A 144,179-nucleotide genomic window follows, 5' to 3' on the forward strand; every position below is an offset into this window, starting at 1 on the left:
AGGCGGTGAGGGCAAATGTCTGTCGCTCTCACTAAATTCCTTCTGGGGGGTGAGGAATGAGGATGCTTGCTCAGTGGGGTGTGGAACTAGGATGAATAGTGTGGAGCCTCCCAAATGTGTTACTTGCTCATGGGGACACTGCTCACTGTCAGTTAAAGAGGTTTAGACTGGTGCAGGATCACCAATGTGTCCGTACTAGGGCTGTCAATGTCGATTAATTGCAATTAACTCACTGTTATGTTAATCACATAATTAGCCTATTTGTTTTAGCTATATGGCCTACATATAGTTTAGGACACAGCTCTCCATGTCCGTCAGCATGCTCCTTCCCAGCAAGCACGTTCAGGCCCAGAATAGATCACCTGATTTCAACCTATCCGTCTATATATAAAATAATTATTTTTAATATTGTTCCTTTTTTTCCATTGCCCACCAGACCTTGTTACTTCTGTTGGCAGAGCTGCCATTACAGCGATGGACACACAAGGAGGCAGCAGCGTCTGTTCACATCATCCCCGTCAGCTGTACACAACAGAACTGAGGAGATGTGTTTATTTGACAAATATATTCACATCTCTAATAGGCACTTCCTGTCAAGGATTTGTCACTTCAGAATAAGATAAGATAGTTATTTACAATATAGATCACATTCCAACACCCCCACTTGATCGCATATTGGTAAACAATAAAATACAATCCTAAACTTGCATATTAAACAGTGCATCTCATCAACATTTCACACAATGATCACTTTGTTCAAAACCAATAAAAATCTTCAATAAATGTGCAAAATGTAAGCATCTCTTTTACATCTGTCACATCACATTACTGGTTGGAAAAATAAAACTTCAAATACCCATGTCATTTCTCAAAAAATAATTAGTTTACTTTTCAAATAAGCATTAATAAATAGCAGATTAAATAAATCACAATCAGATCACCCAAACACAAATAAACACTTATTTTTCCTTCTTTTCTTTTGTTTTACTGTGTTGTGACAATAATGCATCATCACCCTGTTTTTGTTTTCACCCCCCACTGCATTCTTGCCCTCTGGCAGTATAGTCAGGGTAAATTTATCATTTCCTCTCATAACTCCATAACAATAATCAAAGGTTACATTTCCCTGGTCGTCAGATTTTGCTTGACACTCGTAATCCTTTAAATATTGAGGTGGTCTCCTTTCTCTTTTTGGATAAGTTGTACTCTGGCTACTTTCAACTGCCTGAATGTCAACCAGATCACTCATCTCTGACTCTGCATCTTGTTTTTGTGTCTCTTTTGGGATTACAATGGTTTCCTTAACTTTAGGTAGATAGTTTACAGCCAACTTTTTCTTGTCCAAATCCAAATCCAACTTTTTCTTGTCTTGCTTGTATGCATAGCATGGTGACCCAAATGTTCTCATTCTCGAAAGGTTTGGCTTCTTTCCTGTCAACATATAATATGGGGTCTGTCCTACACACTTGTTTAAACACCTGTTTCGAATAACAGCAGCAGTCATTACTGCATATGTCCACAATTCTTTTGGTGAACTGCTTTCAATCAGCATGCATTTGGCCATTTCAAACAGTGTTCTCCTATTTATTTCAGCTGTCCCATTCTGAGCTGAGATCTCATGTCTGATGGCATTTTTGCTTAGCAATGCTTGAAATAGACCAGAAGCATACACGGTACAATTATCTGATCGAATACACTTAATTTTCCCATAAGGTGAAACATCAGCAATGTATTTTTCTGTAGCTTTGACTGCGTCACTCTTAGATTTCAAGAAATAAACAAAAATTGCTCCTGAATAGTCATCAGTAAATGCTAGAGTATATTTGAATCCATCTTTAGCCGTTGGATCGATTGGTCCAAATAAATCAGTGTGTACAAGTTCTAGTGCAGCTTTAGCTCTTTGGTCTGGCTCTCTGTTTCGGCTCTGAGCAAATATACCTTTTGTGCACACTTCACATGACAATTTGGAAATATCAACCTTGCCTTTAGTGTCCATACCCTCAATTACATTCTGCAATTTCAACACATCTTCGTAGTTGCAATGTCCTAGAATTTCATGCCACGTTTTGATATCATAACACCCATGACATTCATCAACATTAGTAATCTTATCAACAGTGTTTAAGTAAAACATCCTGTCATGTACCTTAATGTCGAATGTCGTACCATCATTTTGGATGAGCTTATTCTGTCTCTCTTTGAAGAAGACTGTGGCTCCGTTGGATATAGCTGCGTTGACTGAGAAAATGTCTTGGGGAAAGGATGGAACATACAGCGCCCCCTTCAGGATCGTTTCCACCTCTCGGCCCTTGTCATCTCTCAGGCAAACTATTGCAGCACCTCTCTTCAGCGCTATGCCAGAGGCCCTCACTCCATCAGCCATCTCCAGAACATGCTTCCGTGGCTCGAAACTCTCGTCGAAGTTTCGGAACTTCTTCACGTCGGTCACAATGTGTGACGTAGCCCTGGTGTCGACCATCAGCCCGATGCTCAGAGCAATGCCCTGACATAGTCTCTGCTTCGGTCTCCCGGCGCTGTCCAAGTCGCAGTTCACCTGGCCCACCTTGAAGGTGAACATGTGCGTCTCTTCATCCTGTGTCACGTTGACGTTGTCTCTCCGTCTTCTCCGCCTGCAGTTGGCATCGTTGTGCGTGGGACTTTTGCGAAGACTGCACCACTGTCTCTGTTCTCTTTGACCGGCAGCACCTTCACACTCGAAAGCTTTATGCCCCCTCTGGCCGCAGTTGTAACAGCACAGTCTCACGTCTTTGTACTTGCCTCTTATTATCATCACGCTGTCAGCCCCGGAATAGCTACTGAACTTTTCAGTGATCTCGTAACTCCTCAGTTTGGTTTTAAACTCGGCGAAGGTGATGTTGTCGTCACTTTGTGCAATGTGGATGGAAAATGGCTTATATGATTCTGGGAGCCCCTTCAGAATCATAGCTGTCAGTAAGCCATCACTCAAAGTCTCTTCCGCATTCCTCAGTGCCGTGATGGAAGCTTCAGCTCGAATAATATAGTCTGTAATTGTTTCATTAGCAGCCTTCTGGAGCGAAGTAAGCTCTGAGTACAAACTAATCACTCTTGGTTTCCCATTGCCAGCATAGTGATCCTTCAGAATTTGTAACGCCTTCCTCCCATCGTCTGCTGCATCACGCATAATCAAAGACAAACTTTTATCGTCGAGTACTTGAATTAGCTCAGCGTATGCGTCCTCATTTTTCTCGGCGTCCTCAGCGGCTCTCGCCTCGGCTGCAGCAGCTCTCGCTGCCACTGCGGCTTCTTCCTCATCGAGCCCACCGTTGTCGATATCAGGCTCGTTCAATATAGTGTGTTTCAGCCCCCTCAGCCGAAGGTGCCCGAGAAACTTTACCAACCATAATTCAAAGTTCCGTTCATCTCCATCAAAACAAATCCGACTCCACTGGCTTCCATTATCCTTCGTCCTGCTGGGCCCATAACCTGTTGGCAGAGCTGCCATTACAGCGATGGACATAATCTAGATAGCCTGGGAGCTAGTCGGACATCAGGAGGAAATAACAACACAAGGAGGCAGCAGCGTCTGTTCACATCATCCCCGTCAGCTGTACACAACAGAACTGACGAGATGTGTTTATTTGACAAATATATACACATCTCTAATAGGCACTTCCTGTCAAGGATTTGTCACTTCAGAATAAGATAAGATAGTTATTTACAATATAGATCACATTCCAACAGAGAGTATTTGTCATTGTTCCAATAATTGAAAAAAACATGCATTTTTGCATAAAGCAAAGCATCTGTCTACGCCCACAGTGATGATACAGGTGTGCCAATATATCAATATTACGAGATATCGCAATAATTCCTCCCGCGATGAATAATCGATACACTGTTACAGATAAAATGGGCCCAACTTTAAAATACATAAAACAAGTTGGTGATGAATACCTGGAATCGGTCCAGGTTCATTGCATGTTATGCTCAGCTAGGGCTGACCTCGATTAGTCGAATAGTCGACTAATCGATCGGAACGGGTCTCAGTCGACTGACCACCTCATAGTCGACTAAAAAATTGTATATAAAAATACAATATTTACAAAAATATTGTATTATTCCACTAGGTCTGTGGGGGACATAAACACATTTGAACATTCTGACTGTTCAAATCTCCAATGTGCATCTGGAGTGTGTCTGCCTGTGTGGCAATGTGCCACTGCCTGTGACTTGAATCGCACAGTGTGCTGGCCTGATAGACTCCAGAATCTCAATCTCACCTGCTGTGCTCAATCTGGCTAATGACAAGCCTCTCAGTTGTTAAAAAGAAAGATTTGAACAGTCAGAATGTTCAAATGTGTTTATGTCCCCCACAGACCTAGTGGAATAATACAATATTTTTGTATATTTTTGTAAATATTGTATTTTTATATAAAAAAAATTGTTTAGTCGACTATTAGTCGACTAACAGCTAATTTATTCATCTATCAGTCGACTATACAAATCCTTAGTCGGGGACAGCCCTATGCTCAGCACATCTTATTTTGTTTGTTTCTTGTCAATTACATTTTCACTACATATTTTAGGGGTGGATTGATTAGTTAGTACTAGTAGTGCCAATTGTTGTGGACAGACAAGTTGTAGACTAGTTATTTTACTGTTTGGGGGAGGCACGATTCATGTACTTATTGGCCAGTTTGTGACTGAGTATTCCAGATCTTGCCTTTTATGTTTTTTTTCTTCATTTTTTGCAATCTCGCAATATACAGAACATCGTGATATCGTTATCGAGGGTCTAATATCACCATAGTATCGTGAGGTACCCATATCCCCACCCCTAGTTGATAAGAGCATTAACAACTTGAAAAAATATGCGATTCATTTGTGATTAATCAGATTAACCCATTTAGGACGGGAACCCCTTTTGGTATTTTAAGCATTATGTTATACTTTAGCTGTTGAAAAATAGCAGATATACAAGCTCATAGCACGGCACTCGAGAAATCATGAAAATGTGGCACAAAGCTTTGAATATATATTCTTTCAGAGCGAACGTTTTTAACTCAAATATTTGCTTCTGGGTGGTCTCTGGAACAACATATATTCAGATGGGGGTCAGCGGCCAATTGCATATACAGTAATTTTTGGGGTACTTGACATGAAATAGTTATATATAGGAAGTTCGGAACATTGTTTTTTCAGAAAATTGTCTGATTTAGAAGCCTTTTTTTTCTTTAATCGGCCTCAGGTGGGTTAAATATGTTTATCAATTGACAGCCCTAGTACTCCATACACAGACAAATATGGCTATGGCAAGACTTCTCCATGTCCGTGGCAAATATTTGAGCAAAGCCAGTGTAGTTACTGACTTGCCAGTCTCAAGGGTTTTTTTTGGAATGGGTAGGACATGGATGTATTATTTTGTGGAAATAGACTACTATTGTTTGAAAAAGGTAGCTGCTTTTGTATGTTGCACAAAAATGTCAGTCCACAGTGAGGACCCTAGGACTGCTGGCATCAAGTTCTCGCCTACAGCCTCCCTGGGTGACAGCAGAGTGACTCCAGTACCAGCGAAATGACAACGTTACTGGGAAGGTGGAAGAACTTGGGATGAAGGAAGATTTAAAATGAACCGGTAAAATGAGGGATGTCATAGTGGCTAGATTTCCTTCATGGAGGACGCCTGTGCGTTTGTGTAATGTGGGGAGACACTGTCCTTAACAGATGTGGGTCAGGAGGGTCCAGTCACATGGAGTCCAAGAGAACTAGGGGCCCAGTGGTGTAAATAGGTTTTCAATGTAATGGGTCCTGGGACCCAGGGGTGGGTTCCAAAGACATTTTATGAGTCCTTTTTCAACAACATTAGAGTCTGGCATCCCAGAGGGTGACAGGATTTGGTCCTTTCTCAATTTAGTGAGTCGCAGGATGCAGGCTATTTGCAACACTGCGTGAAGTATGCTGCAGCTTTCATTTGCTTTGGTTGGATCGCACTTTGTCTGGAACCTCCCCCTTGAGCTTTCCGCCATGGGTGACCCTACCAGGAGCAAAGCTGCAGACGGCATAGCTCTCAGGTTCATTGGAACACACAAGCTTCTCCACCACTACAAGGTGGCGATCCGAGGAGAAGAAAAATTAAATAGAGAAGGAAAATTAAATGAGGGTAATGGGTAGGTGAGGATTAAACATGGTTGTCCTGCCATGATACAGCACCGGCTGGTGAGTTGAAGTACTCCACAAAGTTACTTCTCACAGCGCGAGCCTCTTCATCTGGGTTATTGTTCTCAACAACCGTTCCAGTTGGGCGGAGGGAATCTGGAATCTCCTCTGCCACGTCGGAAGCAGATGACTGCCGGTGCCATCTGAGAAGGTTATGTAGGACAGTGATGGCTCTCACAACCTTCTCCGCATTCTCCGGGTTCAGATCAATCACCGTGTGCAAGAGACGGAACTGTGAAGCCATCAAACCAAAGGTCATCTCCACCATCATCCGTGCACGGGACAGACGATAGTTGAAAATGCTCTGGGAGTAGGCCTGGAGGTACCTTCCAGGGACTGGCCGCATCATGTCCCGCCGCAGAGGAAAGGCTTTCTGCCACGAAAACATATGGGACCGGTCCCAGGTCCTCAGCGTTTGGGAGTGGTTCATCCTCAGGGAGGTTCAGTGTTCCGTCCCTTAGAGCTTCACCAAACGCTGATGCCCAGAGGATGCCGCTGTCGTTGGATGCGCCATAACCTCCCACATCGACCATGCGGAACAGGTAATTGGCATCTACAACAGCCAGAAGGACGATGGAATACTGGCCTTTGTAGTTGTAGAAACGGGACCCCGAATGTATGGGTGCCTGACTTTGACAATATGTTTGCCATCCAGTGCACCCACACAGTGAGGGAAGTTCCACTTCTGCTCAAAAACATTGGCTACAGCTTTCCACTCGTCCTTCGTCGGCACGGGCATCAACTCTGGTACCAAACACTGCCAGATGGCTTCAGCAACAGTAGGCACAATCTCAGACACAGTGGATCGTCCCACGCGGAAATTGTAGGCTATGGTGGCAATAGAATCCCCATGGGTAAGGTATCTGAAATAGAGGTATAGACAACAATCATCATGTTATAACACAAGCTAAACTCACATGTTACAAGTTGTATTGGTAATGGGATTAAGGTTTATGACCCACAACTCTACTACATCTCTGAGGCAAATAATGTACTTTTTGATGGCAATTATTTTACAAGTTAATTACCACTTGAACCCAGCATCCCTATTCAGAGAAAAAGGTTTTCCAAAACAGAGTTGATCTACAAGCTCAGTCACAATATCACGTGGTGTGAGTTTGGATAACGGCTATAAAAGACATTTTGTGTAGTTGGGATAAAGAACGCGTATAGTTGCAACTAAATAAATCTGGCCCTATATACAGCTTTTTGTCTTTAACTCGTGTCACATTTGCCAACTTAATTCAGCTCGGGGCTTATATATATAGGCTATCACATAAATTCAGTTGTCATCTTACATGATCATGGTGAAAAGATGCATTTTAAACTATGTATCATGGTAAAAGGTGTGATTTTTAGGTTTCAATTGGTTAATGCGCTGTAATACGACAAGCTTGTCGCATTACAGCGCATTGTGAGCCTGTAGCCTGCATGGCTATTTTCCAAGGATAAAACCATGTAATAGGTTTCAATTGGTTAATGTATTTCTTGTTATAATATACTTATTACTACTACTTTGAAGATTTACATTAGTATAACAAGAAATACATTAACCAATTGAAACCTAAAAATCACACCTTTTACCATGATACACAGTTTAAAATGCATCTTTTCACCATGATCTGCCATTTTCAAATAGGTGATAGACACATTTGGATATATTTGAGTACTCTTACTTAGGTACTATAATACATGATGTATATTTGGAAGCCAAGTAAAGTTACTAAACCTTTACTCAAGTTGAGTAAAGTCGAGTTAGTGCTTTCATGTGAAATGTTAATGTACCAATTCTGCAAACCGTTAATAAATACTTCAATCAATCAATCAAGCAATCTGTGGAAACATGACTTTTACGTGTGACTTAATATTTTCTACATTGTGCTATTGCTACATTTATTGAAGTAAGGAATCTGAAACAAAATAAGGAAGACTAAAGAGCTGAATGACAGTGTGGAAACATTAAATACATGCACCATGCCTCACAGTCAGGGTTGGTGAGTTGAAATTATATGTGAATACAATGCTAATTACTAAGGCATTTGCCATTTACAGTCTATCCACCAGTGTCTTGATACAAGACGGTTATATTATTATAATGACAGTCTTCGATGATCTTCAAAATAGTGTTTGCACTTTCTCCGTTTTTGCTCCATACATCTGCATAAACACACACATTTCCAATATAAAAGGACTAACTCTATGGCCACGGATGTTACAATCGTATACGACCCCTTAGATGTACCCGTATATTCCATATTATTCAATAAAAAGGATTCGAATCCGATTGGTGTTCATTTGCTCATAGAGTTTTACTTATAATGTAACATAGTGCAATACACCCCCAACCGATAGGGTCGCGTAGTTGAAAGCATATGGAGAAAATGGCCACCGATCGGATTAGAATGCTTTTTATAGAACAATACGGAACATATGGGTACTTACGAGGGGCCGTACACAATTGTAACATTCTTGGTCATGGGACAAGCAGGTTATATTTGAAATCAAACACTATTTTGGAGCTCAAGACGTAGACGGGCATGGCAGATGTCCGTCTTGTGATCCAAGGCTACTAGTAGAAATGTAAACAACAATGAACATGGTAGTTACCGTAAACAGATGGCAAGACGTTCGCCCGGACTGATGGCTTGCCGGTAACAAGTGTCTTGCTTCCTGATCTGTTGACCTTGTCCAGCACCCAGTCGAACTGCTCCACAGAGAGTCTGAAGTACTCTTGGAAGCGTTGTTCGTCCTGGCGTAGCTCCATGAACAGGTGCAGGTAGTCCCCTTGTTCTGCTCTTCGCATACCGATCGGATGAACCCAAAACCTCCTCCTGGGTCTGGCCCTGTTCTCTTCAGCCTCCGCTGCCCTCCTCATCCTCATCATCATCAACCTCCTTCTCCTTCTCCTTCTCACCACCACCAACGCCAGAATTTGCCTGTTTGTCAACATCTTGTCAATGTCACTCCCACTTCACCAACCAAGAACTAGAGGACTACGTGCCATTAAATAGGCTTCCGGGTGCGTCCCCTCTCGGGACCGCCCATGTCGCAGGATACAGGGAGATATCTGTTAACAAAACATTGAAAAATCGTCTGAAGAAATGTAAAGCAGTGGTTCTCATGTTTGCTTCAGATCACCCCTGTAATCTTTTCATCCATGGCACCCCTGGCTGAATTACATTGTCATTTACTGTAACCCTGATCCCTGATGACATTGAAAATTACTTTATACTTTATAAAATTGCCCGTTCTCTTCAGCTTCCACAGCCTTCTCATAATCATCATCATCATCTCCGTGATGGTCTAGTGGTTAGGGTTTGGCGCTCTCACCGCCGCGGCCCGGGTTTGATTCCCGGTTCAGGGAACACTGTTTTATGATGAATTCCTGTTCTGTTCTTTAACTATATAGAAGTGTCTATTTGTACGTCTCTATGGGCTGTATTTTGCGTGTCTTAAGTACCAGGTCTTATTCCCTAACTTGAGTAAACTAAAGACCTGGAGGCGTGATCAATGCCATTTGGCTATTCTGAGTGGCCAAAGAGCATTGATCACGCCTCCAGGTCTTTAGTTTACTCAAGTTAGGGAATAAGACCTGGTACTTAAGACACGCAAAATACAGCCCTAAATGTTTTGATGAATTGAACAATGTGGACCCTGTTGTAAACAAGTGTAATGCTTAATTGGGTCGTCCACTCACAGTTAACAGTCTTTGTATTGAGTTTGTGCTTGAAATGTATTGTAATTCTGCAAACTGTTAATAAATATTTAAATCACTCAATCTAAAATATCCTTCTCCTTCTCACCGCCGGGTGACACACTTCATTTTTATGCTTGTCGGCAGGCGGCAGCTTACATCTGAGACCTCCCCGTCAGATGTATAAGCTGGCCGACCTCCGCGTCAGATGTAAGCTGGCCGTCGCGCAAGTCGTCGACGAAAACAAAACTAATATAGCCTCAGCCGGGAGGCGAACCCGGGTTGCCCGTTCCAAAGGCACGTTTGTTAACCAGTCGACTAGACTGTCATCTCAATGGCTGCATAGCAAAGCAGCACCTATATAGCCTACACTTGAATGCGCCTTTGTCTGTGTCAACTGCTTGTCACTCACTTTTCACTCTCACGCCCACTTCGAAATAGAGGACTACAGGCCATAAATAGGCTTCCGTGTAGGGGACCGCCCAAAGCCCCGGAAGAAGTCCATGTGCCGGCAGCCGACAACCGAAAGTGTCGGCTGCGGAAAAACTTTTCCGCTATGGTGTAGACATACCCAGAGAGAGAGAGACAGACAGATACTGAAAGAGGCTGCGCGTGTGCGTTCGTGTACGTGTGTGTGAGACAGTGTGCGTAGCCTAGCTACTTTTGAGCGAGAGAGAGACAGACAGATACTGAAAGAGACTTTGCGTGTATGTGTTTGATTATCAAATAGTAATTCTGGTTTTGGTCTTACTTTGTTTATAAATCCAGACTCAAATTAGTATTGCCACCACCACAATAAGAGCAGCTATGAGCTATCTCAGCCTATCTGCACAGTATACAACATTCACTGGAGCAGTGGAACTGGAACCCTCATGTTGTGTTTGTTGTAGCCTACTTGTTTTTAGTTGTTTGCTATAAATATGTATTGATAGGCCTACATAGCATCATCAAAATCACCACCAGTCCCCCCTGCTATTGGTATTATTAACACTGTACTGAACTGAAGGCATGAATGAATGGCCTGAAGTGGGAGCCCGTTTTTCTTTTTGAGTGGTGCAACCACTCCTATTATAGACAACTATGTGTGTCCCTGGCTGTGTCCCCGTGTCCCTGGGTCTGAGCATGGAAATAGCAAATTTTCTCCACCAAGTGTTTTGGATGCGGGGCGGCTCGCCGGAACCGGCACCGGCGAGCCGAGCCGAAAAGTAACGAAAAAGTTGGTTTAAGTGACAGTAAAGTAACTAAGTTACTTTTGAAATTATGTAACTAGTAACTGTAACTAGTTACTTTATAAAAGTAACGGTCCTAACACTGGTCTTAACATTTAAGCATATGGCAAGTTAACTTAAGTTACTGTACTTGATGCTTAGCTCACTAAGCAGCTCATTTGGCTCGCAAACCAGACAGCGGTAGAATGTTCAACAAACACCGATCTATTCTGTCACTTCTCTGGTGCGCTGCTGCTCCTCCTCCACCATACCGGTCACATAGTAGCCTAAACTGTAAAAGTTAATCGCCAACATTCATACAGCTCTTCATAAATACATTACACAACATTGTTATTTTTATTATTATAAAATTATTAAAAAGAATTAAATAAAAAAATCACGGAAAATCACAGAGCCCAATGCTTGGCCCGGCCCGACTAATTATCGTGCATTTTGGGCCCTACCTTACCCGAAAATGCTGGGCCGGGTCGGGTAGTGTTGGGTTCGGGCAGAGATTGAGAACTCTACCTCTGATTGGCCTACCGAACACTGCCCGTCTTGCCCCCATGGTCTCACCAGACTGTCCTCTGAGACGCGAGGTTACTCCGTGGTGGGAAATAATAAGTGCAAGAGAATGGCAGCTTGGCACGCGTGGCAGTAAATTGTACGTTTTAATTTTGTAGAAGAGGCAAAGTATGTTGTTATGTTATGTCGTTTGCTTTGATTGAATAATTGATTGAACGCGCACGTTGTATGATTTGATTTGGGTGTGTTCTAAATTAAAGTGTTAGTGTTGATTATCGTAAACTAATACTATTATACTGAAGTTTATTTAAATGGCATAAACAACATTAGTTCGCCTCTTCTACAAAAATAAAGTTACTGCCGTGGGTGACAAGCTGTCATTCTCTTGTATTATATATCGTACTTGTATTATATATTTATTTCCCACCACGGAGTAACCTCGCAGCAGACTATCCAGCATGTATCTTCCACCTCGGAGGAAACTCTGGTAAGGCCGGCAGTGTCTGTAGGCCAATCAGAGGCAGACGGGGCGTTACCATGTACCATTTGGTTTCATTTTACACTTGACCTATAAGGGTCAATTTGGTTAACAACCCTCCATCATTTAGCTGGTTGACCACCTGGAACCCCCTCAAAGACCACCGGTGGTCCTCGGACAACCTGGAACCCCCTCAAAGACCACCGGTGGTCCTCGGACAACCTGGAACCCCCTCAAGGACCACTGGTGGTCCCCGGACCACCTGGAACCCCCCCAAGGACCACCGGTGGTCCCTGGACCACCTGGAACCCCCTCAAGGAACACCGGTGGTCCTCAGACCAGAGGAAGAAGCCCTGGGCAGTGATATAGTCTGGTCATGCCAGGCTAATTATGTTACACAATATCATATATAATTAATTACATTTTTGTTTAAAATTCATGTTATTTATTCCAAGATAGTGGAAGGCACTCCATTCATCCCTAATTTAACATTTAACCTTTTTAATCACTATAATCATAGTAGCCTATGCAGTAGGCTATATTAATTTATACTGCATACTATCCTGACATTCATGACTGATGTTTCCAATGTAATGATCCATTTTCTATAAATCAATGATCCTCTATAAATCAATGAAACCTCTATAAATCAATGATCCATTCTCTATAAATCAATGATCCCTTCTATAAATCATAAAATCAATGATCCATTCTCTATAAATCAACGATCCCTTCTCTATAAATCAATGATCCATTCTCTATAAATCTATTCTCTATAACTTAATGATCCATTCTGAAGCAAGAATGTCGTAGAGCTGAGCGAGCTTGGAGAAAAAACAAAATCACCATCCACCTAGAGATTCTTAAAAAGTCAACAGTCGCCTATAACAAAGCCTTGCGTCTAGCAAGGCAGGCATATTTCTCTGGCATTATTAATGAGAACAAGACAAATGCCAGAGTCCTATTCTCCACCATTGAACGACTTTTAACCCCCCCCCCCCCCCCCCCCCCCAGTCCTACAAGCAGTCATTCCCGGCCTCTAAAGCTAAGTGTAATGAGTTTGCATGCTTTTTTGACAACAAGTTTTTTAACATTAGAGCTGATATTATGAATGGTGCTGCTGCTAGCGCAAACCTTCAAACAGCAGCTAATGGTCCCAGGGTAGATCTCTCCAGGGGGAGCCTAGTATCGTTCTGCGCAATTGATGAAGACGAACTCCGCAAAACCATATCACAGATGACATCATCCTCCTGTTCATTGGATACAATTCCCACCACCTTTCTCAAAGAGGTCTTAGACAGTGTGATTGGAGATATCCTAAAAATTGTAAACAGCTCTCTACAATCAGGCGTCTTCCCAGACTCACTGAAGACTGCTGTAGTTAGGCCCCTACTCAAGAAACACAATCTTGATCCCGCTGTTTTGGGTAACTATCGACCCATTTCAAATCTACCCTTTCTGGGCAAGGTTTTAGAAAAATGCATCTTCCATCAATTGGATGTGTTTCTACAGAACAATAATGTCCACAACAAATTCCAATCTGGCTTTAGGAAAGGTCACAGCACAGAAACAGCACTTGTAAAAGTAATGAATGATCTTAGGGTGTCTGCTGACAAGAAATATGTATCCGTTCTCTTACTTCTAGATCTAACGGCTGCATTTGACACGATTGATCATTCAATTTTAATACAGCGTCTTGAGCACTGGATAGGCCTGTCTGGTACGGCCCTGTCCTGGTTTTCCTCCTACCTATCAAACAGAAGTTACTTTGTCAATCTAGCCGAGTTTGACTCAGACAAACAGTTCTGGTATTCCACAGGGCTCGATTCTTGGCCCTCTGCTTTTCTCCTTGTACATACTGCCATTGGGCGAACTCATTACCAATCACGGAGTCAACTTTCATTTCTATGCTGATGATACCCAACTATATCTCTCTGTGGCTCCAGATGATCCCTGTGCTTTAGACCCGCTGTTGACCTGTCTGTCTAGCATCAAATGTTGGATGAGTGAGAACTTTCTCAAGCTAAATGAGGATAAGACAGAAGTATAATAATAATAAGCAGACTTGGCAACCTGACTGTAGAAAGAACCTGGGGGTTATTATTGCCTTTTTTCACCTTAGAAATATTGCACGAATCAGAGCCTATTTGTCCTTGGACGATGCAAAAACGCTAATCCACGCCTTTGTTTTTTCTCGGCTTGATTACTGCAATGCACCTTTTTCAGGACTGCCTAAGAAAACAACTGACAGATTACAACTTGTCCAAAATGCCGCAGCCAGAGTTTTAACTAGAACTAAGATGAGAGAACATATTACTCCAGTTTTGGCATCACTGCACTGGCTTCCGGTTGTTTTTAGGATTGATTTTAAAATTATTTTACTTGTCTATAAAGCTCTCAATGGTCTCGCACCTTCCTACCTACATGACTGCCTGCCTAAATATGTCCCAAACCGCCCCCCCCTAAGGTCTTCCACTGCTGGCCTGCTCGCTTTGCCTAAAAAAATGGCAACTAAAAAATACGGGGAAGCAGCCTTTTGCTTCTACGGGCCGTCGGCATGGAACAAGCTCCCACTGTACCTTCGTCAGGCAGCCTCTGTAGACATTTTTAAAGCTCAGCTTAAGACCCACTTCTACAACATTGCTTTTAATTGATCTTTTTTTTTCTTCTTTTGTTATGTCCTCACTGTATTGCATTACTGCTTGTTTTTTAATGTCGTTGCCTTGCTTTTCTTTTATTCTCCATTGTTCTGTAAAGCACTTTGAGCTGCATTTCATGTCATGAAAGGTGCTATACAAATAAAGTTTTATTATTATTATATTATTATTCTCTATAAATCAATGATCCCTTCTCTATAAATCAATGATCCATTATCTATAAATCAATGCTCCCTTCTCTATAACTTAATGATCCATTCTCTATAAATTAATTATCCCTTCTCTATAGATTAATGATACATTCTCTATCCTTGCTTGACTTATGTATTGTTGTTTTGTTTGTTCTTTGTATTTTGTCATATCGTTGGCTGTGCTTACTTGTTTTGCATAATTGTTATTGTTTGGTTGATGGTTGCTGTAGTTTCTGTCTTTTTTTTCACAGTAGGCCTATGTAGAATGGGTCAAACACTTAGAGTATAGCCTATATATGAATAGAGAAGGCACCCAGAGGAAATCTTGAGGCGAAATGGACATAGTGGCCGAATGAAGGTATTGCAGCCTGGCCCCAAACACATGAACGCGCTGTCCGTTGACTAACGCCAGGGCTCCACTGGGCGCGTCTGCGGCGCGTCTGCGTCACGTCTCCGTCAACGTAGGGAATGTGCCCTTTTAATCAATGGAGGGTGGCTCCACTGCCCGCGTTGCGTTGCGTTGTGCTGCGTTCGGTGACTCAAAAATTGCCCCGGTTCGTTTTTTGACGCACGCACGCGTCCAGTCATGTACAAAAATGTTTTGCTGACGCGCAGTTTTCAAAGGCCCGCGGTGGAGCACCTCTAGCGTGACGTTGACGTTGTCATGACACGAGCAGGACGCGATGGGGACGCGCCCAGTGGAGCCCTGGCGTAACATTGTACATGTTCACGACGGACGACGCTCGTGCGCGTTCAACGGCAGCGCGTTCATGTGTTTGGGGCCACTCACCATTGCAATCCGTCCCAGAATGCACTCTGTTCCTACCAGGAAGGAGGAGTGAATCCGCCTCATGCGCTTTTGAGCAACTTAATGCAAGTGGAATAGGAGAACTCGGGTGTCTTCTCTATAGATATATAACTCTATGGTCAAACACAAGTCAATACACACACTGCTTTCCATTATTAAGCATTATTACACTATGCTTTGTATTGTGTAGAACCTCCTTAATGAAAACGAGATAAGGGTTTATTATTCCTATAAGTAGGCCTATAGAATGTCAATCATCATCACCATCCATGTGTCCAGTAACAGTGTTTTACATTCATGTTATTCCTAAAGCTAGTGGAAGGATGAAGGCAGTCCATTCATCCTTACATGTATTCAGTAACAGTTACACACCTCCTCCACCAGGTGGCAGCGGCACATGCTCGGTGTGACACGTTGACCCGGACGTAGATACGTGTTGTTTGCAGGGTTGCCAAGTCCGTTTGTTTCCCGCTATTTTCAGCCTCTTTTTTTATAGGCTAATTGTTAGTATAATAAATTACCAAAACATTAATTATCCTAGACATACACAGTATTTATATTGATAAATGCATCAACTCTTTTTTTATTAGGATTATATGGTCTTATTATCTTTTTTTTGTTTTGGCTTGTTTTTCTTGTTTTATTTCTCTAGCAAGAGTTGGCTTGTTTTCATTGACCTGGTTGCTTATTTCTCTCACACAATGTGGCAACACTGGTTATTTGTTTTCAGCGTAATGGCGGGATCGGAGAGAAAGTCTTTGTTGTTGTTGATCCTCATCTAGAGAAAAGAGACATTTTCCACATTCTATAAGTTGTAACGTTTATCTGGTGAAGCAAGTTACGGGCGGGTCTTAACAACTGAAGCCATATCGCCTCTCCAGCGGTGTTTCCTCCTTCATTTAGCCCAGCTTCGAGTTCTATTTGTCGGCGTTGAAGCCAAGGAAACAGCGGTAGTTTGGAAGAGAGTCTGTTTGGTGTAAATGTCTCCTAAAGGAGGTAAAACGAGTCAATGGAGGACATTTTACACATTCTATAGGTTATACGTATTACAGTATCAGTATAAACAGAAATATTTACACATGATATAAGTTTATATTACATTAAGTCGGTTCTTCGGTGCCACTGTGACGACCCAAAATCATCTCGACACTCCAGCGATAGAGTACTGTGTCTGTGTGGTGTAAATGTCTCCTAAAGGAGGTAAAACGAGTCTAATGGAGTCTCTACGGCTGAAGATACATGAACACATGACGTCGGTGGTGGGAGAGGACATATTGTGCGTTTTGGACAAACACACAACAAGCAGTGATGTTTGTCAGCTCAGAGTAGTTGTGTTGGAGCGCCTCAGTGCAGCCGCACAGTTCATGGTCAACCTCTTCCAGAAAGAGATGGAGACACTAGAAACTCTGCTGGAGAAACAAAACAAACTGCTGGACATTGATTTTGATATGGACATCGAGCTACACAATGCAGGTATGTGTGTTACACACACAACACCAAACTACACGCTGCAGTTACAATTTACAATTTAGGCAGAGTGACTTACAGTAAGCAAGCACAAAACATGGTAATACATCAAATACATGAAAATAGTCATTAAGACTCATACGTAAGCTAAGCTTACAGTGGAATATTGATGTAATGAAACTGTGTATACACTATAGAGTGCTATCATAAATAAATATTTAGACAAATGGGCATCTAATTTACATACATTCATCCTATTTACGCCTGTAAGGTTGTCCAGGCTAGGGCAAGTGCTACGGGCTAAGATGTCTGAATAGGTGTGTACAAATATACTCCTATAGGCCTATTAGTCAAGGCAGGATTTCAGAGAATGTGCTTATTTAAAGTGCTGAAGGCAAATCGTGTTAATTTATGGCATACATGTTTTCTAGGGGTATTAAGGTCTGCTGAATCCAAATCTGCTGTATGCCAAACTCAAAAATGGATGCTAAGCCCTCAAAATGGACCATTTAAAGATGGCGGCCACCATTATGCTGAAACATAATAAAACGCCTATATTTTTGACTAAACAAGGTAGAAATATAGACTGAAGTGTAATTTTTTTATGTTTTCATATATGGGGAATACAATTCAATATTCTGATTTGAAATCAAGTGTGAGGAAATTAAAATGCATACATATTGTGAAACTTGACATTTATTGGCAAATATTTTTCCAACCAACTTTATGCAATAATTGATGTTCCCAATAAGTATATGTACATAACGTGTACAAGGTAACCAACTCCATAATACTTGTGAAGAAACTGCTTAAAAATAATATTGCATGCCTGTGGTATAAACTGATGGCCTAACTACAATATCAGCCACAAACAGCTTGCTGCTTCTCTATGAATGGTCCAGGCCCTTAAGTAGATAAGTCTCTGTAACGTGGTTAATAGTGCTTCCACTTGCCCAGGCATTATATTGTATTGTGATCCGGTGTTCTGTCACTTTAAGAGTTCAGGCGGTTGACGTGACCTATAACCTGGTGACGTAGCCTACCGCACTTCCTATTTCATACTAGCTTTGAAAGCGCAATTGTAATGTGGAAAACATACGTCAGAGCAGAGCAGTGATTGCCTCATTCTATGTTGTACAGAGAATAAATCTACTCACTGCTGACTGCTGAGATCCTGGTCTATGGTGCTTCATATACAACACAACGCAAGATCACGTCTGTTACACTGGTGCCGTGACGGTCTTCTTGTTCCACTGGGCGTTGGAAGAAGAAATCTACCGACGCTACGGACGAGAAACACCGGGGCTGTCACTGGTAGTCGACATGTTATGCAACTGTGCGTCGCCAATTGCAGTTTCCATTTTGGCCACACGATGGTAGTAGGACACTGCATTTAATGCTACACTGCCGTTTTCTGACAGGGGTTTATTTAGCGTGGGGCAGTATTACTATTCTCCCATATTGTCAGTCCGAATGAGATGGGTTCTTTATGTGCGATCATTTAGACTTCTATACAAGGGAATAGCATCACATTGTGGTGAATTGTGCATGTTTTGTGTATTATTTTTGTTTTCACAGTTTTGTTGGGATATTTTCTGCTGTAGGCTATAGCATATGGTCAATTGCACATTGATATTTTTGTTTTATTTTTACCCGGTACTTATTTTGTGCATTGGTTAATAATGGATACTTCCTTTGGGCTGGGGGGTGTTGGTAGAGGGAGGGGTTTTTCTATGCTTGGTTTGCCTGGCAGGGGGAGGGGCGTTCATGCAGCTGCTTCTCCTGACAGAGGTAGGTGTAAGTGCTAGTTTGTCAGCTTTCACCCTTGTCCATAACAAACCCACTGATGCACCCATTCTATGGGTTTAGGTGTACGCAGTACAGGAAGAACTTCATTGTCCACTTGTTACTTTCTTTTGCTTTGCGTTTAATTCACATAAAGTGTATAGACAGCATAGTACAAAATACAAATGTCTTCCGTGTTTACTGGTAAAAACCTTGTATCCACTAGGTGCATGCCTTCTCCCCCCACACCTGTCCATAATTAAACCCTTGGCCTGGGAGGCGTGCCCGTCTATGCCCAAAACAATAAATCAATTAGCCAATCATTTTCAGAATATTCTAGGCTAATAATAATAATAATAATAAACAAAAAACACAGTGAAATGGCTTCTACACACTGGCCCCTAATTGTGCATTATATAAACAATTACTGCTACAGAAGCCATTTACAAAACTAAACATGGTATGTGGTATGTGTCATGTAATTAATCTTGACTGATTCTTCTGATGACACTGTAAAATAAAGAAAGAATAGAGAAAGTAGTTAAGTCTTCAGTCTGTTGCCTCCAGTAACAAACAGAGTTTGTTAACAGGCCTTTCCAGTTGGCTCGTCTTCGTCTGAAGGCGTGCAGTGCGCACTAGCCCTTTGGCATCTGGTTTTGCCTCCAAAACCCTGCCCATTATCCATGAGCCTCTGGGAGCAGTAGCATCTGCAATGAGGACAATGTCTCCAGGAATGAGGGATCTTCTTTCCTTTAACCATTTTTGTCTCTCCTGCATTAAAGGCAGATATTCAGAAAGCCACCGCTTCCAGAAGAGGTCAGCAATATACTGGACCTGTTTCCATCTCTTCCTGGTATACAGATCTCCTCTGTCAAACAGTCCAGGGGGCAAAGCTGGCTTTCCCTTTAACAGAAGGATGTGGTTTGGTGTTAGAGCTTCCAGATCATTTGGCTCATCTGAAACTGTTGTGATGGGTCGACTGTTCAAGATTGCCTCTACCTCGCAGAGGACAGTTTGTAGACCTTCATCATCAAGTGTCTGTTGTTGTAGAACAGACTTGAGCACATTTCTCACCATGCGGATAAGGCGTTCCCACACACCTCCCTGATGGGAAGCTGCTGGAGTATTGAAATGCCATGTCACTCCATCTCGCAGTAGAGCAGCTTGGATTTTGTCATTGTTTAAGGCAGCTAGGGACTCTTTTAGTTCTCTATTGGCTCCAACAAAATTTGTACCATTGTCCGATCTTATGGTTAACACTTGACCTCTTCTGCAGATGAACCTTCTTATGGCATTAATACATGAACTTGTATCCAGACTATATGCCACTTCCAGATGCACAGCTCTGCTAGTGAAGCAGGTAAATATCGCTCCATATCTTTTGATCAGACTTCTTCCTCTTTTAATGTCAATGGGACCAAAATAGTCTACCCCCACATTGGTAAAGGGTGCTTTGTCAGGCAAAACTCTCTCCTTTGGCAAATCTGCCATTTTTTGCTCACCGAGCTTTCCTCTTTGACGTTTGCATATGACACATTCTAAAATGATTTTCCTTGTTGCGGAATTAGCATTGGTGATCCAATACCTTTTACGAAGATGGCAGAGCATGTGATTTCGTCCTCCATGTCCCAGCTGTTGATGAATGTGGCGAAGAATGAGTGATGAGACATGAAGATCTTTAGACAAGATAACAGGGTGTTTAGTCTCCTCTGGCATGGATGATCGACACAAGCGGCCACCAACTCTCAGGATTCCCTCCTCCAATACTGGATCCAGCCTGTACAGTTGACTGTCCTTCTTGACACTTGCAGCACCAGCCGACAATATGGCAATGTCCTCCTTGAACCTTTGACCTTGTACAAAACAAATAATTGACTTTTCCGCTTCAGCATGGTCTTCAGGATGCAAACGGTGCCCTTTGATTGTAGCTTTGAAGTTGTTGATCCTTTTTGTTATTTCAGTTTTTTGTCTTTCAAGATCCATTTCACTGCCACAGACTGCAGCATGGATTTCTTTTCTTGTCTGTCGCAGCAACATGAGACACTGCTTAATTTTCAAAAACCAAGCTACAGCAGTCTTTAATTTTGACCAAGTTGAAAAATAGTTCATCAGACAGCTTGTAGGATTATCTGTGCTTGTAGCAATTAAATTGACTGTCAGGTCCCTTTTCACCTCTGGGTCTTCAGCGGCAACTCCATGCAGTTCCAGGTCAGACTTAGGCCATTCTTCCTCTGGCCTAGAAAGAAAGCCAGGTCCATTGATCCACCTCTTGTTTGCCACGAAGTCAGTGGCCTTCAGCCCACGTGAAACATCATCGGCTGGATTATCCTTTGTGCCAATGTACCTCCACTGGTCAACACTGGTAGCCTCTCTTATGACTGCTGTTCTATTTGCCACAAAGGTGTGGAACCTCTTAGTTTCGTTGCTGATGTACTTAAGCACTGTTGTACTGTCTGTCCAAAAAACTGATTTATCCAACTCCAGTTGCAACTCCTTTCGCAACATCCCATCAACTCTTACTGCTAGAACAGCAGCTGTGAGCTCCATTCTAACAATTGTGGTTTGTTTCAACGGTGCGACTCTGGCTTTACCCAAGAGGAATGCAACATGCACCCCTTTGTCATAATTCTCCATCCTCAAATAAGACACAGTACCGTAGCCATCTTGACTGGCATCGGAAAAGTGATGCAACTGTGCCCCAGTGGGCTTGCCAAAGTCTTTGGGCTTGAAACAGCGGTCCACCTTTAACTCTGCCACCTGTTCAAGTCCGTTTAGCCAGTCTGACCACTGCTGAGAGAAGAACTGGGGGATGTCGTCATCCCACGCACACTGTCTTTTGCAAAGCTCCTGGAGAATCATCTTTGCTGACAAAGTGTAGGGTGAAAGAAATCCTAAAGGATCATAAAGTGAACTGACCATTGACAAAATGCCTCTTCTTGTCTGTGGCCGTTCCTTCATGATGGTCTTAAATTTGAACTTGTCAGTCTCGACACACCACTGCAAGCCGAGTGCCCTCTCCAATGGGAGACTGTCTGAATCCAAATCCAGTGCTTTGATTTCCTTTGCTCTACTCTCTTGTGGGATTGATGATAAAACTGAGCGGCTGTTGCTTATCCATTTAGAGAGAATAAAGCCTCCTTTGTCGCACAGAGCAGTTAGATCCTTAACCAGCTGTGTTGCCTCCTCCTCTGAAGACATTGACTTAAGACAGTCATCAACATAGAAATGGTTTTTGACAGTATTGACTACTTCTGCAGAGAATAGAGCTTGATTGTCATCTGCAGTCCTCCTCAGAGCATAATTTGCACAGCTTGGGGATGACACTGCTCCAAACAGATGTACCTTCATCCGATATTCCACCAGAGGGCGCGTGATGTCACCCTGAGGCCACCACAGAAAGCGCAGAAAGTCAATGTCCTTTTTTGTGACTTGGACCTGGTGAAACATGGCCTGTATGTCAGCCATCACTGCAATGGGTTCCTGCCGAAATCTAATAAGGACACCAATGAGGGGGTTTGTGAAATCTGGACCTTGTAGAAGTTGGCAGTTGAGTGACGTCCCCTTGTATACAGCTCCGCAGTCAAACACAACTCTTAATTTTCCTTTCCTAGGGTGATAAACTCCATGATGTGGAATATACCACACTTTACCATCGTTTCTTTTTAATTGATCTTCTGGCACAATTTCTGCATAGCCTTGATCAATTACATCACTCAGAAAGGATGTGTATTCCTCATGAAATGTCTCATTTTTTCCAAATTTTCTTTTCAGGCTCACAATACGCTGCTCTGCTATGCAGCGGTTGTTGGGCAAGATAGGGGTTTCATTCTTGAAAGGTAAGTCAAAAGAATAATGACCATTTTTCAACACAGAGGAGTTATGCACAATGTTCATGAATTTAACATCCTCTCTTGACATTTCAGCTTGTTCTTCAGAGGTCTTCTCACTGAAGTCATGATTATACTGTTGAATGATCAATTCCTCTAGGTGTACAATAGAGATTCGATTTGTGGAAATAGTAGAGCAGCCTCTCTTGCTCATACTGTCATTCAAATTGCCCCCTCGAAGTGGGCCATTCAGAACCCATCCTACTTTGGTCCTCACTGCATAGGGACCATCTGCCTGGCTGTTAATGACTTCCCATGGTTCTATGACTTTAGGAGCATTAGTCCCAATGAGTAGATCGATGTCAGAGTCAATTTGGTGTATTTTGATGCCACTCAAATATGGCCATTGATCAACATCCTCCTGTCTGGGAATGTTGCTCTCACTCACCGGCATGCTGCTATGGGTGAAAACCTCAGGTAAATCAACAAAATCATCATTGTCCAGTGCAGACACTTCCAATCCATACACTGCATATGTGGAAATAGTCTTTGACTGCCCCATGGTTCGCAGCATAATGCTGGTCCTGTGTTTTCTGACATTCAATTTTTGTGCAAGGCTTTCTGTGCAGAATGTTCCTGAGCTGCCAGGATCCAAGAAGGCATAGGTTTGTATGATTGTGTCATTTTTTTTGGATTTTATCTGGACTGGCACAATTGAAAATGTGCAATCATCCTCACCACCAGCCCCAATATGACCACATAATGTTGGTGCAGTAGTTGCATCGCTAACTGCTGGTTCAGCCTCCGTAGATGGCTCAATTTGTTCAGGGAATTTTCTTTTGTCCTCTCTTACAATGTGGAGAATTTCTGGGTGTTGTTGGCTGCATACATTGCAAGTCAGTCTATTGACACATGTTTTGTTAATATGGCCTTCCTTTTTTAGGCAGCCGAAACATATCCCCTTCTCCTTAATGAAGTCGATCTTTTCCTTGTGTAATTTTCTTTTGAACTGGTAGCACTTTTCCAATGAGTGATTGCTCATTTTGCAATATAAACAGCCTTGGGGTGGGGGAGTGTGTACCTTTTCCTCCACCACGGCAACATTAGTGGCAAAACTGCTTCCTCTGTGGCTCTTCAAACCCTGACTGGGGGGGCATGCACTTCTACTTGAGGAAGCGAGTGGGGTGTCCTGTATGTTGCCAAACAATGGATCTGTGGCTATTCTGACCTGCTTTTCAATGAACTGGACCAGATCATTAAACATGGCCCTATGACCTTTTCTCTCTTGCAGGTCACAGGCAGTGCTTCTCCATTTTTCCCGCAACTTATATGGCAATTTTAGAACAATGCTCCTCATGTTGCATGGTATGTCCAATTCTCTCATATGCATGATTTGTTCTGTTGCATTGCAACATCCACGCAAAAAGAGAGAAAAAGCTTGTAGTGCCTTGACATCGTCACTTTTAATGGGTGCCCAACTGAAAGCCATTTCCATATATGCAGAAGTGATTTTTTGTTCATTTCCAAAATTCTCTTTCAAAAGATCTTTTGCTCTTGTCTGTTGAGGAGGGAGATGCTGACAGCTATGCACTATCTCCTTTGGCTGACCCCTGGTGTATTGTTCGAGGAAGTGCAAGCAGTCACCAAAATTGTTAGTTTTCATTTCAACACCATTTTCAAAAGCTCGCATAAAGGCATAATATTGCAGAGGATCACCATCAAACACAGGAATAATTCTAACTGGAAGAGCAGATGAAAGATTCTGTTGAACTAATAAAGAGGTTATTTCATTCTGTTTTTGCATTATATTGACCATGTCATGCTGACTGTGGTCATACAGCACTGTGGCTTGAGAACCTGGCACCAGGGTAGAAACCCTGGGCAACCTTTCAGTGTCATTGGTTGGAATTGATTCTTGAGCCTGGGAATAAACAGTTTGTGAATTTGTAATTTGCATGTTGGGTCTTTCTTTGGGCCGGACAACCTGTGGGGTAGCTACAGAGTCAGTTATTAGAGTCATGTTGTAATTCACCTTTGCAGGATTATAAACTGTTGCATTAGGATTGAGCTGTTTCGTGATTTGAACATTATTGTCATAATAAGAGTGCCTTCCATTGGATGCTCTTGAGCCACTCCTTGATCCATTTGTTGCATTAGAATTGAGCTGTTTTGTGATTTGAACATTATTGTCATAATAAGAGTGCATTCCATTGGATGCTCTTGAGCCACTCCTTGATCCATTTTCCTCTAAAACATTGATTTTTGCATTAAATGCTGCCAACTCTGTATCGAGTGTTAATTGTTCCCTTTGTCTCCTCAAGTTGTCACTTTTTCTCCTCAGATCCTCCTCCTGTCTCCTTAACATGTCCTCCTCTGCCTGCAGATTATGTTGTTTCTTTAAGGCAGCAGCATGCTCCAGAAGGGCTGCCTTTTCAGCTTGAGCTTTGAGAAGTGCAGATGATGCTGTTGAAGAAGTGCGTGAGGTTTGGGACTTGGAGCGGGACTTAGCCCTGCTTGGGACATTGGAAACACTGTCGTCTGGTCTTATGTCATCATCAATTTCTGTCCCAATTTCACAGGCACTAGCAGCAATGGTTTGTGATTGACCAGCCTCATGAAGCCACCTTTTCACATCCTCCTCAAATTCACAGTACTTTCTCTTTTTTCGTTCAAACCATTCCTTTTGCTCATTAACCTCCTCCTCGGTCAGAGGCAACGTCAAAAATGCATCATATGTATTACTCATTTCATCAAAACATGTTTTCAATGTGTTCAGCTCAGATTGCATTTTTGTGACATTCTCATTGGATTGCATAAGCACTTTGACTCTTTCAATGTACTGGCCGGTGTGGTTGCTTTTTGTTTTTAATGTTTTCAGACAGTTTTCCTTTTGTAAAGCCATGCCTTTTTCTGTTAACTTTGGGGTCCTTTTTGCCAGTAGTTGCGCACCATTGCTGCTCACAGGCTCCATGACATCGGACATATTGCAAATTCCCCTTTTGTCACACAATAAAGTGCGGTGCAAATGTAAACTTCAAAGGAAGCGCAGCCGCGCTGTTGACAGTTCACAGGGTCCGGTCCAGGTGCAAAGATCGCAAAGCAAATAAATAAAGGCAGTGCAAAACAGGCGTTTGTGTCACTAATAAAAGTCCGGCAGTGACAAAACATCAATAATAATAACGGACGGCAATGCAGAAAACTTGTCACCAATAAAAGTCCGACGGTGACAAACCATCAATAATAAAACAATGCACAGCAGTGCAGCAATTGTCAGCAACGTGTCACCAATAAAAGGTAGCAGTGAGTGACACACGAAAAATAAAATAACTCCAGTAGTTATTTGCTGTTTTCCTGTACAGCCTTTTCGGTGTTTTGTTACATACCATGGGCTTGATATTGATGAGGCTTAGTTTGTGCTGCGTGCTGCGCGTCCACTTGTTAACATTTTGAGTGTGTCTTTTGTCGTTGCACTCCTTCCAGACTCCAATCCTCGATCCGTAGGGCCTCTTCAAATTAAATTTCTTTGTGAATCATCACGATGCCCAGTTCCTGGTTAGAGTCCTCTTCGAATGGATGGGTTTTTACTGTTGTAAGTGCTAGTTTGTCAGCTTTCACCCTTGTCCATAACAAACCCACTGATGCACCCATTCTATGGGTTTAGGTGTACGCAGTACAGGAAGAACTTCATTGTCCACTTGTTACTTTCTTTTGCTTTGCGTTTAATTCACATAAAGTGTATAGACAGCATAGTACAAAATACAAATGTCTTCCGTGTTTACTGGTAAAAACCTTGTATCCACTAGGTGCATGCCTTCTCCCCCCACACCTGTCCATAATTAAACCCTTGGCCTGGGAGGCGTGCCCGTCTATGCCCAAAACAATAAATCAATTAGCCAATCATTTTCAGAATATTCTAGGCTAATAATAATAATAATAATAAACAAAAAACACAGTGAAATGGCTTCTACAGTAGGGGTGTTAGTTTTCGGTCCCTTGGACCAGCAAATAGGGTCCCACTACTCACTTCTACGCCAATGCCCAACATTACACATTCTGACACCGCTGGTGGGGTTGAATTCCAAAATGTTCCTGAGCCAGCTTTACCTTCGGGGAACGGGGAGGTGTCAGCTAATATATTGGCAGGAATTATTGAGCGGGTGGGTAAATCCATTGGTGAAAGCATAGCATCATGCTTGGAAGCGACAAAGTCAGTGGGTACTGGGGGTCTTCAGAACAATAGTGGGATGGGGGGACTTACCATTGGTGACATTTCTCATTTGGGGCTGGTGTTAAAATCTGATGTAAAAGAACCAAGCTGTTTCAGGGGGGATGGTTCTGAGAAGTGCACTGTACAGGAGTGGGAGGAGGTTATGTTGGGTTACATGCGAAAGAAGGGTTTCAATGCACAAGAACAATCTGATGAAGTAATGAGTAAGCTTATGGGACGGGCACGAGATGTTGTCCGAGTTGGATTGCGCAGTGATCCCAAAACCGACTTGAGCAAAGGTCCAGACCCCATGTTTCACATCTTGAGACAGCATTTTAGTGATGCAGAATACTCTGATATGCCGTTAGCAGATTTTTATGCAACTTTACCCATGACTGGTGAGAACTCATTCGACTATTGGATCAGACTGAACAGGGCCATTGATGTGGCTGAGGAGGGCATGAAAAGACAAGGCAAAAGGTTGGAAGATCCTACTCGTGAGGTGACTGTGATGTTTATCAGGCACTGCCCTGATCCTGAATTATGTCTGATTTTCAAGTGCAAACCTCTTCATCAGTGGACTGCTGGTGATGTCCACGAGAGGCTGGAGGAACAACAGAGGGAGAGAAAAGCCAGACAGCTCTCACGATCGAATGTGATGGTCTCCACTTTGAGGCAGGAGGTGTCCTCTCCAGTGCTTTTGCCCATGGCTCAGCCCTCACCAGCAGCTAAGCCAGTGACCGCTGTTGAACACACATCTGCTTCGTCACCAGCACATGCACTCGCCTCGTCAGAACCGCTGGCCCAAGTTATCGCGTTGTTGGAGCGTGTGTTGGAGCAAGGCTCCCTGACAGTGAACAATTCTGGGTTTCGTCCGCAGCAACGACCCAAGAGAAGGGTGGCCCCATGCTCAGTGTGTGGTGATGCTAACCACAATACAGTGGAACACTGTAGAACGGATCGTTTATGCTTCCTCTGCTATGCTCCTGGACATACACGCATGTCGTGTCCTCAAGCCTCGTCACAGGGTCAGGTTCCCCAGCCAGCAGGGCTCCCACAGCAGGGCTCAAGCAACCAGCAGGGAAACTAGATGGCCCACACGGAGAGGGGGCAAGTGTTGGGCCTATAAAAGCCCCCCTAATTGACTGTGATGAGGATGTGGAGTCTGTATATTCAAATGCCCGTGATTCTGTGGAACCTGGTGTGGAAGTAATCTATCAGAATATACAGAGGCTGGCTTCAACTGACAAATTGTTCTATACAAGTGTTACTGTAAATGATGTGATGGATTTGAAAGCGTTAGTTGATAGTGGTTCTATGGCATGTTCGCTGAGCTCAGACATGTTGCCACGCCTGCAGCGAGCAGGAGTGTTATCGGACAGTTCACTCAACCCAGTTAATGTGGTGCTGGTTGGGTGTGGGGGTTTGAAGACCAGACCTGTGGGAATGTGTGAGTTGATGCTCACAGCATATGGACATAAAGCCTCTGTCCCTGTCTTGGTTGTGGATGGTCAGATCGACGAACTGATTATTGGCAGCAACTTGATCAAACACCTCCTGCGTTTGATGAGGAAAAGCAATTTCTCTGAGACACAGTCGACAGAGTGTAATGATGATGATGAGCAGCTCTTCTCCCTTCTGGCCAATGTGGAGAGGTGGCGAGGAAGTGATGTGCCGGACAAGGTGGGGACGCTAAGGCTGAGGCAGGCAGTCACTTTGGAGCCAATGCAGGAGCATTTGGTGTGGACACGACTGAAAAATGCTCAAAACATTTCAGCTGGGAGTGCTGTTGTCATTGAACCCACTAGTGCACGTTCAAGGCCTAGAAACATTCTCATTGGGAGGACCGTGGCACTTCTGAGAAATGATGGATGGCTTCCAGTGAAGATTATAAACCCGCTTCTTCAGTCAGTGACACTGCGACGAAATGCTAAGGTGGCTGATGCATTCCCTTGTATGGCGTTGCAGGACTTTGACACTGATGAGCCGGTGGTGTCAGGCCCCCCTCTGACTCTGCAACAGCAGGTGCTGAAGGTGGATGGTGGACCTGAGGCTGACAATAAGAGTGCTGATAGCTTGACCATTGACAGTGCATCTGAGTGCAAAGGCGAGCGTAATGAGGTGCTGCAAAAGCTGGGGCTTGGGGACGTGGATGTTGACTCCCCCCAATTGTCGCCTGAGGGCAGAGCCACGTTGGTGCAACTGATAGCCCGCTATGAGTCCATCTTTTCAAGGCACAAGTTGGACTGTGGAAAAGCAACGGGATTTGTGCATAGAATCAGGCTGAGTGATGACAAACCTTTCAGATTGCCTTATCGGAGGTTGTCTCCAAATCAGTACGACAAACTCAGACAGGCATTGGATGAGATGGAGGAATGCGAGATAATTAGGAAGAGCAACAGCGAGTTTGCCTCTCCGCTTGTTCTCATCTGGAAGAAGTCGGGTGACTTACGCCTGTGCACGGATTTCAGGTGGCTCAACGCTCGCACGATAAAAGACGCTCATCCTCTGCCACACCAAGCAGATGCTCTGGCGGCTTTGGGCGGGAATGCCTATTTCTCAACAATGGATTTGACATCTGGCTATTACAATGTGGAGGTGCAAGAGGAGGACCGGAAGTTCACGGCTTTCACCTCGCCGTTTGGACTCTATGAGTACAATAGACTTCCTCAAGGCCTATGCAATAGCCCGGCCACATTTATGAGAATGATGCTGAGCATATTTGGTGACCAGAATTTCCTAAGTCTTCTTTGTTACCTTGATGATATTCTGATTTTCGCTCCCAGTGAGGAGGTGGGGCTGCAACGTCTGGAGATGGTTTTCGGTCGTCTGAAGCAGCACAATCTCAAGTTGGCACAGAAGAAATGCCACTTCCTGGAAAAGTCTGTGAGATTCTTAGGCCATGTAGTCAGCGAGGCTGGTATTGCAACAGATCCTGAGAAGGTCCGGGCCATCGCCGACATGACAGAAGAGGATCTTATGGAAGACAATTCAAATGTGCCCTCTCAGTCCAAAATCAGGTCCTTTCTGGGAATGGTGGTCTACTATCAAGGATTTATAGAAGGCTGCTCAGCCATTGCCAAGCCTTTGTTCATGTTGACCACTGGACCCAAGGCTCCGCGCCATGGAAAAGGGAGAGCGAAGCGAAAAGTTATGAGAAAGCTCTCTGTTTCGGATTGGACGGATGACTGCAAATTGGCCTTCAATCTCCTGAAGCAAGCTCTTCTGGACCAGGTCCTCCTGGCCCACCCGGACTTTGAGAGGCCGTTCCTGTTGTCTGTGGATGCGTCAAGCAATGGTTTGGGTGCCGTTCTCTCTCAGGTGCCTGAAGATGGAGACAAGGCCAGGCCAGTGGCTTTCGCAAGTAAATCGCTAAACTATGCACAGTCTAAGTATCCTGCTCATAGGCTGGAATTCTTTGCCCTGCGCTGGGCAGTCTGTGATAAGTTTAGCCACTGGCTGAGAGGGCGGCCATTCACAGTCTGGACAGATAATAACCCGCTGACTTACATCCTGTCTAAGCCCAAACTCGATGCATGCGAGCAGAGGTGGGTTGCAAAGTTGGCCCCATTTGAGTTCGACCTCAAGTACATCCCAGGGCCCAGGAACGTGGTGGCGGATGCATTGAGCAGGCAGCCGTTTGTGAAACCTAGTGCTCTCCACAAGCTCACAAGGGTCCCTTACAAGGATCTGTTGGAGGAGGCTGCTGGAGTCCGGGCTGAGAAGGTGCAGGATGTGTTCCGCTGGTCCAACCATCCATGTGGGGCAGAGCTGGAGAGATGTTCGACTGCGGGGAGCGAGGAGGTTGTCTTTGGTGTTGATAGCCAATCCGTCCGTGTGTCTTTGTCGGGTGGCGAGGTCTCTGCTATTCTGGCTTCCCATTCTTCTGGAGAGTCTGGGATTACAAGTCATGCGATCCTGCTGCCGCAATTGACTCAGTCATTGGTGCCTGCTGAAGTGGCTGCAGTTGGTGCGCTGTCACAGGAGGACTTGATGTCAGCACAGAAACAAGATGATGCGTTGTCCAGAGTGATCTTCTATGTGGAGAGGGGTCGGAGGCCCTCCAGGAGGGAACGTCTTCATGAGCCATTGGAGACTGTGAGGCTACTTAAGGCATGGGAGAAGTTGTCTCTGCGGATGGGGGTACTGTACCGTGTATCCAGGAACCCTGTGTCCAAGAAAAAGTCTTATCGATATGTTGTGCCCGCCTCACTGAAGTCAGTGGTCCTGAACGGTGTACATGATGAGGCTGGACATCAAGGTCAACAAAGGACACTGTGGTTGACAAGGCAGAGGTTCTTCTGGCAAGGACAGGAAGCTGATGTTAAGGAGTATGTTAAGTGCTGTAGGAGGTGCGTGTTCAGCAAAGCCCCTGAACCTGAGGCTAGGGCACCGTTGGAGAGCATCATCACCAGCGAACCCCTCGAACTGGTCTGCATTGATTTTTGGTGTGCTGAAGATGCTTCTAACAAGTCACTTGATGTCCTCGTTGTCACAGACCATTTTACCAAGCTGGCACATGCCTTCTTGTGTCCCAATCAGTCAGCAAAAGCTGTTGCTCACCAACTGTGGAACAACATATTCTGCGTGTATGGCTTTCCCCGTCGCATTCATTCTGATCAGGGGGCTAATTTTGAGAGTAACTTGATTGCGGAACTTCTCAGTGTGGCAGGGGTGGCAGAAGTCTCACACAACACCCTACCACCCCATGGGTAATGGTGGCGTTGAGAGATTCAATAGAACTTTAGGCAATATGATACGTGCCTTGCCAGCCAGAGCTAAACACAGGTGGCCCCGGTCGCTGAAGTCTCTGACCTTTTCCTATAATTGTACGATCCATGAGACCACTGGACACGCCCCATTCCACCTGATGTTTGGGAGGATACCTCGCTTGCCTGTTGACATGATGTTCGGGGAAGTGCTCCATGATCCAGAGGTTGTGGACTATGATGTCTTTGTCCAGTCTCTCAGGAGAGATCTGAAGGAGGCCATGGTGGCTGCCCAGACATCGGCTACTAAACAGCTGAAGAGACATGCAGACCTGTACAACAGGAAAGTCAGGGGGTCCCCTGTGGAGGTCGGGGATCGTGTGCTGCTTGCAAATAAAGGGGAGCGTGGCAAGAAGAAGCTCGCGGACAGATGGGAGAATACACTTTATGTTGTGCTGGAGAAGAACACTGACATCCATACATTTAAGATCTGCGATACTACCACTGGCCGTGAGAAGACTGTGCACCGAAATCTCATCATGCCAGTCAACTTCCTGCCATTGCTTGACACGGCTGAGCAGGCGTTGGATGATGTTACCAGTTCTGATGAGAGCGATGCACCTACTGAGGAGATGGGTGTTGAGGAGAGAACAAGTGTGTGGGTGTCGGAACTGATGAGCGATATCTCATGTGATGGGGAGACGGCTTCCGTGGAAGAGGAGGACGGACTGTGTGAGGGACAGGAGTTTGAGCCTAATTCCGGCCAGCTGGCTGATGTTGCTGTGGGGAACGGTGTGGACGATGGCTCTGAGACCGTGGATTCGACTGCCGCGCGCGGTGCCATGACAGGAGCTGGGTCTACGGCTGTGGACGATGGCTCTGAGACCGTGGATACGACTGCCACGTGCGGGGCCATGACAAGGGCTAGGTCTAAGGCCGGGCGTTTCATAAAACCTGTTCAGAGACTCATTGAAACTATGCAGACACAGAGAGTTTTGGGTGATGAATTTCAGAGAATACCTGTATGGGTGTAGAAAAAAAAAAAAAAAAAATTGTTTTTGTTTCATTTTTATTTTTTCTCCATTGGGGGCCCATTTTCAAAGTGTTGCCAAATGTACTTAACATGTAATAGGCATGTTTACCTGGGGACTTAGTCCTTCATTCTGGTATGGAATGGTTTTGTAAGACAGGGATGTTTGGTGGCACGTATTTGCAAGGCTTTGCACGCCTCGAATGGTATTTTGTTTGATTGTAAGGGCAAGTGGAATTCATTGGGGGAGAGTGTAACGTGGTTAATAGTGCTTCCACTTGCCCAGGCATTATATTGTATTGTGATCCGGTGTTCTGTCACTTTAAGAGTTCAGGCGGTTGACGTGACCTATAACCTGGTGACGTAGCCTACCGCACTTCCTATTTCATACTAGCTTTGAAAGCACAATTGTAATGTGGAAAACATACGTCAGAGCAGAGCAGTGATTGCCTCATTCTATGTTGTACAGAGAATAAATCTACTCACTGCTGACTGCTGAGATCCTGGTCTATGGTGCTTCATATACAACACAACGCAAGATCACGTCTGTTACATCTCCTCACCAGTCTAATCACCAAAGTTTCCCCATATGTAGCCATGGTTGGACTAAGACAGGGGTCTGCAACAGGCGCATGCGGCTCTAGAGCACACCCCTAGTGGCTCCCTGTAGCATTAAAAGTAGCAATAAATTATTTTTAATTTATGGTTTCTGTAGGAGGCCAAACGTGACAAGCATTCTTAATATTTATTCTACACATTTTTACAAAATTGGAAAACTTAACTAAACTAAAATTTGCGTCATAGCATGCGACACACTCAGTGCCGTGCCAGCCAGGTGTCTATTATAAACAAACCGGTGGGTGTGTGAGGCTGCTGCCTGCTACGCTATGGCTTCTACAGGGAGAGAAATAAAGATAGCCGACGAAAAACAGAGGATTTAACAGTTCGTGGACAGAGGCTTTTGCCTTCACAGCCAATGCAGATTGACTGCCTGTATGTTTAATCAGTGCAGTGAGAAGCTATCAAACAACAAATAAAGTAACGTTGAAAGACATTTCCAGGGAAAGCATGCTAAATTATGCTAGTTTCGTTGCAACCCGGGAGATAATAAAGCTTGGCAAGCTGCATTATAATGCGTAATTTTCTTTGCGGCTCCAGATAGATTTTTAATTTATTTTTGGTCGAAAATGGCTCTTTCAACATCTTGGGTTGCAGACCCCTGGACTAAGACAAAAATTTGGGCCGGACATTTTCGCGGAATTTGGCCCAGACTGGCCCACCACAACCAGCGCGCAGATACTCTACTGACTTTTCAGGGGTCGAGGCCCATACAAATACTTGAAATACAAGCCCTTAACACCTCCACATTTAACAGTATACAACATAAATGATACACAACCAACAGACAACTAATTTAACATTTGGCCCAGACCGGCCCACCAGAGGGTCAGCCCACCGGGCACATGCCTGGTATGTCCTGTGGCCAATCCAGGCCTGGATGTAGTCAAATCCAATATGGACACCACATATAAACGGTGTGGGCTGTAATGTTTAAACCAGATGATCAACATATGCAAACTTGTGTTTCACATTTTTAGACAATTAGATACATGTTGAAATACTTTTCTTTATGATTGGGTGGACGCCTAATTCGCCATCTCTAATATCCGAGATGGCAGTTATAGGAAGATTTGTTATACCTAAATCTTCCTATAACACTCTTGGTAAACTTGGTGTATTATGATGATTCAATCTATCTAGACTAGAGCACTTTAATTTGCTTATTATTACCAATACGGTCACTATTCACCGAAATCTATTGTACATTTTCGCCCAGATTGAGTTAAGCTCAAAACAAAAAACCTATGCAATTTTCAGATATTGAAACAATAACATAAGTAAGTAAGTAGTTTTGATACAGCTAACATATTAACATTGTTTAGAATTTAAACAATATGTTTAGATCAGACCAGCAATCATTGATACTTCGCCACACGCACACATGCACGCACGCGATTGATGACAACATGTACACCTAATTATGTCTGGTACTTTCTTCTTCTAAGTAACTGTAGAAGTGACTTTTTGGGATTATCAGTGATGAGCTCATGGATGATGACATGTAGGGTTAACTGCTGCTTTGTAACAAGAAAAATGTGCTCTCAATTCTCAAACTAACCTGGATTCAATTTATCTGCACTACAGCTTTGAAACCATCCTGAAAAGGACACAAAAATTGTTCTGTACCTGGCCCATGCTGGGGCCAATGGCCATAAAGCCATTTGTCTATCAATTGTAGTTCTTGCAATCCACTTATTTGAGACATTAAGCATCACACAGCTGGATTGGCTTTGGCTGCGGAAATAATTACTGGGACGTTCCCGTTAATGATATCTGCAATGCTCCTGGTGTCCAAAAGTCACTGGCTTTGCCTCTCTTCCATGTGCTAACAGGCTGTGAATAGGCAGTTTTGGAGGCAACACTGGATCTGATCTGACAGGCAACCTACAGTATAGTTGCCCTCACCTTGGAGCCGATCAACTCTGATGTCCAGCGACTCCTTCATCTGCGTCTTCAGCTATCTCAATTCCCCATACATCTAGCGATTCTAGCCAGTTGTGTTTTCCACATCAACATCTTTCTTTAGCACATCCATATGGTTGCAGTGGCTAATCCCATCCCCCTGCTATTGTGTCTGCATGGTTGTCATATTCATGATTTCAGTATATGGGACTCCATAACAGTAAGTAGTACAAGTAAGTAGGTCAAAGTGCCTTCTTATCAGAGTCGGAGGTGCCCAGGATCAAAGCCATGGCATAGTCATAGAGGGTATGCACAGGACATCATCATCATACCCGGAAGTTATGCGGGAACGCCTACTGAGTGGGAAAAATAAACACTTTCTGGCCTTGACAGCTCATACCTCCAAACAGAAATCTGATTGCATTAAACAACGTTAAACTCACTTTGCCACTCACTTTATGCATGCACAGTCTATTGTGGTTGAAAGGTGAGTGCTCTACTGAGCAACCAGGCCACCCTCATGTGAGGGTGCCTGCACCAATAATGAGGGTCCAGACGACAACATACAGTATAAGAACATTCCAATGTTTCTAATGCTAAAGAAAAAACATACAAATAGACACAAGTTTGCCAATATAGTGTGAAATGTTAAGGTACAACAAGGTATTTTCATATTGCCTCCATCTTGGACATATGCAAATTAGGTGTCCAGACACACCCAATCATAAAGATAAGTAGGCTATTCCAAAATGTTTCTTATCGTCAAACATCCTGAAATGGACACCAAGTTTGCATTTGTAGCTCATCTGGTTCAGAAGTTATAGCCAAAACCATTTTCAGGTGGAAGCCATATTGGATTTGGCCAATATGGCAACTGTGAAGGTCATCGGCTCAGGCCCCCTAGCTAAATCATTAGAACATGCCCTGGACTACATCTGGGCCAAATATGGTGCTTTTAGACTGATTAGCACGACATACTGTATCCCTAAGGGCCTGGACTAAAGAGGACAATTGTCACTATAAATTATATAAAACTGGTTTCTTCACAATTGAGCTTAAATCAGAATATTTAATTGTATTCCCCATATATGAAAACATTAAAGAGGACATTTCAGTCTATTTTCTACCATGTTTAGTCAAACATAATGTGTTTTATTATGTTTCAGCATAGTGGTGGCCGCCATCTTTAAATGGTCCATTTTGAGGGCTTAGCATCCATTTTTGAGCTTGGCATACAGCAGATTTGGATTCAGCAGACCTTAATACCCCTAGAAAACATGTATGCCATAAATTAACACGATTTGCCTTCGGAGTTCATATATTTGGGAAAGTGACCCAGACTATATAGCAAAACAAAAAATCATAGAGGTAAAAAAAAGGAAAGAAACAAACATACATAGGCTACAGTGAGGGGGGAAAGGGGTCGGTGGGGGTTTTCATGTTTTACGGGGGCCAGTTTTCTCATCTCATCTCAATTTAGTCCCTTGTTTGTGCCGAATGTGGTTTGTACACGTTAGTTGCGCTCCCTCTGGTCTTGTGGGTGTGGACTTTGTTGACATTAAGGAAGTATTTAGACGGGTACATGGGTATCTTGGTGGTGTAGCGAATCTTGTGGACCAGACCCATTGCAAGATGCTGTACTCTGTCGTCAACCTAGGCCCTCTCGGAACCCTCCATAAAGCTTTTCTGAAATTTGGATGTCGCTTTGTGTAGGGTCCCTGTCCATATTTATATTTTCGTATGGGAATTTTGGAACGCGGACATAAATATGCTCGCTAACATCGTATCTGCGGCGTTTGACAGCCTTTTTTTGTTTGAGTTATTTTGAATTCGTGAACTATAAGTACCTATACAAACCGCTGCGAATATCTCCTGTGGCGTGGAAGCTGTTAACGGCTTCCGCGCCACAGGAGATATTCGCAGCGGTATGTATGGGTACTTATACTTCACAGATTCAGAAGCCCTCACACGAAAAAAAGTCGTCAAAGAGCGCAGACAGGCGTTATCCACGGTGTTTATGTTTTATTTATGTCCGCGTGGCAGGGTACTGCTGGAACAGGACCCCATGGTCTGGGTCTAAAAAATGTCAGAAACAAACGTACCATTGGGTTCTGCTTGGAGGGCTATCGTCAGCCCTAAGCCATTCCAGTCTGTCAAAGGTAGGGGTGATGTGGGTTCGAGGAGTGAGGCCAAGTAGTAGCCTGACCAGTTTGTTTTTTAAGGGCCTTTAAGGTGCTGTGGTACCAAGAGGTGTATGCATAGTCGTAGAAACCTTGTACTAGGGCTCCTGTTAGGGTCTTCAAGGTGTTTTTGTTGACCAGTGAGGAGATCTTGTATAGGAATCTTGTTCTTTGGTTGACTTTTTTATTACGTTGGTGGCCATTTTATCACCGGAAAGATTTTCCTCCAGGATGGAACCTAGGTAGGTAATTTCATCTTTTCGTGTGATAATATTGTCACCCACTCTAATCAAGAAGACGTCAGCCTTGCTGAGATTACTATTTGAGCTAAAAATAATGGATTCAGTTTTTCCCAGGTGTAAAGATAGTTTGTTATCAGCGAGCCAGGTGCAGATTCTACCGGGTTCAGAGCTGAGGGCCTTTTCAACCTGCAGTTTGTTCCTGTCCGAGACCAGCAGTGCTAAGTCATCTGCGAACAGGAACAGTTGCAGTCACAAGCTGATGTCATGTCGTTAACATATATTAGGAACAGTAAAGACCCTAGTATGCTTCCTTGTGGAACACCACAGCTCACTGGGAGGGGGGGGGGGGTCAGTGTTTCGTTCACCTCCACCATCTGTTCTCTCCCCTCCAGGTAGGATTCCATCCAGCTCACTGATGTACTATCAAAACTAATTCACCCTTTGTCAAGTCCCGCCCGTGGTTCTGCCCCTCTTTGCACCCATTGGTTGCTGTTCTGTGGTTGGACAAAAATCCTCTCTTCATCCACTGCCATTGAAATAACGGAGGGTTACACTGTAACCCAGGTTCTCTGAGTGGAGAGACTGGCTCTCCACTACATATTATTCAATATGTACGGGAACTGACCCCACAGGGCAGTGTTCATGGATATCTCTTTAAGACACATCCTCCTATGGTGGCCCTGCCCAGATGCAATCAGCGGGCTATTTAAGCCCCATCTGTGCAGAGCCACTTCGATTAACTTGATTGACACGAATTTCGGAGCGGCTCTTGCGTGGAGAGCCAGTCTCTCCACTCAGAGAACCTGGGTTACAGTGTAACCCTCCGTTCTCTATCGTGTTCGAGACTGGCTCTCCACTACATATTATTCAATATGTACGGGAACGCTATAAGACACACCGCGAGGAAATAAGCAGACCAGCTGCCCCCGCGGCAGTCCGAGGCAGTTTAACCTGAATTCCATCCGAGCCTATAAGTGGTGAGCGCCATGAGTCACAGGCGCTTGCCAAAATGCTCCAAAACTTCAGTATTCATACCAAGTAAGTAATACTCGTGGCCTAGGCGCCAGACGCCGCCTAGGCTCAGCTGGCCCAGCACGATGCTAGGCCAGTGACCACCGGGGTGAAGGGCTGCTCAAGCCAGCCCGTCAGATGCCCGGCCGACCTGACCGGTCAAGGTGCTGGTGGCCCTACCGCTGAGTAGCACGCAGGAGCGACTCCCACAGGGGGAGCGGATGCCACCACGTTCCATCGGTAGGACAGGGTGAATGTAGACAGAGTCGCCCATGTCACTGCTGTGTAGATCTCTGTCGGAGATACACCATTCTACAGCAACCAGGGGGCTGTCGTCCCATGGGCAGAGTGTGCCCGCCTTCCAGGCGACACTGGCACTCCTGCCTGCTTGTCCCTGTTGGATCACCCCTGTGATCCGGTGGGACCGTCCAGCCTTCGACCATGGTCTACCCGAGCACCCCTGCTAAAACACACGAAGCGCTGGTCCGTCAAGTTGTGGGCCTACGTGTGGCCCTGACATACAGCTCCAACGCTCTAGCGGGGCAGAGTGGGTGACCAGCTCTGTCTGCACACTTCATCCGTCTGCATGTAAAGAGAGGACAGAGCTCAATCACCTGATTGAGATGTGCCCCTGAGAGAACCTTGGGGAGAAGGTTGGGTCGAGGTGTAAAACTACTCCATCACCCGGCCGAGCGCGTCAGGGGTTGGCAGCGCTCGCACTTCCCACATTTCTCCTTGCAGACGTGACTATATAATACTGCTGTCTTGAGTGACAGCATGTCAGGCTCGCTGACTAAACGATTTTAAGTGGGGCTCATCATAGAGCCTCCAGGGCTAGCGGCCTGGCCCCCAAACAGGACTAGCGGGGCCCTAACCTGAGCTCCTCTGAGCACCAGGGTGCCATTCGGGAAATGTAACCAGGTTACTGCAGTCTGCAGTCATACACTCCCGCTCAAGTCAGCCCGTCGGGCAGTAGGCCAACAGACTGTTGAAGCCGTGTCCTGATGCGGAGCCCAGCACACTCAGTGAGGAGGGCGCTGGCTGTCACATGGATACCACTCTGGTATAACCTGCTAAATGCGGACGGCATCGACACAGATTCCGTCACACAGATCTCAGATAGAGGGACATCTCGTCATCAGTGCATGGGCCACAAGGCCCTGCACGGATTGTGCCCACATCCCTGCCCACCTATATGCCTGCTGGATTGTTTCACAACCCAATGAGGGAGCCCAGTCTTGGAGACCATCTGCTTAAAACAGTTTGGCCCATTAGAGGCCCTGACAGGGCCCAACCGTGACTGCAATCCTGCTTCACCACCCTGCTTAGGAGGGTGGGAAGGGTGCAACTCAACAGGCTGACTGGCTCGTACTCTGATCAGGCCATATGGTATAGAATGCAGGGATTGGTGCCAGCACCACCTAACCATTGCCATGTAGGAAGTGGCAGCATCCTTCATGCACTGATAGGGACATTCTTGTGGCTGACACTGCTAACAACAAGAATGCTGTCCTGCGAGAAGCCACCCAAGTGTCCACGCTTAATTGGCTCATGCCGCAAGGCAGACAGTACCACCTACCGTGGGGGGACTGTCGACCTAATGTGCGAGCACCCTTCAGTAACTGGGTGATCCTTGTGTTGCCCTTGTGTGGGACGGTGGTCCGCCGTGTCACAAGGTCACCGGCATAGCCCATTACCCCTGGATGAGGAGGTAGCTCGCTCCGATAACCGGTTTCCCCCACACCTAATTACACCCAGGCGCTTAACGGCCATGCCGTAATGCACCCTTCTGGTGATTCTGCTCCCCCCTGACAGTCTCGTCACACTCTGCTGTGTGAACCGACGTAACTATACACATTTACATACATGTAAACTGACATTGTCAGCAATACGCCCGCATAGTGCCTGACCGTAAAGGACAGATAATGCACTGGCCGCATGTTCAGGGGAGCCGGGGGGACACAGTGCACCGTGGCAGCCCTCAGCCCTAAGGGGCGGTCTGTAACGGTGTACAGCCGCGATGATCAACCAGGAGGTTCACCGACGAGGTCGGTTTCGCTCGGGTCTCACAGCGCTTCTGCAGCCAGGGAACCAAGGCTCCACCAACGAGGTCAGCTTCACACTTGGGACCCTTTGGCCACACCGAACGCCGTCTCAAGGTTTCCCCCGACGAGCAGGTTTCACCAGGGAGCGGACGCACGGACCGAACGCCGTCTCAAGGTTTCCCCCGACGAGCAGGTTTCACCAGGGAGCGGACGCACGGACAAGACTGAGGCTTCCTCTGCGGGGCAGATTTGGCACTCAGTCTTGTTGCTGTAGTTCTCTTAGGCACCAGCTGGCTCAACTGCCAAGAGATGCCAGCCAGCAAACTAGTGCTGTGGGATCCAGCACACGGGCACCGGTCACGAGGACGTCCCACGCTAACATACGTGGATGTACTCAAGAGCGACGCAGGAGCGCAAAGTACCGACAAGCTGGCCAGATGTATGGAGAACCAGGATGACTGGAAACGACGATGGAGGGCTCGTCTGAGGACGAGCTCGAGAGGGATACAACCCACCTAAGACCCTGGTGGAACCTACTCAGGGGTCCACCTGAATTGACCGCCACTGTCTTGAGAGACAGCCAGTGGGGGCTGGGTTCCCTGGACTGTCAGGACTGAGGAGTGGGCTCAGTGTGCTGAGCACATCTAGCCATACCCCGCCGGTTGGCCTCCAACCGGACCCGTAGGCCCCTGGAGCTGACAAACCTAACTGGGGTTGCGCAGCCTGATGAGCCGTTGAGGCAAGTTGCTCCTGATGGAGCATTCCTGCCTTCACCTCCTGCATCTGTTCATCTGCACAAGCCTTCTTAGCTTGTTGGAGCAATGCACTGACCTCCTGGCCTAACCAGGCCAATGGCTAACAAGGCAGCTTCATTGGACGAGCTCGGCCCTCCTGCTGCAGCTCGGACTGTGGCACCGATGGCGCCACACCAGAATAGTCTTGCCCGTTGCTACTGCCTGGGAAGCTTGAAGCCAGTTGCTGTAGCTCCTCAATAATGCAATATGGTCACCGAAGTGCCGTGTAAGCAGGTGCCGGTGGCATTGACAAAATCGCCCTGTGTTGGCTAGCTGTGCCTAGATAGCCATGACTTTGTGACTTCTCTGGATGAGAAGAGCTTTACTCTGTGGTTTCAGACGTGTAACCGGATTATACGCCGCAGAGTCACACCTAGGTGCGTGACCGGCTCCGCCGTGACACCCTGTATACCGTGTGGTCTGGCCGGACCACGGCGGCAACGATCAGCGACGTAGATGGCCTCAGAGTACGCCGACCAGGTCAGCTGTCAGATCCACAGACAGAACTACACCACGGTCGCGTAAGCAGGCGCCCCGCCAGCAATACGACAGTATAGTGCGCTATAATGCCTGCAAAATTTGCCTTCAACCAAACATCGGACAGACACAGCATGTCCTGTCCGTGACAGAACTACACCACTGTCGCGTGAGCTGACGCCTCGCCAGAAATACGACAGTATAGTGCGTTATGATGACTGCCCAACATAAAGGGAAACATTCGACTGACCCAGCACATTCTGTTTGTGTCACTGAACCCAGATCCACAATACCGAACCACATCATAGGCGTAACACCAAGGCGCAACACCAACAATACATGTATTCATGTACTTTTTGTATGTCTATTTTATATGGACCCCAGGAAGATTAGCTGTCGCCTCGGCCTCAGCTAATGGGGATCCATTCAATAAACAATAACCCATACCCTGTATAGTGTGCTCTAATGGCCGTCTGACCCCAAGGAATTTTGTTAGTCTCACCTACAAACGAGACAACAGCTAACCCGAGAGGGCGAGTCAACGCTCGCTCCCTAAACTGCACACTGTAGTGCCTTAATAGGCTGCTGACACTCGTAAGTAGTCTCACAGAAACTTTCACTAAATCCTTCTTTACAGACCTGTCCATACCAGGCAGGGCAGGAAAGAGGTGGAGCCATAGCCTGAGCTTAGCTCACCCAACTCTGCCAACCTGGGACAAGGTTCAAGGTAGTCTTTATTTGTCTCCCTATTGAGAAATTTTTTTTTGGAGACAGAGTCACCGCTGTATACAAATAGCATAGACGTTCACATAAAAATGACATTTTTATGGGACATTTTAGTCTGTCAGTGGAAACGACTGGTCTTTTGCTCTAAAACCAGGCCCCGATGGCCCCTCCAGCTTCAGCTGGAAGGATGAGACCATTCGTACCGGGGGCGGGGTCCTCATACCAGGGCCCCCGCAGGACACACTCTGGTCATGGCCATCCTCTGTGGGCATGTGAGCTCCACATGCAGCCTGAGAAACCCCTGTTGTTTCCATCTCCTCTTGTCTCTATATAGATATATTCATATGTATACCTATATTATTTATTATAATATGTGTACATATACATGTATTGTACACCATATTTTAACTGTTCGGACTGTGCTCAACAGGGAGTGGGCACATAGTAATTGCTTGAACGTGAGGGGTCATAATCTACCCTTTGCATAATCTCACAATGCTGCATAAGCGAATCAAGGCAACATGGTACCCTAAGACATCCCCATGACACGGATTCTCAGTGTGCTCTCTCTTTGTTAGGACAGAGTCCATACCAAATCAATGTCCACAGTTCGTTTTGTGTCACCAGCAGAGTTATGGACCTCTGGAAGAGGTCGTACATAAACTTCTCCGCTGCTCTGAGGCGCTCTGGCACAAAACAATCTGACATTAAGCACACTGGAGGCTTCCAAACTTTTGTATATCATTCCAGTAGGCCTACAAGTCCACATGCATAGTGTGTTGTTGTAGCCATTATCATACTTATAAGCATGATATAACATAAGTATATATTAACCAGAACCAATTGTGACAGAGTAAGCGATTTAATTGCAGCGCCTGACACAGTGGGTCATCGGGAGTTTTGTCTCCTGATCTTTGAGCCACACCGCCCTCTTGTGAACCATGAGGCACAGTGCAGTCTGGGCAGCCGTCCCTGACGCGCATCCCTCCTACACTATGACGCTCATGTCAACCTGTCAATGAGGAAGTAGGAACACGCTGGAATTGTTTGTTTACACTCTCTGCCGTGTGGTCTGGCCGGACCGCGGCGGCAACGATCCGCGACGTAGATGGCCTCAGAGTACGCCGACTAGGTCAGCTCCTCTGGTCCTACCCCGCTACCCGCCGCAACGGTGTACAGCCGCGATGATCACCCAGGAGGTTCACCGACGAGGTCGGTTTCGCTCGGGGTCTCACAGCGCTTCTGCAGCCAGGGAACCAAGGCTCCACCAACGAGGTTGGCTTCGCACTTGGGACCCTTTGGCCACACCGAACGCCGTCTCAAGGTTTCCCCCGACGAGGCAGGTTTCACCAGGGAGCGGACGCACGGACCGAACGCCGTCTCAAGGTTTCCCCCGACGAGGCAGGTTTCACCAGGGAGCGGACGCACGGACAAGACTGAGGCTTCCTCCGCGGGGCAGATTTGGCTCTCAGTCTTGTTGCTGTTGTTGTTTTTGTGGAGCTACGCGGCGCCCTGAGAGGAGTCGTCGCGACGACCGGCTCTCTTCTTACCTAGGGTAAGTGGACTGTGTGCCACGCAGCTGTATGTTCTAAATATATATATATCTATATATATATATATCGTTTAATAATAAGTGTCAAAACTGCTGAGATACACGAAACGTCTGCTCTCGTGGAAATCAAAGAATCGAAGTGGCTCTGCACAGATGGGGCTTAAATAGCCCGCTGATTGCATCTGGGCAGGGCCACCATAGGAGGATGTGTCTTAAAGAGATATCCATGAACACTGCCCTGTGGGGTCAGTTCCCGTACATATTGAATAATATGTAGTGGAGAGCCAGTCTCGAACACGATAGAGAACAGGTTTTTCAGTTGCTTCGTATTTATATTCTGTGCATTCAATTCTTATTTTAAACTTTGTATCAATAAAAAGGAACATCACAGGTGCAGCATAGTGACTGGGCATATCATGTTTGTTTTTAGCAAATTCAACATAAACTAGGCGGAACCAGGGCGGAACAAGGCAGAATAGCCTGCTGGTTAGTCAGTCAGGGACCAATCAGAAGGCTGACAAAGGGTGAATTGCTTTTAGCTTGTTTACCAGTATGGAGTGGTTCACAGTGTCGTACATTCATTTGTTTAGTGGCAAGATACTTTTCAACCTGTTCATAGACTATTTTTTCCATCACTTTCGAGATGGAGCTTAGAATAGAAACAGAACCCAGTTGCCGGGGTCTAATTTGCTCCCTTTCTTGTGCAGGGGGGTTACTTCGGCCAGTTTGAAGTCTTGGAGGACTCTGTTTGATGGAGAGGTTTATTATGTGGGTGCTGAATCTCTGATAAATTTAGAGGGAATATTGTCATGGCCAGTGGCCTTGTGGGGTTGAAGGGGAATACCGGAAGACTCGACCCGCCGAGTCTTCTTCATCTTTGGCGAGATTTCTTCCCCTTTCGGCGACTCTTCGTCACTTTCCGGGTCGAGTTCTGTCTGAGAACTCGACCCGGAAAGTGACGAAGAGTCGCCGAAAGGGGAAGTAATCTCGCCACTGGAGCGCGCATCTAGCTACTGCATGATGATCATGCACGCTTCTGAAGAAGTCACCGGTAGCTTTCTTCTTTTTCTTTTTTTCTCTGATGTAAAGAGAAGTTTGTGGCAGCGCGAGCTGCGCGACCCATGCTGCTGCGGCCCGTGCACTCAGCACATCGCAATTGGATGCAGTTGGAATTAAAGAATGACAAATAAAGCAATCTTGAATTAACCAGATACAGAGCCAGGTGGGGCGAAATACTTTCGCGGCGGAGACGTAAGTCCCGACCTATTATATTCCGTTGTTGGCTTATTTTTGAGTAGGTCGTGGCTTAAATATGAATTCGTCCCGACGGTTCAATAATTCGCCCCAGCGCTTTATTTTCGTCGTGGCTATGTCTGATTGCGTCGCCGTTCGCAACGTATTTCATAATAGGTCGCGGCTGTTTGATAATAATCCGCCTCGGCGGTGTATTTTTCGTCGGCGTATTACAACTCGTCGTGCCGTATTAATTTGGTCGCGGCTGTTTGATAATAATCCGCCTCGGCGGTGTATTTTTCGTCGGCGTATTACAACTCGCCGTGCCGTATTAATACGTCGAAAGGGTGCATGCTGCCTTTCCCCGTGGAGAACCTGCAGGGCAGCAGGCCTTTTTACGCGCGCATCGTGCCCGGCGATCGGCGCACCACCCGTGCGCCTCGCCGGTCCGGTTCCGTGGAGGGATGGCCCGACCCTCGTCCGTGAACCCCTGGGGGGGTGGGGGGGTCCCTGGGGGACCCTTGGGGGATCACGGAGGTCCGCATAGGAGCGACGAGAGTGCAGTGTGTGTGTGTGTGTGTGTGTGTGTGTGTGTGTGTGTGTGTGTGTGTGTGTGTGTGTGTGTGTGTGTGAGAGCGTCTGAGCGCTTGTGCTCCTATCCGTGTGCCTCCCCCCCCCCCCCCCCCCCCCCACCCCATGTGGACCCTTGGGGGGGGGGGTCTCTTTGCACTTTGTGTAGATGCTGCGTATATAGCCTCATACTGAAAAAATACTATTTTACGCACAGCGCAAGTCAATGTGATTACGATCGTCCTTCTGGGGGGGGGGTCCCTGGCCAACACAATAGATAACCTACAAGGACATATGAATTTAATTTATATACACGGCTATATTCATTTAGCCGATCATCAAAGCTCACCGCACTCGTATAGCGCATTGACTGTCTGTCTGTCTGTCTGTCTGTCTGTCTGTGTCTCAATGACTCGCCTTAGGCGGATAATATAGACTACAAGTAGGCTACTTTATTAAAGTAAAGTAAAAGAGTGAGTTCTCGCATTGCGTTCTGTGCGTCGTATAGCGCATGCAGATAGACAGATAGGGGGGGGCAGTTCTATAGGCAAGGGCAGAAGATTCCTATAACGACAGTGGGTGCCCACCTTAGAGCCAGGATGATTTTAAATAAATATGTCTCTGTCTCTGCGTCTCTAGAGCTATAACATATATACTGTAGCGCACACATCATGTGTGACACATGTGCGTGCGCACGCACACACACACACACACACACACACACACACACACACACACACACACACACACACACACCGAGTACTAAGTATAAGTAGCCTATAGGGTACGGCTCTAAAAACATTAAATACTGCGGGAGCATTATTATTTATTTCCACACTAAACAAAGTTGGATTTGTACATTGCAGAAACGTAACATAACGTTCTTATTATTGTCCGTCTGGGTTTTATAATGCAGCGTGAGTCCGCGATAGCCGCATCTGCAAGCTCACAACGCGTTGCGCTGATTGACAGTGCACGTGCAGCAGCTACTGTATAAAATTATATTTAAGTAGGCTACTTTTTAGTGTGACGTCTGTGTGTTATTGACTTCTTGTTCCTTAATGTGCAGGTTTATCAGAGTGATATAGTGCAGCTGTGAGTGAGTATAGCTGCTGCTGCATCCGTGCACCAATAGAGAGACCGCGGAAGCGGCACGTATGTTTGAAATATTAAATAAAAATATGTCAGGCTTCCGGGCCGGGCCCGGGCCGTTTCTGGACTGTACCAACGGGCTTAGGGCCGGACGGGCCTTAACTCCACGGGCCCCTATATTTTAGGCCCGTGCAGGGCTCTAGTGTGTGTGTGTGTGTGTGTGTGTGTGTGTGTGTGTGTGTGTTAAATGTGGTCATTTAAATGTAGGCCTATTATATATATATATACACGCACCATACAAGCACCTATATTATATAATGTGTTATACAAATGGGCAATCAACATATAGCAGCACCCCCCACCAGCAGATGTATATATAAACATGGAATTGCGCTATGATATTAAAATGGACTGAGCTGTGATTGCGCCGTACTGCGCCGGCCGGTGGCCACTGGCCTATTATGCCAGTATAAATGCATTATCATGCCTGTTGGTGAAATATAAACATCTAAAATGGTTCAGTAATAATTAGCATGAGTTATTATTAACGAAAAACATCTAATACTATTTTAAATTGGTCTAATAAAGTTAGTAACTAATCAGAAGCAGCAACCATTTTGTTTCAAACAACTATAGACCAATAAAATAGTAGGCTAGTATTTATGTTTTTCGTTAATAATAATACATGCTAATTATTATTGAACGGTAAGTACGCTGGTATGTACGCTATGGTACACTATAAGCTTGTAGATCTGTTTATTTTAGTCAGAATCTCGTGTGTGTGTGTGTGTGTGTGTGTGTGTGTGTGTGTGTGTGTGTGTGTGTGTGTGTGTGTGCTCGCGCACACACATCACATGTGTGCTATATGTTATAGCTCTAGAGACGCAGAGACAGACATATTTATTTAAAATCATCCTGTCTCGCACGGCATATAGAGCCAATGAACGGAGCATACCCCCCCCCCCCCCCCCTCTCTCTCTCTCTCTCTCAGCACACGCTGTGCTGTGATATCAATCAGACGCAAATGATCATTGAGTAACGTTAGCTCTGACTCGCACATTATGTGAGATCACATAAAAGGCCTTTAATATAGCCACAGATCATATAGGAATAGGCTTGGGCACTACCCTACCATCTCTCTATAGTGGGGCACCGACGATCTGCAAGCTCACAACGCGCTGCATGTGGACGAAACACTTGGAGCTTGTAGATGCGCACCACAGATCATACAGGGCGTGTGTTCCAGCTAACCCTATAGGGTAGGTCTATATATTTTTAGGGTTAATTAAGTGGTCTATTGTCTAAAAAAACACACACACAAGCAACAGTATAGACTATTCATCATTATTTATTTCAAATCAAAAATCAAATTTCAAACCCCCCCCCCCCACACACACACACACACACACACACACACACACACACATACACACACACACACACACACACACACACACACACACACACACACACACACACGATATTCTGACAGAATGCAGCGGCGCATGTGTGTACCATAGCGTACATACCAGCGTACTTACCGTTCAATAATAATTAGCATGTTTTATTATTAACGAAAAACATAAATACTATAGCCTACTATTTTATTGGTCTAGTTCAGTTGATTGAAACAAAAGTAATGGAATTCAATTGCCTACATTCAGTATAGGCCTGGTTTTGATATAATGATGCAGGGAGATTTTCTGAGCCAGTCCGTGCCATGTCATTTACTGCATTACATGAATAACGTGACACATTTATTTAGCATATTCATTCATTTTCATCATCCTGGCTTGGTTAGGGACGCACAGGGTCGAGGGGTGTCCAGCACCATGATGCATCCATGGCTTAATGAGGCTCACCACATCCAATCTATACATTTACGCGTCGCGTCCTCAGCGTGTTGTTGTGAGCTTCTGCTATTTTCGGAGCTGCCAGATTAATATTTAAATCTTTAGTTGGAAGAATGCAATAGCATATCATAAGTGTTGTAATGGGACGGTTGGAACCAAATGAACCCCCGACGGCCGGCGCTATTCAGCTATAAGGCCTATAAACGATATGGCCATAAATATGGTTATGTGGTGGTATAGAACTGCCTATACACTATATTATCCGCCTAAGGCGAGTCATTGAGACACAGACAGACAGACAGACAGACAGTCAATGCGCTATACGAGCGCGGTGAGCTTTGCCTTTGATGATCGGCTGGGCACGCACCCACTGTCGTTATAGGAACCTTCTGCCCTTGCCTATATAACTGCCCCCCCCCCCTATCTGCATGTGCTACGACGCAGAGAACGCAATGAGAACTCACTCTTTTACTTTACTTTAATAAAGTACTTGTATAGTCTATATTATCCGCCTAAGGCGAGTCATTGAGACACAGACAGACAGACAGACAGACAGACAGATGATCGGCTAAATTAATATAGCCGTGTATATAAATTAAATTCATATGTCCTTGTAGGTTATCTATTGTGTTGGCCAGGAACCCCCCCCCCCAAGGGTCCACATGGGGTGGGGGGGGGGGGGGGGGGGCGGAGGCACACGGATAGGAGCACAAGCGCTCAGACGCTCACAGCCTCACACACACACACACACGTGCGGAACGCTGGCTCGCCCGGGCCCATCGGCAATACCACCGCAAATATACCAAAGTCAACCTATTACGTCGCAAACGGGTAGATATAGCAGCGACGAGTCCCTTTCTGCCGCGACCAGTCGAGCTCACGCCACAACGGATTCTTAACGCTGCAACGAATTATTATTAAGTCATGGCGAATTATTTTATAGCCCCCCGTTGGGGCGAATTGTTGAACCGTTGGGACGAATTGATATTTACGCCAGGACGTACTCGAATACGTCGCGACGCAAAAAAAGTTCAGTCACAACGTACGTCGTCCGTCGCGTTTGGATTTCGCTGTCTCTCTACAGAGCTTATATAGCCATAATAGCCTGTAATAGCCTACACTTTAACAAAATATCATGTCTGTCTGATGAGAATGTACTGCGCTGCCGAGAGAGAGTCGCTGTAAGCGGTCCAGCCAGGGCTACACAAGTGGCAAGACCTGTCACTCATTAGTAGGCTAATCACTCTGTGTGATTGCATATGTGTGGACTTCCTTTTCTCCACAACGGACTGTTTCGATTCTAAACCCCTTCTTGTTGTTTTTCCCTGTGTGCGATCACTCAGCAATAAGGTGATTAGTGAAACAGAACACAAAGATGAGTAGTAGCCTATTTATTATTTCAACACGCAGCACCTCTCTCTCTCTCTCTCTCTCTCTCTCTCGTGTGTGCACTGCTGCGCAATGTCACAGACACAGACGCGATCAATAATAATAATAATAAAATAATAAAATTGATGATTTTTGTATAGTTTTGGATATTAACAAATGAATTATTAAAGCACAGGGCCTCGCATTTCTCCCAGGCAGCTATGATTGCGAGCCATGCGTGCGCCTCGCATGCAAGCACTGTCTTGCTGCTGTCATGAAGGGGAAAGCAAGTATAGTGTACACTTCCATTTGTATAAAAATACGTGGTTTTATTTCTCGTTAGTCATAGCCTAGTTTCTCAGAAGAAACTATAGGTTACGAAGGTAACCCAGGTTAATTAATTAGACGAGCAAGGAAACTCGCTTTAGGAGATTGTGACTTCGTCATAATCACAGAAGCATTAATAATACACTCACAGGCAATTGATTGACTGGGTTTGGGACCAATGGGAGCCTTGACCACCCCCCTAGGCTCGGTGGTATAAAAACCAGGCTCCACCCATTGTCTCCACTTCAACCAGTGAAACCTTCTCATGAGGCATTGCTCACAAGAAGGGCGTTTTAGCGAGTTTCCTTGCTCGTCTAATTAATTAACCTGGGTTACCTTCGTAACCTATAGTTAATTATAATTTAGACTCACAAGGAAACTCGCTTTAGGAGACTTGATACACTCCCTTATTGTAGCCACAAAGTCCAAGCCCCTAAGGCCCGACTCATAGCCTGTGAGATAAGGAGGGCCTAAGTCCTGCCCGCCAGGCAGTCAGAAAACCCCACTATTCGACCTGACAGTCACAGACATGTCTTATACGGTCATCATAAAGAGCAGACAGACGTAGATCTGAAAATGCTTAGTGTAGTACTATATGATCCCCCAGTCCGGAACCGGTAGGGGGAAAAACGAGAGCAAGTGAAAACCATTATGGATCCCAACATCTCCGGCCTCTACCTAGAGGCCACACTGAGGACTGCACGTGCCACAGGCGCCGCAGTCACATCCAGCCTATAAAACCTGGCAAAAGTTGAGGAGGAGCCCCAACTGGCCGCAGTACACACATCCTGGATTGATACCCCTTTACACAGGGCCCAGGATGTCGCCATCCCCCGTGTAGAGTGTGCCTTCACGCTTATGGGAGGCTGCAACCCTTTACACGAGTATGACCGCTCTATGGCTTCAACTATCCACTGTGAGATCCTCACCTTAGTTATAGCCTTCCCCAGAGTTCTGGGGCCCCAGGAGACAAACAACTGAGCTGTCTTCCTGTGCGTCGCCGTTCTGTCCATATAAATCCGTAAAGCTCTTACCGGACACAGATTATACCTCTTCTTATCCTCCTCAGAGGTAAAAGGCGGTGGGCAGAACTCCACCAAATCCACCGGCACGCACGTGGCCAGCCGGTTCTTAGGCAGAAACGCCGGATTGGTCCTAATAACCACCCTCGTTCTATCCTCAGAAAAACGAGTACACTCCTCGCTCACCGAGAAAGCGTGAATATCGCTGACCCGCTTAGCGGTCACCAGCGCCAACAACAATGTTGTTTTAAGAGACAGGAACTGCAAGTCCACTGACTCCAAGGGCTCGAACGGAGGTTGAGATAGAGAATCCAGTACCACAGCCAAGTCCCACGCCGGAACCAGTGACTTGGGCACCTGGAGGAGACGGGATGCACCCTTCATGTATTGACGCACTAGGGGGTGCATCCACGCGGTGCCATCGCCGAAACCCACGTGGCAGGCCGATATAGCCGCCATATACACCTTTATAGAGCTGAAAGACAGACCCCTGTCCATCAGACTCTGTAGGAAAAGCAGAATGACCCTTACCGGAGCCTGGAAAGGAACCACACGTTCCTGAACGCACCACTTCTCGAAAGCGTCCCATCTGCCGCCATAGGCGTCCCTAGTCGACTGGGCTCTAGCGCTCTGGATGGTGTCAATGACGCCCTGAGGAAGACCCTCCGTTTCCAGATTCAACCGCTCACGGGCCAGGCCCATAGGTCTAGGTCTCCTGGTTGGGGATGGAAGATCTCCCCTCCCGCCTGGGTCAGGAGGTCCCTCCTCAGCGGGAGCTGCCATGGGTGCCCGCATAGGAGAGGTGTTATCTCCGACCTCCACGAGCCCCACCCTGGGGCTATCAGTATTACTGACAGACCCCGGGTCCTCACTCGCTCCAGTACCGGAGATATCAAAGACAGTGGAGGAAAAGCATAGAGCAGGCCTCTTGGCCAGTCGTGAGCCAGAGCGTCCACGCCCAGAGAGCCTCGACCTGTCATGGAGAAGAACCGTGGACACTTCTTGTTCTCCTCCGAGGCAAACAGGTCCATCAGTGGCCGGCCGAACCTGTCCCAGAGCTGAGAGACCACTGCGTCGTGCAGAGACCACTCCGCATAGTGGCACTTCCCTCTGGAGAGCAGGTCCGCCCCTCTGTTCAAAATCCCCGGAATGTGGGAGGCCCTGATCGACTTCAAGTGTGCATCGCACCATAGTGTCAGGTCCTGTGCCAGAACATGCAGAGACCGGGATCGTAGCCCGCCCTGCTTGTTTATGTAGCACATAGTTGTCGTGTTGTCTGTCCTGACCAGAACGTGACAGTTCCTTATGAACACCTCGAAGTGCCGTAGAGCCAGTAACACCGCCATAAGCTCTAGATAATTTATGTGTGCAGACTGTAGACTGCTGTCCCACACACCCCTGGCAGCCCTGCCCTCGTGGGTAGCGCCCCAACCAGTCATACTGGCATCCGTGGTGATTACTTTCCTCGAAACAACCAACCCCATGGTCACCCCTTCGGAAAGAAAATACCTGTCTCTCCATCGCCGCAGAGCCGTCGAGCATCCCGCTTCGACGGTGACCATGCGATGTCGATGAGTGTTGGGTACGCCTAGCGACCGCATCCACCTCTGAAAAGGTCTCATGTAGAGTCTCCCTAACCGTAACACGGTCGTAGCAGACGCCATGAGTCCCGCCATCCGTTGACACGTCCGAAACGAGACCTTGCGTCCCACTCGGAAAGACGCTGCGCAGGCCAGAGTGGAGCTCACTCTGTCCTGAGATAGACGGGCGGTGAAGGAGGTCGAATCCAGCGTCATCCCTATAAAGTCTATTGACGTAGCAGGCACCAGTACGCTCTTGGCGTAATTTACGCTGAAACCTAGAGACGTCACGTGACTCAGCACTACACTGGTGTGTTGTTGCGCTTCCACTTCCGAGCATGCGCAGACAAGCCAGTCGTCTATGTATGACGCTATGCGGATCCCCCTCTGTCTCAGGGGGGCTATCGCTGCTTGTGTGCATTTCACGAACACTCTGGGGCTCAGTGACATTCCGAACGGGAGAACTAGGTATTCGAACACCCGTCCCTCGAAACCAAAGCGCAGGAACTTCCTGTGCGGTGGGTAGATTGGAATGTGGAAGTAGGCATCTTTTAGGTCCATTGACGTATACCAGTCCCCTGGGCGCAACATGCGCAGAAGGGCCGCATTTGTCAACATCTTGAAACGAAATCTCTTCAGGTACAGGTTGAGTGCACGTAAATCCAGTATTGGACGCACACCGCCCCCTTTCTTTTTTACTAGGAAGTACCTCGAGTAAAAACCGTTTAGACTTTGATTGTGGGGAACCTCCCGAATGGCATTCTTGCCTAACAGGGAGAGTATTTCGGTCCGAAGAATCTCGGCCGCTTGCCCACTCGCCTGAGAGAATATAACTTTCTCGAACGTGGGCGGTTCCGCAGTGAACTGCAGCTTGTAACCAGTCTGTATGGTGCTCAGCACCCATGGATGTGTCCCGCATTCTATCCACTTTGGAAGGCACCGTGCCAGAGGGTTCATAATCGACACGACATCGTTTTGAGGTGTCGTGGCGTTCCCTGCTGGTAGAACAGGGACATTTCTGGCATGGTGGTCCAGTCCCACGGTGGCAGGACCTCTTGTTAGAGGCTCTGCCTCCGTGCTTATGAGAAATTTGGCGTGGAGGCCCCGTCTCATGATGGCAGTGCCTCCGGTAGGAGGCTCTGCCATCGTGCTTTTGAGAAATTTGGCGTGGTGGCCCCGTCCCACGATGGCAAAACCTGCCAGAGGTTTTGTCATCGTGTCGTCGAGGTGTCCCACTGCCGCTGATCGTTTTAGCGATCGCCGCGGCAGTGGGCTCATATCCCGTCGTTTTACACAAGGGTACAGGCAATGATTCAACTGATTTGTTCTGCACAAATTTATTCGAACCAGGGGAGGGAACATGGGAGGCAGAGCATTCATCGACACATTCAGAGACAAGTGCGGTGCAATAGCAGCTCCTCTTAGAGGTAAAACAGTATGAGCATTTAAGTCCAATACATTTGCAAACCTTTTTAACGTCCTCCTCGGCGTGAGGCCCGGGGCCATTACGCCGTGCCTGGGTAAGCAAAAACGGGGAAAGGGAACGGGGGGGGAGGCGGTGTCCACCGTCGTCTCCCCGAGGCTCGGCCGTATGCTACTTTCGCTGCTGGCCGCCGTTGGTGTTCTTAGCGCCGCCGCCTCCGCCTCCGCGCTGCCTTCCAGCGGGGGAGGATGAAGGCTTTCTGCGAGGTCTGTCCCTCTTGAGGGACTGCTGACGCTGGCCGGGCACGGCAGACGGAGCTCTCGCTGCCTCCGGGGCCTTGAACTGGGGCCTGGGGTTGCGCTCTCGGCCAAATTCCCGTGGCCTGTCCACGGACCTACCGTACTTGGGCTTCTTTGAGTACGATGATTTGGGGGGCTCCGTGGGCATGTATGCCTTGAGCGCCTCTTTCTGCTTGCTGTCCCGTTCGTGGCGGGCTGTTATGTCCGGCACAGAGCCCGAGAACAGGCTGGACTGCAGGACGGGCTGATCCAGGGTGGCGGCTCTGTCCCCAAACTTCGGGGAGAGGTTTAGCCATCTGGCTCTCTCGAGGACCACAAGGTGGGCCATGGCCTTCCCGGTCATTTGTACGTTGTATTCTGTGAGGAGGAGGGTCTCCTTATGGAGCCTCCGCAGCTCCAACATGTGCTCCAGTGTTGGCTCGTCGCCCATGTCTCGGAGGATATGAGAGGTGGAGCCCTGGAGCAGACCTATTGCGTTTACAGCCTTGACGCCGAGCGTCAGAGACCAGTAGGCCTTCCTGGCAATGGTAGATAGCTCTTTGTCGTGGGCGTCAGGAAAAACCGGCTCCTTGGTCCACCGGGCCTCTGGCTGGCGCAGGAGATGGGCCGCCATCTGCCTGTCCATCGCAGGCATGCCCTCTAGGCCTGCCTTCGTCTCAGCACAGTCGAGGTCCCTCTTGTGGTCCGGTGGGAAAGAAAAAGTGTTGGGGTTCCTCCACGACGCGCTCAGCGTGTTGATGAGGCCCCTGGTCAGAGGCAGGATCTGCTTGGCACGGGGTGGGTCCTTGTCCTCGCCAAAGTCGCGCCATAGAGAGTCCTCCCTGGCTTCCTCCGGGGCTGCCTCGGTGGGCCACTTCAAGCCAGAGCGGATGGTGGCCCTCCTGAAGATGTCCAGCAGCTCTGAGCGGTCCATTTCCATGGGCGGTCGAGGGGGCCGGGCCGGGGTTGGAACCTGGGGAGCCATGGCCTCAGAAGCGGTCCCCACCGTGGGAGGCTCTGCTGCTGCCGTCGCCGCGCCCGCCAGTAGGGTGGCTTGGAGCTGGGCCTCGAAGCGGGGGGAACCATATTGGCCGCCAAACGGCCCGACTTCTTGTGGGTCGTCGTCGGAGGATTCCGAGTTGTTGTCGTCGTCCGAGCTACGGCTCTCGTCGTCCTCGTCCTCCATCGACTCCCCTGTGGTGGGGTCGTCCCGTTCGGGGGGAGGATCAGTGCGGGCAGACCCAGGTGCCGCACGCGGCTGTGGTGGACGGCGCGGTGCTTCTGGCACCTCAAGCACCGATGCTGCCCCCTGGTCGACGTAGTCCCGCTCCTTCTCTCTCACCTCGCCGGTGAAGAAAGCCTTGGCCCGTACGAGCCTCCGAGCTCTAATGCCGGCTGCTGTGGCCTTGCACAGGGCACACACGCCGGTATTGCTCGCCGCGTCGATGGCGTGTTCCAGGCCCAGGCAGCGCACGCAATCCTCGTGCTGGTCCTCACCAGCCATCCAGTTACCGCAGGACTCGCAGTGTTTCTGCGAGACCTGCTTGCGCTGACGACGCTGTTTGTTCCGCTCCGGCATCTCCTCTAGGCTTTCTGCAGGCCAGAGAAAAAGAGAGGGAAAATCAGCTAGTATCTGTAACACGTTTGCTGTGTACAGGTGTAGCTATAGCCTAGCCAACTTAGCCTAGCACCTGTAGCACGTTCGCTGTGTACAAGTGTAGCTAGTAGCCTAGCCAGCTAAAACCGAACACGTTTGCTGTGTTCGTAGTGAAGCAGTAGCCCGTGGCTACAGCCTAACCAAACTGTGCCAACTGTCGACACGTCCGCTGTGTATACAGTAGAGCAAAGTTTAGTTAACTAAAAAGGGAACACGTTCGCTGTGTTCGCAGAATAGTTAAGTCTAGCAAGCGCTAACAAGAGCGCAGTCGCGTCCTTCTGCAGGACCCGTGCTAGACAGAAAACAGAGAATAAAGTGCAGTGTGAAAATTAGGGCCGTTCGCCGGTCAACTAATGAAGAACACTTACGTGAATATTTTCTGGAAAAACAAATGTCCAAGCGCAGTCGGGGTGCCAGGATCCGCTCCTGTCCGTTGACTCAAACTGTGGACTATGTCGCAATGCTGTGTTCTCGCATGAGAAGTTTCACAAAAGTGGAGACAATGGGTGGAGCCTGGTTTTTATACCACCGAGCCTAGGGGGGTGGTCAAGGCTCCCATTGGTCCCAAACCCAGTCAATCAATTGCCTGTGAGTGTATTATTAATGCTTCTGTGATTATGACGAAGTCACAATCTCCTAAAGCGAGTTTCCTTGTGAGTCTAAATTATAATTAACGTGTCAGCTCAGATTGACTGAGAAACTGAATGAATAGCTAGCCTACTACAACAGTACAGAATAGGCTAACTAACGAGATGCCTGATTTATTCTTAATGTGTTCGTGAGCGCACGTTGTGGGTAGATCAGCCACCCCCAGCATGCGGAGATGCAGGCTCTGAGAACATTCAGAAACTTGCAGCTGCAGCTGCTGAAAGTGCCCCAAATAGTGTAGAAAACTCACCAGAATGTGAAGAAGAGTCGTCCCGCGGCGATTCTTCTTAACATTCTGGCGAGTTTTTCTTCACGTTTTGGCGAGTTGTCAAGATAACTCGGCAAAAAGGGTAATGCGGCGAGTATTCTTGTTACCGTTGAAGGGCACTCAGTTTTTTTTAGCACTTCCTCAGTTGTTACCATTGTCAGCTTAAAATCATCTTTACAAACACCTAGGTTTTTGTAGAAGGCTTTGATGTGCTCTACACCAAAACGCCCAGAGTGGGAGGGCAGTTTGTTAACCAGCGTTGTTGCAATGTTTGCAAAGAAGATGTTTAAGAAGTTGGCCACATCTATTGTCAGTGATGATTGTGTCGTTGGATTTGATGTTTGTTTGCAAACCTAGTTTAGTAGCTTCCAGAGCTCCCGGGGATTGTTTTTGTTTTCCTCAGCTTTATCATTGATAAAGTTACTTTTTGCGGATTTGATCATGGCAGTTACAATGTTTCTTAGCTTGTAACGTTGGGTTTCTAGGATACCCAGTTGGGTTTGGATGTCACTGTTGAAGCTCTTGGCTAGCTTGCCTTGAACTTGCATTTAAGTTCAGAGCATTTTTTGTCTCTGGCTTTCATTGCAGTCAGACTATGTCCGGATTCATCCATGGTTCCGAGCGGGTTTTGACCCTGTTGGTTCTCAAAGGAGCCATGTTGTTTAGTACTGATGTAAATTTGGTTTTAAAGCCAAGCCATGCTTCTTCGACTAGTGAGCTCCTCAGCTCATCGGACCAAGATTGGGAGTGAGTCTGCAGTTCTGATTGCAATGGGAAGTTCATTCCATAGTTTTGGGGCCAGAAGGGAGAAGAGTTTGCAACGTGTGGAGCGCTGTCCCGGCATTTTTAGTGAATGTACTTCCAGCTTCCATGCAGTGTCTGATCTGAGTGAGCGGGAAGGTTTGTAGGGTCCGATCAGACTTGCGTAATATGGGTGTGCCATACCTACGGTAGTCCATGGGCTGAATGAGATATCGGTACCACTAAAAGGGACAAGACATATACGGTCTCATATGTCTCACTGACAGCTGTTTGATTGTGCTGCGCTCATTGCATATTCCTGTGTTGCCTTGTGATGATTGGGGGGGTTATCTGGGATCAACTAGGTCAGTCTGATACAAGTTTACGAGTTTACGAGTTTGAAAGTAAAGAAGAGTTGTGTTAAGCTGTGTCATGGTCCACTGATTCACAAACACTAATATGTAGTATAATTTTGTTCGTCTGACATCCAGGAGTGAGAAAATGTGTGATGGCAGTTTCAGAAGGGGATTATGCAAAACCACATCATTCATTGTTGTCTAAACTCCAAAAGTATTCACTTTTATGCACATTTCTGTACTGTACTGTTTGTACCATGGATAGACATGACCAACATCATAACAAAACAACACTAGACATGCTGAATTATACTTCTGGTAGTCATACCGGGAAAATACACAATGGCTGCCTCTCTGAAACAGGGTACATCTTAAAACTTCATAGAATCATGAGTGATACCTCATTTTATTTATTTGAGGATCTAGAAACCATTTAGACATTACTTTGAAGAGTCAGGAACTCTCAAACTCAAGGTTGTACCCCAGCATACAACTCAACTCAGGAAAACATGTAATAAACATGTAAATGAGGATCACACAATTAGACTTAACTTAGAGAACACACACACACACACACACACACACACACACACACACACACACAGATGTATGTTACTTCTGGAGATACTGATGTAATGGTTATCTATTTAGCCTTCCAAAAACACATCCCTTATCCTATCTATCAGAAGTGCAGGTACACTAAACCGCACACAGTTTGTGGACATAGACAAGCTTTGGGAGAAAATATCTGTGATATGGTCACGCTACACCCATTTACAGGATGTGAGTGCCTTTAATTGCTGGTCGTGGAAAACTCAATGCACTGAGATTATTGAAGAAAAACCCAGAATTTCAGGAGACATTCAAACAACGTGGCCAGAATTGGGATGTTTCAACAGAGCTCTTTGATTAACTGCAGCAGTTCACTTGTAGCTGGAACCTGTCTGGGACCACCTCCAGTGACATGAACCAGATCCACTATTTTTTGTGGCCGGAGAAGGGAGGCTGATTCCAGTCAACTCCTAACATGTAGAGAATGTCTATTTCTCCATGCCATCCATGCCAATTACCAGACTCTAATATGGAGATGCTCTCTGCAGACTCGCCCATCTGCACCAGATCCCATACAAAGTGGATGGACAACTGTTGATGATGGACAGTTAGCAATTCACTGGATGCGCTCAGCCCCTGCACCAGATGTATGTAGCCCTTGAGTCTTTGGCTTGTAAATGAGCATGTCTATGCAGGCTTCCTAACTGCAGTTGTCTCAGCAATGGGTTGAAATATACAGACCTCTGCAAACTCATAAAAGTCAAGGCCAATATATGCCAGTTTTGTTAACATTTTGGATCGAAAATTGCATTGACCTTCGACCTTTGAATGAACTTGAATTGCTTTTGTCAGCTCATAAATCAACTGAGCACCCCAGTAAACCTATACTTTAGTAGCAGAATCGTCCAAATCGGCCCATTGGTTGCCAAGTTATGCCATTCACTATGTACCAATTTCTTTCATCAGATACCAGATATAAGGGCTGAAAACAAGTAATCAGCTGCCATTGCTATCATATCATTTCATGAACTACAGACATGTAGCAATACAAAAATCATATGCAACCTTTGTCCCTTTTAGTGGTACCAATATCCCAGAAATAGACCTCTAGCCCATGTAGTAATACCGTGGGTTGCTTTGAATGCCAGCATCAGAATTTTGTACTCTCGGGAGCCAATGGAGGGAGCGGAGAAGTGGGGAGACATGTGATAATTTTGGCTCGTTGAAGACTAAGCGAGCTGCGGAATTCTGGATCAATTGGAGAGGCTTAAGTGGACATGCTGGTAGGCCAGTAGGAGAGAGTTATAATAGTCAGGTTTTGATATGACTGATGTCTGGATACGTTGCTGGGCTGACTCCTGGGTGAGGAAGGGTCTTATTTGCAGGTATATGCCATAACACCAACACCAAACTACACACTGTGTGTGTGTGTGTGTGTGTGTGTGTGTGTGTGTGTGTGTGTGTGTGTGTGTGTGTGTGTGTTACACACAACACCAAACTACACACTGCAGGTTGGTGAACCCTGACCAACACCAGCTTAGCTATACGTAGCATTAAGCAAGCTGTACTACATTTCCCAGTAGCTGTTTGTTGCCCAGCTGGGGCGCCTGATGGAGGGGAAAGGAACTGGTTGGACTAACGTGTTCCTTCCACGCGCTACGTCCTGCCGGGGAAACTCTCCCCTCTCAGGTGAAAAGAAACAGCTTGGACTCCTCATGCATATAAATAAGCATAAGGTCAGTACGCTGCCCTCCCCAGGTTGGCAGAGGGAGTGTAGTGCCCAGGATTACATTCACACTGGGTGAAAAAAGGTTGTTTGTTGAACAGTTAAACAAAGCACATAAAAAGGTGTTATTGGAAGAAGAAAACAAATGCATCAACCACTTGAGCACTAGCATCCCCATTATGAGGGGAACATTATACGAAAATAGCCAATCTATAATCTTGCAAGGCATTGTGAGCTTGTAGATCGGCTATTTCAGGCACAGATCTAGGTTCGGTGTAGACTCAGAGAGTAAATGATAGAATAGTCAGTAGGTTAAAAATAATATTAAAATATGTGTCAATGATTCAATTTGTGATACGATTCGAATCAAGATATTAGGTTCACGGTACGATTTGGCAAGATCTTTTTTTTAAACCATTCATTTCCAGACAAATGACCGACCGAACCATATTGTTTTGACTATTCTCTCCTTCTGTCTGTGTGTAAAGAGGTTTCAACTGAATATGAGAAGTGGATATCCAGTCTGGTCCAGGAGGAACCACAACCTCCACAACATCAGAGGAGATCCATTCTGGTCCAGGAGGAACCACAACCTCCACAACACCAGAGGAGATCCAGTCTTGTCCAGGAGGAACCACAACCTCCACACATTAAAGAAGAACAGGAGGAGGAGGCTGATGTGTCATCATTGACATTACTACACTGGGAGACGAGCTGTGACACTCTCTCAGGTAAATCAAACTATCGCCGCCACGCCTGTATTCTCAATGGCGAGCTCTTTTAGTTTGAAAGCCGGTTTGGATGTACAAATCAGGAAGTACAAATCTGCTGTGTAAATATCCCACGATTGCCATCTAATCCACCCAAAGCGTTTAGAGAAAATCAAAATCAAGCTTGTTTTTGGTCTAAAAAGAAGAATCTGAGATATTGGCGTTCTAAGATGCTGTGTCCTCAGACAGCATAACACCAGATATTAGCGTTCTAAGATGCTGCATTCTCATAGACAGCATAACACCATTGTTTTTTTTCATTCCATTTTGAAAATAACTTCCTACTTCCGGATCGTCTCTCGTCTGTACATCTCAAACTACAAATCTCAAACATTAAGGCTTGTCCGCTTGTCCGGGACAAGTAATAAATCTTTCCAGACTTTTTTTCCATTTTTGTCCATTGGACAAGTGACTCTTGGTTTAACCTTTTCTGTGATGCTCCTAGCAGCCAACAATATGTGACCGGGGACAGTAGTTTGACAGGGCTGCCATATTTCAGAAAATGTCAAGAGTGAGACTCTAGTGTCTTAATGTGTTCGACGCCGTCCGAAGGGCGGCGGCGATTTGGCCCGTTTTAACGTTGATATTTAACCTTAACACTGATGTCTTCACCTCCATGCCAGCTGCTCTCCCTGCACTGACAGCCTCCTCATGCTTAAAGTAGAAATGAAAAAGATATCTATCTATCTATGCTCCTCAGACCCAGCCAGCCAGCCAGCAAGCCACACACATAGTAGGCTACTCAGACCCAGCCAGCCAGCCAGCCAGCCACACACATAGTGCTCAGACCCAGCCAGCCAGCAAGCCACACACATAGTGCTCAGACCCAGCCAGCCACACAAATAGCTCCGTAAGGGAGTGGTTGCACCACTCAAAAAATCTTCAAAAAACTGAAGAGGCTACTGGAGATTGGAGAACCTGATTTGGACATGATCTGATGCAGGACAATGTCACTATGACAGAAAGAGAAGATGGGTCTGGCCACATTCATTCACCCCATAATCTCAGTGGAAATTGGGGAATATGTCAGAAAACTGGAATGTGGGAAAAATCCTTATTTTTACATTTTCTTAGTTCAAACACATCTGTGGGCTCTCTCTCTCTATGAACAGAAACAAGTCGCGATGCGGCCCCTCCCCCTTCACACACACACACACACACACACACACACACACGACTTTGTCCCTATAATGTGCACGGGCTATGGCACCGTTCCACTTCCTCATATCACGCAAGAGACGCCACACACCAGTATAGAAGAGAGATAGTCACAGGTCACTTACTCACTTGTTGTAACTTAATTGTGGGGGCTATATTGTCTTCCATGAAAAATATTTCGAAGCGATGTTAAACTCTGCATGGCTCATTTCCATGCGTCACACAGTCAGGGACCCTGCTGTTTACCCTCCTGCATATATCAGCGCTGCATGCAGATCGGCTATTTTACCGTTTGTGAGGAGCGTGCGTTATTACGCGGCGGAGCCGCAGAGAAAATTGTTATTTATCATTATAAATTTATAATGCGTGTGAAATGGCATGTGTGGCGTGGTGCGTGGTAAAGGGTTAAATTGCGTGACTGTCACACTCAAAGGGTGAGACATGGCAGCTCTGAGTTTGATATACAAGGTGGCCATGGTCATTTTTCAGTTCTTTACATATTATGAAACTGCACACTGTAACCTTTCATATGATGTATTGCTCATTGAAATTGGGGGGGAAATGAAGAAGATATGACCATTTGAAACTTGGTGAACCAGAAATGTCAAATTGGAGCATTCCCCCTTCAAAGATTTCAGCAGTGATCTGTGACTTTAGGGGGCGCTGTTTTCCCTTCATTCCTCCCTTTAGTCAACAAGCAGTGTTGCCATGTCTGCTTATTATAATTAGTTGGGCTTGTTTCTAAAGAAAAATAATGCATAGGCCTACTGTACCAATAAGTAGTCTACACAATTAGAGAATGTTGTTATCTTGATAGTTTGCCTGTTATCTCTCCTTTTTTAAATAGGCTACTGTATTTATTTGGCATTTTGTAGTATGAAAAAAGGGCAAGAAACAGTGGCAGATAAATTAGGCTTATGTAAATGGTCCAGATGAGTACAAATAAGATAGCTATATTAGCCTGTTATTATTATTATTTGTCTGCAGAACCCCCATCTGAAAATAATGTATGCCAGGGACAAGATTGGTTTTGTTAAATGCTTGTAGATCGGCTATCTTCGCTTATTTTGGGCTTGTTTTCATATATGGGTTGCTTGTTACTCTCGCAGAACCTGGCAACCCCGCAACGATAGCCGTTATAGCTACATTTAGCATTATATTGATATCAATCGTCAATCCTGTAGCTAAAACAAGTACATTATCGCGCTATATTACATATCGATGCAATCTGCATTATTATGACCTTAATTTTCACGGAGGGTACATTCCAAAGCAACTAATAATAACCACGTTATGGTGACATAATGTTACAATGTTTATTGTACAATGGTACAATTCATTCGAGTCTTCTTCTGCTGAAAATAGGAAGCCATGTTCCATTGTTTTGATGAACAGTGCCCCTAGCTAAAACATTAGCATAAATTAGCTTTAGGAGGACTGAAAATAAACACACTTTTTACTAAATACGACTGTTAATACTTCTTTCTCTGCTATTTCTGTTAGCCAGTTAGTAACGATTGTGTACAAAAAGGCGAATTTTAGCGAAATGTGCATACTTTAAGAGGAAAGCTCTATTTTCTGGTTAGCATTTGTTAGCATTGGTTAATCCAATGGTTAAAACATTACACATAGTGACATGTTTAAAGGTATATTCAGTGATTTCACTCAAAAAACCTTAGGTTTCGTTTTTGGCTGTGGGACCCAGCCTTTCGTCCAATCAGGATAGAGAGTCAAAAACGAAACCTAAGGTTTTTTGACCCCCAGGGGTTAACTGGGGACAGGGAGGAACTCCTTATATGGTCAGCACACTCTATAGTAGGGAGGATTATCACAACAAAACAAAAAAATAAGTGATATTTGAATTAAGTGAAATCACTGAATATACCTTTAAGCAATAAAAAAAAAACACCAAAAAAATAAATACATTGTATTTTGGTCAATTGTAAAATATAAACAACGCCGACTAATGGTTGAAAATACTGGCACTGGTCACCAGGCCTACCAACTCTCACGCATTCAGCGTGAGACTCACGCATGAGACGTCTTTCACACGCACTCACGCCACACCCACCATTTCTCACGCACTCACAATATGCACGCCGAGGGGGGCATATAATGTGCCAAAAAAGCCAAGCCGGCTCTCATAATAACAGTTTTCTCCGCGGCTCCGCGCGCCGATGTGTGCGTCCTCACAAACGGCAGAGTAGCCGTTCTGCATGAGATAATGCATTATGCTGTTATATGCAGTAGTGTAACCTCCAACTCGTGAGCAGGGTCCCTGACTGTGACACATGGAAATGAGCCATGCAGAGTTTAACATCGCTTCGAAATATTTTTCATGGAAGACAATATAGCCTCCACAACAAGTGACTATCTCTCTTCTATATATATTTGGTGTGTGGCGTCTCTTGCGCGAGATGAGGAACGGTGCCAGACGCACATTATAATAATATTATAATGTGCGTCTGGCACCGTTTTTGTCTGTGGTGTGTGTGTGTGTGTGTGTGTGTGTGTGTGTGTGTGTGAAGGGGGAGGGGCCGCATCGCGACTCATTAGTTCTGTTCAGAGAGAGAGAGAGAGAGAGACCACAACTGACTGACTGACTGACTGACTGACTGACTGACTGACTGACTGACAGACAGAGAATGTTCCACTGAGGTGGGTGATTAATTTGTGATGTAGTCTGTTTTATCACATCAGAATATGTTTTTATGTAAACCAATATGGATATTTAATAGAAGACATAGGCACACATGGAGAAGGTGCACCATATGACCAATAGGAGACTGACCATCTCTTCACCTGGTGCACTCATTTTGTTAAATGCTATTATTCAAAATGTGGGTTATTATTCAGCATAATATGCAGATATCATTTTCTTTTGCGGTTTAAACAAAAACAATATATCCACAAATATGTTGATGTGGCATGTACAAATATATGTTTATATAGGCCTATTTTTGGATTTTTTTGAGTGGTGCAACCACTCCCTTTCGGAGCTATGTGTGTGGCTGGCTGGCTGGCTGGGTCTGAGCATGAAAACAGCACACCGGAACCGGCCCGGCCCCCCGGGCGCGTGTGTTCATGGGGGTCTGGATGTTCTGGGGAGACCCCCGGGGACCCCCACACAGCGTTGCATCACTCACTTTTTTTTCTAGGGTTGGATGTCTGTATTCCTCTAAATCAATGTTAAAAAAGGCCAAATCAACATTGCGTTGCGCGCATTAAAACACTAAAGTCTCACTCTTGGCTTTTTCTGAAAGTTGGCAGCCCTGCTGGTCACATATTGTCTGGCATTATTGTCTGGCTTTCCTAATCACCTTTCCAATATTGGTAATAGCCCTAGAATGTCTGATCTTACATAGATTTAATTTATTCCAAATACACAGCAATAGAGGTATCCAGACTGACCATCTGCATTTAAACTTGTAGCCATGCTTTTGTCCTACTGTGTTTGTACCCACCCAGTAATTAATTACTAAGATTTGGAAACAGATATTGTGCTCTAGTTTCATATCCATTTGAAAGTTCTGGCATAAAACGTGTTTTAAGTAAAATATCGCCACTTTTACACGAGGAAAACCTGGACTGTAAATATGAACTTCCTTTGGGAACAGTTGGGAAGCACAAACGTATGTGGCACACAATTGACAGGTGGTAATTGATCCCACCACCTTTTTTTATGTGGCCCATACATTTGTGCTTCCTAAAGGAAGTTTTGATATGTTCAGTCCTGACTCCTGCGCTCATTCCCCTTGCTTGAGAGAATGTCATCCGTGTGCAGCTCGTGGAATTGTAGAGATATTTGACTAAATATAAGTTTTATGCCAGAACTTTCAAATGAATATGAAACTAGTCTCCAAACGACTCCAAGCCTTAGGAATTAATTATTGGGTGAGTGCACACGCAGTGCTATAAGTTTAAATGCCGACAAGGTCAGTCTGCTAACCGTGCGTGGAAATAAACAATATATGCCTGTGTATTTGGAGTTAGATCACAGACATTCTAGGGCTATTAACTTGTACACTGAGAGTATTTAACTAATATTCAAACATGTATTCACCAAAACCAACTTAGAGTTAGTTAATTTAAAATGTATTTGCTCCGGACAAGTGACTTTTGTGCCCGGATAAGTCAATGGGAAATGTACTTGTCCACAGGACAAGTGCCTCAAAAAGTTAATGTCAAGCCCTACAAGCAATGCAAATGTATATTGTAAACGAGTAGGATATTTACTCTGTCCACTGTAATGTTAATGTGATTGTCAAGTTAACTTATAGCTCCATGTCTTCATGAACCAAGCATTGAAATCTTACCAACTAAACCTTTGTCATTAAGTCTTACAATGACCATTCAGATAATGCATGACATTGGAAATTGTTTTCCTGTCTTGTTCATACACTGCAAATTTTGCCTCAAACCCACTTTAACATAATGAGTGCTGCCTGCTGGACGGAAGTCGTATGGCACTTGGATGCCGGCAGGGGCGGTATTGCAGTCGCTGTACCGCACTGTTGTGACGAAAAAGAGAGTTGAGCCAGAAGGCTCTGTCTACCGAGCAATCTTCGTTCCTACTCTCACCTATGGTCATGAAGTGTGGGTCATGACCAAAAGAATATATGGTCGTGAATACAAGCGGCCAAAAAGAGTTTTCTTTGACAGGTGGCTGGCATCTTCCTTATCTATCCTTCCTTATCTATCCTTGTTGATTTTGATGATGCTATGTAGGCCTATCAATACATATTTATAGCAAACAACAAAAGGTAACCAACCAACCAACACAACATGAGGGTTCCAGTTCCACTGCTCCAGTGAATGTTGTATACTGTGCAGATAGGCTGAGATAGCTCATAGCTGCTCTTATTGGTGGTGGTGGCAATACTCATTTGAGTCTGGATTTATAAACAAAGTAAGACCAAAACCAGAATTAATATTTGATTATCAAACACACATGCGCAAAGTCTCTTTCAGTATCTGTCTGTCTCTCTCTCGCTCAAAAGTAGCTAGGCTACGCACACTGTCGCACACGCACACACACACGAACGCAGCCTCTTTCAGTGTCTGTATGTCTGTATCTCTATTTGCATACACGGCGCACACGTCTCTCACACGCGCGCACACACACACACACACACACACACACACACACACACACACACACACACACACACACACACACACACAAACTGCTACTCAACAACTTACTTTGACTGTTCTTTGTGCTGGATTGGAGCAGCTGAAGGAAATAAGGAGGAATATATCCATTTGAAACGCGATATGGGCGCCGACATGACACATGAGACAGTAAACAAACTTGCGCATCACCACGTGTAGTACACATACACACACACACACACACGCACACATTCCTCCTCCTCCCCCTTCTCTCCCGCAAGGCAAGCATGACAGTTCTTCTAATTCTCCCCCGATCGAGACTACATGAAAAATAACGGAAGAGTAACGGAATAACGCACCATGTAGTAACGGTAACAAGTTACTGAATTTTAAAAAAAATAACGCGTTACAGCAACCGTTACTGCCGAAAGTAACGGCGTTACTGTAACGCGTTATTTACGTTACATTACGTCCCAACACTGCACACGAGAGACTCGGATTAGAACCGCTGCTCCTTCGCCTGGAAAGGAGTCAGCTGAGGTGGTTCGGGCATCTGGTTAGGATGCCTCTCAGGCGCCTCCCTAGGGAGGTCTTCGATGCACGTCCCACTGGGAGCATACCCTGGGGAAGACCAAGGCGCAGTTGGAGAAAATACATCGACTCACTGGCCTTGGAACGTCTCGGAATCCCCCAGGAGGAAGTCACTAATGTTGCTCTCTGGAGAGGGAAGTCTGGAGCACTCTGGTGGAGCTGTTGCCCCCACGACCCGACTACGGATAAGCGGTTGAAGATGGATGGAAGGACTTGGGTGCCGGTGATTGCGAACGCAGTGAGCCACTTACTATGACAGCAAGGGCTAAATGTCTGTGTGTGTGTGTGTCACGCTGTGTCACGCTGTTACACCACCCGCCCGCCACCAGAGGGCGCAGCTGTAGCACACACACACACCACACACACACACACACACACACACACACACGAGCTGCGTTCGCTTCACGCGTTTGCGCGTCTTACTTGTTTCAGGCTATTCCACTATGACTCACGCCCGCTTTTGGCATCCATCTTGGATACTAAAGTATTAGCGTTTATTACCAAGCTAAAATAAGGCCAATCCTTGCTCTAGAAAATGACAATGTTCCAATCCTGAGTTTGACTCAGACAAACATGACATCAGTTTTGGTATTCCACAGGGCTCGATTCTTGGCCCTCTGCTTTTCTCCTTGTACGGAGTCAATTTTCATTCCTATGCTGATGATACCCAACTATATCTTTCTGTGGCTCCAGATGATCCCTGTGCTTTAGACCCGCTGTTGACCTGCCTGTCTAGCATCAAATGTTGGATGAGTGAGAACTTTCTCAAGCTAAATGAGGATAAGACTTGGCAACCTAACTGTAGAAACTAACAGTACAGTAAAGAACCTGGGGGTTATTATTGATTCTGAATTGAACTTTAATTCACACATTAATCATGTCACCAAGATTGCCTTTTTTCACCTTAGAAATATTGCACGAATCAGCCTATTTGTCCTTGGACGATGCAAAAACGCTAATCCACGCCTTTGTTTTTTCTCGGCTTGATTACTGCAATGCACTTTTTTCAGGACTGCCTAAGAAAACAACTGACAGATTACAACTTGTCCAAAATGCAGCAGCCAGAGTTTTAACTAGAACTAAGATGAGAGAACATATTACTCCAGTTTTGGCATCACTGCACTGGCTTCCGGTTGTTTTTAGGATTGATTTTAAAATTATTTTACTTGTCTATAAAGCTCTCAATGGTCTCGCACCTTCCTACCTACATGACTGCCTGCCTAAATATGTCCCAAACCGCCCCCTAAGGTCTTCCACCGCCGGCCTGCTCGCTTTGCCCAAAAAAATGGCAACTAAAAATACGGGGAAGCAGCTTTTTGCTTCTACGGGCCGTCGGCATGGAACAAGCTCCCACTGTACCTTCGTCAGGCAGCCTCTATAGACATTTTTAAAGCTCAGCTCAAGACCCACTTCTACAACATTGCCTTTAATTGATCTTTTATTTTTAATTTTTCATGTCCTCACTGTACTGCATTACTGCTTGTTTTTTAATGTCGTTGCCTTGCTTTTCTTTTATTCTCCATTGTTCTGTAAAGCACTTTGAGCTGCATTTAAGGTGTCATGAAAGGTGCTATACAAATAAAGTTTTATTATTATTATTATTAATCCCAATGACCGGATAATCATAAATGACCTCTGAACATTGGAGAATAGTTGAAAACCACGCACTAGTAGTAATTCATGAATCCCATAATCTCAAGATTCTTATTAAAGTCCTGATTAACTTTATTTCAGACCAGTGTATGGAGTCCAGACTGCAGGTGAAAATGAACTCTCCAGACTCGGCCAGGGACATTTCTATTAAACGGGATGAACCTGAAGACATTTCTATTAACCTGGAGGAAGCTGAAGACCACCTACACTTAAGTAAGTTTCATGTGGTCTTACTCTCTTTAATATTTTCTGTTGGGCTGCTACAATGTCTGCGGTCCAAGGACCTCCAATATTTATAAGCAACTAGCTAGCCATGAGGGAGTATTAATTGAATTCACCCTTTGTCAGCCTTCTGATTGGTCCCTGACTGACTAACCAGCAGGCTCTTAATGCCTTGTTCCGCCCTGGTTCCGCCTCGTTTATGTTGAATTTGCTAAAACATCTTTTTTGGAAAAAACTAAAAACAAACATGATATGCCCAGCCACCATGCTGCACCTGTGATGTTCCTTTTTAATGACACCAAGTTTAAAATAATAATGAAGTGAACAGAATATCAATACAAAGCAACTGAAAAACATGTTATTTCAATGGTAGTGGATGAAGAGAGAGGACTTTTGTCCAACCACGAAACGGCAACCAATGAGTACAAAGAGGGGCACAGCCACGGGCGGGACTTGACAAAGGGTGAATTGTATTCAGCCAAATTAAATGCAGGGCGGGGACCCATCCTGAACCAACTTGCTCATCCCTACTTGTGAATATCAGTTTTGGTGATACAATTTGCAATCTTATGTTCAGCAAGATTCTGCCCTAAAATATCAATTTCATTATCTTCTGTAAGGTTAACATAATATTGCCTTTACCTTCTGCCAATATTTGTTATATTCTCTAGGGCTCAAGTCATTATTCAATTCCTTCATTTCAGACCAGTGTGTGGAGTCCAGACTGCAGGTGAAGATGAACTCTCCAGACTCAGCCAAGGATAATTCTATTAAACAGGAGGAACCTGAAGACATCTCTATTAAACAGGAGGAACCTGAAGACATCTCTATTAAACAGGAGGAACCTGAAGACATCTCTATTAAACAGGAGGAACCTGAAGACATCTCTCTTAATCAGGAGGAACCTGAAGACAGCTCTCTAAAACAGGAGGAACCTGAAGACATCTCTCTTAAACAGGAGGAACCTGAAGACATCTCTATTAAACAGGAGGAACCTGAAGACATCTCTCTTAATCAGGAGGAACCTGAAGACAGCTCTCTAAAACAGGAGGAACCTGAAGACATCTCTCTTAAACAGGAGGAACCTGAAGACATCTCTCTTAAACAGGAAGAACCTGAAGACATCTCTCTTAAACAGGAGGAACCTGAAGACAGCTCTCTTAAACAGGAGGAACCTGAAGACATCTCTCTTAAACAGGAAGAACCTGAAGACATCTCTCTTAATCAGGAGGAACCGGAAGACAGCTCTCTTAAACAGGAGGAACCTGAAGACATCTCTATTAAACAGGAGGAACCTGAAGACATCTCTCTTAAACAGGAAGAACCTGAAGACATCTCTCTTAAACAGGAGGAACCTGAAGACAGCTCTCTTAAACAGGAGGAACCTGAAGACATCTCTCTTAAACAGGAAGAACCTGAAGACATCTCTCTTAATCAGGAGGAACCGGAAGACAGCTCTCTTAAACAGGAGGAACCTGAAGACATCTCTATTAAACAGGAGGAACCTGAAGACCACCCAAACCGTAGTATGTATTTTCACTATACGATAATCTTGGCAAAACACATGTCAATGATAATATCTGGATAATATAGGAACAGGAAACAAGTCCCCAGGAATTTCTGTGTAATAATTTTGGCCTAAATGTTTTACTGTACCTTACCCTAATCCAAACCTTGATGCTGAGCGGGGAGACATTGCATCCTACTTTTATTGACCGGTTTCCCCGCCGTTAGGGAAAGGTTTTCAAACATGGCCGAACAGACAAAGTTCGCCAAACGGACACCGGCGTCTGTTCAGCCACCCAGCGCCATATGATTCCCCCACCCGGCCCCCCAGTCGCGCCGGGCCAGCTCGCAGCATCTCTCACACGGGCCCCCTATTTTTGGGGCCCGGGTGGAACCACTTTCTGACTGACCTCTGGTGACCTTGAGGAGTCATTGACCTCAGAATTGCATTTTTGCACGTTTTGCTCCATTATTCTCCACTATAATAATTGATTATGTTTGTTAAATGGAAGTTTTGTTCTAATGCATGACAACTTAACACATACAATGCTGGAAACGTACTAATACGCTTTATTAATCTCGAACGCCGTATGCGCAGGACGTACTAATACGTTTTATGGGGTTTTTTATGATTAATGTGCTTCATATTTATACACGCCCGGACAACATAGAAAGTAACACCGATCGGCTCTACAAAGGTCCGGTATGTGATCCGGGAGTTAAAAGCCCCCCCCCCTCCTGAAAAGAGGTCTGGTCTATGCGGGCATGCCGTATCCATTACGACGTACTGGAGGCGGCCTGCACGGCATAGACCAACGCAGATGTCAGGGGATCTAAAATGGAGGTACCCATGCTCTAGTGTGTGTGAATACACTCGATTCCCCTCCCCTCCTGTTTCTACATGGTTTCTCCCGAGGCAGCAATGTAGGGGGAGTCTCTTCGTCTCAGATCGCATTGCAGTTTCAGTCCCTCCCCCCACTCACTCATCCACTGTGCCTCCAACGGCAACTGCCTTGCACCGCCGCCTCGTCCTCTCATTCTCGGAAAAAGATAGCCCTCTGCCCGTATATAAACCAAGAATAATCTGCAACGGTCGATCGCCATTTCATAACGTTTTCAACACGCACATGGACAGGTATACGCGAAACGAATGACGTATTCTCGAAGGACCGCCATAGGAGAAGCAGTATAGGAGATAGATATGATCAACTGTCTTTTTTTCGCCGTCGCGTCTTCACCACCCATGTTTGGACAAAGAAGCACGTATACTAGGAGAGATCACAGCCGTGGAACCCCCCCAGGCCCCACTGCGCGTTGTGATCGCTTTGCATCTCTCTCATTCTCGGAAAAAATATATAACGGCAGATATAACGCCTCCAACGGCAACTGCCTTGCACCTCGTCCTCTCATTCTCGAAAAAAGATAGCCCTCTGCCCGTATATAAACCAAGAATAATCTGCAACGGTTGCCATTTCATAACGATACGCGAAACGAATGACGTATTATAGAGGGACCGCCATAGGAGAAGCACGTATGAGAGAGATGATCAACTGGCCGCTTTATATGTCTTCACCAGCCATGTTTGGGCAAAGAAGCCCGTATAGAAGAGATCACAACCGGGCTTAGCGATTCTCTCGACACCGTGGATCACCATCATCGCCATTAGCCATAGCGCCTTCGCCAGCCAATGCAGCCAACACTATCCGTACTCCGTAGTGTGATTGTAACCGACTTTTTATTCATTATAATTGCAGTGATAAGACCGCAATGAAGGCGTCTGGGACGTAATCGACCCGTTTGTAATGTATAACGAATACACATGGCTCATCCTAAACTGCGGAAGCCATCGAGTTGTCTGTCATTTTGTCGAAATCACAGCCGGGATTAGCGTCTCTCTCGAGTGGATGAAGCTCTTTTCCATCGCTTATCGCTCCTGTGGTTCTTTGCCCTAACATGTCCAGACATGTCAACCACTAACGCGTCTCACCGTTATACTATCGTTCTGAAACGATCGGTGGAAGGTAGCCTACATGTCGCTATAGGCCTTATTTTGTGAATATTTAGTTGTCAGGTCCATACCTTGTCTAAAATACTCTTTTTCAGAGAGGATTTCAGAGAATGCATGGACCTGAAGAACTATTATTCACAAAATAAGGCCTATAGCGACATGTACATACTATATACCGTATGAAACAGAAGACTCTGCTTTCATAAGAAAAAAACTAATACTGTAATAATAATAAAAATCACACCCCTGTGATTTGCATTGCATTGCACTGCTCACTTCACAGGGGTGTGATTTTTATTATTATATTATGCATTAGGCCACAGACCCGCATTTGATACCATTATCTGGGAGTACACTATCATCAGTTTGAATGGTGATTAATCATGATTAATGATTTTGAAGCTGTGATTAATCTGATTACAAATTGTAATCATTTCACAGCCCTACTTATTTTATATTGTCTTGAATAATAACACCCGTTACTGAATGATAGCCTACAATCTGTTTATACCAGTGATTTCCACAGAGCACCACAGGGAGAGGTCTACCGTATCTGGAGAGATGGCCTCCAAAAGACACTCAACGTTTTCAGAGGAACAGCCAGAGACGGACGAGGGACGTGGACCGTTTGATGCAATGATGCAACCTGTTGTAAAGTTGTACCTTATAGGTATGTGCTGTTTTAAGGGATATTTCACTTTCAACATGAATGTTTATTGTCTACTCAGGCTTTTGTGAACACATCGGGAGCAGTTTTTAACACCCCCATCGCCCAGGACAAAGTTCTTTGTCCTTTCTATTAGTAATGGCCGACGCCCAGGACGAAGTTTGATCCAAAAGACGAAGTTTATGCCTGTTGTGCAATGTTTAGACTAGTCATTGGTTAGACCAGTCATTAGTCCTACGACTACAACCTATCTCAAACCCTCACCCTAAACCTAACCTCCCACGGGGCAGCACACCTAAACCTAACCTTAACCAATGTCTAACCAATGACTAGTCTAAACTAAGTATGCACCCCCAGTGTGACGTCTCTCTCTCTCTCTCGGTCCTCCTATCACCGTTTACACACTGAACAACAGAGTATCACACACACAAAACCTCTCTCTCTAAGTGTCTCTTTTACTGGGGAAAAAGCCATGTTTTCCAATAGACAGCTCCTCCTCCTCCGCTCCCCGCACCTGACAGTCGTCATTGACATTGTCATCGTCATCGTAAATCTCTGTTCACACATAGCAGGAGCATATATCCAATCGACAGTGGTAAATATGTATACGAATATAAGGAAAGATCACAATAAGTCACTGAATACAAAAAAAAACAACAACAGCCCGACATTCCATGACACCCCTTAGCCAATACATTGTGTGTCGACTTCCCAGAAACCCTGAGAAGTTTGTTTTGGGGTTTTTCCTCCTATCCGACTAGGACAAATAAAGAGGATAGAGCACAGAGGTGCGGACCGGTCTCCTGCGTGAGGTTTGCACATGTGCAGTGTAAACGGGAACTACGATGATGGAGTGTTCCGGCAGAGGTGCTAGAGCTGCATGAGAGTTGCTGACCCTGAACTGAAATAATAAAAAGGATATAAAAAAAGAGAATAGTACAAAGTAGATTTTGTATTTATTTAAAAAAAAGTATATCAATTTCAACTGTGGAAAAAAGGACATAAAGATAAAGGACAAGTACATTTACTAAATGTTAATGTTTTTGTATGTTTGCTTTGGTGGATTTCCCATGTTCTTTAATGTCAAATGTCCATGTCAAACTTTTCTTTTTGTGAAATGACAAAGGACATGGATACTGTTCATTCAAGTGCAGTGGATGATATAAAACATTTGAAAAGGGAAGGGTGACTGCTGTTCAATTCTCAACTGTTCTGGATCTCATTATTTACATAACAAGTTATGAGCTTTCTATCTAGAACCTCTGCTGGAACACTCCATCATCGCAGTTCCTGTTTACACTGAGCATGTGCAAACCTCCCGCAGGAGACCGGGCCGCACCTCCGTGCTCTATCCTCTTTATTTGTCCTAGCTATCCGAGAGTGTCCGAGGCAAACCTTGTAACTCTTAAAAGTTTTCAAAAACGGCAAATGAAACGATTACAACACAACTCGTGTAACTCATGAACGTGTTTGAAAAAAAAAATACATTATTATCCTAGACATTCTTAGGAGTTTGCATCATTCTTCCACAGTAAAATTCTTAACATCCAAGCTCGTATCACAAATGTGGCTGCTAACACTAATCCACCAACTGCTAACACAGCCAATTGTGCCTTGCATGATAGTGTTGATCGCCCTAGGGTAAGTCTGGTATCCTTCTGTACAGTAGATGAAGACAGCCTCCGCAAAACCATAACACAGATGACATCATCCACATGTTCATTGGACACTATTCCCATCCCCTTCCTCAAAGAGGTCTTAGACAGTCATTGGAGATATCCAAAAAAAATGTAAACTGCTCCATAAAATCAGGTGTCTTTCCGGACGCACTGAAAACGGCTGTAGTCAGGCCCCTACTTAAAAAAAAACACAATCTAGATCCCTCTGTGTTAGGAAACTATAATCATCTCTAATCTGCCCTTTCTGGGCAAAATCATAGAAAACTATTATCTTGAATCAGTTGGATGTGTTTCTCCAGAACAACAAAGTGCATAATACATTTCAATCCGGCTTCAGAAATGATCATAGCACTGAAACAGCTCTTGTAAAAGTAGTAAATTATCTTAGGTGGCCACTGACAATAACTATGTATCCGTTCTCCTACTCCTCTTAATACATCGCTTGGAGCACTTTATTGATTTGTCAGGCACAGCCCTGTCTTGGTTTTTGTCATAGTTAACAGAAGCTGCTCTGTTAATTTAACTGACTTTGCTCCAGACAAACACAACATCAGTTCTGGTATTCCTCAGGGCTCAATCCTAGGCCCTTTGCTCTTTTCTCTGTACGTACTACCGTTGGGAGAACTCATTAGCACTCATGTTGTGAACTTCCATTTTTATGCTGATGACACCCAGCTATATCTTTCTGTAGACCCAGACTCTGATCTTGACCCATTATTGACTTGTCTAACCAGCATTAAATGTTGGATGAGCGAGAACTTTCTCATGCTACTGTAAGTCCTCATAACTGGTTGTGCAGAAAAATCAATATAGTAGAATACCAGGTTACCGTGGATAGTCTCGGTAACCTGGTTGTAGAAAGCATGTTCACAGTAAATAACCTCTTATCGATGCTGAGCTGAATTTTAATGTGCACATTAATCAGGCTACCAAGACTGCCTTTTCTCATCTTCGAAGCATGTCACGAATTAGAGCATATATGTCTTTAGAAGATGCCAAAACACTGATCCATGCCTTTGTCTTCTCTCGACTTGACTATTGCAATGCCCTTTTTTCTGGCCTACCAAAGAAAACAACAGGAATGTTGCAACTTGTACAAAATGTGGCAGCTAGACTTTTAACAAAAGTAAGATGAGAGATCAAATTACTCCGGGTTTAACCTCACTGCACTGGCCCCCTGTGGTTTTTAGGATTGATTTTAAAATGAAATTCTGAAGCTCGTAATGGTCTTGCACCTTCTTATCTGTCTGCTTAGATATGTTTCAGTAGCACCGAAGAGCCGACTTTAGGACGGTTTTTGCCAATTTAAGCCAATAACACGACAACAATATTTTATTGTACAATCGTTTTATTTTTATATATAACCTTAACCTAGATAATCAATTTGTAATTTTGCTGATGACTATTCATCTTTTATGCAGATAGATAGATGCTGTTCTATCATAGATAGATGCTGTTCTATCATAGATAGATGTTGTTCTATCATGTGACATTTGGTGCAGGGCAGGCTGCTCAATGGTGAATTAGTATTGTAACATACTAATTCACCTGCGAAATGTGTTACTACTGCCACAGGTCGACGGGTGTGTAGGCTAAAAAGGCTTTAGGAAAAATGAGTTTGCTTAGATGTATTCATGCAGGAGGCCTTTACGTGTGCAATGAGGCTGTGCTCTAGTCTAGTTTTTGTATGTCTATAATGTTGTGTTTCCCAAAAAAGGACATAGTTCCCGATTGGCTGCATGGTCAATCAAGTCCCGACTTATGTCCCAGTAGCTACCCTCGATCAGACCCACTAGGGAAAGACCAGGGCCACACAATCCGTTGAATCCACTCCGGAACTAATCTGCTGGGACTGGGAGGTACAATTCTGGCATGTGGAGGGACTAGGCTCTGTGTGTTGACTCCTGTTCGGGACCCTCCTACGTCTCACCAGGTCCACCAGGTCCACTCCTGCTCTCACTAGGAGTACCGCCAGGACCTGTGCGTTGCACCAGACACTTTATTCAGGAGAATAAAATAAATAATGACTAATATTTACCCGGACAAGTGAGTTCTTGACAAGGGGCTCAAAAGTGTAATGTCGAGCTTTGTGTGTCTATGTGTATGATGTGATGTATGAGGATGTATGATGATAAGAGCACCCCTTCACTTCACATGAGTGTGATTTTTTTTTTGTCTTTATTTCTAGCCGCCCCACACCTCCCTGTGTGTAAAGAGGAGGTTTTCAATGAACAACAGGAGAGGAGCTCCAGTCTGGTCCAGGAGGAACCACAACCTCCACAGATTAAAGAGGAACATGAGGAGCTACTTCAAAGACCAGAGGAGTCTGATGAGTCAACGTTGACATTACTAGCAGTGAAAAGTGAAGATGGTCATGATGATGAAAACAGAGAGACAGAGCCTGTAGCCAGCACTTCAACTCAACACATGAAAACACAAGCTGATGTAGAGGACTGTGGAACATCACAGCCAACTAGTGACGACCAGCTCCTCTCTTCACACTGTTCTGAATCTGACACTGAAGACAGTGAGTGGGAGAACAGTGAAGGTCAGTCAACTGAATATTACACTGAAGACAGTGATGATTGGTTGGAGACCAGTGAAGGTCAGTCAACTTCAAACACACTGAAATCACACAAGACTCAACATGTGGAAGGACAAAGATTGTCTTTGAGCAGCAAGCTGTCCCAGGACCTGAAATCATCAAAACAAACTCCCTCCATGAGGACTCATACAGAGGAAAAGCCCTTTATTTGTGATGTGTGTGGTAAAGGCTGTTCTCAGAGTGGTGATCTAAAAAAACACATGAGGACTCACACAGGAGAAAAGCCCTTTATTTGTGATGTGTGTGGTAAAGGCTGTTCTCAGAGTGGTGCTCTAAAAGCACACATGAGGACTCATACAGGGGAAACTCTGATTACTTGTCATGTGTGTGGTAAAGGTTTTAACTGGAGTAGCAATCTAAAAACACACATGAGAACTCATACAGGAGGAAAAGCCCGTAGACTCATGCCTGCTCATACAGGGGGAAAGCCCTTTACTTGTGATGTGTGTGGTAAAAGCTGGGATAGTAGTAGTTCACTAAAAAAACACATGCATGCTCATACAAGGGAAAAGCCAAAAACACGCATGCACGCTCATACAGGGGAAAAGCTCTTTACTTGTGATGTGTGTGGTAAAGGCTGGGCTAATAGTACTACACTAAAAACACACATGAGGACTCACACAGGGGAAAAGCCCTTTATTTGTGATGTGTGTGGTAAAGGCTGTTCTCAGTATGATGGTCTAAAAAAACACATGAGAACTCACACAGGTGAAAAGCCCTTTACTTGCCAAGTTTGTGGCAAAGGTTTTGCTAGACATTTTGCTCTAAAGGAACACTTAAATTCAATTCATACAGGGGAAACGCTGTTTACTTGTGAAGTGTGTGGTAAAGGTTTTCCTACGAGGAGTAGTCTAAAAATACACATGAGGTCTCATACAGGGGAAAAGGCGCCTACTTGTAGTTGTAACGTGTGTGGTAAACGTTTGTCTTCGAAAAATCTAAAATCACACATGATGAAACATACAGGGGTACACCCCGTTACTTGTAGCATGTGTGGTCGAGGCTGCACTTCTAGTAGTCAACTAAAAATACACATGAGGGCTCACACAGGGGTAAAGCCCTTTCCTTGTAATGTGTGTGGTAAAGGCTTTTCTTCGCAAGGCTATCTAAAATTACACATGCATATTCATACAGGGGAAAAGCCCTTTACTTGTAACGTGTGTGGTAAAGGCTGTAATCAGATTGGTCAATTAAAAATACACATGCGTAGTCATACAGGGGAAAGGCCCTTTACTTGTAACGTGTGTGGTAAAGGCTGTTCTCAGATTAGTCAGCTAAAAACACACATGTATAGTCATACAGGGGAAAGGCCCTTTACTTGTAACGTGTGTGGTAAAGGCTTTTCTCAGATTGGTCATCTAAACAAACACATGAAGACTCATACAGGTGAGAAGCCTTTAACACCATCAGGGCCCATGACGTAAATCAAAGTCAAGTTCAAGTGCACGGTCATGTGCCCGAGACGGAGATTGATAATCTCTGTCAAATGAGTGCTATGAAAACCGATCCATCGTCAGCAAGCCTAGAGGCGCTTGCTGACGATGGGCACATATTATTAATGGATTAAATAGGCCCGGGCCCTCAAGGTGTTAACTTGTAACATGTGTGGTAAAGACTTTGCTATCAATCGTGATCTAAAAAAATAATATAAAATAATAAAAGGGAAAAGCCCATTGACACTCATACAGGGGGGGAAACCCTTTAGTTGCAGTTAGGGGCAAATGCTTGGGCCAAAATGCACACCTGAAGCTAATGAGAAATACAGGGAAGAAGTGGTTAGTTGACCTTTTATACCGTTCCTTAATGTCAACAAAGTCCTTGACCATGATTTTCCTATGGAACAGTGGTTCCCAAACTGGTGCGTGCAGCATGTGCAGGTTATTACCGATATGAGCAACTCTTGACAACGTACTTTAACTGTAGAGGTAGTATTTATTTGGCTTCGTTAGTTCGTTCACACTTGCATATCTGTTATCATCACATGTAGTTTTATTACCTCCGGCGTGTGCGCCTCTCAATACAGTCCGGGCTTAAACACACACATTGTTCAGTCAGTACATTCATTCACATGACATGACACAGCACTTGTGGTATGCGGGCGCCTTCTAGGGGGTGTGCGACATGAAAAGGCTAATGGTGGTGCTATGGTTTTATTTTAAATATATTAACATATTGTGCCAATATGGCAAATATACTCAGAATATAGCCTATGCTGCATATTACGCCATATTCAGGTTCATATATGTGGATTGTGGATAAATAGGAAGTATGTCTATATAGCTTATGCCATTTCTATTTCCATGTGGGTCCCATGTGTCAGGAGGTAACAGGGGGTGTATGGCCAAAACATGTTTGGGAACCGCTGCTATAGAGCATATCAGTGGATTTATGGACACTGAAAACTATGGGGAACATTTTCCCCATAGAAATTTACAAAACTATATCAATTGTGTAAGCCATCCAACCAGGATCCTGGTGATTCATTACCATAAAACCTTTGATTCTGTGAAAAAGAATAATTTAATATTTAATGATAGGGTTAGGGTTAACCCTGCCCTTTGATTAGCGATCTTTTTTTTTTTTTTCACAGAATCGAAGGTTTAAATCTCTATGGGAAATATTAATGGACAATTTTTCAGTGGGTCCAGAAAACCAGAAATACCAACAGCTGTTAAGAAATGTGAATCCCTAGACTCCTTCAAAACCTCTCTCAAAGAGCAGTTGCGGGCAGCTATACAATTCAGAACAGGCCCCTGTAAAATAAATAAAAAAATAAGTGCCTTTGTCCTAACACTAACTTCCATTGATAATGAATGGCCATTTTTACGTCGTAGTGTAAACACAAACATTAAAAGCTGGACATAGAATGTGAATGGCCGGAATCACATTGTTATGATGTATGAGTATTATATAAGAGCGCCCTTCACGCCACACAGGTGTGATTTTTAACTGTGTATACGATGATTTATTTTGTTTCATAGAAGTTTTATCTATATGTCTTTAAGGACCCTAAGGGCCGATTCATACTCCTATTTTACAGCTGTTTCGGCGCTGTAGTGCCGGAATGATTTCGGCTCATCAGAAATTTTCAGTAGCACCGAAGAGCCGACTTTAGGACGGTACCCCCCCCCCCCCCCCCCCCCCCCCCCCCGAACCTCAAATTACGTCAAATTGTAGGCTCTACAGTGCCGAACCGACTTTTATTCAGCTCTAAAATAGGAGTATGAATCGGCCCTAAGACTCTGTCTTAGTGCTTTTTCTTTTGTCCTCGTAGCAGTTTTTATATTGACCTGTACTTCCGTTGAACTGTACAAACTTAATACAAATTTAAATCAATCAATCAAACAATCGATCGATAACTTTGTCAGATATTAACCTTTTATGTTTGGAAAGCCTGTTTATTTCTCTTTAAAATATGTACCGGTATCCACTACAAGGAACTTGCATTTGTGGGATGAGCAACTCTGTATGTTTTTGTCATTTCTCTTTCTAATATTCCCCATATGCACGGTTATCAACACCTTGGTTTTTAAAGAAATGCGACAATTAGCTTGGCCTTTCTGGCACATAGATTGATCACTTCATATTTAAATGTAGGGATGGGTATCGCTAGGATTTTTTCGAGTCCGGTACCGATTCCGGTTCTGCTTATCGATTCCGGTTCTTAACGGTTCCCTATTTCGGTTCCAAAATGATATAAAAGAGGTCAAATGTTTAACAAAAAAGCTCAATGTCAATTCAACTCTTAACGAGCTTACACTTAAGACGGAGGGCGGAGGTTGGAGGTGAGATTTATTGCAGATGAATTGATTACAGTATGGAGCTGGGATTGAGTGAATGGACAGAGAAGTGACTGACAGTATGATAACAGAATGATAACAGAATGATGACAGTATGAGGAGGAGACAGTGGAGGAGCTTTGGCGTGGGCCCCCTGGGGACGGACCAGAGCCTCGGTTCGGATCCTGCCTGGCGGAGGCAGGGGGGGCTCTTGAGCCTGCCCCCCTGGGGCCGACCTGGTGGAGCCTGCTGCTGGGCGGTCGTCGGGGAGGTGGCGGGTACCTGAACGGAAGCACAGATGAGCGATTGGGAAATGAGGACCGTTTATAAAGGGGCGCGGACAAGGTAACGCAGATCTGATTGGAGCAGACGAATGATGGAGCGTTGCAGCTCTAAGTTGAACTATCGTTAAAAACTAGACTTCAACTCTTAACGAGCTTACACTTAAGACGGAGGGCGGAGGTTGGAGGTGAGATTTATTGCAGATGAATTGATTACAGTATGGAGCTGGGATTGAGTGAATGGACAGAGAAGTGACTGACAGTATGATAACAGAATGATGACAGTATGAGGAGGAGACAGTGGAGGAGCTTTGGCGTGGGCCCCCTGGGGACGGACCAGAGCCTCGGTTCGGATCCTGCCTGGCGGAGGCAGGGGGGGCTCTTGAGCCTGCCCCCCAAAAGGAATTTAAAGGACATACCTGGAGGTCGTTTACCGGCTTGGGTTGCCCTAGGGCGCCATTGGACCGCCTGGGGCCTGGAGGAGAGAGAGAGAGGAGCCTGCGGAGATGGGACCTTGCAGAGGCGGATGGAAAAAGAGAGAGTGGGGTTAGCAGCGTAGGAGTGGACGACCTCTCGGCAGAGGGTTGCGAGAAGGAGCAGTGGCGAGAACTTTGGTTCACCTGGCGACGGTGGCGAGACAGGGAGACTCCCGGCGGAGGAGGCCCGCGTGGCCGGAGGACGGGTCGACCGTCGTTTAGGAGGAAGTGAGTGGGCGTCCTGGAGAGGGAGAACATGTTTAGAAGTGGGCAGAAGAGGAGGTACCCGCCACCCGACACATCCACCAGTCAATGTAGGTACCGCGCTGGAAGATGCCATGGACTTCTGGGCATCAAGCACGGAGGCGGAGGAAGGTCGGACGTAGGAGGAGAAGGCGGAGGACGACCATCGGCCCAGGGCCTGCAGGGTCGGGACGGAGACGCCGCTGGCAGCAGCGGTGGTGGCGGCTCCGATTCTCAGGGAGTGGCTGGAGTAACGGTCAGGCGGGAGGCCACATCTTTGGAGCAGGGAGCGGAGGTGAGAGGTGAAGGCGTGCTGGTGGAGAGGGAGACCATTCGGGAGGCTGAAGAGAGGAAGGTGGCCAGAGGAGCGTTGTCTGACGGAGAGGAAGCGCAGCATGGAAGAGAAGGGGCAGAAGTTGCCGGGGACCTTGGCCACCGAGACGAGGCAGCCTCTGTGGTCACGGTCAGCTTTTGAGTGTTTCAGAGATAGGTTGAAGCAGGTGGGGGTGAAGCGCAGGTCGGAGATGCAGACGTCTCTGGAGGGGTCGAACGCCGTGGACCTGGTTGTGAACTCGCCTACTCTAAGGAATCCATAGAAGGCGAGGAGAAGGGCGGCTTCGAGGAGGAGGTCTAGATACGGAGTGAAGACTCCTTTCCTGAGTTCCGAGACGAGGGAGTGGAGAATGTTTAGAGTAATGGGGAGACGCTGGTCCGGGACGTGACGTGACGATCGCTGAAAGCCCTTTAGGAGGAGTTTGATATGTGGGTTGGTGAACAGGCTAGGGAAAAGGGGGTCGCGAAGGCGGGCGTGGAACTGGATCCCTGCTATTAGACCGCTCATATAGCCGTAGCTGAGATGGTTAAGCTTGAAATTAAAGGTGAGAAAAGGGGTGACGGTCGAGACTAGTACTGGGAAGAGAGGAATGGAGTGGCAGGCGCAGAACTGACCGAACTTGCGCCAGGCCGAGGCGTAGCAAGATGCGGGGGCGAGGGCGGATCTAATATAGACGTTGGCGAGAGAACGGAGGTAATGGATGTGGGGCATCAGGACAGAACCAGCTCTCGGTGCGCCGGGCAGATCAGGGGGAGTGGCTTGGCGGAAGGGCATCGCTGGTGGAACTCCTGGAGTTTGAAACGAGAGAGACAGTCGGCGATATTGTTATGGTGGCCAGGGACGTGAGCTGCACGGACCGTGAAGTTGAACATGACAGAGGACCAGGTGATGAATCTCATAAGGGGCATGATCTGATTGGAGGAGGAGCGGCCTTTATTTATGACGAAGACTGTGGCCTCATTGTCGCAGTTGAACACTATACGCTTGCGAGCCCAGCGGGACCCCCAGAGCTTGCAGGCTACGGCGATGGGGTACAGTTCGAAGTGGGCTATAGAAACCGGTGGCTGAGTTAGTTCGACGGGCCAGCTGTCGGAGAACCACTCCCCTTGGAAGATCCCCCCAAAACCTGCAGAAGGCGCCGCGTCGGTGAATAAGTGCATTTCGTGAGCCGGAGTTACGGGGTCGTGATGGAAGAGGGAAATACCGTTCCAATCTTGCAACAACTTTGACCAGAATGAGAGATCGGACTGACAGCCTGCATCTAGAACAACTACGTCGCTGAGGGAATCGACGCTGCTGGCCAACTCCAGCAGCCGGGATATGAACGAGCGGCCCTGGGGAATTATTTTGATTGCATAATTAAAATGACCCAGAAGTGAAAGCAGCTGGCGCTTGGTGCGCGGTGAAGCGGCGCTCTGGATTAATTCTCTGACACGAGTTAGCTTTTCCAACGGGAGGGAGGCTTTCATCTCTACGGAGTCTAGGAGGATGCCGAGAAACTCGACGGACTTGGCCGGGCCGACTGTTTTTTCGGACGAGAGGGGGACCCCTAGGGCGTTAAACGTTTCTTTGAGTGAACGGAGGCTGGTGGGGGGGGACTGGGAGGGAAAATATATTAACAGAAAGTCGTCGAGAAGGTGGAGGACGAAGGGTAGACGGTTAACATTCAGCAGAACCCAGCAGAGAGCCTCCGAAAGCTGGTTAAATATGTGGGGGCTGCTTCTACAGCCGAACGTTAAGCGAGTGTCGAAATAAAACAAGTTCTCCCATTTAACGCCGAAAAGGGACCACTGGGACGGGTGGATTGGCATTACTTTAAAGGCGTCTGTGATATCTGCTTTTGCCAACCAAGCGCCTTGGCCTGCTATTTTAATGAGTTTTATTGCGTCGTCGATGGAAGCGTAATGCAGAGAAAAGTTTTCGAGCGGAATCATGGAGTTTACGCTGGGGCACAGGTCGTGGCGGGGGGCTGACAGATCTATGATTAAACGTTTTTTCCCTGAATACTTTCGCGTAGCGATCCCGATTGCTGCGAAACGGATTGAAAGGCGGGGTGGGGTAGGGCCCTACCATGAAGCCTTTGAGAACCTCTTTCTCCAGGAGAGAAGCGACTATTTCTGGTTCTGACAGGGCAGATTGGAGATTAGGAAACACATGAGAGTGAGTGAGGGGTGAGAGAACGCCGACGCGGAAACCTTGCGATAAGCCTGTGAGGAGATAGTCCGTGAATACTGGGTCGGGGTGAGATGATAGAGCGGCGGATAAAGCGTGAATGTGGATGGGGGTAGAGGGGTGGCTGCTTAGAATGGTTTGGAGTATCGAGGAGTTTTGTGAGGTGGACCCTCCCTGCTGGCATCCCTCGGAGGGCGGGTTCGCCTCGGGCACACGGACTTTGGGTGGGGGTCTTTGCAGTAGCTACAGACGTGAGAGAATTGGCATTTACCGAAGGTACAGACATTTTCGTTAAAGTTGTTACATATGGGCATGTTGTTAAAGAAGGTCACCTCTCTTCCGCGGGAGTCCCTCTGGCCCGGGGGGGGGGGCAGGTCCTGGGGGTAGGGATCTTGAGAGTCGAAGGCGGAAGGATTCGAAGTTTTTGGGCGGTTTTCTTTTTTCACCGAGGGAGCGAGAAACACAGACCTGGGGCATGATTCGGCCGAGTGATCTACTTGGTTGCACAGATAGCAGGTAAGGGCCCTGTGGCCGCCTACGTGCAGAATGAGCAGCTCTGTGTCTAGGCACGCCCAGTTGAGTCTAGAGTTGAAGCGAGCGAGGAAGTTAGCCGCTTTAGCTGAGAAGGCTTTATGATAATCGTAAAACATAGGGCCGCCGTATCTACGTTTGATTTCGCTAATGAGAGCGAGGTAGGAGTCTAGCTCGGATCTACGCTCTGGGAAGGCATCACACAGGGTGTCCCTAAACAGGCCGAAGGCTATAACGAAGTCGCAGAAGTCGAGGGAACGGTTAATGCGGGGATCGGAGGCGCGGAACACGGCAGAGAGCTGGTCGGAGCCTACCAGCTTTCTGTCGCATTCGGGAGTGGGGAGGATGAGAGAGGCTAGGTTAACGTCCTTCCCTTCGATTATTGGGGCTCTGAGGTGAGAGGAGATGGCGGAAAAGGGAGAAATGAAATAATTACCGGCAGGGGCAACTGGCTGGGCGGAGGAGAGTGTGAACCCGGACCGCGGGTGGGGAGGCACCGGGTTGTTTGGAGGAGGAAAGGAGGACGAGAGCGTGGCGCTGCCGGCCGCTGGAGGAGGGTGCACGGGTGCTTGCTGAGAGAGCCGTGATTCGAGTGCCCCGACTGCGTTGGCCAGGGTGGCCATAGCTGACAGCAGCAGGGCGGTGGAGTCGTGAGATGGCGGCGAATGCGGATTTTGAACGGGGCCAGCGTAGGCCTGGGAGCCGCCGGGTTCGTCCTGGGCGAGCTCGGCTGAACGCGGGGTTGTATTTTTCTTTTTACCCTTACTCTTGCCTTGGCTAAGAGACTCGTGCTGCTGAGTCTGCGAGGACTCGATGGTGGCGAGAAGGAGATCCACCAGCTGAGAGTGGGTTAGGCCCCGTTCGGGAACGATGCCGTGGCCGGAGAGCGCGGCGTAAATAAGTTAGTCTGGCCAGTGGACATACTCGGCGGCAGCCAGCCTAGAGCTGCGGCGGTGAGAGGTGCTGTCGTCTGGATCTGACATGATCGATGCGCGTTACCTGACTACCTGAACGGAAGCACAGATGAGCGATTGGGAAATGAGGACCGTTTATAAAGGGGCGCGGACAAGGTAACGCAGATCTGATTGGAGCAGACGAATGATGGAGCGTTGCAGCTCTAAGTTGAACTATCGTTAAAAACTAGACTTTAAGACATGTAATGAATAAATAGTGTAACATCCTCTTCCTCCTCATTCAGTTGAGCCATTTGTGGATAATATAGTACGTGCTAACAACCATTGAAACAAAGGCAGCTTGCATGCAGGCTTTTGTTGTTTTTTTTCACCTCTCTTCGAAGTTAGCCTGGGCAAGCTACAGACTTCGCACACACACACACGTTCCCCCCTCCATTCTGAATTCCCATGGACTATTTTCATATCGTGTCAAACAGGCACTAAATAAATCAAATAAATGATCCTGGCGGTTTCACTCATATAATATAAATAATCAACTGACTGAGAGAAAACGCTAATGTTACTGCCGCGAATTAGTTACATTTTCGCTAGAAACAGACTGTATCAAATACGAGTGACTGACGGCCGTAAACGATACAAAGACAACCCCCCCCCAACAATATCATTTAGACGGTTTGTTTATTTTTGGACCACAATTCTTATATGAGACTATTTTAAGATGACCAAAAACTTCCGTGGCCCAGTGTATGGGAGAGTGACGCCAGGACTTTGGTAGGCTACAAATGGAATTGAGAAAAGTTTCTTAAACGGTTTAAACCTACCTGAATGACGGAGATTCAACAACTGAGAATGGATGTAGTCCGTTGACAACAAACTTCGTGACCACTCGGTGACACTCCTCAGTTTTTTCTTTCGTCAGCCTCTTTTTCGCCAACGTAAACGGCGTCTCTGGGTTTTGCGCTGATTACTTTTCCACACATATTGCACTTGGCTAACAGCTTTTATTGTCTACTATAGTGAAGCCATACTTTTGAGCGACAAGAACGATTACCACGGTCCATTCTGTTGCTGGCTCTCCGAGTAGCATGATCTGATTATAATCAGCTGTTTTATGTGCGTGCGTGCGTGAAGGGTGTCACCCAGGAACCGATAGAGAGAACCGAAATTGAATTATTGTAATGGGTACCCGGTACTCGAGCATGTTCGGTTCGGTACCGGATTGGTCCCGAGGTTCGGGACCCACCCCTATTTAAATGTATTGCTTTTTTCCTCCAATTTATTTTAAATTCATGTGCAAATAAACTGAATTATAGTTATCATTATTGGTACCCTTCCTCATTCTGAAAGTAGTTTTAAATAGTATGAATTTGTAAAACCCAAGTTTATAGTGTCTATTATTGTGTCTGTAAACTCGTATAAAAATAGATTGCTCAATGCTGACAGCCAGTCAGCAAGTGGATTCATGAAATGTATAGCCTATAGACAATATTTTAGGCCAATAAAATACCGCACATCCACTATAACATTTGACCAAGAACACTTTGAAACCTCAAAACTTTGCTTTTGAACATTTCCACAAAGCACAACTTTTAATATACATGTATAGTAGCCATAAACACATTTGTAGGATTTTATTTTGCGTTAGAATGACGTAGTGGCCCAATACTAGAGGAAAACAATTTTTGACAACTTAAAGAGAAATTATTTCCAACCCCACGCTAAATTTGTAATACAGCTATGAACACTGTAGTAACACTGTAGCTTGTCATGAGTAAACACGTACATATTGACAACCTGTGTTCATATCAGTATTTACTATAGAAATTAACCACTTCAGCCATACATGGCCATTTTAAGTCCATCTTAGGCTACTTTGAAAAATAATGTGACAAAAAAGATGCTGAGAACACATTTACTGAAAATTATTTTTTTATTTGAATACAACGTGCATAACAATTCAGACAGCCTCCAAAAAGCACATTTAGTATGAAAACTTAAAGTGCCATTACCACAGACAAGATGTAACATTATGTACTACTATATTGTATCTGCTGTTCTAAATAGGCTAGTGCCAACCAGGTGCTTTTATATGACATATCCGAGACAATACTTTTATGGAAGATGTCTGGAATACAAAAGTCTGAAATCATAGTGTTTCTGTCACAAAAGCTAGCACCTCTGTATAAAGGTTATCCCATTCTGACCTGAGATCAGATTCAAAAAATGTCTATTACATCCTGACAGTTTCATTATTAACCCATTCTGACCTGAGATCAGATTCTAAAAGTGTCTTAGATTTTTCAAAAATAGCAGACCTACAAGCTCGTATCGCGCCACTCGGTGGCGCGATATGAGCTTGTAGATCTGCTATTTTTCAATAGCTAAAGCATAACATGATGCCAACACCAAAATGGGTGCCCGGTCAGAATGGGTTATAGCCATTTGATTCATCATTTGCTAGAGGGTCAATTGCAGACTGAACTGCTGAGAGATCTTCATCAGCGATGGGCACTGGAAATTCTGGGACCTATGACATATCCGAGACAATACTGTTATGGAAGATGTCTGGAATACAAAAGTCTGAAATCATAGTGTTTCTGTCACATGCAGTTAACAGGGGTTCTCAACTGTAAACAAGGGACCAGTATCATGTTCCTGTCTGTTCAAGTGTTGACTTCTAGGCTAAAACACATGTGTTTTGGCAGCAGTGAGACAATGTTTGATTGACATGGTGCTGTAGTATCCAGATACACTAACCCAGGGGTCGGCAACCCAAGATGTTGAATGAGCCATTTTCGACCAAAAACATTCATTCAAAATCTATCTGGAGCCGCACATTTTTTTAAGCCTTAAAATGCTTATATAATGAAGACAACAGGGCTGCAAGTGGATATTAGCCTATCTATTAAAATAAAGTGCGCTATGGTTTGACTTTCATTACATTATTATGCCATGTTTTGTTGCGGCCCGTCACCGTTTATATACCTGCACAACAGCGCAGTTTGTTCGATATCAATCGCATCACACGACTCATCACAGGCAACCGAGAATGCTGGGGCTGAATTGATATCATTGATTTGTTGACTGGTGATGTTGTTTGCCATTTTTATGGCTCTGTCTTTGACTGTCTTTGCGGAGAGAGGCATGTCTTTAATTTTCTGTATTATCTCAGTTTTGTTTTTGAAGTCTGAGAATAGGTGCTCTGATATTTTAATGAATGACTCCTTCATATGGGCGCGTTCGGAAATAGCGCACTGAGCCCACTGTGCAATGCAAACTAATAGGCGAGTGTGCTCCGGTGTGGTATTTCCGAACGCGCCCATAGTCACCGTCTGTGAACGGCTTGCCACGTTTTATTATCTCCCGGGTTGCAACGAAACTAGCAGTAGTGGTGGAGTTTGAAGCTGCGAACCACTTTTTAAAAGTTAGTTTGCTCTCTTCTGCAGTTCTGCAACAGCCCTCTTTCTCTCATTCCCAGCCGGGTGGTCAGCTGCAAACTTAACATGCTTTCCCTGGAAATGTCTTTCAATGTTACTTTTTTTGTTGCTTGATAGTTTGTCACTGCAGATTAAGCATATACAGGCAATCCATCTGCATTGGCTGTGAAGGCATAAGCGTCTGTCCACGAATTGTTAAAACCTCGGTTTTCGTCGGCTATTTTCCTTTTTCTCCCTGTAGAACCCACCGGTTTGTTTACACCTGTCTGGCGCAGCATGCGAGTGTCGCATGTTATGACACAAATTTTAGTTGACATTATGTGCTGAAACTTAATATTTATTCTACACATTTTTACAAATTTGGGAAACTTAAGAATGTTTCTGTCACGTTTTGCCTCCTACAGAAACCATAAATGAAAAATAAAAATGTGAAAAAATAAACATTATACATTTTCATCGATTTTTTTGTAATGCTACAGAGAGCCACCAGGGGAGTGCTCAAGAGCCGCATGCGGCTCTAGAGCCGCCGGTTGCCGACCCCTGCACTAACCGGTAGTCCATATTCCTTCATTCTACGGAACAAAGTTAGTCTTGATACCCCCAGCAACTGAGCTATACATGGCACTGTGACTGAGTAACTTCTTCGCACAGTGCAGCCAAGTCGTGCATATCTGGATAGGACTGCAGCTACATCTACACAATGCATTGAATCCTGAATCCTCTCCCACTGTACTGGGCTACCCATTGCAGTGAGCTGTCCCTTGACACTCCTGTACCCTGCATTGGGCATCTGGGTTTTAATAGCTCTCACCATGTTATCCAGTTCTGAGTCAGACATGGTGCTGTAGTATCCAGATACACTTAGTCCATATTCCTTAATTCTACGGAACAAAGTGCGTCTTGATACTCCCAGCAACTGAGCTATACATGGCACTGTGAATTGGGACTCCCAACAAATGATGCAGCTGCTCTTTCTGAATAAGGAATCTGGGTCTTCCTCTTGACCCCACAGCTGTGTCTACATGTGACAATGTTTGATCGTTGTCAAATACAGCTTGGATCCGCTCCAATACATAGCTCAACTGCTGCACAATATAGTTATCAATCTCCAACCGGCAAACGAATGAAACAAAATAAAAGCATGGTTGCACACAAACTGGAGGTAGTCCAAATCAAGAGGCTGTCTTGAAAGTGCTTGCTGGAGTTTGTCGGTCAAGTGCTGTAGATAGAAAAGAAAGAATCATCATGAGTTTAATTAATCATAAAATATAAATTGGGGATTGGCAATATTAACCCGACATCACATTGGTGTAGGCCTTAAAATGGAATATTTGTTTAACATTGGTTTTTAGCAGATACATTTTAATAATCATGTTAAAAATGTTATGATGAAGGCTGCAAATTCAAAGAAAAGTTTGTAATTCAGTGCCGATAAGCCCATTTCCAGAATGGCCATTTTTTAATCATATCGATATCGGTTATCGGGAATAAGCAATTATTTATATCGGATATCGATATCAGCCAAAGTGTCTCATTGGTATAATATTAATGACAACATTTAAGTTTTACTGCAGGAAAGCGTAATCGTCACAAACTGAAATATTTGAGAGCGTGTGTATGTGTAATACAATAGCAAAAGGTAACTGATCAGGTGTTAACTATTGTCTTGCTTGCTGTTCAATCATTTTCAGCCCAAGTAAGTACACTTTAATATTTATCACAAGTTTAGAGTTAGAGCAATGATATCTGAAGTAGGCTACAATAAGGACCCCAATGGAAACAAGCGGCTTTGTTGGGATTTAAATCCTCTTAGTTGACCTGAAAACATTCAAAGACATGATATACCTGTATCAATGAACTGCTTAAATGAAGCTCCGACCCTCTCTGGTTTCAAGAGGGTAGTCCTCGTCCTCGGATGCCGTTGGCCAGGTGATGAGATCAATCATGACCTATATGTCACAGAAATGACATTTTAAATTAAGACCGATCGACACATCTCAGGATGAACAAATGAAGGCATTACAACTGCATAGTTAAGTATTTAGTCTGGAGGCTGCTCAGTGCTACATCACGTTCTTCTACAGTCAACGGCATTTACAGTAGCCGAATAGTTTAGCTAAATAAATGTGCTACAACTCCTATATGGTAGTATTAAACATTTCCAATTACTGAGGTACACAAAAAGGAAGTCACGTTAGTTACAATCTGTCCTAAATTCACCTTGTGACATGCAGATTTATGTAGCATAATGACAGAAATGTAAGGTGTTATAATGCTATAAACTAACTGTCATTCATTCAGAGGTGAATTTACAGGGGTGACCTGAGGCAACGAGGTTGACGGTTTTAAAAATGTATTTGAAGCAACGCCAAAAACAAATCTTAATGTTAGAGTCTAACATGAAGCCGTCATCCAAGGCCTGTGTTCTTATCACTGGTTTATTTACATGTGCAACATTTAATGTACACTATGTGTAATTCATGGTTGTGATTTGACATGGCATGTGCCGGTTGTGTTTTTTCCCTTACCAGAATCCAAGTAGCCATTTGAAATCAAGTTAAAATAGTATCATACCTTGGGGTTGCACGTCGTCTCTTTAGGGAAGATCGTTTCAGCCACATCACGTTTCCCCGTCAGTATCGGCCACACTCCCGTCTCCTTTAACCCTCTTCTCAGTTGCCTGACCTGAGGAGCCGTTCTGCCCAGAACCTGCTTTGTAATGCAATACACAAAATAGAAAGAATATACAGAATAAAATAATATAGTGGATGGTAGCTAATGTAACAGCTTCTGAGCCTTTTTGGAACAAAATTACTTCTAGGACCTGAAACAGTCAAATATGGTTTAGTATTCATGTAGATATTTAATTCTCTAATATAGTATCTAGTTTATTTGGTTAAGTATAATTCATGTTTTTCTATATTACATTACTTATTTTTTGTATTACTTAAATTTTGTTTAGCTCCGTAAGCTCATTCACGTCAAATTTCTGGTTCTCCGATAGCTCCTCGTCACCCTCCAGCTGTAGCAGAGGGAAAAAAGCCATATTAGTCACTTTTACCACATGCTTTTAAAGTGCAGAAGGACACTACAACCCCTCCCCCCTCCATATACAAGCTCACAACACATTGCTCTGTGATCCATTAGAGTTTGTAAATCAAGGTATTGTCACTATATTTAAAACAAGGTACAAGTTGTTCATAATATATTTTTGTCTCAACAGTCCCTTCCTCAAATATGGAGTCATAAGTACAATACTTAGTTACCTTTGCTTTAGCTTTCAATAAACCAAATGTATTTAAGTACATTAATCAAGTAAATCAAATTAGTTACTAGTGGACACCACTGCTTCTTACCAGCGCTATTCAAGCTCAATTCACAGCTCAAGATCAGGGACATCCTCTAAGCACAATATGGCCGTCTCTACTGGTCCACCCAACAGAACATGGACAACCGCTGGACTGATCCCTGCCAACCCAGGTCCACCATGGAGGAAAGAATGTCCAACTATTCGGCCTGCGATTACAAAAAGGTTGTTGTCCAACAGGGGCTGGGAAACAGAGGGGATGAGGTGATCCTGCTGTCCCTCAAACAGCACGGTTACATCAGTATACTCCCTGCATAGTGACAAGGAAACAAGATTTAGCATAAGATTGTGTATATATATTTTTTTTTCTTCCTCTTTTACAAGACTGGTTTTCACTAAATTGCTTATTTATAATCACTTATGACAAGACAAATATACAGACTGATATCAAGCATACAATTGTGAAGGTGCTTTCCTCAGGGACTAAAGGTGGCCTTACACTAGCCGATAATCTGGCATTTTTGACGCTCGGGGGGTGCCCGACTCAATCGATCTGCTCGGGACCGCTCAAAGCGCGATCAACATCAAGAATGTTTGATATTTGCTCTTCCCCACTACGATGATCCTGTAGTGTGTGGTGCTATCAGATTGAGAAAAAAAAAAGGCTAGTGTAAGGCAAGGGCAGATGCAACACTATGGTCCCAGGTGTGCACGTGGGACCACTTGGCAGATGTTGTGGTAGTGTGGCTGCTGCAAACTGCTCACCCAACCTGTTGGCAGAGATACCATTGCAGTGTTAGGAAGAGTCTAGCCTGACGTAAACAGAGACATTTCTGGTCTAGAGGGGCGGGTCGCGCCTCAGAAATGCGCGCACCCTGATTGGATCTCATCGATCTGTCCGTCACCCCCGGCCCCTCCTCTCCCCCCTAGTGCAGCGCTACGTCACATAATTTAGAGCGACGCCCACCCGGAAGGGTTGACTCCCACTTTTAGACTGGTTCAGCCCACGGCTTTTTCCAGGCTTTCATCTTTCGCGCAGACGAAATGAAAGCCTGGGTATCGAGGCTAGGAAGAGTCTAGATAGCTATGGAGACTGTCAGAATATACAGAGGAAATAATAACACACAAGTAGGCAGCATCGGTTACATCATCCACTCGTCAGCTGTACACAACAGATCTGACGAAGTGTTTATTCAGCCATATAAATTATACCCTCACGTTAACAGGCACTTCCGGGTAGTACTCCGGGCACTTCACAATAAAAGGTTTCATATACACAATATAGATCATATTCCAACACAACCATTCCCGGAATCGCATGCCGGTAGTCTCGGGATGGATTGAAGTGTACTCTGATACAATGTGAAAGCATTGAATACAGTAAGTGTACTCGGGTGTGGTAGAATCATGGCCATGGGAATCATGGCCAGCCAAAACCAGGCAATCGTATTCGGGAACAGACTCTGTATGAATCTGCCCTAAGACAGCACTGTATATAGCACTAACACTGTGACATTGAGCACAGCATGAAAACGTTTGGCTGACTTGAAAGTGAAAGAACACCAACATACGAAAGTTCATGTGTAGTCCTGTCTGCAAAATCTGCATGGCAAAGCTCACAAAGTGCTGCGTCGCACAAACACCGACCAGATCACCTAAACCGCAAGGGTAAATGGTCAATTTATATAGCGTCTTTATCCAAGGAGCTTTACATAGATATTGCATTACATTCACCCATAAACACACGGCGGAAACCGAGCCTTGCATGCACCAACCAGCACATCAGGAGCAATTAGGGGTTCAGAGTCTTGCTCAAGGACACTTCGACACTAACTGTGGGAGAGCCCGGGCTCGAACTGGCAACCTTGCGGTTACCATCCAGCCACTCTAGGCAATGGCTCTAGGGGAGCCATCGCCACCCTTAGGGTAGTTAAAACAATGGTTGATATACGGTCTAGGACCTGAAACAGTCAAATATGCAGAGGCGCAACACGGACCGAACGCTAGGGGGGGACAAATAGCGGCGCCGAAGAAAAATCCGTCCCCCCCGTCCCCCCCACCACCCTAGGGGAGGGGGGGATGGGGGGGTCTAACCACAAAAACGTGGGGTTATGGTTAGGGTTTGGGGTCGGACTACAGAGAGGTTGTTCCAGTGACTCAATGTACATACAAAACTGCGTTTTGGCACAGTTATTATTATTATTATTATGAATTACCTGGCTGTGATTCCTCCTCCTCCTCCTCCACAAAAACGTGGGGTTATGGTTAGGGGTTTGGGGTCTTACTACAGAGAGGTTGTTCCAGTGACTCAATGTACATACAAAACTGCGTTTTGGCACAGTTATTATTATTATTATGAAATACCTGGCTGTGATTCCTCCTCCTCCCCATTTGTCTCAAAACGTAAAAGTTTAACCACATTATCAGCAGCGCCTCGAACAGGTCAAAACTCACTGACCATCTGATCTGTAAGTTAGCCTATCCTATATAAAATGTACAACACCTGGGAAGTTTTCAGGAGAGGATGTTTTAACATCAACATATATAGTTAGTGTTAAACCCATGCAACTCGAGAGGAAAGAAAAACCTGCAGCGCCTTACCTGCATGTTGACAGTTGTGCTATAGCGGCGTGACCGGCGTCGATCTCCTCCTTTCCCCAAATCCCCCAAAATAATAATATAATTCCCAAAGTGGGGTCCCCCAGAGTTACAACTACATGATAGTTTGTGGCATGTCATGTGGACGCTCTCAGTTTTTTAAATTAACATTGATTATCAATTGGAGTCCCATCCCACCGCTAGACATGGCATTACAATAGGGTCCGTCCGAGCTGTATAAAACTATAAATCTTCTCTTATGGGGGTCCTTCTCTTCTCTTCAAATGGGGGGGGGGGGGGGTCCGCAGGCTAATACGTGTCCATTTGGGGGTCCTTGACATGAAAAGGATAAAGTAAATCCATTCATCTACTGATCGTCTGAGCAAAGTATTGCGTGACACCAAAAGTGGTGCCCTATTGAATCCTGTTCCTGTATTATTAGAATCATTACAGAGTGCAAAGCACATTGGGTCACTGATGGCGGTGTAACAACTCCCAACTTCCGAAAACAGGCCAAACGGGCCAAACCATTTTGGGATTTAAACAGGGGTGGATCAAATATATGCTTCAAAATATATCGTGTTTATGAACGCAGGATTTCAAAAGTATTACTCCTAAGATAACTTTGGAGCCAGGGGGGATACAGGGGGGGACCCCCCAGCCAGGGGGGACCCCCTAACTCATCTGGGGGGGACCAATGTGACGCTGGCAGGGGACGAAACCCCTCCGTCCCCTACCTTGTTGCGCCCCTGCAAATATGGCAAATGTACTTCATTTCTTATAACTAGCAAATTATCTGAACCGAGCAAGTGGCTGAACCGAGAATTAGCAACTGTGTACTTTCCCTACTTGAAATTGACATTTTTAATGCATGTTGTTGAAGGCTTCTAACTTTTCCCCAACAATTACTGGACCATGTGCCACCTACTGACTGAATGACTCTACTCTGACTGTGAATGAACTTTGTGTGGCAATGGCCAACAGAGACCAGTGGAAGCAGCTTGTGTCACAGATCTCGAGGGCACTCGAAGGATGATGTGCCACCTACATTTCTGTCAATAAATACATGTAAATAGAATCATGTGGTTTACTCAAACTGAGCAAATGGCATGTGATGGCTACATAGTCATATCATAAATGCAATGTCTGCAGAAGCAGAAACTAATTTCTAATTTGTGACTGAAAGACTTCTAGACAAATTTTAGCATATACATATTGAAAGATAAATATTGCTACCTTCCAGCACACAGAAAAACGGGGAAGCCCATTTAGGTCTGTTTTGTTTGTAGAATGCAATGACGGATGCTTCTCTGTCTTTGATATCGGAATCCATATCCATGGTCAAGCGAATTTCAAGCTCCCGACTCTGCTCCCTGAACATGCATGTTCTGAACACTGTTGCGGCTCTTGAAGCATTTTCAATTTGCTGCCAGTCTAGGAAATGCAAATAAACATTTTAAAGTTAAACATTTCAGTGTGATATTAAAGATTTAAAGTATTCAATCTATAAAGTAAACAGCCATAGCTGGGGACGTCCTGGAACTCCCTCAAGTACCCCTGGGGGTCTCCAGACCCCACTTTGGGAACCACTGATATAGACAATATTTTAGGCCAATAAAACTATACCAAATTGGGCACTTCAATGAAAATAAGTACCGCAATTTCCGGACTATAAGCCGCTACTTTCCCCCCATGCTTTGAACCCTGCGGCCTATACAACAGTGTGGCTAATCTATGCATTTTTACAGCCAACGGCCACTAGGGGACCTTCTAAATATATCTCTATGGCCACCTGCGGCTTATAGTCCAGTGCGGCATGTATATGTAGTTTTTTTTCCTCCCTAAATTTAGCTGGTGCGGCTTATATTCATGGGTGCGCTTTAGTCCGGAAATGACGGTATATTGACGGCTGCCCAGACAAGATACAAAATGGTCGATAATGCCAATATAGTGCACCATAATGGATGCGTCGCAATCTTTATTGTAGTTCGAACTTTATTGCAATTACCTCTCACCATTGTCAGAGGGAATCAACAGACATAGAACCAATAGAGTGTATCCTTGAAGAAGCTGTGTATTTGAGGGGTAGGCCTATGTGAGGGTAGGCCTACTAATTATTAACAACTTTAAGAGCAGGTCAAGATACAGACTGCATTGCCATTTTACACAAAGTGTATATATAAGGATGCGTTTGTGAGGTGTGACTGGTACCTGAGACAGCTGGAACCACCAATGCATGACTGGAAGCCACAGCTGTTGTGCGACTGGTGGCAACAGGGAGCCTGGTAGATGTGGCAGCAGGGCGAACTGAGAGCCTGGTAGATGTGGCAGCAGGGAGACCAGAGAGACTAGCTGTGGCAGCAGGGAGACCAGAGAGACTAGGGCCCTCATTTATCAATCGAGTGTAAAATCTGCCACAAATTCGAGTGCAGGTTTCGTAGTACACCCACGTCTCCACGGCATTTATAAAGTGATCGCAAACAGCTGATCCTTCCTTAATTTCGTTCTCACGTTAATAAATGTCACGGCTGAATTTGATCTGGCACGCCCTAAGAAATCAAGCCTCGCCCTCGTTTTTGCGACCTGAACCACTGCTATACGATCTGGAAACCATGGTTACCGTGCCTTTCTGCCCGCCTCACCCCCCTCTCTCATACACACACACACACACACACACACACACACACAGACACACAAGCTGCACGCACACGCAACTTGCAAGCCCAATGTTAATCGCTCAGCACCACCAAGCCTGAGCAAATAGAAAACTCTAGCAATCAATGTGTTAAATCATTAAAGTATTTTTAATTTAATATACAACAAGATATATTAGTGAACGAAAACCTGAACCTGTGAACCATAATTAAATAGCAAATAGGCACACACACGCTGCTGTTTTGCAGGTGCTCCTCCTGTCCAGTCTGTCTGTCTGTCTGTCTGTCTCTCTCTATCACAGTGGTCCGTCCGTGACCAACTGACCATGCACGTTCCGACGTTCGACAGTCTATTTAGATTGCCTCGCAGACGTTAGTCACTGCAGTGGCCGCCGGCCGGGCTGTCAACTGTCATTATATGAATGTGCAGCAAAAACCGTATATAGCCTCATGTGGCTGGTGGTTGCTTGGCTGAGTAATATACCTATATATCTCCGATGCAGTTCCCACTTGCGCTGGGAGCCTGGCACGGTACATTTGGCATTGAGCGACGCGTCGGGTTTATTATATTGCACATACCGTAAGAAGGACATCGGCCTTCATGCTGTAGATTAGGCTACAGTAGGCTATACCACGTTGGGACTGCTGCACTATACTCTCCAACGTCCCGTCATGGAAATATTTCAGCACAGACAGCCCAAATCCTCGCATGTATGCGCTCATGCAAAACACTGTTTAAATGGCTTAAGCATCTCTTGCAACATTGTTTTTAATTGCGCGATTTTATCTCCTACTAATTTCATATGACACATGTATTCCTTAACATTTCTATTTATTTATTTTTTACATGTAGCCCATATACATTATACATACCTTTTATATAAACATTTTAGGAGTGAATACATATATGTTTAGATGCCTGTGACAGCCTCTCAGCAGTTCAGACAAGGCTGCTCCGCTTGTGTAAAACAGAAAAACAGCGTACGCCAGCTGAAGAGTAGACGTGACTATTTGTCCTACTCAAGTTCAATTTCAAGCTTTGCCGGAAATGTTAAATGCCGAAAATTTCGGTAATTTCGGCGTGCGCCCATATTTTGGCGTACGCACGGTTGATAAATGAGGGCCTAGCTGTGGCAGCAGGGAGACCAAGAGACTAGCTGTGGCAGCAGGGCGAACTGAGAGACTAGCTGTGGCAGCAGGGAGACCAGAGAGACTAGCTGTGGCAGCAGGGAGACTGCTAGCTGTGACAGCAGGGAGACCTGATGTGTGAATAGTAGCTGCAGCCGATGTGTGATTGGGACCTCCAGATGCAGTGGGATCCAGTTCATCCTGAATTGGGACAATGTAGAGGATGAGTCGGCCGTTGTTTGTCACACTCTTCAGGAAACTGCCTGTATAGCCCACATCCTCTCCAGTCGCCTGGATGAGCTTCCTCTGCCCATGACCACCTAAATACAGTACAACAGGCAATGTGAAATGAAGCAGACAAAATTGCCATTATTTAAAAACATTTATAATTGTCACTTACAGAAGACACACTGATATGACTACAGACTGAATGAATAAGTCTTTGCTGTCCAGAGGAAACATCATAGGCCTACGTCCAAAATGTTTCATTTTGAAGGAAATTAAAAATATACATTCTTAAGAAAATTAAGAAAACATTATAAGCAATGCAATACTGCCTCATAAAAGTTGGTGTTGTGACCTTAGATGTTGTCAATTACTTGCATGAGGAGAGGTGGAGGAGCTAGCTGTTTTAGCAGACAGTTTGAGGGAACAATGGAGTTTTGTCCAATGAGTTTTTTACTACTTTCCATTGGTTCAATATTTCCAAAACACACAAAGGGTAGCACTGATTTATTACAATTAGTTGTAAGAATACTTGCATTTATTCAATGCCTTAAAACTCAGGATTACCTGTCACTTTGTGGAAAAGCCAGGCTCCATTCAGCTGTGCCAACTTGGAGTACTGCAACTCCAGTAGAGCAACGATCTAGAAAAGGTTTAACATTAAAAACAGTCTTTAGGGTCATCCACAGTTCCACACAGGATGACAACTATAAATATAACAATAACAACAATGATCAGAGCAGCAACAAGGAAGACAATGTGATGCCCTGTAAAGGTTGATGGATTTTGATTGGCTGTCAGTGTTTATCGTTATAAAATAAGATCATTCACCATCGTTGTAATAGTTGTAGTAGACTTAACCCATTTAGACCTGAGGCCGTTCATAAAAACACCTTCTAAAACCTAACCAGCTGGGAAAATATTTAAAATTGGTTCATTTTGACCTCATCACTAGTTGAAGGCTAAAAGCTAGTGATTAACCAAAACCTAAGTTTGAAAACCTGTCGAATTAACTACTGCACATCATGGTTACCTCATCATGGCTCGCATCCTCTGGTATTGTCACAGTCCTTTTCCCCAACCCTGCCTCCAGGAGCTTTGTGTTATCCGATGGCTTTGGGGTTCGCTCTGTAGGTCCAGGAAGCATGATGAAATGGAGCAATGAAGTGGAGCAATGAAGTTGAGCACAGCAGACGCTCGCTTCTTAGCGCGAACACTTCCCTGCACACTAGTAAGGGGGAAAGAAAATATCAATAAGCTTTAGTTTAAGCGTGTAGATCACTGTAATGGGAAAAAGTATTGGGGGGGATTAATGTAGTGGAGGTCTTCATCCCTCAGCTATGAGAAACGTTTAAGACCACTAACTTAACCCATTTTGGACTGAGGCAGATACTAAAAACACCTTCTAAATACTGACCCAAGTTTTCTGAACTTCAAATATTTATATTTCAATTTTTCAATACTATACAGAACCCCAAAAGGGAGGGGACACACACACACACCACAACTTTGGAGCTATAATTAATTGCACTGTGTTTGGCAGCCACTACCTTTGCATTGACTGATTAACAGTTGGCAGTGTTGGTGCAGTGTGCCTACTGCTGCCATAGGTGACGGTGGTGGCGGTCACAGCTGGGGCAGAGGGGCCGGGCCGGCCGGCACTGGCGGTCACAGCTGGTGCATTGTGCCCACTGGGGCTGACATATGGTGGGGGGCCAGGTTGTCTTTGTCCCCTCTGTCTCTCTGAAATGTATCGCAGGAGGCCCTGCGATATTCCAGTGATCTCATTGATAGAGTCCTGCAAGAACAATGTTTTGTTAATTAATACAATGACAGACAAATTTAACAAAACACAAAATACTCAGAATTAGGATCAGTTTTGTACCATATAGAATAAGAGTTCACCATATACCACAAAAACATATACACTGCATCATTAGATGGAGAATGTTATTTTACAACAATTGATCAAGTACTTGATTAACATTTTGCAACACTATCAGATATAAAAAAATAATGCTGTGTGTGTGTGTGTGTGTGTGTGTGTGTGTGTGTGTGTGTGTGTGTGTGTGTGTGTGTGTGTGTGTGTGTAATGAATGGGGCCTGGACGCTGTCTGGAACAAGAAAATGGCCGCAACTGCTATGCTAGTGAAGTGAAGACACATTAACTATCAGCTGTGATTACAGACCATGATGAATACAAAGGCTTTGAAACGAGCAGCTAATGTTTTGTCAAGGTTTATCCAATCTAGTGTCTGTAGTGAAATTACGTACTGTAAATGTAAAACCCATTTATCGCATAGAGGCTTTACACCAAAACTGGTGACTTGTAAATTCTGTGACCCACCTTGGCTGAGAACCGTCGCAGAGTTAAAGTAAACTAATATAGTTACATTTCGAAGACAAGCACCGAGTAAATAGCTTTAGTTATTGGTTGGTGTACACAATATGGACATTGGTATTCACTAGTTCAGTTTGTTTGGAGACAATGTGCAGCCATGCTCCAGCAATGTGTTGTGTTATGCTCTAGTTTGCATTATACAGCAGGTATATACACTATATAGCCTGAACGCATACATTAAAAAAGTGATAAGAACATGATATTGCTCACCTCTGTCCTCCCAGCCATGTTGTTTGTTAGCAACTTACCGCCGCGTTCCTGCTACAGTTATTCTCAAACAAGCTGCAATGAGTGCAATAAGAGGAAGCGCAGATCCCGCCGAATAAATGAATGAGTTCCCCGCGCAGTCCTTCCATCTGCCATGGCCAGTGGTCGTTATATATCACCTGAATAGGCTTATCTTAAGACTTAGATCAAATAAATTATAGATTTTTGACTGATCTGTGAAATGTAGTATGTCAAGCTGGCATGCAGCTCCTCATACTGGACGTTGCATTATATTCCTTCAGGGGGTCTCCAGCTAAATGACAGTTGTACAAATTTGGTTCCATTTGTACACTCTCAAGAGTTAAATTTAATTTGACTTTACAATATACAGAGATAGAAATGTAATTTAATAGTGGACCGTAGCCTAATTCAGTTCAAACTGGTTTATTGTATTATTATTAACCATTATTGAAAAAAGAATGGTTAAATCACTGCTAGGTGTAAAAATCTCCATATCTTTTCAAATGAGGGTCCACATTGACAAGCAAGTTTGGCAACCAGTTATACAGTGTTTAGCATGGAACATAAATAATTAATTCAGGTCTACATATATGCAGCTTATAATGTGACAGTGGTCAGATGATTTACTTCTCTGCATGCTTTGGGAATGAAAAGACTACTGCTGCAAAGCTTTGGCATTGTGAGTGAGTTTACAGACCCTGCATTCTGACAAACTTGTCAGAGCTTCACAGGTGTTGTGAAGGACTATGTGAAATTGTTTCTGGGGGGTATTAAACAATTTGCAACATATTGCTACTTAATTTACCAAAATGTGTAAAGAGAAAAAAGCATTTTTTTAAAGTTGAAGTTTGTTAAGGACAAGTTACTCAGGACAAGGTTGAGTTGAACATTTAACAGACAGTAAAAACATTTGTTTAATAAAGAAAGTAATGTGACTGAAAGACACTGCTAAATCGGACTGCTGCACATGGACCTTCACCTGCTCAAGTTCCAGGACCAAAAGACCACGAGGCAGTGTCCAGTTCAAGGAAGAAGAACAGCCATACACGTCATTAATCATCTATACAGATTTTACAATCAAATTCACTAAAGCAAAGTATATAGCACACCTGGTTTTCAAAATGTTTTGTTATTAAAGTAAACTTTTTAGTTAAGGACCAATAACATTGAAATGAAATCCAATAGCCCATTCCCTGGAATCTGCAAGTAAATATGTGCCCATTGTATCTTATTTCAAAGGGATTCACCTCTTAAAACATGTAATTTGGTTATAAACCGAGTTTGATCCATTTGAACACTGAATGGATTTATTGAACACTATTACTAGCACGAGGTGCAGTCACATTTATTTTTTTGATATTTTTTCCATAAAGAAAGGTGCAGTCATATAGGCTAAACTGATTCAGTCACATTTGATTAAAATATCCTTGGGATTTCTGCCCATTGTGGTCCACCAGTGATTAGTTTGGATCCCATTCTTTTATTAAAAGATTTTTACATTTTTATCGTTTATAAAAATAAATAAAAAGACCAGTGAACGTACACAATAAGCAGCATTAACATGGTGTATTGGTTGCTAGCAATAGCATACTTAATTTAAGGCAATGTCCAAATAGTAAAGTATAAAAAACGGATAACATTATCAAGAATGAAAGATAGTAAAACAGTATTAATTGTTAGGTAGGGATAGGTCGAGGCTGGCTCATGGACTATTCACATCATCATGGTGCATCGGCAAGAATGGGTAGACAAGGAGATTCCGTTTGAGCCTTTTATTTCCATTGCACAGACACGCATTTATTGAGCAAGGAGATGGTGAGGCATCACGGTTATGGTTTTTGAACTATGAAAGATAGAAACACATAATTATTATACAATTCAACCATGTTTAAACAATACCCCAAGTGAATATTCTCTACAAGTCTGTAATCATTGCATTTCCCTGACGTTCACAATAGGCCAAGCACATGTGCATTTGCATTACACAAACATATCTATACTATGCTTCAATGAGCTTCAAGGCAAGCAAGTAGCTACAAACACACCTATACTATGAGCTTCAAGGCAAACAAGTAGCTACAAACATATATATATATATATACACACACTATAAGCTTCAAGGCAAGCAAGTAACTATAATAGTCATTATCTAGTCATCACAACCCAATAAAGTACAACATATGCATTCATGAATTTAACTGGACTCACTTCAGTGACGCATAACCGTGGCCTGCTGAGACTCCAGAGCAGAGGGCTCTCAGCTGGTTGCTGCTGCTGCTGCTTCCAAACAATGACTGCATAGAAAGGCACTCAGGCAGTATATGTAGCTGGCCACTGATTGAGGAGTGAGTGAGAGCAGGTGTGATTAGTGGTTGAGAGGGAGTGACAGCACGTGAGGTGGGTCCAACCCATGGAATAGGCCAGGGGAGGGTTGTTGCTGCTCACCAGGATGACTCTTTTCTACAGCCGCCCCCAAATACTGCAAGGATTTGCAACTCCGAAGAGTCATACTAGGAACAGCCATTTGGGGGTCCTTGGGGGTTTCATGCAGGGAAACTGGGTGGACATGGTGCCGGCAGCTGAGGTCTGAGCTTGGCACGATCAAAGGCAGAGAGGGGTCCCGCCGCCCCATGAAGAACGAATTCAGGCTCACAGGTCCAGGGTGTGCAATACTGGGAACATCAGGCTTCTGTACATTCTGCCGTAGCCTGCCTCCAACATGGTTTTCCGGACCAACTTTGGGGACAGGGGTGGGCAGGGGGCTAGTCGACGTCCAGGGTCTCTGAGCCTTGAGATGGGCAACTCCATGGATTGATGGGGAGGCACGGAATATATGGAAACACTTGGCAACAGGAGGGGGGGGGGGGGTTGGGGTACCTGGTTGGACCTTGCAGTGTCCAGCCAAGGCACGTCTTGACTGCAGCCGGTGCTCCTAAGGGACCAAATCTAACTGGGGCAATAGGAGAGATCAGGTGAATATTGTCTGAGCCAATGAGAAGTAGTGGGGTGACCTTGTGCATTGGTGACAGTGGCAGTCTACGGAGGTATTTGTGTTTTCTTTGGAGGGAATGGACAGGGTGTGTGTGCTCAGACAGAGCAAGTCGATCTGCAGTGAAGGCATGTTTGATGTGGAATTCATCAGAACTGGTCGCTGATCTCACTTTGAAGGAAACGCTTGCTCCCCGATATATCTCCACTCCTTGCCTTACCGTTTTGAGTGCCAATTGTTCAGGTTCTCCATGAAGGTGAAGTTCATGAGCTGCTGACTGTAAAAGGATTGTTCGGTCTGACCCATCATCCAGCAGTGCAAAGGTCTCCAGGGTGCGAGTACCGTTCTGTAGGATGACCTTGACCAGTTTCAATAGGACTTGACCAGCATGTCTTGGACGATCAAGATACAGAGTGTTAGCGGTGGGATTTACAAGGTAGGAAGTAGCCTCAGAGGTATTGTTGATCTCACAAAGGATTTGTAGGTGTCTCCTCTGGCAGGTGTTGCAGTTCCTCTTCAAGGTACACTTAGCTGCGAGATGTGGTCGGGCACATCGCCAACACCTCCTGTTCTCTTTAATCCATCCTGTGACTTGCTCCTTATTTAAGACCTGGAAATCTTCACACTGGCTTATATGGTGGTCTGTGGATCCACAATAGGCACAGGGGGACACAGGCGGCATTTGAGGTTCAACTTGCTCACCGGTGCAGTCAGCTCCATGGAATATGGTGGTGGAATAAGTAGGTACTTGTGGTCTTTGTGTTCTAGGGGGGTTTAAGCCTGGGCAGTCGCTTCGATGTTGGCAACGGGACTCCATTTGCAGCCACTCAGAAAGGTGTGTAAGGTTATAAGAGGCATCTACCTGGGTTCTGTACATATGGCGTTTGAAGCGGCTGATTTGGTCATGCGGGAGTTTCTCCAGTAGCCGATCAACATGTGAGCCACAGAGGAGTTCAGCGTTGCCTTGGTCAGCCATGGTTCTCAGCAGCCCAACGAGGGCTTGGACGCGTAGGGCAAAGTCATCAAGGCCACGACCATCTCCAGAACGTACAGAAGGGAGGGCCATTAAGGTTTTCAGTTCTTTTAATGCCAACTGACGTGGCCGGCCATAACGATCGTCGAGGGCTTTCAAGGCTTCAGTAAATGGCTGGTGGGCATAAGAGTATGCCAAAGCTAGGTGTCTGGCCTGTTCCACCTTAAGGTGGTCAAGCAGAACATGGAACTTGAATTCTTCGGTCTCGTCTGGATCAAGTAAATTGTTCAATGCCATTCTCAACATCTTGTATTGTACCTCGTCCTCTCTGGTGAAGTCGGGAAATTTAGGAGCTTCAACTGGACGGTAGTGCCTGGATCGGCCAGCAGGAGGTGCTATAGCTGCTCCAGGATGAGGTGCAAAGGGCTGAGGGGGTGTAGGATGAGGTTGCATTGGAGGATGGGATGATAAAGAATTGGGTAAAACTGGCTGATGGTGAAGAACTGGCAGATATGGAGCCCTGGGGACGCGGGAATCTGAATGATAAGGCATGGACTGGCGAGGGGCTGGGTGATGCGGAACTATTTGGTTAAAGGCTGAGGGAAGTGTTTGAGAGGTTGCAGGTGGCCTGGTTGGAATCTGATCAGGTAGGCTGGGGTTGGTCTCCGCAGATGGGCGCAATGTATCCGATTGATTTGTCAAGGGGGGGATACTGATTTCTGGTCTGGAGATCATGAGGCGCCGTAACATTTCCCCTTGCTGCTTCACTGTCTCAAGAAGGCATTTGAGAATTTCGGCTTGGCTGGGCTCTGAAACGCCTCCTGGTGCTCTGGCGTCAACTGTAGGATGTGACTGAGCTCTACTTGTACTTGTGCTGGGTTGGTCATTATCGGCAGGGTGTTCAGCTTCCTCTTCACTGTGCTCGTGTTCCTCTTCCTCTCCATCTGGATCCTCTTCCTCATCACCATCTCCTTCATGCTCTTCCTCTTGCTCGTGGAAAGGTATGCGTTCTGTGCTTGTAGATCGGCTGGTAGATCGGTTCTCATATCCGACTTCAAAGCCCTCTAGATGTTGAGGTGGGCGGCGTTGGCGTCGAGAGTTGTGATCTCCATCGGTGGCCTCCTCATCGGCCATGGCAATGTTCTAATCCGGCTGTCGAAGGACCACTTGTTAGGTAGGGATAGGTCGAGCCTGGCTCATGGACTATTCACATCATCATGGTGCATCGGCAAGAATGGGTAGACAAGGAGATTCCGTTTGAGCCTTTTATTTCCATTGCACAGACACGCATTTATTGAGCAAGGAGATGGTGAGGCATCACGGTTATGGTTTTTGAACTATGAAAGATAGAAACACATAATTATTATACAATTCAACCATGTTTAAACAATACCCCAAGTGAATATTCTCTATTCTCTACAAGTCTGTAATCATTGCATTTCCCTGACGTTCACAATAGGCCAAGCACATGTGCATTTGCATTACACAAACATATCTATACTATGCTTCAATGAGCTTCAAGGCAAGCAAGTAGCTACAAACACACCTATACTATGAGCTTCAAGGCAAACAAGTAGCTACAAACATATATATATATATATATATACACACACTATAAGCTTCAAGGCAAGCAAGTAACTATAATAGTCATTATCTAGTCATCACAACCCAATAAAGTACAACATATGCATTCATGAATTTAACTGGACTCACTTCAGTGACGCATAACCGTGGCCTGCTGAGACTCCAGAGCAGAGGGCTCTCAGCTGGTTGCTGCTTCCAAACAATGACTGCATAGAAAGGCACTCAGGCAGTATATGTAGCTGGCCACTGATTGAGGAGTGAGTGAGAGCAGGTGTGATTAGTGGTTGAGAGGGAGTGACAGCACGTGAGGTGGGTGGGTCCAACCCATGGAATAGGCCAGGGGAGGGTTGTTGCTGCTCACCAGGATGACTCTTTTCTACATTAATGTTAAATGTAACGTTCGAAATCAAACTATGTTGGCTTGTCACAGTCTGGAGAAATGCACTGCCTTTCTCCTTCAATGCAAACCAGGAAATCAAAACGGACAGAACTCCGTCCCCTTCTCCTTCAGATACAAAGCAGAAAGTTACAGATACGAGTAGGACAGAAAAACAGAGGGAAGAACAGTGCCAAAAGTCACGTGTTGACCGAAATGCTGTGACAGATCTGAACCTCTGAAACCAGACCAGGAAATCAAACCGGACAGAACTCCTCCCCCTTCCCCTTCAGATACAAAGCAGAAAGTTACAGATACGAGTATAGGACACACAAAAACAGAGGGAAGAACAGTGCAAAAAGTCACGTGTTGACAAAAATGCTGTGACAGATCTGAACCTCTGAAACACTGGGTGAAACACTGAAAAATATTTGTTTCAGAGATTTGAAAGGCCATTTTGGCCTATAAAAACGTATTTTAAAGATTCAGAAAGTGTTTCAGTGATTCAAATATTTTTTTCAGGCTTTTGGAGCCTTTAGTTTAAGTTAGGAGTTTACAATGGAAAACAAAGGGAAAACAGTGCCAAAAGGTAAATTCTGAAGCTGTGCATGTGACAAACTTGATACTCTGAAAATGCCTGGACGAAACACTGTAAAATGTTTTTGAGTGGTGCAACCACTCCTACAACCAGCTTGCAATGTCCTCGTACGTGTTTGTGTGTCTGTGTGTCTGTGTGTGTGTGTGAGCATGAGTATGTGACTTAAAAATAGCAGTAGGGGGCGCCAGAAACAGTGAGAGGGGTAGTGACTCTAATGAGAGAGAGTGAGAGAGGTAGTGACTCTAATGAGAGAGAGAGATAGAGAGAGAGAGGGGGGGGGGGGGGGGGATTGCACCACTCAGTTCACACGTGTGTGATTTTTTTCAGAGATTTGAAAATCCCTTTCGGCCTATCAAAATTTATTTCAGAGATTCAAATACATTTTTAGAGATTCAAAACGAAAATTCAGTCTTGAAAAAAGAGTTTCAGACATGCAAATATTTTTTTCAAGCTTTTGAACCCTTTATTTTAAGTTTGGACTTTACAAGGTTTCAAACGTGGAAACAAAGGGAAAACAGTGCCAAAAAGTAAATTCTGAAGCTGTGCATGTGACAAAGTTGATACTCTGAAAATGCCTGGGCGAAACCCTGTAATATATTTTTTCAGAGATTCAAAACGAATTTTCAGCCTTTCAAAAATACTTTCAGAGATTCAGAACGGATTTTTAGTGTTGCAAAACTATTTTTAGAGATTCAGAACTTGAATTCAGATTCAATCTTTTCTGCACTATCCTAATTCCATACAGTTGGGAGAGCGTTAGACTGAAGATCTAAATGTCCCTGGTTCGATCCCGGGTTTCGGCAGGTGAAATGAGGTACAGAAAACCGTATGACTCCCAGGCTGATCTCACTGGGGGAAAAGTTGTATAACTTAATTTGTTTAACAAGTAACAGTCAATGTTAAAATACATTCTGGATGTAACACTTGCAAGCCGAAATAGCTCAGTTGGGAGAGCGTTAGACTGAAGATCTAAATGTCCCTGGTTCGATCCCGGGTTTCGGCAGGTGAAATGAGGTACAGAAATCCGTATGACTCAAGGCTGATCTCACTGTGGGAAAAGCTGCACGAGTTTATTTGTTTAACAAGTAACAGTCAATGTTAAAATACATTCTGGATGTGACACTTCCAAGCCGAAATAGCTCAGTTGGGAGAGCGTTAGACTGAAGATCTAAATATCCCTGGTTCGATCCCGGGTTTCGGCAGGTGAAATGAGGTACAGAAAACAGTATGACTCAAGGCTGATCTCACTGGGGGAAAAGCTGTACAAGTTTATTTGTTTAACAAGTAACAGTCAATGTTAAAATACATTCTGGATGTGACAGTTGCAAGCCGAAATAGCTCTGTTGGGAGAGCGTTAGACTGAAGATCTAAATGTCCCTGGTTCGATCCCCGGTTTTGGCAGGTGAAATGAGGTACAGAAAACCATATGACTCCCAGGCTGATCTCACTGGGGGAAAAGTATAAGTTTATTTGTTTAACAAGTAACAGTCAATGTTAAAATACATTATGGATGTGAAACTTGCAAGCCGAAATAGCTCAGTTGGGAGAGCGTTAGACTGAAGATCTAAATGTCCCTGGTTCGATCCCGGGTTTCGGCAGGTGAAATGAGGTACAGAAAACCGTATGACTCCCAGGCTGATCTTACTGGGGGAAAAGCTGTATAAGTTTATTTGTTTAACAAGTAACAGTCAATGTTAAAATACATTCTGGATGTGACACTTGCAAGCCGAAATACCTCAGTTGGGAGAGCGTTAGACTGAAGTTCTAAATGTCCCTGGTTCGATCCTGGGTTTAGGCAGGTGAAATGAGGTACAGAAAAGGCTGATCTCACTGGGGGAAAAGCTGTGTAAGTTTATTTGTTTAACAAGTAACAGTCAATGTTAAAATACATTCTGGATGTGACACTTGCAAGCCAAAATAGCACATTTGGGTGAGCGTTAGACTGAAGATCTAAATGTCCCTGGTTCGATCCCGGGTTTCGGCAGGTGAAATGAGGTACAGAAATCCGTATGACTCAAGGCTGATCTCACTGTGGGAAAAGCTGCACGAGTTTATTTGTTTAACAAGTAACAGTCAATGTTAAAATACATTCTGGATGTGAGACTTGCAAGCCGAAATAGCTCAGTTGGGAGAGCGTTAGACTGAAGATCTAAATGTCCCTGGTTCGATCCCGTGTTTCGGCAGGTGAAATGAGGTACAGAAAATCGTATGACTCAAGGCTGATCTCACTGGGGGAAAAGCTGTACGAGTTTATTTGTTTAACAAGTAACAGTCAATATTAAAATACATTCTGGAGGTGACACTTGCCAGCCGAAATAGCTCAGTTGGGAGAGCGTTAGACTGTAGATCTAAATGTCCCTGGGTCGATCCCGGATTTTGGCAGGTGAAATGAGGTACAGAAAACCATATGACTCCCAGGCTGATCTCACTGGGGGCAAAGCTGTATAATTTTATTTGTTTAACAAGTAACAGTCAATGTTAAAATACATTCTGGATGTGACACTTGCAAGCCGAAATAGCTCAGTTGGGAGAGCGTTAGACTGAAGATCTAAATGTCCCTGGTTCGATCCCGGGTTTCGGCAGGTGAAATGAGGTACAGAAAACCGTATGACTCCCAGGCTGATCTCACTGGGGGAAAAGTTGTATAAGTTTATTTGTTTAACAAGTAACAGTCAATGTTAAAATACATTCTGGATGTGACACTTGCAAGCCAAAATAGCTCAGTTGGGAGAGCGTTAGACTGAAGATCTAAATGTCCCTGGTTCCATCCCGGGTTTCGGCAGGTGAAATGAGGTACAGAAAACCGTATGACTCCCAGGCTGATCTCACTGGGGGAAAAGTTGTATAAGTTTATTTGTTTAACAAGTAACAGTCAATGTTAAAATACATTCTGGATGTGACACTTGCAAGCCGAAATAGCTCAGTTGGGAGAGCGTTAGACTGAAGATCTAAATGTCCCTGGTTCGATCCCGGGTTTCGGCATGTGAAATGAGGTACAGAAAACCGTGTGACTCCCAGGCTGATCTCACTGGGGGCAAAGCTGTATAATTTTATTTGTTTAACAAGTAACAGTCAATGTTAAAATACATTCTGGATGTGACACTTGTAAGCCGAAATAACTCTGTTGGGAGAGCGTTAGACTGAAGATCTAAATGTCCCTTGTTCGATCCCGGGTTTCGGCAGGTGAAATGAGATACAGAAAACCATATGACTCCCAGGCTGATCTCACTGGGGGAAAAGTTGTATAAGTTTATTTGTTTAACAAGTAACAGTCAATGTTAAAATACATTCTGGATGTGACACTTGCAAGCTGAAATAGCTCAGTTGGGAGAGCGTTAGACTGAGGACCTAAATGTCCCTGGTTCGATCCCAGGTTTCGGCAGGTGAAATGAGGTACAGAAAACCGTATGACTCCCAGGCTGATCTCGCTGGGGGAAAAGTTGTATAAGTTAATTTGTTTAACAAGTAACAGTCAATGTTAAAATACATTCTGGATGTGACACTTGCAAGCCGAAATAGCTCAGTTGGGAGAGTGTTAGACTGTAGATCTAAATGACCCTGGGTCGATCCCGGGTTTCGGCAGGTGAAATAAGGTACAGAAAACCATATGACTCCCAGGCTGATCTCACTGGGGACAAAGCTGTATAATTATATTTGTTTAACAAGTAACAGTCAATGTTAAAATACATTCTGGATGTGACACTTGCAAGCCGAAATAGCTCAGTTGGGAGAGCGTTAGACTGAAGATCTAAATGTCCCTGGTTCGATCCCGGGTTTCGGCAGGTGAAATGAGGTACAGAAAACCGTATGACTCCCAGGCTGATCTCACTGGGGGAAAAGTTGTATAAGTTTATTTGTTTAACAAGTAACAGTCAATGTTAAAATACATTCTGGATGTGACACTTGCAAGCCGAAATAGCTCAGTTGGGAGAGCGTTAGACTGAAGATCTAAATGTCCCTGGTTCGATCCTGGGTTTCGGCAGGTGAAATGAGGTACAGAAAACCGTATGACTCAAGGCTGATTTCACTGGGGGAAAAGCTGTATGAGTTTATTTGTTTAACAAGTAACAGTCAATGTTAAAATACATTCTGGATGTGACACTTGCAAGCCGAAATAGCTCAGTTGGGAGAGCGTTAGACTGAAGATCTAAATGTCCCTGGTTCGATCCAGGGTTTTGGCAGGTGAAATGAGGTACAGAAAACCATATGACTCCCAGGCTGATCTCACTGGGGGAAAAGTTGTATGTTTATTTGTTTAACAAGTAACAGTCAATGTTAAAATACATTCTGGATGTGACACTTGCAAGCCGAAATAGCTCAGTTGGGAGAGCGTTAGACTGAAGATCTAAATGTCCCTGGTTCGATCCCGGGTTTCGGCAGGTGAAATGAGGTGCAGAAAACCGTATGTTTCAAGGCTGATCTCACTGTGGGAAAAGCTGTATGAGTTTATTTGTTTAACAAGTAACAGTCAATGTTAAAATACATTCTGGAAGTGACACTTGCGAGCCGAAAAGCTCAGTTGGGACAGCGTTAGACTGAAGATCTAAATGTCCCTGGTTCGATCCCGGGTTTCGGCAGGTTCAAATTAGGTACAGAAAACCATATGACTCAAGGCTGATCACACTGTGGGAAAAGCTGTACGAGTTTATTTGTTTAGCAAGTAACAGTCAATGTTAAAATACATTCTGGATGTGACACTTGCAAGCCGAAATAGCTCAGTTGGGAGAGCGTTAGACTGAAGATCTAAATGTCCCTGCTTCGATCCCGGGTTTCGGCAGGTGAAATGAGGTGCAGAAAAGCGTATGTCTCAAGGCTGATCTCACTGGGGGAAAAGCTGTATGAGTTTATTTGTTTAACAAGTAACAGTCAATGTTAAAATACATTCTGGATGTGACACTTGCAAGCCGAAATAGCTCAGTTGGGAGAGCGTTAGACTGAAGATCTAAATGTCCCTGGTTCGATCCAGGGTTTAGGCAGGTTGAAATGAGGTACAGAAAACCGTATGACACAAGGCTGATCTCACTAGAGGAAAAGCTGTACGAGTTTATTTGTTTAACAAGTAACAGTCAATGTTAAAATACATTCTGGATGTGACTCTTGCAAGCCGAAATAGCTCAGTTGGGAGAGTGTTAGACTGAAGATCTAGATGTCTCTGGTTCGATCCCGTGTTTCGGCAGGGAAATGAGGTACAGAAAACCGTATGACTCAAGGCTGATCTCACTGGGGGAAAAGCTGTACGAGTTTAATTGTTTTACAAGTTACAGTCAATATTAAAATACATTCTGGATGTGACAATTGCAAGCTGAAATAGCTCAGTTGGGAGAGCGTTAGACTGAAGATCTAAATGTCCCTGGTTCGATCCCGGGTTTCGGCAGGTGAAATGAGGTACAGAAAACCGTATGACTCCCAGGCCGATCTCACTGGGGGTAAAGCTCTATGAGTTTATTTGTTTAACAAGTAACAGTCAATGTTAAAATACATTCTGGATGTGACACTTGCAAGCCGAAATAGCTCAGTTGGGAGAGCGTTAGACTGAAGATCTAAATGTCCCTGGTTCGATCCCGGGATTCGGCAGGTGAAATGAGGTACAGAAAACCGTTTGGCTCAAGGCTGATCTCACTGGTGGAAAAGCTGTACGAGTTTTTTTGTTTAACAAGTAACAGTCAATATTAGAATACATTCTGGATGTGACACATGCGAGCCGAAATAGCTTAGTTGGGAGAGCGTTAGACTGAAGATCTAAATGTCCCTGGTTCGATCCCGCGTTTCGGCAGGTTCAAATGAGGTACAGAAAACAGTATGGCTCAAGGCTGATCTCACTGTGGGAAAAGCTGTACGAGTTTATTTGTTTAGCAAGTAACAGTCAATGTTAAAATACATTCTGGATGTGACACTTGTAAGCCGAAATAGCTCAGTTGGGAGAGCGTTAGACTGAAGATCTAAATGTCCCTGGTTCGATCCCGCGTTTCGGCAGGTGAAATGAGGTACAGAAAACCGTACGACTCCCAGGCTGATCTCACTGGGGGAAAAGTTTTGTAAGTTAATTTGTTTAACAAGTAACAGTCAATGTTAAAATACATTCTGGATGTGACACTTGCAGGCCGAAATAGCTCAGTTGGGAGAGCGTTGGACTGTAGATCTAAATGTCCCTGGGTCGATCCCGGGTTTTGGCAGGTGAAATGAGGTACAGAAAACCATATGACTCGCAGGCTGATCTCACTGGGGGCAAAGCTGTATACTTTTATTTGTTTAACAAGTAACAGTCAATGTTAAAATACATTCTGGATGTGACACTTGCAAGCCGAAATAGCTCAGTTGGGAGAGCGTTAGACTGAAGATCTAAGTGTCCCTGGTTCAATCCCGGGTTTCGGCAGGTGAAATGAGGTACAGAAAACCGTATGACTCCCAGGCTGATCTCACTGGGGGAAAAGTTGTATAAGTTTATTTGTTTAACAAGTAACAGTCTATGTTAAAATACATTCTGGATGTGACACTTGCAAGCCGAAATAGCTCAGTTGGGAGAGTGTTAGACTGTAGATCTAAATGACCCTGGGTCGATCCCGGGTTTCGGCAGGTGAAATGAGGTACAGAAAACCATATGACTCCCAGGCTGATCTCACTGGGGACAAAGCTGTATAATTTATTTGTTTAACAAGTAACAGTCAATGTTAAAATACATTCTGGATGTGACACTTGCAAGCCGAAATAGCTCAGTTGGGAGAGTGTTAGACTGAAGATCTAAATGTCCCTGGTTCGATCCCGGGTTTCGGCAGGTGAAATGAGGTACATAAAACCTTATGACTCAAGGCTGATCTCACTGGGGGAAAAGCTGTACGAGTTTATTTGTTTAACAAGTAACAGTCAATGTTAAAATACATTCTGGATGTGACACTTGCAAGCCGAAATAGCTCAGTTGGGAGAGCGTTAGACTGAAGATCTAAATGTCCCTCGTTCGATCCCGGGTTTCGGCAGGTGAAATGAGGTACAGAAGACAGTATGTCTCAAGGCTGATCTCACTGGGGGAAAAGCTGTAAAAGTGTATTTGTTCAACAAGTAACAGTCAATGTTAAAATACATTCTGGATGTGACAATTGCAAGCCGAAATAGCTCAGTTGGAAGAGCGTTAGACTGAAGATCTAAATGTCCCTGGTTCGATCCCGGGTTTCGGCAGGTGAAATGAGTTACAGAAAACCGTATGACTCCCAGGCCGATCTCACTGGGGAAAAGCTCTATGAGTTTATTTGTTTAACAAGTAACAGTCAATGTTAAAATACATTCTGGATGTGACACTTGCAAGCCAACATAGCTCAGTTGGGAGAGCGTTAGACTGAAGCTCTAAATGTCCCTGGTTCGATCCCGGGTTTCGGCAGGTGAAATGAGGTACAGAAAACCGTATGACTCCCAGGCTGATCTCACTGGGGGAAAAGCTGTACGAGTTTATTTGTTTAACAAGTAACAGTCAATGTTAAAATACATTCTGGATGTGACACTTGCAAGCCGGAATAGCTCAGTTGGGAGAGCGTTAGACTGAAGATCTAAATGTCCCTAGTTCGATCCCGGGTTTCGGCAGGTGAAATGAGGTACAGAAAACCCTATGAATCCCAGGCTGATCTCACTGGGGGAAAAGCTGTATAAGTTTATTTGTTTAACAAGAAACAGTCAATGTTAAAATACATTCTGGATGTGACACTTGCAAGCCGAAATAGCTCAGTTGGGAGAGCGTTAGACTGAATATCTAAATGTCCCTGGTTCCATCCCGGGTTTCGGCAGGTGAAATGAGGTACAGAAAACCGTATGTCTCAAGGCTGATCTCACTGGGGGAAAGCTGTACAAGTTTATTTGTTTAACAAGTAACAGTCAATGTTAAAATACATTCTGGATGTGACAATTGCAAGCCGAAATAGCTCAGTTGGGAGAGCGTTAGACTGAAGATCTAAATGTCCTGGTTCGATCCCGGGTTTCGGCAGGTGAACTGAGGTACAGAAAACCGTATGACTCCCAGGCCGATCTCACTGGGGAAAAGCTCTATGAGTTTATTTGTTTAACAAGTAACAGTCAATGTTAAAATACATTCTGGATGTGACACTTGCAAGCCGAAATAGCTCAGTTGGGAGAGCGTTAGACTGAAGTTCTAAATGTCCCTGGTTCGATCCCGGGTTTCGGCAGGTGAAATGAGGTACAGAAAAGGCTGATCTCACTGGGGGAAAAGCTGTGTAAGTTTGTTTGTTTAACAAGTAACAGTCAATGTTAAAATACATTCTGGATGTGACACTTGCAAGCCAAAATAGCACAGTTGGGTGAGTGTTAGACTGAAGATCTAAATGTCCCTGGTTCGATCCCGGGTTTCGGCAGGTGAAATGAGGTACAGAAATCCGTATGACTCAAGGCTGATCTCACTGTGGGAAAAGCTGCACGAGTTTATTTGTTTAACAAGTAACAGTCAATGTTAAAATACATTCTGGATGTGACACTTCCAAGCCGAAATAGCTCAGTTGGGAGAGCGTTAGACTGAAGATCTAAATATCCCTGGTTCGATCCCGGGTTTCGGCAGGTGAAATGAGGTACAGAAAACAGTATGACTCAAGGCTGATCTCACTGGGGGAAAAGCTGTACAAGTTTATTTGTTTAACAAGTAACAGTCAATGTTAAAATACATTCTGGATGTGACAGTTGCAAGCCGAAATAGCTCTGTTGGGAGAGCGTTAGACTGAAGATCTAAATGTCCCTGGTTCGATCCCCGGTTTTGGCAGGTGAAATGAGGTACAGAAAACCATATGACTCCCAGGCTGATCTCACTGGGGGAAAAGTATAAGTTTATTTGTTTAACAAGTAACAGTCAATGTTAAAATACATTATGGATGTGAAACTTGCAAGCCGAAATAGCTCAGTTGGGAGAGCGTTAGACTGAAGATCTAAATGTCCCTGGTTCGATCCCGGGTTTCGGCAGGTGAAATGAGGTACAGAAAACCGTATGACTCCCAGGCTGATCTTACTGGGGGAAAAGCTGTATAAGTTTATTTGTTTAACAAGTAACAGTCAATGTTAAAATACATTCTGGATGTGACACTTGCAAGCCGAAATACCTCAGTTGGGAGAGCGTTAGACTGAAGTTCTAAATGTCCCTGGTTCGATCCTGGGTTTAGGCAGGTGAAATGAGGTACAGAAAAGGCTGATCTCACTGGGGGAAAAGCTGTGTAAGTTTATTTGTTTAACAAGTAACAGTCAATGTTAAAATACATTCTGGATGTGACACTTGCAAGCCGAAATAGCTCAGTTGGGAGAGCGTTAGACTGAAGATCTAAATGTCCCTGGTTCGATCCAGGGTTTTGGCAGGTGAAATGAGGTACAGAAAACCGTATGACTCAAGGCTGATTTCACTGGGGGAAAAGCTGTATGAGTTTATTTGTTTAACAAGTAACAGTCAATGTTAAAATACATTCTGGATGTGACACTTGCAAGCCGAAATAGCTCAGTTGGGAGAGCGTTAGACTGAAGATCTAAATGTCCCTGGTTCGATCCAGGGTTTTGGCAGGTGAAATGAGGTACAGAAAACCATATGACTCCCAGGCTGATCTCACTGGGGGAAAAGTTGTATGTTTATTTGTTTAACAAGTAACAGTCAATGTTAAAATACATTCTGGATGTGACACTTGCAAGCCGAAATAGCTCAGTTGGGAGAGCGTTAGACTGAAGATCTAAATGTCCCTGGTTCGATCCCGGGTTTCGGCAGGTGAAATGAGGTGCAGAAAACCGTATGTTTCAAGGCTGATCTCACTGTGGGAAAAGCTGTATGAGTTTATTTGTTTAACAAGTAACAGTCAATGTTAAAATACATTCTGGAAGTGACACTTGCGAGCCGAAAAGCTCAGTTGGGACAGCGTTAGACTGAAGATCTAAATGTCCCTGGTTCGATCCCGGGTTTCGGCAGGTTCAAATTAGGTACAGAAAACCATATGACTCAAGGCTGATCACACTGTGGGAAAAGCTGTACGAGTTTATTTGTTTAGCAAGTAACAGTCAATGTTAAAATACATTCTGGATGTGACACTTGCAAGCCGAAATAGCTCAGTTGGGAGAGCGTTAGACTGAAGATCTAAATGTCCCTGCTTCGATCCCGGGTTTCGGCAGGTGAAATGAGGTGCAGAAAAGCGTATGTCTCAAGGCTGATCTCACTGGGGGAAAAGCTGTATGAGTTTATTTGTTTAACAAGTAACAGTCAATGTTAAAATACATTCTGGATGTGACACTTGCAAGCCGAAATAGCTCAGTTGGGAGAGCGTTAGACTGAAGATCTAAATGTCCCTGGTTCGATCCAGGGTTTAGGCAGGTTGAAATGAGGTACAGAAAACCGTATGACACAAGGCTGATCTCACTAGAGGAAAAGCTGTACGAGTTTATTTGTTTAACAAGTAACAGTCAATGTTAAAATACATTCTGGATGTGACTCTTGCAAGCCGAAATAGCTCAGTTGGGAGAGTGTTAGACTGAAGATCTAGATGTCTCTGGTTCGATCCCGTGTTTCGGCAGGGAAATGAGGTACAGAAAACCGTATGACTCAAGGCTGATCTCACTGGGGGAAAAGCTGTACGAGTTTAATTGTTTTACAAGTTACAGTCAATATTAAAATACATTCTGGATGTGACAATTGCAAGCTGAAATAGCTCAGTTGGGAGAGCGTTAGACTGAAGATCTAAATGTCCCTGGTTCGATCCCGGGTTTCGGCAGGTGAAATGAGGTACAGAAAACCGTATGACTCCCAGGCCGATCTCACTGGGGGTAAAGCTCTATGAGTTTATTTGTTTAACAAGTAACAGTCAATGTTAAAATACATTCTGGATGTGACACTTGCAAGCCGAAATAGCTCAGTTGGGAGAGCGTTAGACTGAAGATCTAAATGTCCCTGGTTCGATCCCGGGATTCGGCAGGTGAAATGAGGTACAGAAAACCGTTTGGCTCAAGGCTGATCTCACTGGTGGAAAAGCTGTACGAGTTTTTTTGTTTAACAAGTAACAGTCAATATTAGAATACATTCTGGATGTGACACATGCGAGCCGAAATAGCTTAGTTGGGAGAGCGTTAGACTGAAGATCTAAATGTCCCTGGTTCGATCCCGCGTTTCGGCAGGTTCAAATGAGGTACAGAAAACAGTATGGCTCAAGGCTGATCTCACTGTGGGAAAAGCTGTACGAGTTTATTTGTTTAGCAAGTAACAGTCAATGTTAAAATACATTCTGGATGTGACACTTGTAAGCCGAAATAGCTCAGTTGGGAGAGCGTTAGACTGAAGATCTAAATGTCCCTGGTTCGATCCCGCGTTTCGGCAGGTGAAATGAGGTACAGAAAACCGTACGACTCCCAGGCTGATCTCACTGGGGGAAAAGTTTTGTAAGTTAATTTGTTTAACAAGTAACAGTCAATGTTAAAATACATTCTGGATGTGACACTTGCAGGCCGAAATAGCTCAGTTGGGAGAGCGTTGGACTGTAGATCTAAATGTCCCTGGGTCGATCCCGGGTTTTGGCAGGTGAAATGAGGTACAGAAAACCATATGACTCGCAGGCTGATCTCACTGGGGGCAAAGCTGTATACTTTTATTTGTTTAACAAGTAACAGTCAATGTTAAAATACATTCTGGATGTGACACTTGCAAGCCGAAATAGCTCAGTTGGGAGAGCGTTAGACTGAAGATCTAAGTGTCCCTGGTTCAATCCCGGGTTTCGGCAGGTGAAATGAGGTACAGAAAACCGTATGACTCCCAGGCTGATCTCACTGGGGGAAAAGTTGTATAAGTTTATTTGTTTAACAAGTAACAGTCTATGTTAAAATACATTCTGGATGTGACACTTGCAAGCCGAAATAGCTCAGTTGGGAGAGTGTTAGACTGTAGATCTAAATGACCCTGGGTCGATCCCGGGTTTCGGCAGGTGAAATGAGGTACAGAAAACCATATGACTCCCAGGCTGATCTCACTGGGGACAAAGCTGTATAATTTATTTGTTTAACAAGTAACAGTCAATGTTAAAATACATTCTGGATGTGACACTTGCAAGCCGAAATAGCTCAGTTGGGAGAGTGTTAGACTGAAGATCTAAATGTCCCTGGTTCGATCCCGGGTTTCGGCAGGTGAAATGAGGTACATAAAACCTTATGACTCAAGGCTGATCTCACTGGGGGAAAAGCTGTACGAGTTTATTTGTTTAACAAGTAACAGTCAATGTTAAAATACATTCTGGATGTGACACTTGCAAGCCGAAATAGCTCAGTTGGGAGAGCGTTAGACTGAAGATCTAAATGTCCCTCGTTCGATCCCGGGTTTCGGCAGGTGAAATGAGGTACAGAAGACAGTATGTCTCAAGGCTGATCTCACTGGGGGAAAAGCTGTAAAAGTGTATTTGTTCAACAAGTAACAGTCAATGTTAAAATACATTCTGGATGTGACAATTGCAAGCCGAAATAGCTCAGTTGGAAGAGCGTTAGACTGAAGATCTAAATGTCCCTGGTTCGATCCCGGGTTTCGGCAGGTGAAATGAGTTACAGAAAACCGTATGACTCCCAGGCCGATCTCACTGGGGAAAAGCTCTATGAGTTTATTTGTTTAACAAGTAACAGTCAATGTTAAAATACATTCTGGATGTGACACTTGCAAGCCAACATAGCTCAGTTGGGAGAGCGTTAGACTGAAGCTCTAAATGTCCCTGGTTCGATCCCGGGTTTCGGCAGGTGAAATGAGGTACAGAAAACCGTATGACTCCCAGGCTGATCTCACTGGGGGAAAAGCTGTACGAGTTTATTTGTTTAACAAGTAACAGTCAATGTTAAAATACATTCTGGATGTGACACTTGCAAGCCGGAATAGCTCAGTTGGGAGAGCGTTAGACTGAAGATCTAAATGTCCCTAGTTCGATCCCGGGTTTCGGCAGGTGAAATGAGGTACAGAAAACCCTATGAATCCCAGGCTGATCTCACTGGGGGAAAAGCTGTATAAGTTTATTTGTTTAACAAGAAACAGTCAATGTTAAAATACATTCTGGATGTGACACTTGCAAGCCGAAATAGCTCAGTTGGGAGAGCGTTAGACTGAATATCTAAATGTCCCTGGTTCCATCCCGGGTTTCGGCAGGTGAAATGAGGTACAGAAAACCGTATGTCTCAAGGCTGATCTCACTGGGGGAAAGCTGTACAAGTTTATTTGTTTAACAAGTAACAGTCAATGTTAAAATACATTCTGGATGTGACAATTGCAAGCCGAAATAGCTCAGTTGGGAGAGCGTTAGACTGAAGATCTAAATGTCCTGGTTCGATCCCGGGTTTCGGCAGGTGAACTGAGGTACAGAAAACCGTATGACTCCCAGGCCGATCTCACTGGGGAAAAGCTCTATGAGTTTATTTGTTTAACAAGTAACAGTCAATGTTAAAATACATTCTGGATGTGACACTTGCAAGCCGAAATAGCTCAGTTGGGAGAGCGTTAGACTGAAGTTCTAAATGTCCCTGGTTCGATCCCGGGTTTCGGCAGGTGAAATGAGGTACAGAAAAGGCTGATCTCACTGGGGGAAAAGCTGTGTAAGTTTGTTTGTTTAACAAGTAACAGTCAATGTTAAAATACATTCTGGATGTGACACTTGCAAGCCAAAATAGCACAGTTGGGTGAGTGTTAGACTGAAGATCTAAATGTCCCTGGTTCGATCCCGGGTTTCGGCAGGTGAAATGAGGTACAGAAATCCGTATGACTCAAGGCTGATCTCACTGTGGGAAAAGCTGCACGAGTTTATTTGTTTAACAAGTAACAGTCAATGTTAAAATACATTCTGGATGTGACACTTCCAAGCCGAAATAGCTCAGTTGGGAGAGCGTTAGACTGAAGATCTAAATATCCCTGGTTCGATCCCGGGTTTCGGCAGGTGAAATGAGGTACAGAAAACAGTATGACTCAAGGCTGATCTCACTGGGGGAAAAGCTGTACAAGTTTATTTGTTTAACAAGTAACAGTCAATGTTAAAATACATTCTGGATGTGACAGTTGCAAGCCGAAATAGCTCTGTTGGGAGAGCGTTAGACTGAAGATCTAAATGTCCCTGGTTCGATCCCCGGTTTTGGCAGGTGAAATGAGGTACAGAAAACCATATGACTCCCAGGCTGATCTCACTGGGGGAAAAGTATAAGTTTATTTGTTTAACAAGTAACAGTCAATGTTAAAATACATTATGGATGTGAAACTTGCAAGCCGAAATAGCTCAGTTGGGAGAGCGTTAGACTGAAGATCTAAATGTCCCTGGTTCGATCCCGGGTTTCGGCAGGTGAAATGAGGTACAGAAAACCGTATGACTCCCAGGCTGATCTTACTGGGGGAAAAGCTGTATAAGTTTATTTGTTTAACAAGTAACAGTCAATGTTAAAATACATTCTGGATGTGACACTTGCAAGCCGAAATACCTCAGTTGGGAGAGCGTTAGACTGAAGTTCTAAATGTCCCTGGTTCGATCCTGGGTTTAGGCAGGTGAAATGAGGTACAGAAAAGGCTGATCTCACTGGGGGAAAAGCTGTGTAAGTTTATTTGTTTAACAAGTAACAGTCAATGTTAAAATACATTCTGGATGTGACACTTGCAAGCCAAAATAGCACATTTGGGTGAGCGTTAGACTGAAGATCTAAATGTCCCTGGTTCGATCCCGGGTTTCGGCAGGTGAAATGAGGTACAGAAATCCGTATGACTCAAGGCTGATCTCACTGTGGGAAAAGCTGCACGAGTTTATTTGTTTAACAAGTAACAGTCAATGTTAAAATACATTCTGGATGTGAGACTTGCAAGCCGAAATAGCTCAGTTGGGAGAGCGTTAGACTGAAGATCTAAATATCCCTGGTTCGATCCCGGGTTTCGGCAGGTGAAATGAGGTACAGAAAACAGTATGACTCAAGGCTGATCTCACTGGGGGAAAAGCTGTACAAGTTTATTTGTTTAACAAGTAACAGTCAATGTTAAAATACATTCTGGATGTGACAGTTGCAAGCCGAAATAGCTCTGTTGGGAGAGCGTTAGGCTGAAGATCTAAATGTCCCTGGTTCGATCCCGGGTTTTGGCAGGTGAAATGAGGTACAGAAAACCATATGACTCCCAGGCTGATCTCACTGGGGGAAAAGTATAAGTTTATTTGTTTAACAAGTAACAGTCAATGTTAAAATACATTATGGATGTGAAACTTGCAAGCCGAAATAGCTCAGTTGGCAGAGCGTTAGACTGAAGATCTAAATGTCCCTGGTTCGATCCCGGGTTTCGGCAGGTGAAATGAGGTACAGAAAACCGTATGACTCCCAGGCTGATCTTACTGGGGGAAAAGCTGTATAAGTTTATTTGTTTAACAAGTAACAGTCAATGTTAAAATACATTCTGGATGTGAGACCTGCAAGCTGAAATAGCTCAGTTGGGAGAGCGTTAGACTGAAGATCTAAATGTCCCTGGTTCGATCCGGGGTTTCGGCAGGTGAAATGAGGTACAGAAAACCGTATGACTCAAGGCTGATCTCACTGGGGGAAAAGCTGTACGAGTTTATTTGTTTAACAAGTAACAGTCAATGTTAAAATACATTCTGGATGTGACACTTGCAAGCCGAAATAGCTCAGTTGGGAGAGCGTTAGACTGAAGATCTAAATGTCCCTAGTTCGATCCCGGGTTTCGGCAGTTGAAATGAGGTACAGAAAACCATATGACTACCAGGCTGATCTCACTGGGGGAAAAGTATAAGTTTATTTGTTTAACAAGTAACAGTCAATGTTAAAATACATTATGGATGTGACACTTGCAAGCCGAAATAGCTCAGTTGGGAGAGTGTTAGACTGAAGATCTAAATATCCCTGGTTCGATCCCGGGTTTCGGCAGGTGAAATGAGGTACAGAAAACCGTATGACTCAAGGCTGATCTCACTGGGGGAAAAGCTGTATGAGTTTATTTGTTCAACAAGTAACAGTCAATGTTAAAATACATTCTGGATGTGACAATTGCAAGCCGAAATAGCTCAGTTGGAAGAGCGTTAGACTGAAGATCTAAATGTCCCTGGTACGATCCCGGGTTTCGGCAGGTGAAATGAGGTACAGAAAACCGTATGACTCCCAGGCCGATCTCACTGGGGAAAAGCTCTATGAGTTTATTTGTTTAACAAGTAACAGTCAATGTTCAAATACATTCTGGATGTGACACTTGCAAGCCAAAATAGCTCAGTTGGGAGAGCGTTAGACTGAAGCTCTAAATGTCCCTGGTTCAATCCCGGGTTTCGGCAGGTGAAATGAGGTACAGAAAACCGTATGACTCCCAGGCTGATCTCACTGGGGGAAAAGCTGTGTAAGTTTATTTGTTTAACAAGTAACAGTCAATGTTAAAATACATTCTGGATGTGACACTTGCAAGCCAGAATAGCACAGTTGGGAGAGCGTTAGACTGAAGATCTAAATGTCCCTGGTTCGATCCCGGGTTTCGGCAGGTGAAATGAGGTACAGAAAACCGTATGACTCAAGGCTGATCTCACTGGGGGAAAAGCTGTATGAGTTTATTTGTTTAACAAGTAACAGTCAATGTTAAAATACATTCTGGATGTGACACTTGCAAGCCGAAATAGCTCAGTTGGGAGAGTGTTAGACTGAAGATCTAAATGTCCCTGGTTCGATCCCGGGTTTCGGCAGGTGAAATGAGGTACAGAAAACTGTATGTCTCAAGGCTGATCTCACTGGGGGAAAAGCTGTACAAGTTTATTTGTTTAACAAGTAACAGTCAATGTTAAAATACATTCTGGATGTGACAATTGCAAGCCGAAATAGCTCATTTGGGAGAGCGTTAGACTGAAGATCTAAATGTCCCTGGTTCGATCCCGGCTTTCGGCAGGTGAAATGAGGTACAGAAAACCGTATGACTCCCAGGCTGATCTCACTGGGGGAAAAGCTGTGTAAGTTTATTTGTTTAACAAGAAACAGTCAATGTTAAAATACATTCTGGATGTGACACTTGCAAGCTGAAATAGCTCAGTTGGGAGAGCGTTAGACTGAAGATCTAAATGTCCCTGGTTCGATCCCGGGTTTCGGCAGGTGAAATGAGGTACAGAAAACCGTATGACTCCCAGGCTGATCTCACTGGTGGAAAAGCTGTATACGTTTATTTGTTTAACAAGTAACAGTCAATGTTAAAATACATTCTGGATGTGAGACCTGCAAGCTGAAATAGCTCAGTTGGGAGAGCGTTAGACTGAAGATCTAAATGTCCCTGGTTCGATCCGTTGTTTCGGCAGGTGAAATGAGGTACAGAAAACCGTATGACTCAAGGCTGATCTCACTGGGGGAAAAGCTGTACGAGTTTATTTGTTTAACAAGTAACAGTCAATGTTAAAATACATTCTGGATGTGACACTTGCAAGCCGGAATAGCTCAGTTGGGAGAGCGTTAGACTGAAGATCTAAATGTCCCTAGTTCGATCCCGGGTTTCGGCAGGTGAAATGAGGTACAGAAAACCCTATGAATCCCAGGCTGATCTCACTGGGGGAAAAGCTGTATAAGTTTATTTGTTTAACAAGAAACAGTCAATGTTAAAATACATTCTGGATGTGGCACTTGCAAGCCGAAATAGCTCAGTTGGGAGAGCGTTAGACTGAATATCTAAATGTCCCTGGTTCCATCCCGGGTTTCGGCAGGTGAAATGAGGTACAGAAAACCGTATGTCTCAAGGCTGATCTCACTGGGGGAAAAGCTGTACAAGTTTATTTGTTTAACAAGTAACAGTCAATGTTAAAATACATTCTGGATGTGACAATTGCAAGCCGAAATAGCTCAGTTGGGAGAGCGTTAGACTGAAGATCTAAATGTCCTGGTTCGATCCCGGGTTTCGGCAGGTGAACTGAGGTACAGAAAACCGTATGACTCCCAGGCCGATCTCACTGGGGAAAAGCTCTATGAGTTTATTTGTTTAACAAGTAACAGTCAATGTTAAAATACATTCTGGATGTGACACTTGCAAGCCGAAATAGCTCAGTTGGGAGAGCGTTAGACTGAAGTTCTAAATGTCCCTGGTTCGATCCCGGGTTTCGGCAGGTGAAATGAGGTACAGAAAAGGCTGATCTCACTGGGGGAAAAGCTGTGTAAGTTTATTTGTTTAACAAGTAACAGTCAATGTTAAAATACATTCTGGATGTGACACTTGCAAGCCAAAATAGCACAGTTGGGTGAGCGTTAGACTGAAGATCTAAATGTCCCTGGTTCGATCCCGGGTTTCGGCAGGTGAAATGAGGTACAGAAATCCGTATGACTCAAGGCTGATCTCACTGTGGGAAAAGCTGCACGAGTTTATTTGTTTAACAAGTAACAGTCAATGTTAAAATACATTCTGGATGTGACACTTGCAAGCCGAAATAGCTCAGTTGGGAGAGCGTTAGACTGAAGATCTAAATATCCCTGGTTCGATCCCGGGTTTCGGCAGGTGAAATGAGGTACAGAAAACAGTATGACTCAAGGCTGATCTCACTGGGGGAAAAGCTGTACAAGTTTATTTGTTTAACAAGTAACAGTCAATGTTAAAATACATTCTGGATGTGACAGTTGCAAGCCGAAATAGCTCTGTTGGGAGAGCGTTAGACTGAAGATCTAAATGTCCCTGGTTCGATCCCGGGTTTTGGCAGGTGAAATGAGGTACAGAAAACCATATGACTCCCAGGCTGATCTCACTGGGGGAAAAGTATAAGTTTATTTGTTTAACAAGTAACAGTCAATGTTAAAATACATTATGGATGTGAATCTTGCAAGCCGAAATAGCTCAGTTGGGAGAGCGTTAGACTGAAGATCTAAATGTCCCTGGTTCGATCCCGGGTTTCGGCAGGTGAAATGAGGTACAGAAAACCGTATGACTCCCAGGCTGATCTTACTGGGGGAAAAGCTGTATACGTTTATTTGTTTAACAAGTAACAGTCAATGTTAAAATACATTCTGGATGTGACACTTGCAAGCCGAAATAGCTCAGTTGGGAGAGCGTTAGACTGAAGTTCTAAATGTCACTGGTTCGATCCCGGGTTTCGGCAGGTGAAATGAGGTACAGAAAAGGCTGATCTCACTGGGGGAAAAGCTGTGTAAGTTTATTTGTTTAACAAGTAACAGTCAATGTTAAAATACATTCTGGATGTGACACTTGCAAGCCAAAATAGCACAGTTGGGTGAGCGTTAGACTGAAGATCTAAATGTCCCTGGTTCGATCCCGGGTTTCGGCAGGTGAAATGAGGTACAGAAATCCGTATGACTCAAGGCTGATCTCACTGTGGGAAAAGCTGCACTAGTTTATTTGTTTAACAAGTAACAGTCAATGTTAAAATACATTCTGGATGTGACACTTGCAAGCCAAAATAGCTCAGTTGGGAGAGCGTTAGACTGAAGCTCTAAATGTCCCTGGTTCGATCCCGGGTTTCGGCAGGTGAAATGAGGTACAGAAAACCGTATGACTCCCAGGCTGATCTCACTGGGGGAAAAGCTGTGTAAGTTTATTTGTTTAACAAGTAACAGTCAATGTTAAAATACATTCTGGATGTGACACTTGCAAGCCAAAATAGCACAGTTGGGAGAGCGTTAGACTGAAGATCTAAATGTCCCTGGTTCGATCCCGGGTTTCGGCAGGTGAAATGAGGTACAGAAAACCGTATGACTCAAGGCTGATCTCACTGGGGGCAAAGCTGTACAAGTTTATTTGTGTAACAAGTAACAGTCAATGTTAAAATACATTCTGGATGTGACAATTGCAAGCCAAAATAGCTCAGTTGGGAGAGCGTTAGACTGAAGATCTAAATGTCCCTGGTTCGATCCCGGGTTTCGGCAGGTGAAATGAGGTACAGAAAACCGTATGACTCCCAGGCCGATCTTACTGGGGGAAAACCTCTATGAGTTTATTTGTTTAACACTAGGAAGTCTGAGCAGCCGTTCTGACCGAATTTGAAATTTCAACGTTTATTTTCTTAGCCCATGGAGTCCAGATAAAGTTCCCCTTGCATGTCTTTGTCTAAATATTCGGTTGAAATCATCTCTGTTTTTTTTTCCATTTGAAACATTTTGTAAATATGATTTTAGGCATATATCTCTTACTCAGTCTGACTATAATCGGCCCAATCGACCACCGTCACCCTTTCTCCCCCTCTCGTCTTTTGTTTGCGCTGCTTGATAATGGTGTTAATGGTGATTCCCCGACATTTCCTTTTCACTTGATATCGTTTCGTAGAGAGCGCCTACACAACCGATTTATATACCAAATGAAAGCCCCAATTCCATAGTTTACATGGTATTTTTTTTTTAAATGAGCAAAACATGAGCGAGTTAGGGTGGTTATGGTGGTAGGGGTGGAGAAAAAAAAAGAACACACAAACGGACAGCTGGAGAAGACATTGTTGTTGTTGCTGCATTCCATGTCCAACGAATTAAATCATATACGTTTGGCTGGTTAATTAACTTGGAATTTGTTTATTATTTTGATAAGATAATAGGAATATGAATACAATGATTAGTATCATTGTTATTATTATTATTATTGAATGCTCGGTTAGACTCGACCCGACATTTACTTTCCATGAAGCGAGAACGCTTGCCGATGCGCGATACAAAATAAAAAGTGTTTGAATAATTCCAACCAGATAGACCTCCCGAACCGCTAAATGTTTTGTCAGTCAAAAGAACAGTTCTTTCTGCAAGCGACGTGGAACTTATGTAGGCATGCTGCTGTGGATTAATTTGTTCTGGCATATAGGCTCAATATCGCCAGCTCTTTGTCAGTCAAAAGAGTTCAGCCTGTCCGTCCTTCTTTATCTGTAAACTTTTTTTGCAGGCTTTCTATTTAGTGTCTATTTAGTGTGCAAGGCTTACATCCGGTAAGCCACTGTATGCGCTGACTTCCATACACAACACATACACGAACCGTATCCTCTCCTCACCGGATGTTGAATTCACAGTGCTAACGGCCGTATTATGAACGATGTTTTTTTATTAATTAAACTGATATAACAACATAACGTGGCTAATAATTGTTTATTTGGAATGTACTTTGGCTGGTAATTTAGGTAAATATAACGCGACTCACTTGTATAAGTAATTTACCGCGGACAGGCCGCATTTAATGCAATACATTGGCTTTAGTAATGTTGTTAGCTTATAATATTAGCAACTGTAAGCTAACGGCTGGAGGACTAGGCCTACGGACAATCCGGTCAATAACATCATTACACTTAAACATTAATACAATTATGTCATGTTTACATGCCTAGTCAAGCAGTCTGTACATCGCGTGGGGTGACATATATTAATTACATCGATAATAACACACAAGAAAAGACAAGTGATCTTGCTCTTTTGGAAGGAAAAAATAACAACAAAAGGCAGCAACGTGACACTCTTCCATGGCTATGTTGCAATGTTAAAATACATTCTGGATGTGACACTTGCAAGCCGAAATAGCTCTGTTGGGAGAGCGTTAGACTGAAGATCTAAATGTCCCTGGTTCGATCCCGGGTTTTGGCAGGTGAAATGAGGTACAGAAAACCATATGACTCCCAGGCTGATCTCACTGGGGGAAAAGTATAAGTTTATTTGTTTAACAAGTAACAGACAATGTTAAAATACATTATGGATGTGAAACTTGCAAGCCGAAATAGCTCAGTTGGGAGAGCGTTAGACTGAAGATCTAAATGTCCCTGGTTCGATCCCGGGTTTCGGCAGGTTAAATGAGGTCAGAAAACCGTATGACTCCCATGCCGATCTCACTGGGGGAAAAGCACTATGAGTTTATTTGTTTAACAAGTAACAGTCAATGTTAAAATACATTCTGGATGTGACACTTGCAAGCCGAAATAGCTCAGTTGGGAGAGCGTTAGACTGAAGATCTAAATGTCCCTGGTTTGACCCTGGGTTTCGGCAGGTGAAATGAGGTACAGAAAACCGTATGACTCCCAGGCCGATCTCACTGGGGAAAAGCTCTATGAGTTTATTTGTTTAACAAGTAACAGTCAATGTTAAAATACATTCTGGATGTGACACTTGCAAGCCAAAATAGCTCAGTTGGGAGAGCGTTAGACTGAAGCTCTAAAAGTCCCTCGTTCGATCCTGGGTTTCGGCAGGTGAAATGAGGTACAGAAAACCGTATGACTCCCAGGCTGATCTCACTGGGGGAAAAGCTGTGTAAGTTTATTTGTTTAACAAGTAACAGTCAATGTTAAAATACATTCTGGATGTGACACTTGCAAGCCAAAATAGCACAGTTGGGAGAGCGTTAGACTGAAGATCTAAATGTCCCTGGTTCGATCCCGGGTTTCGGCAGGTGAGATGAGGTACAGAAAACCCTATGAATCCCAGGCTGATCTCACTGGGGGAAAAGCTGTATAAGTTTATTTGTTTAACAAGTAACAGTCAATATTAAAATACATTCTCGATGTGACACTTGCAAGCCGAAATAGCTCAGTTGGGAGAGCGTTAGACTGAAGATCTAAATGTCCCTGGTTCGATCCCGGGTTTCGGCAGGTGAAATGTGGTACATAAAACCGTATGACTCCCAGGCTGATCTCACTGGGGGAAAAACGGTATCAGTTAATTTGTTTAAGAAGTAAGAAGACACAGTAAATATAAAAATACCAATGGATGTGACATTTGCAAGCCGAAATAGCTCAGTTGGGAGAGCGTTAGACTGAAGATCTAAAGGTCCGTCGTTCAATCCTGGATTTTGGCAGGTGTAATGTGGTACAGAAAACCGTATGACTCCCAGGCCGATCTCACTGGGGGAAAAGCAGCATGAGTTTATTTGCTTACCAAGTAACAGTCAATGTTAAAATACATTCTGGATGTGACACTTGGAAGCCGAAATAGCTTAGTTGGGAGGGCGTTAGACTGAAGATCTAAATGTCCCTGGTTCGATCCCGGGTTTCGGCAGGTGAAATGAGGTACAGAAAACCGTATCACTCAAGGCTGATCTCACTGGGGGAAAAGCTGTACGAGTTTATTTGTTTAACAAGTAACAGTTAATGTTAAAATACATTCTGGATGTGACACTTGCAAGCCGAAATAGCTCAGTTGGGAGAGCGTTAGACTGAAGATCTAAATGTCCCTGGTTCGATCCCGGGTTTCGGCAGGTGAAATGAGGTACAGAAAACCGTATGACTCCCAGGCTGATCTCACTGGGGGAAAAGCTGTATAAGTTTATTTGTTTAGTAACAGTCAATGTTAAAATGCATTCTGGATGTGACACTTGCAAGCCGAAATAGCTCAGTTGGGAGAGCGTTTGACTGAAGATCTAAATGTCCCTGGTTCGATCCCGGGTTTCGGCAGGTGAAATGAGGTACAGGAAACTGTATGACTCCCAGGCCGATCTCACTGGGGGAAAAGCTGTATGAGTTTATTTGTTTAACAAGTAACAGTCAATGTTAAAATACATTCTGGATGTGAGACTTACAAGCCCAAATAGCTCAGTTGGGAGAGCGTTAGACTGAAGATCTAAATGTCCCTGGTTCAATCCCGTGTTTCAGCAGGTGAAATGAGGTACAGAAAACCGTATGGCTCACAGGCTGATCTCACTGGGGGGAAAACTGTATCAGTTTTTTTGTTTAAGAAGTAACAAGTAACAGTTAATGTAAAAATACATTCTGGATGTGACATTTTCAAGCCGAAATAGCTCAGTTGGGAAAGCGTTAGACTGAAGATCTAAATGTCCCTCGTTCGATCCCGGGTTTTGGCAGGTGAAATGAGGTACAGAAAACCGTATGACTTAGGTTCATCTTACAGGACATGTTTGCCTGAAAAGGAATCTTTGAAATGTTTCATAGTTTTAGAAATATAGTGCTTTCAAATTTAGAATAGGGCTCAATGGCAGACATTGGCACGTCAAAAGTCACTTTCACCTAGAAATTCCATTCACACTTTTTATTATTCAGCTTACTGTGGAGACACATGCTGGAACTTTTTTATTTAGAAATGTTTTGTAGTTTATGAGTTATTTAACTTAAACGCCCAATGCATTATCTATGGCAATAGCAGAAACTTTGGCATGCTACTAGTCCTACATGATTACACCTAGCAGTAGCAACCACATTCTAGCCTACTTAGGTTCATCTTACGGTGGACATGTTTGCCTGAAAAGGAATCTTTGAAATGTTTCATAGTTTTAGAAATACAGTGCTTTCAAATTTGCAATGGGGCTCAATGGCAGACATTGGCACGTCAAAAGTCACTTTCACCTAGAAACTCCATTCACACTTTTTATTATTCAGCTTACTGTGGAGACACATGCTGGAACATTTTACTTTGAAATGTTTTACAGTTTCTGAGTTATTTAACTTAAACGCCCAATGCATTCTCTATGGCAATAGCACAAACCTTGGCATGCTACTAGTCCTACATACTTACACCTAGCAACCACATTCTAGCCTACTTAGGTTCATCTTATGGTGGACATGTTTTCCTGAAAAGGAATCTTTGAAATGTTTCATAGTTTTAGAAATAAAGTGCTTTCAAATTTGAGACATTTAACATGGGGCTCAATGGCAGCTCTATAGGCACGTCAAAAGTCACTTTCACCTAGAAACTCCATTCACATTTTTTATTATTCAGCTTTCTATGGAGACACATGCTGGGACTTTTTTATTTTGAAATGTTTTGTAGTTTATGAGTTATTTAACTTAAACGCCCAATGCATTCTCTATGGCAATAGCACAAATTTTGACATGCTACTAGTCCTACATACTTACACCTAGCAACCACATTCTAGCCTACTTAGGTTCATCTTACGGTGGACATGTTTTCCTGAAAAGGAATCTTTGAAATGTTTCATAGTTTTAGAAATAAAGTGCTTTCAAATTTGAGATATTTAACATGGGGCTCAATGGCAGCTCTATAGGCACGTCAAAAGTCACTTTCACCTAGAAACTCCATTCACACTTTTTATTATTCAGCTTACTGTTGAGACACATGCTGGAACTTTTTTATTTTGAAATGTTTTGTAGTTTATGAGTTATTTAACTTAAACGCCCAATGCATTCTCTATGGCAATAGCACAAGTTTTTACATGCTACTAGTCCTACATACTTACACCTAGCAACCACATTATAGCCTACTTAGGTTCATCTTACGGTCGACATGTTTCCTGAAAAGGAATCTTTGAAATGTTTCATAGTTTTAGAAATAAAGTGCTTTCAAATTTGAGACATTTAACATGGGGCTCAATGGCAGCTCTATAGGCACGTCAAAAGTCACTTTCACCTAGAAACTCCATTCACACTTTTTATTATTCAGCTTACTGTGGAGACACATGCTGAAACTTTTTTATTTTGAAATGTTTTGTAGTTTATGAGTTGATTTAACTTAAACGCCCAATGCATTCTCTATGGCAATAGCAGAAACTTTGGCATGCTACTAGTCCTACATAATTACACCTAGCAACCACATTCTAGCCTACTTAGGTTCATCTTACGGTGGACATGTTTGCCTGAAAAGGAATCTTTGAAATGTTTCATAGTTTTAGAAATATAGTGCTTTCAAATGTACAATGGGGCTCAATGGCAGACATTGGCACGTCAAAATCACTTTCACCTAGAAACTCCATTCACACTTTTTATTATTCAGCTTACTGTGGAGACACATGCTGGAACTTTTTTATTTAGAAATGTTTTGTAGTTTATGAGTTATTTAACTTAAACGCCCAATGCATTCTCTATGGCAATAGCAGAAACTTGACACAGGTCAAAGGAGTCAAGGACTAGGGGCTCTATCTTGCCCTTACCCCTTATCCCTAAACTTATTTGCAATTTTTTTAAACCATTTAAAAATATTTCAACTAGCCAATCTACATCGATACATTGTTAGCTTGTAGATCGGCTATTTGTACTGTTTTAAAATGTTTTAAAATAGTAAGAAATAGCAAATAAGTTTAGGGATAAGGGGTAAGGGGTGGCGGCGCATGATATAGGACCTAGATCTACAACAGAAGTGTTGGCCTACACCTTTTTCATTTTTTCCTGTGAAGGACCCCCCCCCCCCCCCCCCCCCCCCCCCCCCCCCCGTCTCATCCAGATTCCACACTCACACAGGTTTCGAGTGTGCTGACCCTTCCAAGGACTGGGTTATTCGCAGAATGCGCTGTGTTGAGTGAGTACAACAAGACATGTTCCTCTCTTTTGGTCTTCTTTGTGTGTGTGTGTGTGTGTGTGTGTGTGTGTGTGTGTGTGTGTGTGTGTGTGTGTGTGTGTGTGTGTGTGCGTGCGTGCGTGTTAACGTAACATCTCATTGAATATAATGTCTGTCTCTCTGCTGTTTCCTTACAGTGAAAAGAGGAGAACAGAGAAAAGCTACTCTGCACTACAGTAGCTGTGTATCTTCAGAATCACATACCTACCTTTTACCTGCACTATATACTTGTACTTATACCGTTTAATACTGTATTGGATCATGTAGCCTATTGAGGGCATCCTATGCCCCGCTTTGTCTGTACCCCATAGCAATGATTTGATTGGCTGAGCAATTCATGGACATTTCCTGATGTTTCTTCGAAGATTTTGTTTTGTATTTGTGCTGCCATGGGGATGTGTGTGTGTGGGGGGGGGGATATATGTGAATAATTGTTTGAAATTACTATGTTGTAAAGGAAAATCAATAAACATATTATGTTAAAAAAACAGACCAATTTCATAATTGTATTACAAATACAGCAAATGTATTATATACATAATAAACAACACGGCATAGCATTTTTTAGTTCAAATATTTGGCTTAAGTCCATGAAATCACATGCAGTCATATTAGCCATGCACTTGCCCAAATGTGACCGAAGGAGTGCAAAACAAATGGTTGCAATGCATTTCTAATATAATTCCTAGTTTGACACATGCTACTTAAAGCATCATTCAAATTTGATTTGCCTTTTTTAGGTTTTTATTGGTACTATTGCAATTTAATTTGTAGATTGACAATGACTAGCCTAGTCTCTACTGTATGGTTGCTAGGAAGCATTCTGCACAAAGCTGTAAGGTGTAATGATAAATTGTCATATAGTGGTCTCTTTCAGTCATTGCCTACAAATGGATTCAGAAGTGATTGATTGAACATTGTATCCAGAGTTACTGTAGTTTGCAGTAGAATGGGTACAGTTCAAATGAAAGTACACGTTGATACAAACAGGATACCAAGGATAAAACCAGAAAAAGTCCAAAGCTGCGTTGTTACACATATTGTGTACACACAAAAATACCCAAGGGAAGTGTTCTAAATCTTATAAACGGCATTAACATAATGTCATTGATCTCATTCTGACCTCGGACAAAGTTTTTCACCAAATCCCGGTCAGTTATTGAATTTTAAAAATTGCAAGACTATTTTTTGTGAAATATTATGTGAAAATCCAACCTAGTATTTTTTAGACTATATCATAAAATGATCATACAATGATCAGATTATTTCCAAATGTGATGAACTTAATTTGAATTATTAAAGTCACAGAACATGAAATATCATCGGGTGCCCACTCATCCAGGTGGCCAGTTGTCCATGCAGGTGCCCACTTGTTCAGTCAGACTATTTGGGTGCGGTACTGAAATGTACTGTAGCGTAATGTACTGTACTGTACTGTACTGTACTGTACATATTGCCCCCCATGATATCTATTTTTAATTTTTGTGAAAAGTGGTGATGACATATTAAAGAAGAGTACCTCATGTTGCCATGTTTTGCTGTACTTTAATATATATTTTTATGAGAAATATTTGTTTATGGAATATTGATGGTTTAACAGAAATAGTGTGCCTGCAGTAGGCATGCCACGGTATGAGATTTTACAGTACGGTAGGGTGCCGGTATTGATAACCTATACCTCGGTATTCTACGGTATTTATATATATAAAAAAAGATTGCCCCCCTACCTATGTCTAGTGACCTCCACCTTATAAGCCCTTCTTTGTTCCCCAACCTGCAGGCCTACACAATAGCTATTCGCACTGTATTTCACTGTACTATGGCTCCCCCTAATGGCCGTTTTGTACCCTGTACACTGGAGCAGAGGTGGTGCAATCTGTGCATGTTCATAACTGTGTGTGCCTCCATGTTGACTGTTGACAGTTCACACTTAGTACATAATTATGGAAATATGGAATATACAATTGGATCTGGGTGTCTTTCAGCAACACTAACTCAAAGGTAGGAAGCAACTTTTCAATCTACTGAAGCTCTGTGGTGAAAATACATGTTTTGCTTTAGTGTGCGAGTGGAGTTGCTTTGCATATGCGCAGCATGCGCCGCCCACCGACGCTGTATTCAAATAGGCTCGGAAATCTCACGGTATCAACACCGTGGCTGTTCCTGTTGCGGTATTACCGAAATTCGGTAAACCGCGGAATGCCTAGCCTGCAGGTGTTTCTTCAGTTGACCTGACTCAGTGAAACTCTTGTCACACTGTTTACAGTGGTAAGGTTTTTCCCCAGTGTGGATTCGTTGGTGTTTATTCAGTTGACCTGACTCATTGAAGCTCTTGGCACACTGTTTACAGTGGTAAGGTTTGTCTCCAGTGTGTATACGCTGGTGTTTCTTCAGTTGACCTGACTCAGTGAAACTCTTGTCACACTGTTTACAGTGGTAAGGTTTTTCCCCAGTGTGGATTCGTTGGTGTTTCTTCAGTTGACCTGAATCATTGAAACTCTTGTCACACTGTTTACAGTGGTAAGGTTTGTCTCCAGTGTGTATACGCTGGTGTTTCTTCAGTTGACCTAACTCAGTGAAACTCTTGTCACACTGTTTACAGTGGTAAGGTTTTTCCCCAGTGTGGATTCGTTGGTGTTTCTTCAGTTGACCTGACTCATTGAAGCTCTTGTCACACTGTTTACAGTGGTATGGTTTTTCTCCAGTGTGGATACGCTGGTGTGCCTGCAGATTATCCAACCTACTGAAACTCTTGTCACACTGTTTACAGGTGTGGGTTTTCTTTCCTGTGTAAGTCGGCTGATTTGTCTTTACTACATTCTTGGTAAACTGTTGATTACTGTTAGATTTAGGTTAATCTCTGTCTCTTTGTTTCTGGCTTGTTACAGAGCAGTTGATTTGCTGACAGACTGCTGAACGGATCTGTTCATTCCTCGGTGTTTGGCAGTAGAGGTCGTTGTGGCTCCTCTTCATGGGTCCATGCAGGAAAGTGGAGGCACACTCAGAACAGGAGACCTGAGTCTGGAAATATTGGGGCTCACTCCTTCCTTCCATTATCACAATCACAGCTATAAATGGACTGTGATTGGGATGGGAGTTCTAGGTTCCTCTGTTGGGGTTGGGTAATAGTCAATCACTTGGGCAACTTCTCAGGAAACACTTCAGGTTCAACATTGATACTAAGCACGGAGATGAAGTGAAACTAATTACAATTCACACTACATTTATGTACAGGCTGACCAGGAGCTAAGTTCTGACACATCACACACAACACAAACAGTTGTAGTGCAAGCCTGGAAATGCAGATTTGTGCAGGCCGTCCATTTTTGAGCGATTATGCCTACACCATGACATCATCACTAGGACATCACCAATAAGACACCATCACTGTGACGGCAGAGATCCACATAGAAGCCATGAGGATGCATCTGTCTGTCTGTACATCTCTGAACAGCTCATCTCAGACACCACTGGACTGATCGCATACTGTCACGGCCCCTGCCAGTGTCCTGTCTGTGTCTATTTGTGTTAGTCTGTCTGTCTGTGTGTGAGCATGTGTGGGCATAGGCTTGGTTCCTGGTTTTCCAGATTGGCACACCTGGCTCTGATCATCCAATCTCACTCACTCACCTGCCTGCCATCTTCCCATCACCACCACTCCATAAAAGCCCTGGTTTCCCCGCTGCGAGCTGCCAGATCGTCCCACAGTTTTCCGTGCGGTAATGCTTCTAGCTGTTATCTCTTAGTGTTTCCCAGTGATAATTATCCCTAGTGTTTTTGCTCTACTTTGCTTTGTTCCAGTGTTTTTTGGTTTTTGACTTTGGTTTTTTCCTTCTGCCTCAGTTGCCTGCCTGTTTGCCTGCCAGCCTACCTGCTAGCCAGCTCCTGCTAGCCAGCTCCTGCTAGCTTGCTGGAAAGTAGCCAATCTACAAGCTCACCCTGGACAGTTGCCTTTCTACAAGCTCATCTTTGTTTTGAATAAACACCCTTGGACTTTGCCCTCCTTGTCGTGTCTGCATTTGGGTCTGCCAGTTTGGTTAAAGGTATATTCAGTGATTTCACTTAATTCAAATATCACTTATTTTTTTGTTTTGTTGTGATAATCCTCCCTACTATAGAGTGTGCTGACCATATAAGGAGTTCCTCCCTGTCCCCAGTTAACCCCTGGGGGTCAAAAAACCTTAGGCCCAGGCCGTAGCGTAACGGTCTGGGCACCGGACTGGTGATCCAGTCGCGGTGTGCCGCGGGTTCGACTCCCGAACCCGACACGGCCTTTACCGCATGTCATCCCCCCATCTCTCTCCCGTTTCCTGTCAGCCTACTGTCTGTCCCTTAAAAAAAAATCAATAAAAGGCGTAAGCCGCAAAAAAAATATCTAAAAAAAAAAACAAAAAACCTTAGGTTTCGTTTTTGACTCTCTATCCTGATTGGACGAAAGGCTGGGTCCCACAGCCAAAAACGAAACCTAAGGTTTTTTGAGTGAAATCACTGAATATACCTTTAAACGTGACACATACGACATGGAAACTAACATAATGTACTGGAGATGACTTGGCCGAACCAAACGCAGCTGCACTCGCCTGCGCCAACCACTGGAAATACGTGATATACACGGAATTCCTGGCCACACCCCCTAATTCTGTTTCGTTCTTTATTTTGGAGCGTGCCTGGCAAGGATTTCCGGTAGCCGTGTTGACAGTTTGTTTATCATCAGACCGTCAAGACGTGTTTGTTTGTTGATTCTCGTACTATGGATTCTCTTAACTGATTAATAATGGAACAACCCGTTAGAGAGCATATTATGTGTTTGGGTATGTTGAAAGTAATGTTATTTCATCAGCGTGACACCCACACCAGCCCAGCTGCCATACAGTGTTATATAACTTTGAGGTTTGAGGCTAAGCTAGGCTAACAACACACAACTACACTACACAGATGTGCATCATTATCTAACTGCTATTCATTTACTGAGGAGAGAAAATGTTTGCCTGATCACTTAACGGTAAAATACGAAAGCTAAATTAATAATAGTACTCGAGTGTGGTGTGACCCAAAAGCACAGCAAGGAGAGGCAAAGCAGAGTAAAGCCCACCCGGGCGGGTTTTTATTCGAAAACACGGGGGGTGAAAGGAGTGCAAGGGTCCATAGGCTGCTCCACAGAGCTCGGGTCCCGGAAACACTGGAGGGGAGAAGAGAAGGTCGAGTCAATGGCAGGTTCACAGAGTAAAGGAAATAGCACAGTAACGGCGTGACGTTTAACTGTCTAACACTAAAACACTGAGAGACTAAGTCTAGCTGTCTAACATTACCAACCGTAGACTGGGGAAGAACTGGCACCGAGCTGCAGACAGGCCTGACTTTTGTAGGCTCATCAGGTGATTGCAGACGACATCCAGGTGGGGAGATTGTAACAGGGAGGGAGGTGCTGTGGATTGCTCTGGAGTCCTCTGGTGGCGCTGAAGTGCCCAGAACACCCACAGCACATGGATGTAGAGGTGATGTAGAGGGAGAGCGAACCGTAACAAATAGTCTAAAATAAAATACGTCAGAGTCAGACTACAGCCTGACCCATAGCATACTAGCCTACTCCTCAAACCTAGCTGGAAATGAGTACACTTTACCTACGTCTGAACCCTGCAGTGACAGCATAATGCCTTAGCAATTTATCCACAGAAACACAGTTGGTTTTGTGCTAATATACAAAAGCAACAGCTTTATGTATTTGAAGCATGATTTGAAGGCAAGTGTTGAACCGAAATGTAACAAACAGTTGAATGACTCCTGGGGCCCGTTTCACAAAACTTAGATTAGAGATTAAACCTGGATTTAACAGATATCCTGTTTTAATATATCCTGGATCAGCGATTAACCGGTTTCATGAAAGCTGGTTAATCTTGCCAGATTAAGTTTGCCAGTTAACCTGGATATGTTGAGGCTTGATTCAGTTTCATGAAAGCAATGCCACACTAGTAACCATGGAAACTAATGCTGTGGATTTAGCCTGCTCTGGACCAGGCTAATAGCCAGGTTTAACCTAATCCTGATGTCTTTACTGTTCATTAAGCAGTCAATCTGATTACAAACCAATGTTTTTTTCCACACTTATTCAATTATTATGGGTTCATGCTTTGTTTTAACACATTAGCTGCTACAGAATCCTGCTAGGCCTATTCTTGTGGTGCTATATGGGCTTAACATTGAAGGAAGAACATTTTTCGGGGCCCACAGCAAAATGTTCTCTTATAGCGAGAACCACACGCATACATCAAAAGAAAGCTGAACTTGTCCATTTCAATTTTAAAAAGACATTTAGATTTTACCATCTTTCATTCTGGAGATATTGACCTTTTTAAAACACCTGGGGCCTGTTCCACGAAACTTGGATTAACTAATCCAGGATTTAGGATAACAACAACACGGAACAATAGACTAACGACCCTCGGCCATTGAAATGTTAATGCTTAGATGCATGCAGAAGACGCTACATTTCGCTCCCTCCCGAAAGACTGGCGCGCGCAGAGCGCATATGCACGTAGACAGCAGACACATACAGTCCTACATGTCCCCCGACCCAAACACTGAGGAGGTAAAGTAAACGTGACGTTGTTGTGATTAAACATAATGTGCCACGAAAAATAGCTGTCCAAAATAGCTGTCCATAGATATCCAAACATGATCGCCTCGTTCGGCCAACAAAATGTATCTCCCTCCCTCGACAGAAGCGCAGTGATGCCTGATTTATTCTTCGTCGTACACGTGTTATGCTTGCATGCTGAAAATGGCTGATCGACAAGCTCACAACGCGTTGCCGAAGCAACAAGTTGTGAGCTTGTCGATCAGCTATTTTTAGCACGTGGAATTATGCAGGCTGTGAGAACTGAGACCCTTCACAATAAAAGCATGCAGCTTTCACAAGATGGCCCATAATAAAGACAAGGAAAAGGATTAAGAATTAGGTGGCATTTCACATTGCATATGAGCTATTTTTTTATCCAAAATGTATTTAAAAAGAATATATATAATAAGGAATTAATTTGGATAATGGTAATGGAGATATTGTAAAAGTTGTCACTTTATTAATCCCAACACTGTATGTATATATATATATATATATATATATATATATATATATATATATATATATATATATATATATATAGGCCTATATACCGTATGGTGTGCCCCGAGATTTTTAGTGGAGGATATTAATGACACAATCGTTCACTTTATGGTACAAGCACCAAATTTGGTACACAAGTGCTTCAGAACCTACTCTCTCAGAAAAGTACGTTGTCCACTTGAAAAAACTAAATGGCCACCATTTTTCAAGATGGCCGCCAAATGAAAAGGGCCTTTTGTGGCGGTTCTGGACAACCGTGGGTCCGACCGACTCGAGACCGGGCACTGCACTCCCTGTGGGTGTGTGGAACGTGTGTGTCGAATTTGAAGTCGGTGGGGCGAACGGTTCTCGGGTTATGTGGATTACAGATGTACAGACACACACACAGACTTGAATATATGTCAATGGGCAATGCCCATTGGGGTTTTTTTTTAGATGATGGGTAAGAAGAGAGAGATGTGATGTCAGGTGGTGTGGGCTAAGAAGTGGTCAGGGCTATATGAGATGTACAGTAAGTGCAAAGAGAGATGGTGAGGGAGGGAGAAATTTATTTGTACCAATTGACCAGACAGTAGTGTAACAGGTTAAGGTGAGTATAGAGATGGAAATGTTCTAGCAAGGGAAGCCAATGTATTGAGAATATGGGACATATTATGTATGTGTCAG

At 44.5% G+C, this 144,179-nt stretch overlaps 1 protein-coding gene and 1 long non-coding RNA gene across 2 annotated transcripts; both read left to right on the plus strand.

The window, feature by feature from the left end:
- Nucleotides 1-16,893: 16,893 nt before the first annotated feature.
- On the plus strand, nt 16,894-71,836 carry LOC310868101 (uncharacterized protein; the record flags this gene model as incomplete). The annotated part of the gene is made up of 4 exons (XM_083778365.1): nt 16,894-17,232; nt 61,517-61,759; nt 70,397-70,528; nt 71,826-71,836. Exons 1-4 carry the CDS (start codon nt 16,944-16,946, stop codon nt 71,834-71,836), a joined length of 675 nt encoding a protein of 224 aa, XP_083634491.1. The 5' UTR covers nt 16,894-16,943.
- A 145-nt stretch (nt 71,837-71,981) lies between these two features.
- LOC310868266 lies at nt 71,982-79,455 on the plus strand. Its single transcript, XR_014570069.1, has 3 exons — nt 71,982-72,063; nt 74,566-74,721; nt 78,586-79,455. It is a non-coding gene; the product is annotated as an uncharacterized lncRNA (long non-coding RNA).
- The last annotated feature ends 64,724 nt before the right edge of the window (nt 79,456-144,179 follow it).

The sequence above is a fragment of the Protomyctophum parallelum genome (assembly GCF_964188405.1).
Source record: "Protomyctophum parallelum genome assembly, chromosome: 12".
Lineage (NCBI taxonomy): Eukaryota > Metazoa > Chordata > Actinopteri > Myctophiformes > Myctophidae > Protomyctophum > Protomyctophum parallelum.